We start from the raw sequence: 144179 nt of genomic DNA on the forward strand, positions 1-144179 counted from the left end.
AGCTGCTCTTCTCCCCATCAAGGGCAAGCGTCCTCCGACTTCCATCTGTGTATGGGGGGGGGGGGGGGGGTAGTGCCCCTTCTACGCTTCTATGGCTGGATGATACGATGACTCCAGCCTCAGAAGTTTCGAATTTCTCCTTGCCAAGGTCGGGCCCCTACAGGTGGGCGCCTGCGAGCCCCGGCCCCACGTGTGGGCCCCATGCCCGGCCGCCGCCGCGGCTCGTCCCCTCCAGGCCCGGACGCCGCCGCGGGCCGTGCCGGGCCGGGCGCTCCGGGAGCTGCGCGGCGGCTGCTCGAGGAGGCCTGGCGGGCGGCGGCGAGAGGCTGTGCCCCAGTTTGTGTCCAATCAGGGAGTGCGGGCTGTGCCCCGAGCCGGGCAGCAATGCGTAAACAAACCCACGGCAACTCCTCCGCCCCCTCGGCGCGCTCGCCCCGCGCCCGCCGTCGCCGCCGCCGCCGGCTCCGCTCTCCTCGCGCCCGCCCGCCCGGCCGCCCCCCCGCCGCCCCGCCCGCACCCTGCGGCCCCGCCCCGCCCCCGCCGGCGCGGGCGCCCTCATCTACCTCCCCACGCGCGCGCGCTCGCGCACCACGCGCCCCGCGCGGCCCGCCCGGCTCGTGGCCTCCCGAGAGCAAGGTAAGGGCGATGCGCCGGGACCCGGGCGGCTCCCCCGCCCGGCGCGGCCCGGGGAAGTTTCTGGCGTCGCTGTATTCCGCCGGGCTGGGGGGAGGACCCCGAGCGGCTGGGGGCCGGGACGGGCGGGAGAGGGCCGCCGGACGCTCGGGGGTCACAAGTTGCCCAACCTGCCATCGGGGCGGGCCGGCGGGCTGCGCGGCGGGGCGGGCGTCGCGCGGAAAGGGGCTGGAGGCGCGGCGGGGCCGGGAGCAGCGCGGGCGAGGGGAGGGCCCCGAGGAACTTTCTCCTCCCCGGAGGGGCTCCCGCCAGCTCGGGCCGCGGCCCCGCTGCCCCAGCGGCCGGCTCCCCGGCTGGAGGGAGCCCGTGAAACGTGTTTGAAGAAGCTGACGCAGTTTGTGACGCTCGCGGCTTCCTGACGGGGACCGGCAGCGGCAGCGGCTTCTCCGAGGAGGGACGAGCCGAGGCGGCGCTCTGGCCCTTCCCCCGGAGCCGCGCGCTCTGGCGCCTAGTTCGGGGGCCGGGGGCTCGGGGCGCGAGCATCCAGTGGCAGCCGGGAACCGGGCCCCGGCAGCGCGCGTCGCTTCCGTTTTGATTAGCTCGGGTTATTATATAAGATGTCACGGAGAGGAAAGGGGCGAGCGGGCGGCGCGTCGGCGAGGGCGCGTCGGCCTTCCGCGAGTGGCGGGGAGGGGCGGGAGGCCGGGCCGGCGGGGACCCACCTGTGCGCCCGCCGCGCCCCCTGCGGGTGCTGCCCGCGCGCCCGCGGGGTCGGGGACTGGAAGGGGGTCGGCGGCCGGGTGGACGGACGTGCTCCGCGCGCCCCTCCCGACCCCGGGAACACTCGGGCAGCGGCCGAAACGTGCAGTTTCCTTCTCGCCGCCTGGCCTGGGTCGACACATTTCTGGCTCCGGGCGTTTGTACTTTGAAACATTTGTTTAATATTAAGGAAGCTGCGTGTGCGGCCGTCCCCGTACGCCCGAAAAGTGTGGCCGTGGGCCACCTCCGGGGCGGTGAATGAATCATCGCCCCGCGGACCGGGCGCCGATGATTCATGCGCGGTACACCCCGCGCGTACTCGCCGTGTGCCTCTGCCCCGGGGACCGCGGCCCTTCCGCGGCGGTGACGCCTGGAGGGCCGGGGTGGGGAGAGAGTGCAAAAGGATGGGGTTTATTTTTCCCCCCTCCTCCCGCAGTTTGGGGAAACTTTAGAGGGGGAGGGGTGTCAGTTTGCCCAGATTTCCCGAGGCTTGTTTCCCGTTCTTAGAAGAGTTGCGAGATTCCACCTGGCTGAGCTGATGAGTCGGTGGAGAGCACTGGTTCGCTGCAGGTGTGGGTCCGCTCTCATTAGAATCTGCATGGTGTCAAGTGAGGTTTTGGACTCACTAGAAGGCATCCCTCTAGTAATTGCCTCTACTTAAGTACCGCCAGGGTAATTAGCAGAGAGTTTAAAAGTTAGTGGATCTTAAAAATAAGTAGTTCCTAAATAGAGGGGTTCTACTTAAAGGCTTAGGTTTAGGGCTTTTTTTTTTTTTTTTTAAAGCCAAATCCTACAAGAACCTAGTTTACCATTAATTCAAAACTTTTGACCACTGTGACCACCCTTAAAGACTAACTTGATTCATTCCTACCACACCCTACGCTTTTAAGATTGAGTAAAGGTTTCTCATCATTTAGAGCTCAACTCAAATGGCATTTACTCAGCAAGGCCCTCTTGATTAACTTAAGTGGCCTGTCACCCCTCACCCCAGGGACCACCCCCAGGCCTATTTTATTTTCTTCATAGAACTTAATCACTATCTGAAAAGATTTTCTTTGGGTGTTCTTTAAGTCCTGTCCCTCTTCACTAGAACGTAAGCTCTGCTGTGGCAGGAGTTTTCGCCTGGTTTGTTACTGCTGTAACTCTAGTACCTGGAACAGTGCCTGGCATAGTAGGCACTCAGGATTTGTTGACTAGTGAATGAATAAATTCCTTTTCCCTCATTTCTTGGTGAGTCTGTCTTTGACTGTTGAACTTAACTGTAACCTTTTTGTGGGCAAGGCACTAAGATGGGACAGTTCTAACTTTTTTCCTTCCAATTTTCTTTTGGTTGATTCATTTCCTCCTCTGTGGTGTTAAATTAACAGCACAAGGTGGATTGAGCTGTATGTCCTAAGATGCCGAGTATGAAGAAAGATAAGCATGTGGAGCCTTGTCAAGAGAAAGTGTAACTGTAGAGGTTAACGGATGATTAAAAATAATACCTGTGCTAGTTGAGAAGTAGAGGATATTGAAAGGAAATTGGCAAAATCAGTTCCCACAGTACTATATGTTTCCAGTGGTATTTGAAATACTGATATTTCTATTTCCTCCCTCCCCACTGCCTGCGCACCAACCTCAAATTTAGCACAGTTTGGGATGGTCCTTAGTAGGTAGCACTTAATATGGTGTATTAATTTAACTAAGTGAATACAAGATTTCCGTCTCTGGCGGGGGCCTCAGCTCTGTTGTTGTTAGTGTCCATAGCTTAACTCCATAGGAGAATAGATAGAAGGAGTTATTTTAAAGTATATTTTTAATTTGAATACTTTAAATGGATTGTAAAGAATTAAAAACTATAATATGTCAGTGATATAATGGAAGAAGGGTTCGAATGTCGTGCTTCATACTACCTCCCCTCAGGAAAAACTTTAGCAAACTTTTTGATTATAAATGATAAACTTTGGAGGCATAGCTTTACATTGTAGGAATCTTCTCAGAACCCAGTTCTTCCTAATTCACTGCCAGAGAAGAGTGGGCTTCCAGCAGTTCCCTTTCTGTAGTAGTGTAATCTCAAGAGTGAGCTCAGAATTTTAAAGCTAAAAGGGACCTTAAAGTTGGTTGGCATAATTCATTCCTTTTTATCAGTTCCTTTACTGAGGAAACTAAGGCAGAGTGGGATGATTTGCCTGGGGAGCAGGACTGGGATTAGACTCAAGTGTCTTGACTTATTGTTTGGAAGTCCTTGAATCAGCCAGAGCTCCCATAGTTGGGGATGAGTGGTTGTGGTTAGTGGATTTTCTGCCTCTTACTGGTGAACTCTCAGAGTGAAATGATGTCGTATTCAACTTTGTACCCTCCCCTGTGCCTTGGACATCCAAGGGATCAACACATACTTGTTGAATGTGGTTAGACAAGTGTATTTTAAGTTAAAAAATTTGTTTAAGAATTGAGAAAGCAGGAAAACATGTATCTTTTCCAGATTAAAAATGTTTTTGACAAGAAAGTCAGGATGTTGGCAGTAATTAACCTTAAAACTTTTATGGTAATGAAGCTGTTGCTTAATTTTCATGCCTCCACAATTTCAAGTAAGATGGCTTACAACTTGTAAGTGTATGCATTTGCTTAGTTGGCGTAATTATTCACTGAAGAAACAGTAGAAGGCTATTTCAGGACACTTGGTAAAGGTTTTGCCTTTGCCACAGCAAGGGGGCTTCAAGAGGGAGGGGACATATATATGGCTCGTATGTCCATGTTGATGTACGAAAGAAACTAACACAGTATTGTAAAACAATTATCCTCCAATTAAAAAAATTGGAAAAGCCTAGACTTCTCAGCCAGAGTTGAGGCCGGAGCTCAGCTATGTCTCTGACAAGCAGGGCTGTCTGTAGCAAGTTACTTAACCTTTTTGAATGTTCTCATTTCTGAGTGGGGGTAATACCGCCTACCTTGAAGGACTGTTGTAAGACTGGGATAATGTATGTAAATTACCTTGTGTGTACTAGGCCCTTAATAAATGGAAAGTTATATTTTGACTTCTGATTTATACGACCAAGAGAACAACTTAATTTCTTAAAGCTTCAGTTTTCTCAACTGCAGAACTGGTGATTGGCCTAGGAGGGGGGGAATTAAATGATCCCTAATGCCTTCTCTAACTGTAGAGTTTAAGGAACTGATAAAAAATACACAGTTCCTGAATATGTTCTAGTGTTTCCTAGTTTATAGTCTATGGGAACTTGAAAATAATTTATATCCTCCTCTTGGGTCAAAATTGTATAAATCTTAATTATGTTGAATTGGTTCATAGTGCTTTTCAGACCTACTGTATCCTACTGCTTTTTTGCATATTCATTCTATTTTTGAGAGTTTGATAATGAAACTCCAATTACAAATCTTAGTTTATCTACTTAAAAAATGTAATATATAGTGGAACTATCTGTAACTTCATTATGTGTTTTCTAAGTCTCTTGTAAATGGGTTATCATACTGTCATAATTTAAAAAATAAAAAGAGGAAAAAAAGAATGTACAATCGTCCTACAGTTTTAGTTGAAATTATTCATATATCCTTGATCTAATAAGAGCAGCTGCAAAGATGGTTAATTTCTAGGCCTTCCTAAGAATTTGGTGTAATTAGCTTTGATGATCTTAGCTATGTTTTCATTATTTTATGTGCTATATGCTAGATACAAAGTTAACTTTTAGCCTCTCATTCATCTTACTAGGTATAAGGCAGTATAAGGATGTATATGAGTTAATCAGACATAGGCACCCTTCCTTTGAGAGGCTTAGGAAACATGTAGGGAGCTTAAGACAGATGCAAGCTAAGTCGCTTCATTTGTGTCTGGCTCTTTGTGACCCTGTGGACTGTCAACCTCCGGACTCCTCTGTCCATGAGATTCTCTAGGCAGAAATACTGAGGTGGGTTACCATGCCCTCCTCCAGTGGGTCTTCCCAACCCACGATTGAACCCGCGTCTCTTACATCTCCTGCATTGGCAGGCGGGTTCTTTACCACTCGTGCCACCTGAGAAGCCCATAAGATAGGTAACCACAGACTTTATTACATGGAGGAACTGTTACAGAGGCGTAAAGTAAATGCTTTGTGATTTTAGAGAAGGAACACACTGTTTCTAGCTGGGGAAAAATGGGGAAATTTTAATTAAGGAGTCTTGAGCAAGGCTTTAAAGAATTGGTAGAGTTTCAACTGGCAGAGATGTAGGGCTCAACCTATACTAAGACTTGAAGGAAAGGATAGATGAGCATACCCAAGATTGGAGAGGAATGTGGTCAAGCTGATGGGTGAGGAGCCTTGAGGCAGAAGAGTGGGACAGCAGGCTGCATGGCAGAGGTAGGACCGTGTTGTGAGCATCTTGAACACTGGGCTAAGGACTCTGGTCAGTAGGCTGTTGATAACTATCAACAGTAGTTTGAGTGGGGGAATGATGTGATGAAAGCTGTGCTCTATGAAATCAATTTGTATTGGAGGCGTCCTGGTTAGTCCCAGTTTGAAAGCTATTAAAATAGCTCCCAGAAGAAAAGCACTGAGAACCTAAGTTAGAATAGGGGCAATTGGGTGGATGAGACACTGTAGAAATAATAAATGCATTGGGATCTGTTGTCTGATTGGATGAAGGAGTTGAGGGAGAAGTCAGACTGAAGCTAAATGACTTTGGATAGTGATGGCGGAAAATGAAATCATCAAGAAGGCCACTAGTGAAGCACCTGTGAGTGCGTGCAGTCAGTGAAGATGTGTCTAATTAATGGAAGCTTGGATTTGGATATATTGATTTCCATCTGCCTATGGAATTGTCCAAATGGATGGCAGCCGTTAAAAACAGAGATGGAATTGCGAGCATCCTTATGACGGGATGCCGAAGCTGTGAGAATGTTTCCAAGTGTGAGTGACAAGGGAAAAAGGCCAGGATGGAGCTCAGAAAAACCATGTTTGTGGGCTTAGAGGGAGATGAAAGAGGCTAACAGGGTGCCAAGAGGAAAACCTGGAAGAGAAGAAGGAAAAGCTAGGATAAAGAAAGCTGAGGAAGGAGAATTTGGAGGGGCCAATAGGGTAGAGATGCTGAGATTGAATACTTGGGAAAGGTCATTAGGATTGTCAGTGAGACTGTTGTCAGTGGCCTTCGAGGGTCAGGGTCCTTTGGGCAGTGGAGACGGAAGTCAGCCAGGGACCTGAGAGGTGCCCGAGTGGAAAGGATGCAGAGTGAGTGTAAACGGGGATTGGACTGTGAACATGAGAGGACGACGACTTGAGGTGATGAGGGGGCCAATGGACACTCTTAAAACTGTCAGAAAAGCCCAAGAGCGCTATGCACTGAGTGGCCGTCAGTAGAGAGGAAGAGACTGAAGCTCAGGAGAGGGAGCAGGAAGGCAGTTAGTGCTCCTGGAGCAGGAGGGAAAGGCTCTGGAGAAGGTGACCACGTATCGGATTACCCAAGACAGTCTCAGTTCACATCTGTCACCCCAGTTCAGTTGTAGGGTAGTGTTTGGACAAATATTACAGTTAGTTGGACAAGTAATACCTGTTTTTATTCTAAAACAAAGCCCCCTTTTGAATAATAAATCATTTGATCATGACAAAAGTGGTTATTCATGGAAGAACATGTGACGTGGAGGGGAAAAGATTAAATGAAGGCAAGAAGAAACTGAGATTGAAAGAAGAGAGTTGGAAACTTAGAGTGTGATTGCATCTGAAATGGGTTGGTTCCTCTTTTTTTAAAAAAAAGAAAAAAAAACACAGAGAAGGCCAATTTCTTGGCTGAACTATATTGAGAGTGAGAGGTAAAGCTGGGAGGTGGAGGAGCGGGGGAAAGATTTGGAATGGATCTGAGCATGACAAGAGCCCATGGTGGTGAGGAGGACCTGACAAGTTGCTAAGAAGCCTTCACCTTAGCCTTGTGATATGACGCGTCTTCCCTGTATTTATGATTTTTCTCCAGCAATACTCAGAAAATTGGAAGTGGAGATGGTGTGAGTATCATTGAAACTGCCAGCTCCATATGGGTCCTGGGATGAGGAGGAAGGCGAGGGAAACTAGTGTTGCTGGACTGGGAGAAAGAGCTGGAGATCTGAGAGTCGAATGTGTAGTGGCTGGCTCAGCAAGAGCGCAGGAAAGGGAGGGTTGGCGTGTAGGGGGAGGGTGTCCGGCGCTGGGTGGTGAAGGGCCTGCGGGACTTTTGCAGTAGCTCATTGTGATGGAGAGACCAGTAATGAGCAATGATGTGAATTCAGAGTGTGGCTGAACCTGAGGATGGTGAAGTGACACAACCAGACACAACCATGATGTAGAATTTCACTGATCTCCAGGAACTGTGAGGACAGGGTGTCAAATGACACATACACTACACACACACGCTTTTAAAATTCTGGAATACATTTATTAAATCCTTTCTGAGCTTTTGGTTCATAAAGTTGGAAGTGTCTTAAAAGAGGGAAGTTATTTTATTCCTTCATTTAAAAGATGAGGAAACTAAAATCTTTTAAAGGCTTTCTAGGAAAACTAAGACCCTCCCCAGATCACAGGTGTGTGTGTGTGGCAGAGTTTCCCTGGAAAGAATCAGAATCCCTGAATTTCAGATTAGTGTTGCCCTCCAGCATAGAAGGAGCAATAAAGTATCCACTGAACAAAGTCTTAGGATGCTTCCTCACCATACAGCTTGCTTCCTGCTTCTAGAGCACCTGTGTTTGTGAGCCCAGAAACCCACTGAGGAGGGCTGTGGAGTCATGTCCACAGTCTCTGACTTCTAACTGAAAGGCAGGCGATGGCATCTCTGAGGAGGACCCATGGAAAGCACCCCTTCTTTCCTACCAATTAAAAAATAGATGAGAAGCAGCTGATCGTCAAAAAATTTACTTTATTATTGATGAAGACTAGGCTGGAAGACACAACTCAGTGGGAAGCCCAAAATGGTCTTATAAACTGTGTATGCCCTAGGCTGGACTTTGGAACAGCCTACTGAATGGAAAGTTTGAGGCTGCAGAGCAGAAACACCCGTTTCTGCCTTTCACTGTTTAGGCAGACGAGGCCAAATCTCTCATGCCCGATCTCTCTGATAGGAAAACTCCATCCATTTGCAGATTGAGAAACAGAGCCACAGTGTCACAAACCAACCAAATAAGTGGCGCCACCTCCGTGGACAAAGCATGGTGCAGGGGAAGAAGACGGCTGTGGATGGGGGCTATCCCCGCCCCGCCCCTCTTTGGAAGCCCTGTGAGTGTCAGACAGGCATTTGTTCCCCTTGAAACCCCAGGTTATAGACCACTCATAACTCTCATGTTTATGTTGGAGTTAAACTAGCTTCTGAGGCAGCAGGTGCATTTTTACATTAACCAGGAGTGAGTGAAGTAACTCAGAAGGTGTGAGCATAGTCCTTAGTTAGTTGATTTCATAGCCATGCCGAGTTGTTCTGTCCTCGCTCTCTCAGGAATCTCCAGAAACTCACTGGTACCATCCCAGAGACCTCCTTTGATAACCTGTTTTTGAATTCAGAGTGGAAAGTTCTTTGTCCTCATAAAATGTTGAAGGAGCCTTTGATCGGACATACGGCACTTGGAGTTTGTCCTGATTCTGTCACTGTTAGTGACCTTACTCATTAACTATTACTTGCCTCAGCTTTCTCATCTGCAGCATGGGAGAACACAATGCCTGTCCTGTCTCCCAGGTATTTGATGTGAAAGTGCTTTGCAAATAAATAGTGTCATACATATGTAAGATATCAACATTACCATGTGGGATAAAAGGAACATTCCAAAGTTTAAGAATTTTTTAAAAGTAAAGTGTTTCAAATAAAACAACTGAAATGACTTTTGAATTTTGGTGGGACCCTGGTTTAGGCACTGAAGGTGAATCATGGTGACTTTTCTACCTTTAGCCACGTCAGTGTGTATAACAGTTCTGGCCAAGTGTGATTAAAGCACTGCATTTATGACAAATGAAAAATTTGCCTTTTTATCTATTTCTCTTTTAACTGCTAAAAAGGTTTTTTTTTTTCTTTTTTTTTTAATGCAAAAGATAACATATATATAACTTTTGAAATATAAATGTCTAGTTCAATGAATTATTTAAGAAGTGAACATCCATGGAACTACCTCCCAGCTCAAGAAATAGGACAGTTTCATTCCCCACCCACCCCTGCACAAGAGTCTTTTTTCTTTGTTAGGTGCTTGGTTTTCTTTTCAGGGAAGTTATGAGTAGTAGCAGGAGGCAGTCATAAACATTGACAGGTCCAAAATATGTGCTTCTTTGAGTGGAATTAGATCAAAAGTGTAACATTAGTGTTTTACTTGGTAGTTATTTCTTATAACTATGAATTTAGTGTTTTGGATAAGTCCTGAGTTTTCAGCCTTACAGATCATAATCTTCAGGTTTAGAACCGTCAGATTTTTGTCCTTTGAATGGAACACAGAAAGTTGTAATCCTTTGGATGTGAGAAAACTTAACTTGCCCAATTATCTGTTAAATATTCTGGTCATTCCTCCTTTGCCTGTTTTTAGAAATGAAATAACTAAGACTCCAGTATTGATGATGACTTGTACAGTAGTCAAAGGTCTTCTTGGAAATACTTGAACATTATTGAGGCAAATGCCTTTCAGTTCAGGCACCATAGGCTCGATATGAAGTGGCAAGAATCAGTGAAAACAGCTTTATTGCATGAAAACAAACTGTATTTTCTTTCGTTATAATCTAGTGTTCTAAATACTGCCATCTTTTAAGGCTTAATTAATGAGTCAATAAATCAGAAGTTTTTTGGTATCCAGAAAAGGATTATCTGTTTCGTTTTTTATGTTTTTATGATGAAGACAGAAAATGATGGTAAACGTGACAATAATTGAGAAAGCATCTTAGCTAATCAGATGTGTCTATAAAAACAGAAAAGCCATGGGTGTTTCAAAAATTGATAAAGGCTCATCTTTGGGGGGCAGTTTGTGGTTGTAGGATTGAGTTATTGGGATTCAGCAGTTTGGTGGATTGAACATACATTAATCTGTCCCTCTTGAGGCACGGTTGCAGTGATGGTAAACTAGAGATGGGAGATACCAGCACACTTTTGGAGGATGAAAATCAGACAGACCTGTGGCAACTGACTTAGTGTAGTGGAGAAAGGTGCTAAGTGCCCTTAAAGGAGGTTGGAATAGAAACTAGGAAGAAATGGCCAATTTACCCCCCAGAATTCCAGAAGTGCTTTGGAATTAGAGGCTCTGAAGCAGGGCATGGGACTGGAAATAAGGGTTTGATTGAAAAATCTAAAAGGAACAAGACTCACAGTTTGCTTCTCCCACCCCATATAGCAAGAGGAAGTCCTGAATATTTTGTCTTTGGAGAAATCAAGGTAAATTAGCAGCTCTGGATTTAGGGATAACAGGGAGAAAAAAAGACGGTAAGGGTGAAATGCTCAACTGAAAACAGTAATTTAATGAAATTGTGCATACCAAACGGTGAGACCTGGTGTTCTTTTTAAGTCATTCCCAATCTTAGGGTAGCCAGGTAATCACTAACCTGGGCAGGATATTGAAGGACTCTTCTCTGGGCAAAATGAACGACACCCCCCCAAAATAAAAGACCTACCATATACTGATAGTTTCTCCCACAGTGAGAAAACTTACTACCCAGTCTTCCTATGGTGAGCCCACTACTAGTCAACCACCCTACTCCTTCTGTTCTATGAACATGGAACTTGCAACTAGACACTCACTTGTGTCTGGCTCTTTGTGACCACATGGACTGTAGCCCCCCAGGCTCCTCTGTCAATGGAATTTTCCAGGCAAGAATACTGGATTGGGTTGCCATTTAAAGTCAGTGAATACGAGACGTTTGAAGAAACCATTCAGCAATGAAAAGGCAGGAGCCAGAACAAATGAGGAAAAAAAATCATGGAGGCAACAGAAATGCAAAAGTAAGAAAATGTAAATAATTAAAACCAATCCACCCGTAACTAATGAAATAGAAACAGGGCTATAAGGTAATAATTAGACAATACGAGATAGGTCTTAATTAAAAATAAGATGGCAAAAATCATTTGAAGGACCAGAAGAAAAAGTAGAAATAAAAGCAGAGATAGAAAAAGGAGGAAAAAATAGAGTTAGTCAGTTGATCACATGTTATATCATATTAATGAGTTCCAGAGACTACAAAAATAAAAAATAAAATGAAAATTAATTAAAATAAGCAAAAATTTTTTTATAGATTACAGGGAAAAGTAAAGGAGAAGAAATTAGCAAAGACATATTAAAGCTATTTTCCCAGAACTGGAAGACATACATTTGTAGATTGAAAGAGTTCACAAGATAGCCAGGTGAATGAATGAAAAAAGATCCCCACAGTGAGTGTGTATAAGACATTGAACAGTGAATGACATAATATTGAAAATTTTTAGAATACTAATGAAAATGGGAATGAGCTAAATCCTGTCTGGGGTGGGGGGAACAGATCACATCCAAAAAAATTGGGAATTAGAGTGGCAGCTGAGAAACAATGGATTCATTCTTTCAGAATTCTGATTTCCTCAATCTAGAATTTCAAACAAACTATCAAGTGGGAGATATAGTATGGACATTTTGTGCATGTGCAGTGTCTCAAAAGTTTATTTTCTATGCATCTTTTTATAGGACGTTATGGATCGATATAAAAATGTGGGTATCAATGAAGAAATAATAATACAGAGTCTTCTGGAAACAGAGTCAGACACAGGAGACTTCTAGGATGATAGTGAAATTTCAAGGTGGCAGTAGTGCAGCAGACCTGGAGAGGAGCCCATCCAGCTTAGAACAGGAGGAAGATCTACCAGCAGGCAGTGTCCAAAGAAAACAAAAACAAAACCAACAGTTGCTCTGCTACATATGACCAAGCGTGGGGTATTCCTCAGTGGGACTTTCCATTTCCTATGGAGTATTTGGTATAAATTATTGATTTATAAGACCTATTAAGTGGGGAAAGTAAAGGGCAATTGTAAACTCCAGAAAAATCAAATGGTCTTACAAGAAAAAGCACATAGAGTGAGATTTGTATTTACTTCGGGTGACAGTTCATGGAAGAGCATTTCACACGGGTCGATGTCTCTGCTCCATGCAGCTCTTCAGGAACCCAGGTTCCTTCCACCTTGTGACTCTGCCATCCTCTCAGCCTTAGGATCTAAGGCTTTGTCCTCACCTGTGTGAGTGCAGCCTGTGTGCACTGCAGCTCACAGGAATGGGAAAGAGCAATGATGGGCAAAGTTTAAAGTTCAAGTCTGCAAGTGGCAGAGCTCACTTGCCCTCATATTCCCGTGACAAAAATTTAATCACACGGCCACACCTAGGGAAAATATTCAAAATATTTCATAACTGGTAGCCCATCAGAACATAGGTTCCAATATGGAGTGAGAACTGCTCTAAAAGCTCCCTCCTGTATCAGACGTTAGCATTTTGTTTGCTGGATAATGGGAACAGGAGAAGGTCCCTGGAAGGGCCTAAGAGAAGCTCGGGTAGCAGTTATTCACCAGCTGGTGTGGAAGTATTTTAATAGTGACTGGTGCAATATACTGAGATACATACCTTATTAACCCTGACCATACATACTACCAGAGAGGTTGGGGAAAAATATTGACTTCACTCTATCATAGGAGCCTGGGAGAGGATAAGCTAGTGTCTAATAACACATTGGTAATTTTATTAATTACTAAATGAAAGTCAAAAGTAAATCAAGAAATATCAGTATAAGCATATTGTTTAGGAATATAAAATTAAATATCAAAAGAGAAATAGTTAAATATTTTTAGAGTAGATTGCCTTTGGCAAGTTAGTTTGGGGGTAAGTGGAGATGTAAGAGAGGTTACTGCTGTCTTTTCATTTTAAGCCTGGTAGTAATTTGCATGAGTTATATTGACAAAAATAAAACTAGTAAGAAAAAACAGTAATCCAGTGCTAATAAGTACGTTAGAGAATGATTTACATGGAATCCAGAGCTTTTACAAATATACATTAAAAGTTAAGAAACACTGTTTCAAAGTTAGACTCCTCCCTCAGGACTGACTCCAGTCCTCTGGAATCACTGTGTCTCACAATCATTTGAGGGAGCTTTAAAAAAGTTCAGATGACTCCCGCCTTCCTGAGATTCTGGCTTCTTTGGCTTTGGGTGGGCCCCAGGGGATCCATAACTTTTCAAAGAACCCCAGATGCGTCTGATGTATAGGGAGGGCTGACTCCCAGCCAAGTAGTTTAAACACCCTTGCTTCTGCTTCTTAAATGTTTCTTCTTTTCTTCCTGTCCTCTCTCACTGCTTCTGCTTCAGTCTGATCTTCTCTGTCTCAATTCTGAACCAATGTGGTCTGTTTGGGGTCAGAAGAGTAGAACAGAAAGAAGAGACGCGGGAGAGGTCGTTTGGATGGCTGAATAGTGAGAATGGCTGTACAGGAAGCCAGGATTGTGTCCTTTTGTTTTGCAGAAACTAATTAAATTGCTGGTCTTATCTTGCATTTCTGGTGGAGTAATTTTAGAGCTCAAATAAATTTGAACTTAATGACATTTTGTTATTTCTTTACATTTGGTATTGCCTCTGGTGGCTAAATTCACTGTATCCTCAGGTTGCCTTCAAGTTCTTTTATCTCCAATAGGTTTGGCCCCTGATGGTCCCAGCTGTGGTTGACCAGATGTTCACCACTGGCACCTGGGATCCCCAACAGTTTCTATAACTCTCTAGTTTTCTGTGAGGAAATTCTTAGAAGGAGACTAGCAAGCAAGAGATGAAGGAATTTCAGAATGATGTAATTTCCCAAAGTTAGAGGTCTTGTTGAACTAGATTTTGATCACGAGAGATTTTGTATACCTTAAAGGAGAAATGTTTGTTGTGTGGATGAGAAAGTTTAGACCTCAGGGGAGAACTTCTTTTTAATCTAACTTTCGATTTTTTTTATTATTAATAATTACAGGCATAGTTACTTTCCTTTGTACCTTTCCCCACCCCATTCCCTGCCTGTAGATTCAGCTGTTCTTGTGAATCAGATGTCAGAGATATGCTTGTGACCATTTCACATCAGGCCATGCCCCACACCATGCAGGGGAGGACTTGCCTCTCGCAGCATGTCCAGGTTATAAGGAGCTGTCCCGGCTGATTTCTGAGCAAGTACTTTACATTTAATACATTTGTACGCTGGGGTCAGAGTGTGACCTTTAAGGTGAGGGATTGATTCAGCCCATCAATCAGTCTTATTCAGAGCTAGCCCACTTAGTGCAAGCCTGTTCTAGGTCAGTGCATCTCACACTTCACTGTGCACACACATGTTACTCTGGATGGCATTTCATTGCAGATTCCAGTTCACTTGCTCTCAGGTGGGACCAGAGGTTCTGCATTTCCTTTAAGCTCCCAGGGGATGCTGTTGGTTCTCAGACTGCACTTAAAGAAACAAGGTTCTGGTTACCGGTTCTCAATTCTGATTGCTTTGTGGAATCACCTAGGGTCTTCTAGGGCTTATCTCTATAGTGTTTCTGATACCATTGGTCTAGGGTGGGGCCCAGATATGATATATATATGTGTATATATATATGTGTGTACATATATTTTAAACTTCCTGAGTAACACTAACATGCAGATAGGATTAAGAACCACTGTTTCAAGCTCTGCACACTTGCTGTGACTCACAGGTGAAGATCTTCATGTGTAGACTTTGTAGCAATTTAGGAAGTATCCATAGCCTTTATGCGTGAATGCACCTACTTTGTGGGATTCCCAGGTGGCGCTAGGGTTAAAGAATCTGCCTGCCAATGTCTGAGATGCAAGAGATGTGGGTTTGATCCCTGGATCAGGAAGATCCCTTGGAGAAGGAAATGGCGACCTACCCCAGTATTCTAGCCTGGAAAATCCTATGGACAGCGGAGCCTGGTGGGCTACCGTCCATGGGGTTGCAAAGAGTCAGACATGACTAAGCGCACGTGCACACACAGAGATGACTAAAGGTGGCTATCAGAGGGGACATGCCTAAGAAGAAAAAAATAGCCTTTTCATTAAAACCCATATGTCACCTAACAGGAAAAATATTTGAAGTGATGAACAGATACAAAGTTAGTGTCTCTCTCTTTTTTGTTTTTCTTCCCAAGGGTCCTTCTGTCTTCTATATCCTTTCACTAAGAGATCATGGGGAAATTATATTAGAAACTTTTTGATGCTTTGTTTTCTCTGCGGAAGGCTATACATTTACTTCCTGTGTATAGGTTTTGTTTTTATTTAGTCATTAAATCATTCCAGCTCTTTGCAACCCCATGGCCTGTAGCCTGCAGAGGTTCTCTGTCCATGTGATTTCCCAGGTAAGAATACTGGAGTGGGTTGCCATTTCTGATTCCAGGGGATCTTCCCGACCTATGGATTGAAGCCACATCTCTTGCATTAGCAGGTGGATTCTTTACTACAAAACCACGTGGGAAGCCCATGTATATGTTTACCTGTAAATATATGTATTTGCAAAGTTTCCATATAGCCAGAATTCTAGTCCTTATCCTTTGCCAAATACTTAGGAAAATTTACAGTATCTCCTATACTTTGTCTTAACTTGTCCTAAAACTTGAGTTACTTAACCATCCTGGTGAAGAAACAGTTGTTATTCTCAGGATTTTCCAATGGTGATGGCAATGGATGACTTGATTTGCTCAAAAATCATAGGCCTTAGTTCAGTTCAGATGTTACTTGTTTTGTTATTCTTACAAGGATGATCCTAGAAGCAGATGACACAGTTTTCTGTATATTAAAATTATGTAAATTACAACGTCTTGGGAAACAATAAGCATTAAAACCAGTGGATTAAAATTAAATATAATTGTGTGGCTAAGAAATTGCAGTCCTCTCTTCCACCTCCCTACCATTCAGTCAAAAATAGGGTTTTGATTTTATTTCCTTAACATAAACTTGTCTGCTTCATAGACTCTGACTTGGGTCAGACCCTTCTTACTTCTCATTCATGTTAATTTCTTTACTGGAACTCCCTGCACTCTTATTCCTCACAGCCATCCTGCCAGAGTCCTCGTTTGTGGAGGTAAATCTACGGCTGAGGACAGAGTCTGAGGATGGAGTCCAGTCTCCAGGGTGTCTTGTAGAGCTCTCTGACCTGGGCCTCCCTTTTCTCCACCCTCATCACCTGTCACTTCCCTGGACAGTAGTTTTTCTCATTCCTTAGCTGAGCTCAAGGACAGGGGAGAAGATATCGGAGTTTGAAGGAAGATATAGGTATGGAAGAGTGGTCTAGGATGGGGAAGAGTAGATGGCCCCAGGACAGGAACTGTGATCTCTGGGCAGCATGGCAGTCCCTAAGCTAGGTGATTACAGATGTAAAGTGAGCCCGACTGGCACTGGCTACAGAGGGTACAGGTGTGGGGAACGTGGAACCTTGCATCTTGCGTCCTGACTAGGCCATTCCACTTCTTGTCTCTGTTTTTGCACATGGCAAGTCCTCCGTCTAAAACAATTCCTTGTCTTTGCCTGGGAAAAAGCGTCTCTTCCCTTAAAAAGCCCTGCTGGTAATTTTGTCCCCTTTCCAGACATTATCCCTTTACCTCCAAGATATTTGGTCATCTTCCTCCATCCTGTCGCCACTATTCCATCATCCAGCCGCTGTATGCACCACCACACCACAGCGAGCATCTGTTCACACATGTCTCTACTAGACTATTGACTTAGTGAGGGCAAGGATGTGATCTTTGAATGTCCAGTTTATACCACAGGACCCAGCACATAGTGGACACATACAATAAATGCTGGATGAATCCTTACGAGATTTCTCTGTAAAGTGTCGAGACTTTGTTCTTGCTGGATTGGAGGTTTGAAAGTAAATTCCACTTAGTAGCACATGACATGAACGATTGTGTTGCTTTAAGTTTTAGTCTGATCTACCCCTACCACATATCCAAGTTAACAGATCTTTCCAAATATACACATATATGTGCATGTGTGTATATATGTATGTTGGGCTTCCCTGGTAGTTTAGTCAGTAAAGAATCCGCCTGCAGTGCAGGAGACCGAAGTTTGATCCCTGGGTCGGAAAGATCCCCTGGAGAAGGAAATGGCAACCCACTCCAGTACTCTTGCCTGGAAAGTCCCGTGGATAGAGGAGCCTGGTGGGCTACAGTCCGTGGGGTCACAAGAGTTGAACACAACTTAATGACTAAACCGCTACATAGATATATACTTATCCACATGAAAATGGAGGGAAGTTAAAGAAAAATCAAAGAGTATAAATATTAAATATCCAGGATAATGGATGTCATAGACTCCTGCACACAGCGCACGTGGTTTATCTGTTCTCTTTCAGATGGGCCTGCTTGACTGGTAGGAAATAGGGTGAAACCTTAAGGGCCCGTATTAAACACATAGATGTTTTCAGGTTGTGTTGAAGTTATAAGACTCTAATTTTGAAAAGGTTTTTCTCAATCATGTAGAAACATTATGGAGATCTTAACTGCCAAAACAATTTCATGTCATTTACAAATGAATAAAACCCAGAGATAATTGAGGGATACTTTCTTTCGGAGGTTACAGTTTTACGTTTTTCCTTAGGAGTGAGGGGACTTAGTTCTGTCGTGATGTGTCATTAAAGGGCTGTGGCGTCAGAGTCTCCCCAACTCCGTAAGCTTTATTTTCCTCATGTATAAAATATGAGATTTAGTCTCAATTATTACCAAGGTCATTTTGAATCATCTGTGATTCTGGAAAGTTATAAAACACATCCTGTATCCATGGAGAGAAAAGTTGATTGGTGACTCCAAAAATAGACTTATTTTCTCCTCCTTCATAACATTGATGCGCACTCATTGAGGAAATCACTCTGTGTGTATTGCCTTAATCAACCAATTTCTCAACTTTTTTTTTCTTACTGCCAGAAGCTCGAAAGTAAATGAGAGACTGTCTTAAGAAGCACCAAACAAATAGCTCTTGTCTCTTGTTTTAAATATAGAACTGAATTATTGTGCTCTTTTGCATTTCTGTTGTAGGTATTCAGAAAGCAGAAGGTGGTGATTTGGTAAATTTGGAAGCTATTTCGCATCAGTTCTTGCTGTCCTCTGTGTTTGTGTGAGAACCCCATTCAAAACATGTCTTATTTCTTTTCTGAAAATATACTTTCCTTCATTTTTTGCCTTTCTGCTGGCAACAAGTCCACATCTATAAATACTTCCAGATTTTGTCAAGATCGTTAGGTAACAATTATTTTCCTCTATTAACATATAGTTAGTCTAGTGAGGTGTCGTTCCATTTTCCTCCTCAGCCCCTTGACTTCGCAGATGTGTGGCACCATCAGCCTGTCCCTGTGTGGTGATGTCCTAAGGGGCCCTCCTCCATTTGCTCTGAGGTTGCAAGGCCTGCGGCCACGCCATGCCCTTAGGCCTGTCTGCTCTCTGTAGCATCTTGACCTGGTCGGGCGAAGCATAGGGCTGGTAGGGAGAGTCTCCCCGTCTGTCAGCATCTGTGCTGGATCCAGCCCTTTGAAGCAGAGAATCAGCTCATTAAATGAACATTTTAAATGCCTGGAGAGGTTGCAAAAATTTCACTTTTGCTTTCCCTATTCTGTAAGACTATATGTCCAAACTATCAGATCACTGACTCACTGTGTGAGATAAGACAAGTCACTTACCCTCTCTGAGCCTCAGTTGCCTTCTCTATGAAGTTTGGATTTGATCTCTAAAATGACTTGGTCTTCAAAAGAAATATTTTTTCTCTCTTGCTTTGTCATAATCCCTCTGACCCTGAACCTACTGACTGGCAGTCGGCAGTCTTAAACATCAGTGGGTATCAGTGCTTTCTTTCTTCATGGTACTTCCTCAAACCAGTATGTTTCTTTTTCCCACTACACAGGCATTTCTGGAGGTTTTTACAAATCATTTATGACAATTTTAGTCATTTATTTTTCTATGCATATTGAGACCAGATGAACTCAACAACTCAATTTGTTTTGCCCATGTATTTGGATAATAGCATAAAAAATAAAGCATTGCTATTTTTGTAGCAATAACAAACATTTTTATCCAGCAAACATTGATGTCTTTATTAGTGAGAACTGAGTTCAGTTCAGTTGCTCAGTCATGTCCGACTCTTTGCGACCCCATGAATTGCAGCAGCCAGGCCTCCCTGTCCATCACCAACTCCCGGAGTTGACTCAAACTCATGCCTGTCGAGTCGGTGATGCCATCCAGCCATCTCATCCTCTGTAGATACTATTCACCTCAGCAGTGGGGCAATGTTAAGAGATCAGTCCTTTGATATTTATCCCTATTCCTCATCACCAGTCAAGATCTTTGTTAAAGTGTTTTTGAACTGTCGAAACTAAAAGCAATCTGTGGAAATGGAGTTAGAGAATGTTAAAGCGACAGGATAAGTTTATTTATTCATCCAAGAAGTGCTTATTCCATGCCTTCTAGCTAGTCTTTAGATTGGCATTGAATGAAAGAAAGATCCTTGACCCAAAGGAGTTTACTTTATACCAGGGGAATACATATGATAATCAATAAGCATAGTACATATTTGTTATATGATTTGTTAAAAGTTGGTCAGAGCTATAGAAAAATGAGAAAATTGAGCAAGAAAAGGAGATGAACTGTGATGGGGAGTGGAGAGCTGGGTTGCAGTATAAATGCCATGGTCAGGAAAGGAGGCATGGCGGACAGAATGCCTCCTAGGATGTCCATGCTCTAATCCCTGGAACCTGTAAATAGGTTAAGGTCCATGGCAAAGGGACTTTCCAGCTTTAATTAAAGTTACAGGCCTTAAAATACAGGGATCGTCCTGGATAATCTGGGTGGCCCTTAAAAGTAGAGTGAGTGGTTTGGGTCACAGAGATGTGGCTGAGTTTGGAGCAATTCAAATGTGAGGGAGGTACAGTCTGCCAGTGCTGGAGAGGGGCTACATGGAGAGTGAAAAAAAGGGAGGGCAGCCTTGAGGAGCAGTGACTAGCGAGGAAATGGGACCTCACTCTTACAGCTGCAAGAACCTGAGTTTGGCCAGCAACCTGAATGAGCCTGGAAGCATACTAATACTAATACTGGAGTGGATAGCCTATCCCTTCTCCAGCGGATCTTCCTGACCCAGGAATCGAACCAGGGTCTCCTGCATTGCAGGTGGATTCTTTACCAACTGAGCTATCAGGGAAGCTTATACTAATACCGAGAGCCTTCAGAAAGGAACGCAGCCCTGCTGATACCTTGATTTTGGCCTTGTGAGACCGTGAGCAGGGGACCAGCAGAGCCTTGCTGTCCCCAGACTTCAGACCTACAGAACTAGCAGATTATAAATGGATGTTGTTTTAAGCCACTGATTCTGTAGTGATTGCTCATAGCAGCAATAGAAAACTAGTACAAGGACTGAGGAAGGTAGCCATAGGTATCAGGGAAAGAGTATTCCAGCAGAGAGAACAAGGAGAGCCAAGGCCCCGAGTGAAATCCATCTGGAGGGCTAGAAGGACAGCAAGTGGCCAGTGTGGCTGGAGTGGAGAAAGCAAGGGATGACAAGGAGGGGGTCAGAAAGGCAACTGGGGTGGAGACTATCAGGGGCTTTGGCTTTTATTCCCAGTAACCTAGGGAGTCCTTGCAGCATTTTGATCAGAAAGCAATGTGTCAACTTAATTTTTAGAAGGATCATGTTGACTGCTCTGAAAATGAACTGTAGGGGGAGAAGCTGGACAGCAATTAGGAAGTGACAGCAACAATTCTGATGCAAGGTGGTGGTGGCTTCAGCCGGTGTTAGTGGGGGTGACGAGAGGTGGCCAGATTCTAGATCCATTTTGAAGATAAAGTCTGCTTTTTTGTGCTTTAGATGCGGGATATGAGAGAGAGAAGTCAGGGATGATTCTCTCATCTGGGACCTGAACAACTGAAAAGATGCAGCCAACCAAGATGTAGAAAGCTGTGGGTGGAGGAGATTTGTGATGGGGGAGAATTGGAATTCAGTTTGAACATAGTAACTGTGTCTGTTAGATAGCCATTTGGAGAGGCAGAGCAGTGGAGCCCAAACATGCCCAAATCGTAATCTCCAGATCCTGTGAACATGCCACCTTGGGTAGCAAGAGGGACTTTGCAGATGTGATTAAATTAAGGACCTAGAGGTGGAGAGATTATCCTGGATTATCCAATGGGCCCAGCCTAATCACATGAGTCCTTAAAGTTGGAGAACCTTTCCTTTGGTGGCCAGAAGGAGATGTGACTCTGGAAGGATCAGCTGGTCAGAGAGACTCAGTGTGGCTCGCTTTGAAGACAGGAAGGGGGCAGTGGGCCAGGGAATGTAGTGGCCTCTAGAAACCAGAAGAAGCAAAGAAACAAATCTTCCCTAAGAGTCTTGAGAAAGGAACACAGCCCTGCCGACATCTGATTTTTACCCCACTGAAACTCATATCTGACCTGCAGACCCATCAGATAATACTTGTGTTGTCCTAAGGCCAGATTTGTGACAGTTAGTTACAACAGCCGTAGAAAACTAATACACAGAGGATGCAGTTGGGCCTGAATCTGGAGAGGAGGGGAGGGAGGTCTGGAAGTGTACAGATGGTATTTAAAGCCCTGGGCTGAAGGAGATCACCAACAGAATGTCCTCTTCTCTTCTCTCTCTCTGCTCAAAGCATTGAACCCTTGGCACTCCCCATCCAGAGATCAGGGAGGAAGAAGGAAACAGCAGAGCGCACCGAGAATGATCAGCCAAGGAGATGGGGGCAGACAAAGACAGGGTGGTGTCCTGGAGGGCGCGTGAAGAAAGCATATCAAGGAAGAAGGAGTGATTGTTTGTGAGAGATGCTGCTGATGGATTACATAAGATGAAGAGCGAGGCAATGCTAATGAAGATGTGCTGAAAAGGGGTGGCAGCTCTCAGGAAAAGTGGCATCAAGAGAACCTTCTTTGCTTTTATTTTTTTAGAGGTAGCATTAGGGGCATGTTTGTATGCTGATGGGAGCTAAGAATTGATGGGGAAATGTCTTTGGGTGGGCAGTAAGGATGGTGTGTTTATAGGGCATGAGTTGATACCTACTTTGGTAGGAGATTGGTGAGTTGCAAGAAGAGGGTGGGTGAATGTGGTGGGAGTGTATGGCCCTTCTCTTCTGATGCTCCCATCTTCTTAGTGGAATAGGAAAGCAGATGAGAATGAGGATGGGGAAGGTGGTTTGGGGGATTTAACAAGCCAGGGATATGTAGTAGGATTACTTGGAAGCATTAAAAGCCCATAAGAAATTTATGATCATGAATTGAAAGGAGTAATACACCTTTGAGAAAAGTGTCACCTAATACTAGATACCTTCTCTCTTTTAAAAAAAAGCCAAAAATTAAAGGACAACATAAAGTACAATTATGCAAGAAAAGCCCAGTATTATTTTCTTATCATTTCTATCACTTTCTAGAAGATAGCTTGCCTTATAGGGTTATTAAATTGTTGAACATAAGTCATATTTTACTAAATCAAATTTAAGTGAGTCTTAAACTGGGTTCCTCTAAGTAACAAAAACAAGTCTTTATGGGACAATTAGTTTATATTGAGTAGTAATACCAAAGAAAAGGATTGGCCCCTCGAAAGAGTTAATAGGAAAGAAAGGAAACTGGAGCCAAGATTTGTTCAGCAACTTGGTGACCACTATGGATAGCTGGGACTTGATCCCATAGGTGACCCTCCAGGAACATGCCTTAGAATTGTCTGATGGAGGACAGACTGGGGGCAGGGGTAATTCATTCATTTTTTCATCCACTTGCTCCCATCCCCTGCTGATCATGGATTGCTTCAGAGTCTGAAGTCCATCACAGGACTGTGTGTGTCAGAAAGCTCAGTGGGTTCCTGCAGGTGACGGGAAGGTAGCTTGACAACAGGATGTCCAGCACCAGGTGAAAGGAGTCTATACTTATTGAATACATGGTTTTCATAATGCATCTTCTTGTTCACTTTTTTCCATGCTGTGTGGCTCATCTCATGCAGTTACGCTACTTACTAAGTGAGCTGCTGAGGTCTATACTTATTGAATACATGGTTTTCATAATGCATCTTCTTGTTCACTTTTTTCCATGCTGTGTGGCTCATCTCACGCAGTTACGCTACTTACTAAGTGAGCTGCTGAGGCCTTGGGGGTTCATTGGTGGAGGAGAGGCAGCCCCTCCCTCGAGTCTCCCAGTTCTCCGAGGAGCTTCCCCAATTCTTTTTATTCTCAGCATGATGTTGCGGTCCATTGGAATCCTTCTTAAACAAAAGAGTGACATGCTGTGGTTTCTCTGTTAGAAGCAAACGGGGAGTCATTATTGGCAGTGCTCTGGTCGTCTGATAGACTGACAGACCCACCCCAAACTTGATATAAAACAATCATCTGTGGCCTCTCGTGGTTTCTGTGGGTGAGGAATTTTGATTCTGGTTGGCTGTGTGGCCTGTCTCCATTCCATTCAGGATCAGGACAGAGGGCTCAGAGGCTGGGGTGGCATCGCCTTAAGGCTTGCTCGCTTACTGGTGCCTGGTCTGAGACACCTGGGCTCCTCAGATGCGTCCTTCTCTCTGTGTGACCTCTCCGTGTGGATTCTCCAGCATGAGGCATCAAAGGACCCAGACTTGTTACGTGGCCCTCTGGGGCTCCCAAGGAGCATGGTTCAAGAGAGGAGGGTCCAGAGGAAAGCTGTGTCACCTTTTATAACCAGTCTTGGAAGTCACATAGAATCACTTGTACCTGGTCACAGACCTGCCCAGATTCAAGAGGAAGGTTCACAGGCATAACGCTTGATGGAGGCATGTCTGCACCACACTGAAGGAGCCCTTTCAGGTGGGAGGTATATGTTAGTGTAGCCATGTTTGGAAAATAAAATCTCACGGGCAGTGTTATCATTGCAGTGACTGCTGATGTTTAGTGAGGGCTCGCTGTGCTCCAGGCATTGTGTTAAGTGCTGGATGTGTTACATTATTTACCTTCTAGCAGGTGGCATTTGAAAGGTGACCCCCGCTTTTTATAATTTTGTTTATTTGGGGTCTTCATTGCTGTGCACGGACTTTCTCTAGTTGTGGATAGCGGGGACGACCCTCCATTTGTGGTGCACGGGCTTCTCCTTGCAGTGGCTTCTCTTGTTTCCGAGCACAGGCTCTAGGCGAGCAGGCTTCGGTAGCTGCGGCTCGTGGGCTCTAGAGCACAGGCTCAGTACTTGTGGTGCACTGACTTGGTTGCTCCACAGCATGTGGATTCTTCCCGAACCCGTGTCCCCTGCATTAGCAGGCAGAGTCTTAACCACTGGACCACCAGGGAAGTCCCTTGCCTCCTTTTTGCAAGGAGACGAAGACTCAGTGAGGTTATATGACTGGTGTAAGCTCACAGAGGAGTTCTGAATTCAGGGATGAAAGGGCTGATGGTGGTGAGGAGGTGGGGGCCTTACCTCCAGAGGGAAACAGAACCACGGGTCCCCTTCTGACTCCTTCAGCAGCTCCTGGCAGTTTCCCCACTCTTATCCCCTCCCGCTTCTTCCCTCCAGTACATTTCCAGAATATTTCCATTTTATTCAATTAAATTTCAGTGATGTTGTCCTGTAGCATTTTTCACTATTGTGCACAGAGATCATTTCAGTTATGCCTTGAGTCTGTGGATTGATCAGGAAACACAAATATTACAAAAAGACACCTGAATTTATTTTAGAAAACTTTCTAGACCATAAACTATTGGTATGTTGGAAACTTTTGTATATAAAAAGGACACATTTCCTTATACTGGTGAATCTCAAGCTTTTTTTGCACCTGGGTCAGTGATTTTCAAAGGGGATTCCCTGTCCTGCTAGCGAGGGCACTTGTGTCCTTTGTACATGCTCTCTTCCCTTCCCCTGGTCCCGTCTGCCCCTGAGAACGGCAGGCCTGTCACAGAAAGGCAGCGGCTCCGAATCCTGTTCATTTGAAACCTCATTAATGAGCATCTCATAGACACTGTCTCTCGGTGTGTGTTTCATGAATGAATTCCATATGTGTAAAACCTCCCAAACTGCTGATTCGATGAGTCTGTGGCTTTCTTCTGCATCTAAGCATCCAGTTTTTAGAAGTTATTAATAGAAACATATTTCTATCTTTGGGCACCTAGGTGCCTAAAAGAAAGAGAAGGTAATATGTTGTTTTGGCCTCACAGTGCCAATCTAAATATCTTTGGAGGGAGTAGAAACATACTCTTTGTTGAATTCATATTGCCATTTAGAAAAGTTCTTCAGGTTCTTCTCAAGATGACCCATTCATTCATTCAATAAATATTGATTATCTACTAAGTGCCAGACACTGGGGGACCCTGCAGCAGTGAAAAGAACAGACAAAAATCATCTGCCCTCATGGGGCTTACTTTCTAATGGGTGGAGACAGTTAGTAAATACAGAACATGCATAATTTGTCAGACGGTAAGAAATGCTGCAGAGGAAAATCAATCCAGAGTAGGAAATGGAAGTGTTAGATTATGTCGCTCAACACAGCTGTGTTCCCAGGACTTCCCACCTGCTCTAAGTAGACGCCAGCATCCTTACAGTGGCCCAGAAGGCTCTGTCAGACCTGCCCCTCATCTCCCTGACCTCAGACCCTCTCAGTTCTCTGCCACACTCATCTCCTTGCTCTTCTTCCGGCATCCGCTTTGTTTGCTTATTCATTTCTCTCTGTGTCACCACCTTCCTCCTGGTGACCATGAGACTAAGTCCTTATCTCTTTGCCCAGATGTCACCTTCTCAGTGGTGCCTTTGCAACTTACCATCTTATTTTAAATTCCAGTCGTTATCCACTGCTAGCCTCCTTTCCTCTCCAGGAGGTCAGAGCCAGAGGAGGTAACTGGCTGCCACCAGTTGGGCACAACCTTTGGCAGAACAGCATCACCAGCTTTCTCATCGGAGAGCCGTCTCGGTCCTTCACTGTTATTGGGAGAGTCTTCGCAGAGGCCCTGCCTGTGGTAGCGTCATGGAAATCTCCCCAGCCTCTTCAGGAGCATGATCTAACCTGAGCTTCATTGGTGGGAATTCCCAGGATGGCGTTTGCCTTGGTCACACCGGGGGATGGTATCTCTTATGGGTTGGATGTGGTCCAGGGCCCTCTTTAGATGGATTATTTCTGCCCCATGATTTTTGACTTGGTATGTATGGTATGTTTAGTCTGCTTCTCCTTGGCAAGGCCATTCTTGTTTTCTTTCTCTGAGAGAGATTTCTCTCTTTCATTGCCCTCTGAGACTACCTCATCTGAGTTCTCTCAACTTTCAGTTTCACTGACTATGCTGACCTTTCATGTATTTTTTGCTTTTGTTCAGAAACCGAAACCGCATCTCATATATAGCTGGGCTGTATCTGCCTCATTCCCATCTTATTAAAAACTTTGCTTTATTTCCTCCTGTCTCCACCACTTCCTGGCCTTATAGCATTAAAAGGAACATGCCTGCTTCCACAGGCAGAGTTCCAGAGTCTGTGATTTTCATGACATAATAAATAAAATTTAAAATGAAGTCATCACAGGTGGGGTCCTCTGGGAAGCCGACCACAAAGTGGAGTTGAACACTCAGGATGTTTATCAGCCCTTTGAAGGTTGGGAAAGAAACAAGAAGGCAGGCCCAGCAGCAGCCTCCACAGCCCCCCAAGGAGCACTGGGGCTAAAGTGGCCCTTCAGAGCTGGCTTGACTTGGGCTGAGATGAACAGGCCTTTTCGGCTCAAGCATCCCTCAGTCGGTGCATAATGACCACCTTCAGAAAGTGCATCACCTTGGGTAGGAGGGTCTCTGTAGCTGAGGCCACCACCACAGAGGCCACAGGGACCTCACTGATGGCATCCGGGCATTGCTGCCTTCTTCCTCCTCATTTATGGAGCTAGGCACCAAGATTAGATACAGTGGCTCAGTGACGAGGTAACCTCATCATCAGTTTCAGTTGGATGCTTTCATCATTGAAAGCAAAGGATGCTAGAGCCTGAAGAGGCACTCGAGGTCCTCTCTCCAGTCCTGGTGTTTTAACTGGTAGAGAAGGGGAGTCCCAAAGGAGAAGAAATCCCAGTTTGGCTTTCCTAGAAACAGGCCCCAAGACAAGGACTTGAGAGGGAGCAGTTTATCTGAGAGGTTCTCCCAGGAATGTCAGCAGGGAGGTGGGCAAGTGGGACAGGGCAGAGAAGAAGCCTTCAATAAAGGTGAGTTTTGAGAGAATTACTGCTGTGGGTACCTGGAGCTCAGTCCCTTGAGGGAACTTGGGGAGTTGTCCTCCCTAAAGAGCAAGAGAGCAGGGAGATTCGTCCTTGACTCAAGGCTGTTTCCTGGAGGCGTTAGCTGCCCTGCATACACAGCTCACCCCCTGAGCTGGCCCAGCCTGCGCCCAGAACCCTGGTCCCAGCACAGGCTCCCAGAAGGCCGCCTGCAGAGTGGAGAGGGGAGCCTCGCAGGCCAGGCAGGATGGGGACAACGATGCTGCCTCCACAGGGCATCACCCCAGGTGTGACCAGAACTCAGGGTCCCACCTACCAGCCAGTCCCTTGACACTGAGTAGGGAACATCTTCCTGCACTGTGCCCACACCCATTCTGGGTAGTCTGGTGAGGAGGGTGAAGTCTGTGAAAAGTGCACGGGAGATAGTCCCTCTTTTTGAGAAGGGCTAAACACACATATGTGCCTGCAAGAGGGGCCATCTCCCTTGTACTTTTCACAGCCTCACCCTCCTCACCAGACTACCCAGAGTGGGCAGATGACAGGGCCCTGAGAGCTGTGCCCGGCATGGGTCAGCGCCAAGTGAGGGGCTCCTCTGAAGGGGCCTTTGTGTTCTGTTTTGTTTGGGGGAGGTTGAGTCTGGAACAGTGTCTCAGGGAAGGTTTGAACAGGAATTAACGTGAACTGAGAGGCCGAATAGCACCCTGGTTAAGAGTCGGGGAGCCCTTGAGGTGGGCCATTGGACAGTGGGCTCCTCTATACAGTAGAGCCATGGTAGAATCTGAGTCACACGGGTGTTGAGCACAGTCAGTGAAGGAGTTGATGTGAAAACATTTAACCAAGAGCCGGCCCTATAGAAAGAATTTGGTGAGCATGAGCTGTGGTCTCAATGATAGTTGACACAGGAGGGTAGAAAGGCAAGGTCGTGTGGGAGAATGATTAGGGCATAAGATTCTAGAAGCAAGAGGAGAAATGCTGTGAAGTGAACCTTCTGGGATGCTGGGGAAGTGATGGGGAAAGCTTTCTGAAGTCGAGAAGGGCCGCCCACTCAGACCGAGTTCTCATGGGAGCCTCGGTCCCATCAAAGCAAAAGTTTAAGGGGAAACCCAATGTGTAAAAAATATAAACAGAGCTGCTTGTCTGAAGGTGGAGTGGGGAACTGGGGTCCTATCTCTTCCCCTTCTCCCTCTGCCCACAGCCCCTGAGGGAATTCTGAGAAACCCCAAAGCTGCAAGAACAAAAACAATTTCTACAGAAAGAATTTTAAAAGCTACTGTAACACCTCATTTGTTCTGTATTGAGTTTGTTTTCCAGAAAAACATTTTTTTAGAAATTCATCTTGGATGAAATTTTGCCTAAGTGTGTTACTTTTTTGCCTTCTTAACAAGGCTGAATGAAAACCTTTTAATCTGTTCTTGATGACTTCTGATTATAGTAATGAACATTTAGTTACGGGTCTGTGCTTTAATGTGGTGATTTCCAACCTCAGAGGTTCTAAAGAGTTAGGATTGTTTACTTGTGCTGTGCTTTTCAAATTGTTAAAAGAAGCAGTATGGCATCAGGGGAAGGTCCTGGACTTGGAAGCTAGACTGTACAAGTTTGCGTTCCAGCCTTGCATCTTCTTAGCCTTGTGACCTTGGACAAGTACTTAACGTCTCTTTTCCTCAATTTCTTCTTCTGTAAATTGGAAATAATAATCATACTCTAGAGGGTTATTGCGAGAAATACACATGTTCTGTATGTTCATTGCTTAGAATAGTGCCTGCATATAAATATTATCATACAAATGTTGTTATTGTTAATATATCTGTTTTTTAATTCTTCTGTCTTCTCTGTTGATGTAGCAGAGTGGTTTAACGTAAGGGCTCAGAAGTGGAATAATTTAATTCTCCTGACTCAGTTTATTCATCTGAAAAATTGGGGCTAATAATACAAATTAATTCACAGAATTTTTGTGAATGTTAAACAGGATGAAATTGGGGAAGCCTTTAGCACAGTATATGGCACATTGTTGCATAGTCATCATTACTATGAATTATTAAGACTCTAAATGAGGGATACTGTAACTGCAATGTAATCTAGAGACAGAAGTTTTTACTGTATTGACCCCTTAGAAAGAAGTCTTTAGAAAGTTCCTTCTTGTTACTTAATTGTTTTTCAGTTAGTAGAATTGTTATGTTAAGTAACAATGATCTTAAGTAATAAACATTCAATGTGTTTCTTAATATTGGAACAAGGGGTGGATGGGTGGAAGAATTAACTGTTCATGCTATAGAATATGATGCTTATTAATGAATAAGCCTCTGACTCATTACTTTTAGACGTATTTATGATGAAAGAGTTTGTGTTTGCTTTAGTTAAAAGGTTGACATGATTAGTACTCATAAAAGGGGATATTTTTAAAGGAAGATAAACAGTAAAGAAACGTGTTGGTGAAAATGACTAGAAGCAACTCAACATTAGGCATCAAATTTTCTGATACAGAAGAAGAGAGGCGAAGTGAGATGAAAAGCAGGTAAACAAATAAAGAGTGATTTTGCAGCCCTGGTGATAGTGGGATGTTCACCTACCACACACCAGCATACGCCTTGGTACTGAGCATTTTAAGGGCTAATTTAGGTTTCTGGGCTTCCCTGGTGGCTTAGACAATAACGAGTCTGCTTGTAGTGCAGGAGACCCAAGTTTGATCCCTGGGTCGGGAAGAGCCCCTGGAGAAGAGAATGGCCTCCCACTCCAGTATTCTTGTCTGGAGAATCCCACAGACAGAGGAGCCTGGTGGGCTATAGTCCATGGGGTCGCAAAGAGTCAGATACAACTGAGCACTAACACTTAGATCTCGCAACCATGCCACTATCAAGACTAACCCATGCGTGAGAATTTTGTATAGCCAAGGTTCTATTGCACATTAAAGTGTTAAGAAAAAATTACCCAGCACTTGGGAATGAGGCACAGGGGTGATGATTGCCTGTCCTTTCAGTGTTCTGCTGAAGCATTGGTGGACATGCCCAGTCACAGATCACATGATTCTCTAGGGAACTGTATCTTTATTGAACTTATTAATTTACTGTTGATCAGGACCCAGATTCTGTGAAGTTAGATGTTCATTGTAGATTGATAACTTGCAAACAGTTTTTATCTGATCATGAAGATAAACCTGAAATTTTGTAGTTTTATTGACCTATAGCATATTAACTAGTTACACACACACATATAAAAACAGTCTTCTTTCAGTATTCTCTTTCATTGACGATATACACTTCAGGCTTTCCTATACGCCACTGAAATGGATGTGTCATCCTGCTGTTTTAAATTAATGATTTAAATAAATTTTTGACACATGTTCAATTTATATTTTTATGAGTGATATTTTAACTCCTTGACAGTATATCCTAACAAACTAGCTGTTAATGGGAATTTCCTTTCTTTCTTTTTCCTGCTTTCTCTAACAGTTTTGTTTGTTATGATTTCAAAATTGATACTTGTTTTACAGCTCTTTTATTATTTTGATGTTGACATTCTGTGAAGAGCAAAACCAAGTGTAGGTAGTCAAAAGCTTTAAACCTGATTTTTTTAGGCTGTTTAGTTGTGAACCTAATGATTTCAGTAAGACCCACATTTCTGAAATGTGTTATGTCAGTATAAGCTAATGTAACACTTTCATAACAGCTTTCATAATGTGATGGTGCAACTAGTTGCTGTTTTTGAAGTTGTTTGAGTTTATGGAACATGACATAAAAAATTGTAGAAATGTTCCATTTAGTGTAACTAGAACTACAAATTGTGATAAAATTTAGAGAACATGTTTTTTTAATAGTTATTGGGTTTTATACAGAAATTTTTAGAAGTATATTTCTCTCCATTCTTTACTCCTCATAAAATATTCTGACAAATCTTGCATTAGAGAAGCTATTTGTTAGGGATGGGATGTCTTAGACAGGATCCCAAAGTTGGATAATAGATTGAACTTACAACTTCCCTGGTGGCTCAGATGGTAAAGACTCTGCCTGTAATGCAGGAGACCTGAGTTCAATCCCTTGGTTAGGAAGATCCTCTGGGGAAGGGCATGGCAACCCACTCCAGTATTCTTGCCTGGACAGAGGAGCTCCTGGACAGAGAAGCCTGGCAGGCTACAGTCCATGGGATCACAAAGAGTCAGCCATGACTTTAAGGTTGCCTGAATCATTAAAGTTATGTGATCGTGAGGTTTTCATGAAAGATTTTTCAGATTATCCCTCCTCCTTTTGTTAGAGGCTTGCTTTCAGTTGTTTTAGATCTGCTTAACCATTATGTACTTAATATTTAATTAATATTAAATTTAATTTGAATTTAAATTGAATATTTAATTAATATTCAGTTCCTCTAGAAGGTAAGCTCCATGAGGACAAGGCCATGTCTGCCTAATTAACCTGTGTTTTCCAGGCACCTGGCACCCTGTGCCTGGTACAGGGTAGGCCTGCAGCAAAGTATTTGTGGGGTGACTTATTGACCATATGGTCACTTTCTCTCCATTACAAAATAAGGACCCTGTTTAGACCTTGATAATAGATGATTTCAAATGCTGCAAATGCTGATTGCATTTCATCCAGGGCCTTACCAAGCTAGGAGAACCACAGAGACATGGCATACTCCTTGACCTTCTTTTTTTAGTTATCTGTGTCAAACTCTTTATTTTCTTCAGGGTTTTGCTTTTGTTTTAAACCGGCCTGTTTGTAAATTACCAAAATGGAGAAGAAATTGGTATGAAACAGTGGAGCAGTTTCTATCGAGGCAAGCCTTTGGCTCTCAGGAGTCTTGGAAGATGACATGCATGAGAACCAGAAAATGCTGAGAGAGCTCAGAGAACAAAACCCACTGCTTGCACATAGCGAAAGCTCCACCACCCCCAATTCATTGTTGCTCCCTTCTTTTCCTCTCTCATCCTTAAATCCCTTTCCCTTTTAACTGCCTCAGTTTCTTTTTCCGAAAATGAGTCCTTTTGGTGTCAATTTGGTACTATGTAGGTCTCCAAGTTCAAGAAAGGTAATAAACTGCCTTTATCTGGGCACAGCGTGAGGGTTTTTTGGTGTTCCAGTTTTAGCTTCTTTTTCATAAAATGTCAAAAAAATGAAGATATTTCTTAAAATTCAGAGTTTTGTTTATACTGAATATATCTAAATTATCTAATAAATTTGTAATTTTTATCTAGATAAACAACTTTTAAAATTTTTATGGGTGAATCAAATTGTGTGTAATACAGGTTTAGGACCCTAATCCTCCCAGTTCCTTGAGATCACATCTGTAAATATAATTGTTTTTTAAAGCATCTATATATTTCTGTCTCTCATTAGAGCCACTGCATTGGTCAGATTCTTGATTTCTTTGATTCTCCATGTCATCCATATTTGAGCATAGTTGCTCCCAAATATTTTGAAAGGATGTTATTAATTTCCTTTTTTTCCCCAGATTACCAAAATTACTAGGAAAATGTAACCTCTGTCCACTTGGCTCAGCTCAGCTAACAGGGAGATCTGTGCCACTCATCCCCAGATCAGTCATAGTCCTCTACATCCCGCGTAACACAGTCTGCGAGGGGAAACATACCAGCTATCCCAGAAATCCATGTTACAAGTGACACTTGATGCCCAAGTTCATGTTTGTTGCATTGGTGATGCCATCCAACCATCTCATCCTCTGTCACCCCCTTCTCCTCCTGCCTTCAATCTTCCCCAGAGTCATGGTCTCTTCCAGTGTGTTGACTGTTTGCATCTGGTGGCCAAAGTATTGGAGCTTCAACATCAGTCCTTTCAATGAGTATTCAAGATTGATTTCCTTTAAGATTGACTGGTTTGATCTCCTTGCAGTCCAAGGGACTCTCTAGTAATTGTTATTAGTTGATAAAAATGTTTTAGGTTATTAGTTCATAAAAAGTGTACCAAGTTCAAGGTACATTTTTGCCTCTAGATGCAATATTATTAATGTCAATAGATATTGTAAATACTGTTAATATTATAAACAATGGCCTTCACAGGCCAGCCCACATAGCTCCTGTCTGGTGTTTGGTCAGTTATCAGTCTAACCATTTCTCCATTCATCAAATACTTAGTAAGTTTCTATGTACCAAGCACTGCACCCTGCATCAGACTGCATTTGAATCAGTTATGATATGTTTACAGTTAATAGAGATGAAAGGCACAGTATGTTAACATTTTGACAACCTCGATCAGCTTAATAAGAGATTGCCTTTTAAATCTTTTTCCTTTAAAACATTCCCACAACTATTTATTGATGAACTACTATATGCCACGCCCTTTGCTTGTCACTAGGAATGAAAGACTGACCATGATGGCCCCTGCCTTTAAGTTGCTTAGCAGCGAACTTGAAGAAAAACAAGTTTGATTAAAGGAGAATGGAGAGGCAGGTGCCAATGTTTCCTGGAGCACTTTCTGGGCATTTTTGAAGACTTTTTATGCTAATACTTTATTGTGACTCAGCCCTTTCAGAACTTAACCTCTGGAAAGGAATGATGTCTTCTGGGAGAACCAGCACTGGATGTTTTAAATATGGCTGTTCAACTTATCAGCTATGATGTGGCTCTTTTTTTTTTTTTTTTTTTTTTTACCTCTAAACCCAAAGAAAACTTTCTGGAGACCTTTGCGTGAAGTTTAAACGGGAGTGGAAGGAGAAAGGAGTTAGGCAGAGTGTGTTTCCAAGTATGGCATCTGAGGAAGAAATGACGTAGATGGAAAACTGGTAGAAAGGGGAAGCATGCTCAAGCCTAGCACTGAGCAAGCGCACTTGGCTGCTCCCTCACGGTAGCCCCTTCATTACAGGGCTGGCTAGTTGGCTGTCCAATGCAAGATGGACAGGTAGGAGGCTGCAGTTGGCTTATCAGAGTAAATAGGAAAGTCTGGATGATGGCCTAGGAGGGACTCCATGACCTTACCACCTCCAGTCTCCCTTTTGGGCCAGCTTGGGCACCATCCTTCCTCAGGACCTTTGCACATACTGTGCCCTCTGCCTGGTATGCGCTCCCCCCAGTTACTTGCACAGTTTATTCCCTCACCTCATTCAGGTCTCTGTTCACTGACACCTCACTAGAGTCCTTCTCCAACCACCTGTTTTATTTTTTATTTTTATTTATTTTATTTTTTGGTCACATCCTGCAACATGTAGGATCTCAGTTTCCCAACCAGGGATTGAACCCAGGCCCCCTGCACTGGAAGCGTGGAGTCTTAACCATGGGACTACCAGGGAAGTCCCTCCAACCACCTGTTTTATTTTTTATATTATTATTTTTAAATTTATCACCTTAACCGTTTGTTGCTGTGCTGGGTCTTCATTGCTTTGTGGGGCTTTCTCTAGTTTTGGGGAGCTGAGGCTATTCTCCAGTTGTAGTGGCTTCTCTTGTTGCAGAGCACAGGCTCTGGGCTTTCAGGCTTCTGTAGTTCTCGCCCATGGGTTCAGTAGTTGTAGCTCTCAGGCTGTATAGTTCAGGCTTAATAGTTGTGGTTAATAGACTTTGTTGCTCCGGAATATGTGGGATCTTCCTGGACCAGAAATCAAACCAGTGTCCCCTGCATTGCAAGGCAGATTCTTAACCACTGGACCACCAGGGAACCCCCCACCCCCTTTTTTTGAGATGATCTTAAGCTTTTTATTTTATATTGGGGTGTAGCTGATAGTTTCAAATGGACAGCAAAGTGACTCACCATACATATGCATGTATCCATTCCCCCCCAAACTTCCCTCCCATCTGTGCTGCCACATAACATTGAGTAGAGTTTCCTGTGCTATACGGTAGGTTGATTATCCATTTTAGATATAGCAGTGTGTATATATATCCCATCCCAAACTCCTTAACTATCCCTTTCCCCTTTCCTTCTCCCCATTCCTCCCCACCAACCCTAGTTTGTTTTTTGAGTCTGTTTCTGTTTTGTAAATAAGTTCATTTGTATCTTTTTAGATTCTGCATTTAAAGGATGATTTACAATGTTTCTGCTTCTCTATCTGACTTACTTCATTCAGTATGACAATCTCTGCGTCCATCCATGTTGCTGTAAATGGCATTGTTTCATTCTTTTTAATGGCTCGGTAATGTTTCATTGTATATATGTGCCATATCTTCTTTATCCATTCCTCTGTCAATGGACATTTATCCAACCACCTGTTTGTTTTTTTTTAATTAATTTGTTAAATGAAACAAAAATAAATATTTTTAAAGATAAAAGGTACAACTCACAAAGAAGGTAGACATCCTAAACTGTTAGACACCTAACAACAAAGAAACAAAGTTACATAAAGCAAATACCAGAAGTATAACAACCACCTGTTTTAAATAGCACTCCCTCTCTGTCCCTCTGAGCTTTATAGCACTTAACTATTACCTAACATTTATTCTGTCTCCTTCTATGAGCCTGTGTTCCATGAGAGCAGTTCTTTGCTTGCTCCACAGCCCCTACTTCCTGTGTCCAGAACACCCCCTGCACATAGTAGAAGGAATTAGGAGGTTCACTTCCAAAGAACAGGCTTTGAGCCTAGAAAAGACTTTTTCCTAGAACTCTCTTAAGGAGGAGTATTTTCAGCCCGTCATGTGCTTGTATTCACTTTCAAGACTACTCTAGGTGGGAGAGGGCACAGTTGGTAGTGGTGTTCTAATTTTTCTAGAAAGTTGTGAGTTGGGGGTCATTTTTATTTATTTATTTTTAAGATTGAATTTTATTTTCATTTATTTTTATTAGTTGGAGGCTAATTACTTTACACTATTGTAGTGGTTTTTGCCATACACTGACATGAATCAGCCATGGATTTACATGTGTTCCCCATCCTGATCCCCCTCCCACCTCCCTCCCCATCCCATCCCTCTGGGTCATCCCAGTTCACCAGCCCTGAGCACTTGTCTCATACATCCAACCTGGACTGGCCATCTGTTTCACACTTGATAATATACATGTTTCGATGCTGTTCTCTCAAATCATCCCACCCTCACCTTCTCTCATAGAGTCCAGAAGTCTGTTCTATACATCTGTGTCTCTTTTTCTGTCTTGCATATAGGGTTATCGTTACCATCTTTCTGAATTCCATATATATGCGTTAGTATACTGTATTGGTGTTTATCTTTCTGGCTTACTTCACTCTGTATAATGGGCTCCAGTTTTATCCATCTCATTAGAACTGATTCAAATGAATTCTTTTTAATGGCTGAGTAATATTCCATTGAGTATATGTACCATAACTTTCTTATCCATTCGTCTGCTGATGGGCATCTAGGTTGCTTCCATGTCCTTGCTATTATAAACAGTGCTGTGATGAACATTGGGGTGCACGTGTCTCTTTCAGATCTGGTTTCCTCAGTGTGTATGCCCAGGAGTGGGATTGCTGGGTCATATGGCAGTTCTGGGGGTCATTTTTAATTGCATTACTTTCAGATCATTTGCTCTCTTTTTCTATTTCCAACTTTTTATTTTTACAAATTCAAAATCTGCAGAAAAGTTTCCAGAATAGTTCAGTGAACACCCATATAACTTTCACTTAGATGTGCCACTTGCTACCATTGGGCCACACTTGCTCTATCTCTCTCTGTATATATATATATATATATCAGTCAGTACAGTGTAGCTTTGACTATATGGACCTTTGTTGGCAAAGTAATGTCTCTGCTTTTTCATATGCTGTCTAGGTTGGTCATAGCCTTCCTTCAAAGGAACAAGCATCTTTTAATTTCATGGTTGCAGTCACCATCTGCCATGATTTTGGAGTCCAAGAAAATAGTCTGTTACTTTCCACTGTTTCCCCATCTATTTGCCGTGAAGTGATGGGACCAGATGCCATGGTCTTAGTTTTTTGAATCTTGAGTTTTAAGCCAGCTTTTAGCTTTCCTCTTTCACTTTCATCAAGAGGCTCTTTAGTTCTTCTTCTCTTTCTGCCAAAAGGGTGGTGTCATCTGCCTATCTGAGGTTATTGATATTTCTCCCGGCAATCTTGATTCCAGCTTGTGCTTCATCCAGCCCAGCGTTTCTCATGATGTACTCTGCATAGAAGTTAAATAAGCATGGTGACAATATACAGTCTTGACGTACTCCTTTCCCAGTTTGGAACCAGTCTGTTGCTCCATGACCAGTTCTAACTGTTGCTTCCTGACCCGATACAGATTTCTCAGGAGGCAGGCCAGGTGGTCTGGTATTCCCATCTCTTAAAGAATTTTCCAAAGTTTGTTGTCATCAGTACAAAGGCTTTGCTGCTGCTGCTGCTAAGTCACTTCAGTTGTGTCCGACTCTGTGCGACCCCATAGATGGCAGCCCACCAGGCTCCCCTGTCCCTGGGATTCTCCAGACAAGAATACTGGAGTGGTTTGCCATTTACTTCTCCTTAGCATAGTCAATAAAGCAGAAGTAGATGTTTTTCTGGAATTCTCTTGCTTTTTCTATGATCTGATGGATGTTGGCAATTTGATCTCTGGTTCCTCTGCCTTTTCTAAATCCAGCTTGAACACGTGAAGTTTTCAGTTCACTGCCTCAGTCAATTCAGTCACTCAGTTGTGTCCAACTCTTTGCCACCCCGTGGACTGCAGCACACCAGGCCTCCCTGTCCATCACCAACTCCCGAAGCTTGCTCAAACTCCTGTCCATTGAGTTGGTGATGCCATCCAACCATTTCATCCTCTGTTGTCCCCTTCTCCTGCCTTCAATCTTCCCCAGTATCAGGATCTTTGCTAATGAGTCAGTTCTTTGCATCAGGTGGCCAAAGTATTGGAGCTTCAGTTTCAGCATCAGTCCTTCCAACAAACATTCAGGACTGATTTCCTTTAGGATTAACTGGTTTGATCACCTTGCTGTCCAAGGGACTCTCAAGTCTCCTCCAACACCACAGTTCAAAAGCATCAATTCTTCAGCACTCAGCTTTTTTTTAATGGTCCAACTCTCACATCCATACATGACTACTGGAAAGACCTTACTTTTGATTATACGGACCTTTGAAGTTAAAGTAATGTCTCTTAAAGTAATTAGCCTCCAACTAATAAAAATAAATGAAAAAAAAATTAAGTAATGTCTCTGCTTTTTAATATGCTGTTTAGGTTTGTCATAACTTTTCTTTCAAGGAGCAAGCGTCTTTTAATTTCATGGCTGCAGTCATCGTCTGCAGTGATTTTGGAGCCCAAGAAAGTCGTCTGTCACTGTTTCCACTGTTTCCCCATCTGTTTGCCATAAAGTTATGGACCGGATGCCATGGTCTTCATTTTTTGAATTTTAAGCTTTTTCACTCTTTCACTTTCATCAAGAGGCTCTTTAGTTCCTCTTCACTTTCTGCCATAAGGGTGGTGTCATCTGCATATCTGAGGTTATTGGTACTTCTGGCAGTCTTGATTCCAACTTGTGATTTATCCAGCCAGGCATTTCACATGATGTACTCTGCATATAATTTAAATAAGCAGGGCGACAATATACAGCCTTGACATACTCCTTTCTCAATTTTGAACCAGTCCATTCTTCCATGTCTGATTTTAACTGTTGCTTCTTGACCTGCATACAAATTTCTCAGGAGGCAGGTAAGGTGATCTGGTATTCCCATCTCTAAAAATTTTTCACAGTTTATTGTGATCCACACAGTCAAAGGCTTTAGCATAATCAGTGAAGTGGAAGTAGATGTTTTTCTGGAATTCTCTTGCTTTTGCCTAGCTTGGAGAATTTTGAGCATTACTTTGCTAGCATGTGAAAAAGTGAAAGTGAAGTTGCTTATTCGTATCCGACTCTTTGCAACCCCATGGACTGTAGCCTACCAGGCTCCTCCATCCATGGGATTTTCCAGGTAAAAGTACTGGAGTGGGTTGCCATTTCCTTCTCCAGGGGATCTTCTCAACCCAGGTATTGAACCCAGATCTCCTGCATCGCAGACAGACGCTTTACCATCTGAGCCACCAGGAAAGTACCTGCTGGCGTGTGAGATGAGTGCAATTGTACCGTAGTTTGCGCATTCTTTGGCATTGCCTTTCTTTGGGATGGAATGGTAATTGACCTTTTCCAGTCCTGTGGCCACTGCTGAGTTTTCCAAATGTGCTGGCATATTGAGTGCAGCACTTTCACAGCATCATCTTTCAGGATTTGAAATAGCTCAACTGGAATTCCATCACCTCCACTAGCTTTGTTTGTAGTGATGTTTCCTAAGGCCCACTTGACTTCACACTCCAGGATGTCTGGCTTTAGGTGAGTGATCACACCATTGTGATTATCTGGGTCATTAAGATCTTTTTGTATAGTTCTTCTGTATATTCTTGCCACCTCTTCTTAATATCTTCTGCTTTTCTTAGGTCCATACCTTTCCTTTATTGAACCCATCTTTGCATGAAATATTCCCTCAGTATCTCTGATTTTCTTGAAGAGATCTCTAGTCTTTCCCATTCTTGTTTTTCTCTATCTCTTTGCATTGATCACTTAGGAAGGCTTTCTTATGTCTCTTTGCTGTTGTTTGGAACTCTGCATTCAAATGGGTATATCTTTCCTTTTCTCCTTTGCCTTTAGCTTCTCTTCTTTTCTCTTCTATTTGTAAGGCCTCCTCAAACACCCATTTTGCCTTTTTGCATTTCTTTCTCTTGGGGGTGGTTTTGATCACTGCCTCCTGTACAGTGTTACGAACCTCTGTCCATAGTTCTTCAGGCACTCTGTCAGATCTAATCCTTTGAATCTACTTGTCACTTCCACTGTATAATCATAAGGGATTTGATTTAGGTCATACCTGAGTGGTCTAGTGATTTCCCCTACTTTCTTCAGTTTAAGTCTGAATTTTGTAATAAGTAGTTCATTATCTGAGCCACAGTCAGCTCCTGGTATTGTTTTTGCTGACTGTATAGAGCTTCTCCATCTTTGGCTGCAAAGAATATAATCAATCTGATTTCAGTATTGGCCATCTGGTGATGTCCATGTGTAGAGTGTTATTGGAAGAGAATGTTTGCTATGACCAGCACATTCTCTTGGCAAAAGTCTGTTAGCCTTTGCCCTGCTTCATTTTGTACTCCAAGGCCAAACTTCCCTTTTACTCCAGTTATCTCTTGACTTCCTACTTTTGCATTCCAGTCCCCTATGAAGAAAAGGACATCTTTTTTGTTTGTTTGTTTTATACACACACACACACACACACACACACACACACACACACACTATTGCAGACCTCACTGTTTAAGAGGTCTGTACTGGAGACCTCTTTTAAATAGGACTAAAGAACTATTTAAGAATAAGTTGCAGATATGACCCATCACCGCTCAATACTTCAGTTTGTATTCCCTAAAAAGGAGATACAGTTACCATATTCAGGAAAAGTAACATTGATACAGTATCATTAGCTAATATGCATACCTGTCTCAGTAATGCCCTTTTCAACAGTAATATCCATAAAAGAGCAAAAAGGAAGTCTCAATCCAGGAAAAAGTCTGGGATCACACATTCCATTTAGTTATCAAGCCCCTTTCATCTTTCTCAGTTCTTCTTTGTCTTTCATAACACTAACATTTTTGAAAAGTACAGGCCATTTGATTCGTAAAATGTCCCTCAATGTGGGCTTATTTTTATTTCTTTATATAAATTAGGGTCAGGTTATACATTTAGGGGGCCGGAATATCACGTAAGTGCTAGTATGTCCTTCTGTGTGCACCACCTCAGCAGATACATATGTCAGGTGTTCCTGTTCCTGTTGATGTTAAATTTGGTCACTTGATTAATGTAGTGTCCAATAGAGTTCTCCTCTGTAAAGGTGCCTTTTTCATCTTGTAATTCGTAAGTAATATGTGGAAGGATACTGCATCAGTGTGTAAATATCTTAGCGCCCCAACAAACGTTTACTTCATGGCTTTAGGATTCCTGGAGATTCTTGCCTGAATCCACTATAATTTTGGTGGTTGCAAAATGGTAATTCTCTAACTCTTTCATTCTTGAGATAGTAAAATGGCCTTCTTTTGGGCTTTCCTGCTGGCTCAATAGTAAAAAAAAAAAAAAAAACCCTGCCTGCCAATGCAGGAGACAAAGGTTCGATCCCCAGGAAGATTCCATGTGCCGCAGAGTAACGAAGCCTGTGAGCCTCACTGTTGAGCCTGTGCCCTAGAGCCCAGGAGCCCTAGAGCCGGTGCTCTGCACCCAGAGAAGCCACCGCAGTGGGAAGCCCACACATTGCAAAGGTGGATCCCTGCTCTCTGCAGCCAAAGAAAAGCCCATGCAGCAAAGGCCCAGCACAGCCAAAAAAATACAGAAAATCATATTAAAAAATAAAAAAGAGTAAAATGGCCTTCTTTTTAAAGAAGAACTTCCTCTTACCCATTCATCTGTTTGTTATAAATTTAGACTCATGGCTTCTTTTCTTAAAATTCAGTGTGTTGTAATCCCCACTATCATTCATTCTGATGCTCAGCTCGTCTTAGACTTTGGCCTAACTATGCTGATCCCTGGCATGTGGGGAGAAATGCCTAATCCAGGAGTAAGAAGTATTTTTCATCCAGTCACAGTGCTTCTGAAATTTTAATTGTGTCCCAATCACCTGAGGCCCCAGACTCTGCATTCCTCACAAGCTCCCTCATGGCACTGATGCTGACGGCTTCTGGGACTGTAAGCTGAAGGAGCAAAAGCATAGGAATCTGTAGGCAGATCTGGAAGACTTAAAACTGTCTTGCTCTTCCTGTATTTCCATGAAAAATTCCCCTTATTAACATGAAAGAGACTGATCTTCTGAAGAGTACATGAGGTCTGCGAGGCAGGGGGAAAGGAGAGGAGAGGAGAGTAACCCCTGTTACTTGATTCCCAGAAGTCAGGATGATAAGGAAAGTGCCGTTCCACCCACTCATCTTATTTGTGCATTTCCCTAGAAATCCTGCCACTTTAGGGTGCTGGCTTCAGCTGATTCTTGGGACCATGGCAGTAGTGACAGCCTTAGTGGAGGGTGTCCCTGCTGGTGTTCTGTATGGAACAGATGGAACTTAGATAGGTAGTTTAAACTGTCCTCGTCCAAAAGTAAATGTTCTTTTTTTTCTTCTTCTTTTCTTTTCTTTTTCCCTCTGTTGGAGTTATGAGCTTCTTGTCATGGGTAGATTTTAGTGGCTCTAAGTCAAATAATTTCCTTTTCCCATTAAAAGCTATTTCTTGACAGATGGTTGTCGGCACCTTGGCCATCTGCAGTTTGTGACCACTACATTCATAAAAATTCCAAATGTTTGTGGTGCTTTGTACTGTTTAATCATCCTGTTTACTCTATTTACATTTTTATCAGCAAGTTTTTTTCCTGATGTCATTTCATTTACCCATCTGTCCACTGACTTTTATATTTCCCCTTCTTCATCCTATTAAGAACTGTTTTGGGGGGGGGGGGGGGAGTTGCAAAAAAAAAAAAAAGAATTGATGGAATCTTCCCTATGGAAGAAGTGAGCGTTACAAGCATGGGAATCCCTGTGTGGTGGTCTTAGAGGAACGTAACACGTCAGAGGACATGTAGTCTTACCCACTGAACGCGTGTGTCTTCCAGCATTCTTGTGGTGAAGTTATATCTCCACTCACCAATGTGATGGTGTTAAAAGGTGGCCCTTTGGGGCTTCCCGGTGGCTCCTACACTAAAGAATCTGCCTGTAATGTCGGAGACCTGGGTTTGATCCCTGGAGAAGGGAATGGCTACCCACTCCAGTATTCTTGCCTGGAGAATTCCATGAACAGAGGAGCCTGGCGGGCTACAGTCCATGGGGTCACATAGAGTCAAACATGACTGAGTGACTAACGCACACACACGCAAGGTTAGACAAAGTGCTAACCTTGGTGGATCCCTTATGAAAGTGAAAATGAAGTCTCTCAGTCGTGTCCATCTCTTTGCAACCCCATGGACTATAGCCTGCCAGGTTCCTCCGTCCATGGGATTTTCCAGGCAAGAGTACTGGAGTGGGTTGCCATTTCCTTCTCCAGGGGATCTTCCTAGCCCAGGGATCAAACCTGGGTCTCCCATGTTGCAGGCAGACTTACCATCTGAGCCACCAGGGAAGCCTGGATCCCTCATGATTATGCCTTTATAAGAATCATGTGAACTTGCTGCCTCGTCCGGCTCTTGGCATAAGTGAGATTACAGTGGTGCTGGGCCACCCACCAACTAGAGATGGCTGTGTTCTCACCAGCACCCAGGCATGGTGCCACCCTGACCTTGGACTTCCAACCTCCACAGCTGTGAGAAATAAGTTTCTGTCGTTTATAAGCGATCCACTTTATACTCGTTTGTTCTAGCAGCCTGAACTAAGATGCCTGCTGATGTCAAGTTATACTCATCTTAGTTTAGTCAGGTCCCAGTCAGCCTTGGGGGAGTGAGTGAGCGTGGAATCAGTGTGCACATGCCAGTTCATTTAAGGGAGTTCAGAAGATCTCCAAAATGAGTGTTTGTTTTTGTTTGTTGAATCTCTACCTTTTGTACCTTTTGCTGTTTCTCACAAGTAGGGAGACAGATGATGATAGTAGTAGACTTCAGAAAAGCTTGGGCACTTTCTGACCTATGAATGATTTAAGACTCCCTGTGTCCCAGGGCTTTCCCTTAGCTTCCTTCCTTATCCCAGAAGGCTGGCCCTTACCTCCCTGCGGAGAGGTGCTTGGTCCTCTTCCCCTTATTGTAGAGTATCTACCTGCTGCTCCAGCAGGTAAGTGCCAGAAAGTGCCCTTTTTCTTACGATTCATCCCGTGGCCACAGCACTTGCTCATGTACTCCTTGAACTGCATGAAGTTCATAGGGATTTCGTTCTCCCCCTCTGAGTAATGTATGTATTACAGAAGGGTGTTTAATATAGCTACACTATATCTAAAAGCTAATCTGGCAGTCTCCTAGCAAGATACATCAGCAAGTTGTTGTTGTTTAGTCACCAAGTCGTGTCTGACTCTTTTGCTGCCCGGTAGACTGTAGCCCACCAGGCTCCTCTGTCCATAGAATTTTCCAGGCAAGAATACTGGAGTGGGTTGCCATTACCTTCTCCAGGGGGATCTTCCTGATCGAGGGATCGAGCCTGCGTCTCCTGAATTGGCAGGCAGGTTCTTCACTGCTGAGCCACATCAACAAGTAGGTACCCTTCAAAGAGGGTTCTTTTTTAGAGGATGCCACCTGAAGATTTCTGCTATCAAGCTGTGTAATTGGCTTAGCCCAGTAAGAGATGATTGTCCCACAAAGGTGCCTCGTTGCCGTAGAAGCACAGGGCCAGCGGAGCGTGCGGTCTGTGCGGGCCTCAGTGAGTGAGCTCAGGGCCGTGGCTGTGGCTGGGGAAAGCAGAAAGGCTGCCGCGCTGCCTCGTGCTAGACCCCTGGTACTGATGAGGCCACACCTGCTCTCTGCATCTGGTCCCTCCCTTTCTCTCTCCTGTGAGTTGCTCTTGTTAAAAAAAAAAGAAAAAAAAGAAAAAAAAATCACTGAAAGTCAGAAATACTTCAGATTCTGACCCAGATCTCTGTGTATCTTTTTGACTTCTCAAAACTGTATTTGAATTCCAATGGTAGTCAGAGAGCAGGTTTTACCTCATTCAAATGTAAAAGAATAAATAGCTCATCCTGACATTGAAAAATTCTCAGACAGACGAGGTACTTCACACAAACCTCTGCCGGACCATGGCAGCATCCTTCAGAGTGCCTACAAAGAGTGTTTAAAGAGCAGGTCCACTTGTAAATCCATGGCTGATTCATGTCAATGTATGACAAAAACCACTACAATATTGTAAAGTAATTAGCCTCCAACTAATAAAAATAAATGGAAAAAATAAAATAAAGAGCAGGTCCTAGGAAGTGTTTGTTACGTAAATGAACCAGAGCCGAAAAGAATGGCAGCTGAGTGCATTTTATTTTCATTTGCCATCTTATCAGCCTTTTCAGAACATCATTTTGATTCCAACAAATTGGGATGCCAGTGCTGTGTTTGAACACTGCTCAAGTGTCAGTCCCTGGCTCTTTACACTCACATATGCATAGACTGGTGATATCCAAACACAGACATGCCTGCTTAGTTGGTGTGATCAGCTGGGGAAATAGGTTGTCCAGTTGAGGAATACTCTGGATGTTATGTGCGCCTTTACTTTTACCCCAGAAGTCTTGAGATGATGTTCCCAGTGTTCATGACGGTCGGTGTGCTGCATTCATTTTACCTACTGTATTCTGTGAGATTGTCATACATTCCGCCAGCAGGTATTGAGCATCTGCTCAGCTCACAGACATGCGCTGGGTCCTGTGTGTCCCTGCCTCCAGGGTGCTTGTTGCCTGACCTGGTAGACCGGATGAATCCCAAACAGCAGCACTCACCCTGAACTCCTATGTATTCAGGTACACAGACCTCCAGCAGTTCTCAGAACAGAGACACTCAAAAGAGGTGGAAAGACTGGAAAAAGGAATTGTTTGAGAAGATGTAGAATTGCAGTTGGCCTTCCTGGAGGGGGAGAAGGAGGAAATAGAGCATTCCATGTGGTGGGCAGTGCTATAAATAAGCCAGGGTTAGGGGCTGGTTTTCACATTGTGTTTGCGGGATGGTGAGAAGTCCACTCCAGCTGTGGAGGAGAGGCGCTGTGTTGGAGAGTGGAGCTAGGGTGATGAAGCTTGTCTGGTTCTGGGCCCCAGATGCACTGTGCTTATTATACAGAGCCGAGTGGTCTGGAAGGTTGCCCCGTAGCACAGGGGCTGTCCTAGAACTGCCCTGTGGGTTCCACACCTGCTTCTATCCATCGTGTGCTGTGTGGTCCTGATGGTCATGCAAGCTGTGTGTGCCATGGCTTCACCTGTTAATGAGGACCAGGAGTTTATTTATCTCACAGGGTTGCTGTTAAGAAAGAAGAGACTCATAAAGCACTTAGCATCGTGCTGAGTACTTGGCAGCACTCATTACATCATTCATTGTTGAGCAAGGAGATAAGTAGTGGCTTCAGAAAGCTGACTCGGGTTGAGTGACACTTGAGGAGGGTTCATGGAGTTGCCTTTTGCCTAGATGGAGTCTGAGATGGGATTTCAAAGGTGTTACCCGAATTCTAGCCTTTGCGTACAAGAAGGCATGTGAATGTATGGAGGATGACGTGTTAAGTGAGGCCATTCTGTTTTCACCCCCATCTCCATTCCACAGATTTTTAAGAAAGATCATGCTTGGCAGTCAGTCAGGAATGACTGGGTCAGAGTAAGTGGCAGTGTCCCATAACAGCACAGAACACTCTTATGCTAGTCAGAGGAAATGAATTATTGGACCAGAAGTAACTGGAAGTTTACTCCCCCCACCCCTTCTTGGTTAATATTTTATCCTGTGTACCCAGAGGCTGCTGTACTGACAGGGATGAGATAGAGAACTGAATAATCAAAATGGAAAGTAACTATGAATATCCCTACAAGAATTGTAGTGTTTAACTGCAGCAACTCATGCATGCTACTTCTGTTTGTTTTTATGCTTTGGGTGGGTGAGATCATGGAAGGCAGCTCCCTATATAATGTCAACAATTCTGTTTCATACCTTTTCTTGAAGATTTTCTTTTAACTAAAAATTTTAGCTGAAAGTAAGCTGAATTCATTGATATGGTAGGAAGTTTGCTTTTTTTTTTTTACTAAGCTTGATGTGGTTTGTCTTTGTAAAAATATGAAAAAAAAAAAAGTTGCACTTCAGTCCTGTCTTCGTGGTAGAAACTGTATGAAAAAACCTACAGCATGAACATTACACTTCATGAAGAAACAGCATCTTCAGAGTAAAACACTACAAAACACTCACATTCTTGTTTAGCACAATATTTTACCTCCTAAGTGTTGCTTGTCTGTTTTTTGATTCTAATTATTATAGATATTAGCATATGTGGTAGAGAGTGTTCTCATGTGCAATTCAAAGGGTTTACAAATGCAGTAGTTGTGGTATAGTGCTCCAAATATAATGCCAGACATTAACTGACACCAACAGTTGCAAATCAGTCTTGATGATATTTGTGTGTGATAAAGCATGAGATAATCAGTTAAAAGTGAGCATGACTCTAATGTTTGAAGAAATACATCTCCTTAGTTCTTAGCCCATGCAGTCCTTAAAATATACCATGCATATGCGTGAGTGCATATATCTATGTGATTTGTGCTTAGTCGCTCAGTCATGTCCAACTCTTTGCAACCCTATGGACTATAGCCCGCCAGGCTCCTCTGTCCATGGGATTATCCAGGCAGGAATACTGGAGTGGGTTGCCATGCCCTCCTCCAAGGGATCTTCCCAACCCAGGGATCCAACCCAGGTCTCCCACATTGCAGGAGAATTCTTTACTGTCTGAGCCACCAGGGGAGTCCGCATGTATGTATACATGTATGTTAATGTATATATGTATCAAGTAACCCCTGTAACTGTGTGGTTATATCTAGTACAGATTAGTTCTATGCCAGATATTGTAAGTATTAATCTATGTCAGATTCCTTTGAACTGAAAAGAATATCTCGAGTTAACAAGTACAATATAACTCAGTTTTAAAATAACTGGCTTATACACTTTGGCTTATACACTTGGGAAATTACATTAATAATAATATGAATGGGGATTCACTACCCTTCCTTTAGCTTTCTCTCAGCTCCATTCATATACCACATGTTTCTCCACACGTGTTAGCCTTTTGGTGAGTCCACTCATCTGCTTGTCTATCATGGCTGTCTGCAAATCAGTACTACTAGAAATACAGTATCCAGTTCAACTGGATTCTCAGTGCTGGGTTCTTTGTTTTAAAAATCCTTGTGTCTGTGCCTGAACAAATTCTCTCTCATTTCCTGTAGCCATCATCTTAAATGTGATCAGTGTCCTTAACTTCTTTAACCCAGTGGTAGCTGAGTTGTAGTCCCCTGTGGTGGAAATATCCCTGGAGAGAATTTCCCCTCCCCTGAAACATGCCATTTAGGTGCCACTGCTCCAGTCTCTGCATCTGTCGTCACATGACTATCTTCTCTCTGTGCATCTGTGTCTTCACATGATGTTCTCCCTGTCTGTCTGTCTCCTTTTCTTATAAGGACACACAAGTCCTATTAAATTAAGAGCCCCACTATTCTAGTATGACCTCATTGTACTTGGTGATACCTTCAAAGACCTTTTCTGACTGGAAAATGTCAGTTTTCATTCCAATCCCAAAGAAAGGCAATGCCAAAGAATGTTCAGACTACCACACAATTGCACTCATCTCACACACTAGCAAAGTAATGCTCAAATTTCTCCAAGCGAGGCTTCAATAGTACATGAACCGTGAACTTCCAGATGCTCAAGCTGGATTAGAAAAGGCAGTGGAACCAGAGATCATGTTGCCAACATCTGTTGGATCATAGAAAAAGCAAGAGAGTTCCAGAAAAACATCTACTTCTGCTTTATTGACTATGGCAGAGCCTTTGACTGTGTGGATCACAACAAACTGTGGAAAATTCTTAAAGAGATGGGAATACCAGACCACCTGACCTGCCTCCTGAGAAATCTGTACACAGGTCAAGAAGCAACAGTTAGAACTGGACATGGAGCAACAGACTGGTTCCAAACTGGGAAAGGAGTATGTCAAGGTTGTATATTGTCAATCTGCTAATTTAACATTTTCAGAATGCATCATGCAAAATGCCAGGTTGGATGAAGCACAAGCTGGAATCAAGATTCCTGGGAGAAATATCAACAACCTTACATACGCAGATAATGCCGCCCTTGTGGCAGAAAGCAAAGGACTAAAGAGCCTCTTGATGAAAATGAATGAGGAGAATGAAAACATTGGCTTAAAACTCAACATACAGAAGACTAAGACCATAGCATACGGTCCCATCACTTCATGGCAAATTGATGGGGTAACAACGGAAAACAGTGACAGACTTTATTTTCTTAGGCTCCACAATCACTGCATATGGTGACTGCAGCCTTGAAATTAAAAGACACTTGCTCCTTGGACGAAAAGTTATGACAAACCTAGAAAACATATTAAAAAGCAGAGACATTACTTTGCTGACAGTTTCCTCTAGTCAAAGCTATGGTTTTTCCAGTAGTCATGTATGGATGTGAGAGTTGAACTATAAAGAAAGCTGAGCACTGAAGAATTGATGCTTTTGAACTGTGGTGTTGGAGGAGACTCTTGAGAGTCCTTTGGAATGCAAGGAGATGCAGCCAGTCCATCCTAAAGGAAATCAGTCCTGAATATTCATTGGAAGAACTGATGCTGAAGCTGAGACTCCAGTACTTTGGCCACCTGATGGGAAGAACTGACTCACTTGAAGAGACCCTGATGCTGGGAAAGATTAAAGGCAGGAGGAGAAGGGGACGACGGAGGATGAGATGGTTGGATGGCATCACCAACTTGATGGACATGAGTTTGAGTAAGCTCCAGGAGTCGGTGATGAACATGGAAGCCTGGTATGCTGCTGTCCATGGGGTCACAAAGAGTTGGATATGACTGAGTAATTGAACTGAACTGAGTCGTTTTAAATTAAGAGGCCCGCTACTCTAGTATGACCTCATTGTACTTGGTGATACCTTCAAAGACCTTTTCTCCAAATAAGTCACATTCACAGAAAAATATAAAAGTTGAGAGTTTTATATTTTTATTTTTTATGTGTATCTTTTGGGGGCATACAATTCAACCCTTAGCAGGCATTTGGAAGAAATCTGTGCAGATATATAACATGTAATATTTAACCCTTAATGTGAAATATTTAAATAATGAGGTAAATGAGTACAGTATAAAAGTGAGAAATATTCACATTGTTGTTGAGTATGGATATTATAAATATCAACTTTTAAAAATTAAATTTTATTTATCCAGTTTTGTTAATGATTAGTGTTTATTGTTGGATACTTCTGAAGTGACCTAACTTATATAAAGACTTCATACAAGTATTCATGCCTGTGCTAATAAATTCAGTTTCTAATTACAGAAATTCTCTCTTTTGCCGGTAGAAGTGAGTACTTCACTTAAAACTTCAGACTTCACTGGTAAAGAGGGTTCAAGAGCAAATTGTTCAGGAACTCCACTGTAAAGGAAATGGTGATCTACTAATTTATAATCATCACGTTCCAATTAACTTCCTTGTCAGTATTTTTGGTGAGTACTATCCTCTGAAATTTTAAGAAGTGAAACACCATTGTAAGTTGTTCAAATCAAGAACAATTCTTGACAAAATTTAGCTTTTAAAAGCGTAAGCAAATACATGTAATTATGTCTCTTCTTTGGACTTTTTGCAGTGTTCTTAATTTGGTAAATTAAAATGCCAGCATTCACACGCTCTAATGTCAAAACCTCCCCTTTTGTAATTCTACCTTGTAGGTAGTGAATGGCGCTCAGTCATGATGACTTATGTGAAAAGTACTTTGCAACTCTTTCCCCCATTCACAGATCCTTCTTGATTTACGTGCAACACTCGTCCAAAAAGCTGCAGGGGGGTGAGTATCATCAGTACTCAGGCTGTGTAAATTTCTCTGTTTAGCATCTGTAGAAATGGAAGCATCTCTCCTCTCCTTAGGCTGTGAGGCCAGATCTAGTTCCCATAGACACAGTATCCTGATTTCAAATGTGCTCTCTCTCGTTGCAGTTGTCCTTCGTCCCACTTGTTGTCCTTCAAAGGTCTATGGAGATGGGAAGGTGAATACCCACCATCCTGTCATTCAGGGCTTCTTCTGAGCCCAGGGTCCAGGCTACTGAGGCTGGAGATGACATGTACGCACACTCCAGCTTGGCTTCCCCAGGTCAGGCCAGCTCGGAGCACTGGCCATCAGTATACAAGCAGGAAGCTTACCCCTCGAAGCCCTGTGTTCTCTCTTAGGTCAGCACCCTAGACTCCCAGGTAGAATGGGGAAATCCTTTCTCTTTAAATGCCACCATGACTGTTTGGTGCTTTGAAGCCAGAGGTGAGGGATTAAGCCCTGCTCTTTGGCAAACAGGAGAGAATGTTTTTGTTTAACATTCTTCTTCTCTTTGTTGGTAAACTTTCTCCATCATGACTAAGGAGAAACAGCAGATTATGCAAATCTTTACAAAGAAGAATAAAAGATTGTTTCTAACTCTCCTGGCTGTTTGATGATGATAACAGTGATAAGGATGACTCGCTTCTGGTAGTTTAGCCACTGTGTCCTACTCATTCCTGGAAAACAGAAAGCTGAAAGTTTGATTTAAGATGTTGCACTAAAACCATTTTGGTTTGAGACTGTCATCAAAAGCTTATTGAAACTGTAGAAGTTTTCAACCTTGGGATATAGAGAACTTTTTAATTACTGTTATCTATGTGTGGAGCCTTGCGGACTACAGCCCATAGCGTTGCAAAAGAGTTGGACACAACGTAGTGACTAAACAACAACAGCAAAATGCATGTTCACAGAGAAATTCTTTGGGTCAGGAACTGGCAAACTGTAGCCCAAGGGCTACATCTGGATAACTGCCTGTTTCTTAAATAAAGTTTTATCTGTTTGTTTACATACTGTCTTTGGCAGCCTTTGCCCTGTATGGGCAGAGTTATGTGGTTGTGACAGAAATCACATGGCCCACAAGGCCTAAAATGTTCCCTCCTGACCCATTACAGATGCAGTTCGCTCTAGGTAATGCTCCCAAATTGTACAACCATTACTGAAGATCTTCAAGGCCCATTAGAGATGATACATCCCAAGTCTAAAGTGGTTTTATAGATGGGTCATGAAGTGAGCCATTCATTATGGCTCATGAAGTGAGTTGCCAAGGGTCTTACTGTTTGCCGGTGACTTCTTTTTCCTTTTTTAAAAAAGGAAGATTTTTCTTCCCAGAACTTTTAAAACATTGTGATAAAATAAGCATAATGCAAATTTTACCATTCAGTCTTTTTTAAGTATACAGTTCCATGGCATTAAGAACATTCATACTATTGTACTGCCATTACCACCGTCCATCTCTGAAGCTTTTTCCATCTTGGGATCCCAAACTGAAATTCTGTACCCATTAAATAACCTTTTGTTCCCATTGCTGCCCATCCCCCCAACCCCAAGCCTTAGGCAACCCCTGTTCTACTTTCTGTCTCTTTACATTTGACTGCTTATCTTCTTGAACTCAAGAACAACTTATCACAGTCTCTGAGGCTGTTAAAGGGTTTATCACTGTGAAGTCCTTTGTGACTAGCTTATCCATAACTTTTTAACTGGAAGAACTATGCTTTACAGAAACTGGAAAATCCTAGCCTTTTTCCTGACTGATTCACTAGCGCTTGTCTTAGACCAAGGTAACCTGATCAACTTAATATCCGAGAGTATACCCAGGTCACTCTGTTGAAGTTTTACATGAAACTCTAGACTGCTGTGTACATCCTGTTTCTCGATTTCATCTTGATGAATAAGTTAAGCCATGATTTCCATATTTTACACATTTACCACTTAGAGAGTAATCTTTGAAATTCTTGCAGGAGGAGGAAGGGCACTGGGCAGGCAAGTTAGGTGACTAAATGTTACCTCCATGTGCATCCTAAAAGCAAATAAATCATGTGAAGGCATTTGTTTGAAGTATTTGTCATCAGGCCTTAAATTATGTCCCATGGTTCATTGTTTCATCCAGATAGGAAATTCTTAAAGTTAGTTCAGTGTTTGTTAGCTTACTATGTGCATTACTTATATCATCTCATTAATCCTCATAAAAACTCCTCAGAGATCCATACTTCAATTATATTCATTTGAGTGGTGAGGAAACTGAGTCCAAAAACAGTTCTTTGCCCTAAAACATAGAGCTAGTATGAGATTGTGCCAGAATGTCAGCATAGGCAGTTGGTTGCGAAGTCAGAATTTATTTATCTGTTTGTATATTCCTTCATCCTTTCCCTCCATTCAACATGTTCAGCAAATATTTAATGAGAGTCTGTTATGTTTTAGACTTTTTTTTTGGCCACACAGCATGGCATGTGGGATCTTAACTCTGCCCAGGAATTGAACCATGCCCCTGGCAGTGGAAGCAAAGAATCTTAACCAACCTGGTCTAAGCACTGAACTGCCAGGGAAGTCCCGTATTATGTTTTAGACTTGATTCAAGGGATACGGCAGTAATGATAAAGTCCTGGCCCTCATGGGGTTATGCTCTGTTAATTGTTTTCTATGTAGCCATCTTGTCTTCTCATTCATCATCTGATCAAAGATGCTTTGATACTGGTGCCTTTTTCAGCTTCTCATTTAGAAGGTATCAAAGGAAGGTTTGATAACTGGCAGGAGTTTTTCCGGTCATCTGGGAGAATTCCTTTCAACAGACAAACTAAGGACCCATTGAAGACAAATAGTGTCTCTCTCTTGTTGAACTATCAAGAACAACTTATCACAGCCTCTGAGACTGTTATAGGTTTATCACCCTGAAGGTCATGAGTTAAGAATGCCTATCTAATATTATAGCTAATCCACTCCCCACTCACCCCACTTTAATTTAAGCCAGTTTTCTTTTAGCATTTCCACAAACCTGTCCAAAAATTAATCAGTATCTTAGCCATTAAGTCTTTGAGTAGTCGAATACAGTATGAGGACTAATTTTCCTTTTGTTTTCAAAGGGGTTTTTTTTGTATTTGGTCCAAGATGGAACTGTGAAGTTCAAGCAAGAAGATTGTCTTTGGTTTTTTGACATCCTCCTCTTTCAGAGGGATTCCTTGGTGGCTCAGACGGTAAAGCGTCTGCCCGCAATGCGGGAGACCCAGGTTTGATCCCTGGGTCAGGAAGATCCCATGGAGAAGGAAATGGCAAAACACTCTAATACTCTTGCCTAGAAAATTCCATGGATGGAGGAGCCTGGTGGGCTACAGTCCATGGGGTCACAAAGAGTCAGACACGACTTCACTTTCACTTTCACTTTTCTTTCAGATCTGCTTTCCTACTTCTGCTGCTTCCCTGGCCTCCCAGCCAGCAGGGTGTTACAGTTTTATAGTTCAGTTCAGTTCAGTTGCTCAGTCGTGTCCGACTGTTTGCGACCCCATGGACTACAGCACGCCAGGCTTCCCTGTCCATCACCATCTCACAGAACTTGCTCAAACTCGTGTCCATTGAGTTAGTGATGTCATCCAACCATCTCATCCTTCTACCTTCAGTCTTTCCCAGCATCAGGGTCTTTTTCAGTGAATCAGTTCTTCACATCAGGTGGCCAAAGGAATCGAGCTTCAGCTTCAGCATCAGTCATTCCAATGAATATTCAGGATTGATTTCCTTTCGGATTGAATGGTTTGATCTCCTTGCAGTCCAAGGGACTCTCAAGATTCTTCAACACCACAGTTACCCTGCTAAAGTGTTAGCTCTTAACCAGAGATTCATGCCCTTCCTGTGTGTTCTCCCTGCCTGCAGACTGAGAGTACTAATCCTCATTAACTGAGAACGAATAGCTGGAAATGGTTCACAAGGGCTTAATTATGACCCTGGCCTGGAATATTTGCCCTTTAATGGAAAACATTTTTTTGCTACGCCTTCATTCCAGAGGAGTGAATAAAGATTTAACATACCTGTTCTACAATGTTGAACTAACCCAAATTGCTAAGCATTTTTGTGGAACTAGTTTTCTTTGTACTACTTTGAATTGCTCAGTGAAATATTTAAGTTTCCCAATCTTGTTTTGAAAAATTGAGTGTGTTGAGTATTGAATTCAGAGGAGGGAGAGCTTTCTGACCATTGCATGCCTTAGTTTAGTCTGTGTGCTGGTTCTGTTGCCCCGCCAGGAGTGTCTCATTCATTCTACAAACATTCTTGGGTACACTTGCTATCAGGACCTCTGTTGGGTGGAACAGAAATACTAGGTACTGTTCATCTGCTGGTGGTCCACAGAGTTCCTACTTAAACTTTACATTTTTGTAGTCCTTTACAGTTTACAATTTATAAAAAATTTTCTCACTTATTTAATCTTATATATGCTCACTATAACAATGCACAGGTATAAAGAAAATCTTCCCTATACGCCAGTGGTTAAGATGATATTAGTCCCAATTTTCATAGGAAGCAAGTAAAGCCAAGGGAAGTTAAGAGATTTGCCCTTACTAAAAAACCAGGCTGTCTGGGTGCAGTATCCTTTCTTCTAAACCACAGCTACCTATAAAGTTAGGACTTTTTCAATTCATGTGCTTACTTTTCTCTGGTGTGAATGTTCTGTCACTAAGTTTATATATTGCATTTGCCCCAGTTGAATTTCGTATCCTTTTTTTTTTTCTTGATGGAATATTTTTCCCCTAATTTTTCCATAATAATTCCTAACTTTAGAATTATCTACATTCAGATTTGATGACATATTCTAAGTTTCTATATTTAGGTCCTTTGTCCATTTATGATCTTTGAGACTTAATCTGAGCTTTCAGAGTAACAGTTGTGATTCTATACTGATGTTTTAAAATATGGTAGCCCTGATGATTGGAGTAAATCCAGTTTTCACATACAGTCTGTACCTATTCTAGTTCCATCCTCTGTTCTTCCAGTTGAAGTAGAACTTGCCCCAGCCAACTGTTGACATCACAGTAAAGAAAATACAGCCAGTTTTATCTGCCTCTCAAGGGGAAAAAAGCAAATTTGGTTGGTTTGTCTCTTTAGCATAGTGTATCTAAAGCACTTTAAAATATTTATTTAGCTAGTTGCACAGTCTTTAGCAGACTGATCTTATCTCTATTCCTAATGCTATTTATCTGTACTTACTTTTAGTATTTTGACTTAATTCTGTTTTTGTCTCTGGCTTTCTCATTTATTTTTAATATCCATAGTTTTTGGTATTTTGCCTTACTGTCACTGTCTTTGTAACTGGCAGAATCTTAAGCATGTAGGGCTAGTTTTTGACCACCCATAGTATTTTCTCTTTCAACTGGAGATTTTGTCATTTGATTCTCTTTCATTTAACACTTTATTAATAAATCGGGTGTATTACTCTGTAATTGTTTCTCGTGTGTAAGTATCTCTTTCTACTCCTTGGTTTGACGTTAATTAGTAGTTCTGGAGGGCGGTGATTAACATATCCTTTGTAAGGATCCCTTCAAGAAGAAATTCCCCTCCCTACAAATACACAGTTTTTCAGTCAATATTTATTTGAATGATTACTGTTTGTCATCCACTGTGCTAGGGATGCACAGTCAAGTGACAGATCCACTGGGCTTACACTAGCAGGAGATTCAGACAAGTTAACCCGGTAATACAGTTCAGTGTAGTGTGGGGCTTGAGAGAATAAGAATGAGTTGTGTTTTCTCTCTCTCTGTGGCTCAACTGGTAAAGAATCCACCTGCAATGTGGGAGACCTGCACATACACAAACACACACACACACACACACACACACACACGAGTTGGGCAGATTTAGCAAGGGTGGGGAGGGGACTGAGATGGGATTGGGACAGGATTCTTATTTGAAAGAATAAAGCTCATCCCTCAGTCAGTTCAGTTCAGTCGCTCAGTCGTGTCCGACTCTCTGCGACCCCATGAATCGCAGCATGCCAGGCCTCGCTGTCCATCACAAACTCCTGGAGTTTACTCAAACTCATGCCCATCGAGTCGGTGATGCCATCCAGCCATCTCATCCTCTGTCGTCCCCTTCTCCACCTGCCCCCAATCCCTCCCAGCATCAGGGTCTTTTCCAGCGAGTCAACTCTTCTCATGAGGTGGTCAAAGTGTTGGAGTTTCAGCTTCAGCATGAGTCCTTCCAATGAACACCCAGGACTGATCTCATTCAGGATGGACTGGTTGGATCTCCTTGCAATGCAAGGGACTCTGAAGAGTCTTCTCCAACACCACAGTTCAAAAGCATCAATTTTTTGGTGCTCAGCTTTCTTCACAGTCCAACTTTCACATCCATACACGGCCACTGAAAAAACCACAGCCTTGACCAGACGGAACTCTGTTGGCAAAGTAAGGTCTCTGCTTTTTAATATGCTATCTAGGTTTGTCATAACTTTCCTTCCAAGGAGTAAGCGTCTTTTAATTTCATGGCTGCAGTCACCATCTGCAGTGATTTTGGAGTCCCCCCCAAAAAAAGTCTAACACTGTTTCCACTGTCTCCCCATCTATTTCCCATAAGGTGATGGGACCAGATGCCATGATCTTAGTTTTCTGAATGTTGAGCTTTAAGCCAACTTTTTCACTGTCCTCTTTCACTTTCATCAAGAGGCTTTTTAGTTCCTCTTCACTTGCTGCCATAAGGGTGGTATCATTTGCATATCTGAGGTTATTGGTATTTCTCCCGGCAATCTTGATTCCAGCTTGTGCTTCCTCCAGACCAGCGTTTCTCATGATGTACTCTGCATAGAAGTTAAATAAGCAGGGTTACAATATACAGCCTTGACATACTCCTTTTCCTATTTGGAACCAGTCTGTTGTTCCATGCCCAGTTCAAACTATTGCTTCCTGACCTGCATACAGGTTTCTCAAGAGGCAGGTCAGGTGGTCTGGTATTCCCTTCTCCTTCAGAATTTTCCACAGTTTATTGTGATCCACACAGTCGAAGGCTTTGGCCTAGTCAATAAAGCAGAAATAGATGTTTTTCTGGAACTCTCTTGCTTTTTTGATGATCCAGCGGATATTGGCAATTTGATCTCTGGTTCCTCTGCCTTTTCTAAAACCAGCTTGAACATCTGGAAGTTCTCGGTTCACGTATTGCTGAAGCCTGGCTTGGAGAATTTTGAGCGTTACTTTACTAGCGTGTGAGAGGAGTGCAATTGTGCGGTAGTTTGAGCATTCTTTGGCATTGCCTTTCTTTGGGATTGGAATGAAAACTGACCTTTTCCAGTCCTGTGGCCACTGCTGAGTTTTCCAAATTTGCTGGCATATTGAGTGCAGCACTTTCACAGCATCATCTTTCAGGATTTGAAATAGCTCAACTGGAATTCCATCACCTCCACTAGCTTTGTTTGTAGTGATGCTTTTTAAGGCCCACTTGACTTCACATTCCAGGATGCCTGGCTCTAGGTGAGTGATCACACCATTGTGATTATCTGGGTCATGAAGATCTTTTTTGTACAGTTCTTCTGTGTATTCTTGCCACCTCTTCTTAATATCTTCTGCTTCTGTTAGGTCCATACCATTTATGTCCTTTTTTTTTTCCCATTTATTTTTATTAGTTGGAGGCTAATTAGTTTACAGTATTGTAGTGGTTTTTTGTCATACATTTATGACAAAATTGAGCCCATTTTTGCATGAAATATTCCCTTGGTATCTCTAATTTTCTTGAAGAGCTCTCTAGTCTTTCCCATTCTGTTGTTTTCCTCTATTTCTTTGCATTGATCGCTGAGGAAGGCTTTCTTATCTCTCCTGGCTATTCTTTGGAACTCTTCTTTCAAATGGGAATAGCTTTCCTTTTCTCCTTTGCTTTTTGCTTCCCTTCTTTTCACAGCTATTTGTACGGCCTCCTCAGACAACCATTTTGCCTTTTCGTATTTCTTTTCCATGGGGATGGTCTTGATCCCTGTCTCCTGTACAATGTCATGAACTTCCGTCCATAGTTCATCAGGCTCTCTGTCTATCAAATCTAGTCCCTTGAATCTACTTGTCACTTCCACTGTATAATCATAAGGGATTTGATTTAGGTCATACCTGAATGGTCTAGTGGTTATCCCTACTTTCTTCAGTTTAAGTCTGAATTTGGCAATAAGGAGTTCATGATCTGAGCCACAGTCAGCTCCCGGTCGTGTTTTTGCTGATTGTATAGAGCTTCTACATCTTTGGCTGCAAAGAATATAATCAATCTGATTTTGGTGTTGACCATCTGGTGATGTCTATGTGTAGAGTCTTCTCTTGTGTTTTTGGAAGAGGATGTTTGCTATGACCAGTGCGTTCTCTTGGCAAAACTCTATTAGCCTTTGCCCTGCTTCATTCTGTACTCTAAGGCCAAATTTGCCTGTTACTCCAGGTGTTTCTTGACTTCCTACTTTTGCATTCCAGTCCCCCATAACGAAAAGGACATTTTTTGGGGGGGGTGTTAGTTCTAAAAGATCTTGTAGGTCTTCATAGAACCGTTCAGCTTCTTCAGTGTTACAAGTTGGGGCATAGGCTTGGATTACTGTGATATTGAATGGTTTGCCTTGGAAATGAACAGAGATTATTCTGTCGTTTTTGAGGTTGCATCCAAGTACTGGATTTCGGACTCTTTTGTTGACTATGATGGCTACTCCATTTCTTCTAAGGGATTCCTGCCCACAGTAGTAGATATAATGGTCATCTGAGTTAAATTCACCCACCCCAGTCCATTTTAGTTTGCTGAGTCCTAGAATGTTGACATTCACTCTTGCCATCTCCTGTTTGACCACTCCAATTTGCCTTGATTCATGGACCTAACATTCCGGGTTCCTATGCAATATTGCTCTTTACAGCATCAGACCTTGCTTCTATCACCAGTCCCATCCACAACTGGGTATTGTTTTTGCTTTGGCTCCATCCCTTCATTCTTCCTGGAGTTATTTCTCCACTGATCTCCAGTAGCATATTGGGCACCTAATGACCTGGGGAGTTCCTCTTTCAGTATCCTATCATTTTGCCTTCTCAGACTGTTCATGGGGTTCTCAAGGCAAGAATACTGAAGTCGTTTGCCATTCCCTTCTCCAGTGGACCACATTCTGTCAGACCTAGCTAGAGGGTAAAAAGGTTCATTGTGGCTGCAGCATGGAGTTCAGTGTAGAGGCTGTAGAAGTAACAGGGTTATGGGACGGGCTTATTAGGTGTTTGGGTTTTATCTTAGGGAACAAGGGACTTTTTTTAAATCAGGGAGCAGCATGATCAAATTTTCCATTGGAAAGGGTCCTCTGCTGTGCTACAGAGAATGGTTTGGCAGAGAAGAGCTGTAGGAAGACCACTTAAGAGTTCATTGAAGTAATGACGGGTAGACATGATGGTGATCTGAACCAGGGTAGGTTAAGTGGAAGGATTCAAGAGACATTTAGCAGAGAGAGTCCTTGAGAGTTATTGATTACAAGGGAGGAGTAAATTAAGAGAAAAAGATAGATGGTGAAGGGTAATGAGAAATCCTTCAGTTCTGTGTTCCCTCCCATTCCTCCGTCATTGATTTTAGGCAGTCATAGATTTTGAGCTGTAATATCCATGGCCATAAAATAAATACATTTAGGCCCAACAGGACACTTTAAATTTTAATATTTTCTAAAATCTCCGTGGGATGACATAGATTACAGAGGGTAGTTTTATGTCAGAGATATCCTATGTTCAAAGTTTAAATAGCATACTTGGGTATATAAAATAATTTACAATAATGGAAAAGTCATCTCATTTAATATTTCAGGGAAATAAAGATGTAACTTTATTTTTAAAATGTTATATGCTGTTAAACATCTGTTCACTGATGATATGTTCATTAGGCAAGAAAGGAATGTGAACTTTTCAGTACAGAATTGCCCATCCATGGCCCAGCCTTAACTGAAATAAAAGTCTATACTTAAAAATATAAAGTAATGAAACCGTTTCTTAGGTATACAGATAGCCCCAGGTAGTTCCAAGGGTTGTCAGGAACCAAGTTGTTATTTGTGGTTTCCTGGAAGAATCTAGATCAGTGATCAAGTGAAACAAGTTATCTCTGTGTGATTTTGCTGCTTTGATGGGAAATCACCAGTGACCAGTTCACTCCTAAGTACACTGTATTCATTATTTCCCTTCTTCCTTTCATTTATAAAGTTTCTTTATTTCTTTTTTAAAAAGTTAACCTTTTTTTTTAACCTAACCCCTCTTAAATTCTTGGGTTTAAGAAGTTCTCTTAGGACGTGTAAAAAACATGTGCCTTCGTTTTGATCTTGACCAAAATCAGCTCTGTGATGATGAATTTGCCACTTCTCAGGGTCTTGGCTTCTACATCTGTAAAGTGAGAAAGCTCAAATAGATCAGTGATAAGGGGACCTCAGCTATGATTCTCTTATCTGCCTTTTCTCTTTCTTGGTCCTGTATATTTATTTGTTCCCAGGCCTTTGTCTACTTGAACGTCCCTCTGGTTTTTGATATTTGTTATCAGGGCCGTACTGGGGCTTCTACAGTTTGTTGCAGTCCCCACAGTCAGAACCAAAGGACTCAGAGATGAGTTACTGGAAAGCAATCCGAGGGGAGAAGCAACACAGCAGCTAGAAGTCTGTGTTTAAACCCTTAGAACTTATACATGAGTCAGGACACTTGCCCCTTCTTAACATTCCCTCTCGCCATTTCTTTTGTTTTTTTTTTTTGACCCAACAAATGTTTGAGTTTTGGTTTTGCTTTTTGTGTGTGTGTGTGCTTTTTTTTTTTTTTTCTCCTTTGAATGGGCAAGGTGGGGTGGTAGCTGAAGAGGGGAAAGGAGAAACTACTGAACATTTCACTACAAACCACACTGCCTCAAGACACAAAGCACAGCTTTTCTTACAAAGCTGTCATTCTCTTCCTGCTTCCAAGACCACCATTTGCAGCTTTATTATGAAAGCCCTACCTCCACGTCTGTCTCCAGGTCCTGCTCTATAGCATATTTGTGACCCCTGTCTCCACTGCTAGTGTAAACCCTAATATCCAGCCACACATGCATTTCCTCAGGGAATGCCAGTTAACCGCACTTAGTGTGGATAGCGTCACCAACTCAATGGATATGAATTTGACAAATTCTAGGAGAGTGTGGAGGACACGGGAACCTGGTGTGCTGCCCATGGGGTTGCAAAGAGTTGGACACGACTTAGTGACTCAACAACACCACATTGTTGATCACCAATCACACTTACACTCCCAGGACTTCATTAAGTGTTATTCCTTAAAAATACATTTAAAATAGCTTCAGATGCAAATTAGGAAGATAGCAAGTCATAGTGTATATGTTGTAGTATTCAATATATACAATAGTATCTTCTATTTCTACTTTAAAAATACAATAAAAATAGGATGACTTTTCATATATCCATATGTTTAATTAGTTTTCAGGATGAGCTATCTGCAGAGTAGTCCTGCAGCTGTAAAGTGATTTTACAGGACGTATTTTCGTTGCTCATTGTGATTGCCAGGACTTACTGAAGTTGATCCCAGCTTGGAAATTGGCATGTATACTTTTCCAAAGTGGTTCTTCTGAGGACTATGAAAATGTGGTCACTGAAAACTGTTTCAGAAAATCTGTTGCTCTTGCAATATTAAAATGGTAATTTTTAAAGGTTACGTTCTTGCTACCTTAGTTTAATTATAAATTGGATATTTTGTAAAAGCTGTCTTGTCACTTGGTGTATTTTTGACTTGAAATGTATCTTTGAACATTTGTATGCTGCTAGACAAGTGGTCATTGGGTTTATTGGTTTGTCACTAGAGCCATCTCCACTCTGGTAGGTAGTAAGTAAGGTGACTTGATTGGAGGTAAAGGAAATACTCTGCATTAGTTCCCCGCCCCCACGACTGGCAACTCCTTAGCCATCACTGCTTTCACTTCTCCAGAAGCAAAGATGATGTATGTTATGGCAGTGCCTTTTCCTCTTTCTAACATGCAAGATTGGAAGTTGCCTTTGAGATACCTTTGGGATGTTCTTTTGAACTTTTGTTTTACTGGTGGAGACAACACTGATTTGCCTGCTAATTTAGGATTACTGGATTGCAGTCTTCTAGGCAAGGAAGAACCAAGTCTAATTTATGTTTAGCAAAATACTGGTTTTAGTAGAAATTTATGTTTGTGGAATGCAAAATATTAGGATTGAATGACTTTGAGAAATCCTTTAGAGTATGCTTTTGAATCAATTTTTTTTTTTTGCAATGAATGGCCTCTTGTAGTTCTCAAGTCCACTAGAAAGAGAACTGGGTGTTTTTGTTTGGAACCTTGCAAACAAAACTCTTTACCTTTCCAGTTACATCCCCACCCCTAGGGTTCTCCGGCTTGCTTACAGTTGTTAAGTGATCCTGATCTACACCCACCCCGCCCCAAGTACCAAGTTCGTTGCGTGCTAAGTCGTTTCAGCTGTGTCCCACTCTTTGCGACCCCATGGACTGTAGCCCACCAGGCTCCTCTAAATACTGAAATGGGTTGCCCTGCCCTCCTCCAGGGGCTCTTCCCTGACCCAGGGATCGAATCCACATCTCTCCTGTCTCCTGCATTGGCAGGCGGGTTCGTCACCACTAGCGCCACCTGAGAAGTCCACCAAGTTCCTTAGTGGTTCTTAAATAAGGTGCAAATCAATAGGTCTTGGTCCCCACCGTGGCCTGCGTGGGGCTGGTTTGGGAAAGACTGAGTAGACAGTTTCTCGCAGGGTGACTCATTCTCAGCACTGACCATTGCTTGTAAACCCGCCAGGGAAAATATGCCAGACATTGTTATGATGAAAACAACTGGGAGGGGCTGTTGGTGAGGAGAACAGATAGAATTTGCTCAAAGCTACCGGGAACCTGGGCGGGCGGGGCGGCCACGGCACCTGCAAGGAGCTGGCCTGCGGGCGTGGCCTGCGGGGGCGGGGCGGGGGCGGGGCCGGCCGGCGGCGCCGGCGGTTAGAAGGGGGTGGAGTTGCCCTTGGAGGCGGCACCGGCCCTGGGCCCGGAGGCCCGCCGCGCCCTATCGGGCCCGAGCCGAGTGGCCCCGCGGAGCCGGCGCGCTCCCGCCTGCAGGGGGAGGGCAGACGGGGCGCGGGGACCGGCCAGGCCGCGGCGGGCGCTGTTTCTCTTTCACTTTCCTTCCCTCTGAGGCCGGCGCGCTGGAGGCAAGGAGCGGCGGCGGCGGCCGCGGGGTAGGTACCCGGCGGGCTGGAGAGCGGTTGAAGGGCCGGAACTCCGGCCGCCCCCGCGCTGCACGCCCAAGTTTCCGCAGAGAGCTGGAGCGGCACCCCCAGGCACCTGCCGCGGCCGACCCCTCCTGGAGCCGGGGGAGCCCCTCGGGGGTGGGGGTGGCCAGCCCGAGTCTGGGAGCTTCGAGGTCGCGCGGTGCGCTTGGGGGGCGGAGAGGGCGGCGAGCGCCAGACCCGGAGAGAGGCGGCGCGTCCTCCTCGGCGCAGCCCCGGCCCGGCCCGAGCGGCGCGTCCGCCGAGCCCGGGCCCGCGCACCTGCCAGGCGGGCGGGGCGACTCATGCTCGGACCGCCCAGGGCTGTGGCTACCGGGTTCTGCAGAGGACGCGGAAAAGTTCCCTCCTGCCCCTGCCGGGTTCCTGCCCGCGCTGGCTTCCTTTAACCGCCGTGGTGACAGGGTTCTATGGCTTAGGATCCTAAAAGCCTCCCTCGGTCGGGACTGTGCATGTCCTCTTTCAGGGGACTTTCTCAGACTTTGGAGTTTCGTGGCAAACCTGTGAGAAAGGCAGGGCGGTGTGTAGAGGAGGAAGCCGAGACCCAGGCACGGTTATTTAGTGACTTACTGAAGATCATTGAGCAGATCCGATGATTACTTGCAGAACCTATTCTGTGCACATACTCAGTGGTACAGTGTCTGTCGATGGAAGGATGGGGCTATGTCTTTTACCTCTTCCGTTGCTTTATACAGAAAAAGAGACACAGATGTACAGAATTTGGACTCTGTGGGAGAAGGCGAGGGTGGGATGTTTCGAGAGAACAGCATCGAAACATGTATACTATCAAGGGTGAAACAGACCACCAGCCCAGGTTGGATGCTTGAGACAAGTGCTCGTGGCTGGTGCACTGGGAAGACCCAGAGGGATCGGGTGGAGAGGGAGGTGGGAGGGGGGATCGGGATGGGGAATACATGTAAATCCACGGCTGGTTCATGTCAATGTATGGCAAAAACCACTACAATATTGTCAAATAATTAGCTTCCAACTAATAAAAATGAAGAAAAAAAAAAAAACTTTTTAAAGTAACCATGTGGAAGAGCCATGCTAGACATTTCTGGAGGGAAAAAATTTTTAAAGATGTTAATGATGTTCAGTTTTTATATTGTGTAGCTATATGTATGTTGTCTCATTTCATCGTCCTTGCTGGAGGAGGCTGGCATTCTTTATTTCTTTCCTTATGTATTTGACTGCACCAGGTCTTAGCTGCATCATGCATGATCTTCAGTTGCAGGATGTGAACTTTTACTTGTGGCTTGTGGGATCTTATTCTGGGACCAAGGATCAAAACCTGGGCCCCCCTGCATTGGTAGTGCAGAGTCTTAGCCACTGGACAATTAGGGAAGTCCCATAGGAGGCTGGCATTCTTGTTTTCATTTTACAGTTTAAAAAACCCTAAGGGTTAGGTAAGTAATATTGCCCAGGTTGTACATTTACTAAATATGACTGGTATCTGTTTAAGGTTTTGCAGTCTAATAGAGGAGACTAAGAATGAAGATAATTGTAAACCACAGAAGAGTCAGACCTGACTTAGCAACTGAACAGCAGCAGCAGCAGAGGAGCAGAAGGACTCTTTGGGTGGAGGGCATAGAACCTGCAGAATGGACTATGAAGAGAGCCATCCTTTCAGTTTGCCTGACTGTTGAACAGTGTGTTAAGATCAGCCTGTGGAGGGTCTTTTATGACAAGCTGAGAAATTTAAACGTTTCTCTGTTGCAAAGAGGAGACCCTGACATTCTTTGATAAGGGGCTGCAAATGTAATAGACTAAAACTTGGTAGAATCTAAGTTGGACTGCAGGTGGAGAGATAATATTTGAGTAGCATGGCTGCGGGTAGAATGGAAAAGGGCATCCATTTGATTTGATTATGGCTTGATGTGGAGTACAAAATGGAAATAGGGAGCATTTTAATAGGGAGGATAATGACTTCAATTTTGAATCTTCAGCTTGTGTTGGCAGAAACTCCTAATAGAGCAGTCAAGCAGACAGTTAAAATGCATTACTGGAGAGGTAAAGATATCAAAACCTGAGTTAATAGCCTCAGGTGTCATTTGTTTAGAGGTGATAGGGGAGGCCTCAGTATCAGATGAATTCGTCATTATTCTGATTTAATCATAGCAGGTTTACAAATTAATATTATAGTGAGGGAAATGTTCTGTTCACCTCTTCACCCAATTTGGAACATGTAATGCTTGCTGCTAATATACTGGTATTAATTCGGTATGAAGAATTTGACACCTCTTTCTCTCATCTTTTTAAAATTATTGTGGAAGAAGATATGGGAAAGCAGAACCACCAAAAGGAGTGATGACCAGCGATCTCATGAGAAGTCTGGATGTTAGTTCTCATGCCTCGGGACACCCAGTTGGGAACTCCACACCAGCTCCTGGGATCAGACTTTCATCCACTTAATACCCTTTTTTGCCTGAACTACTAGAGCCAGTCCTAGCTAAACCACGAATGGCTACCCAAAGGAAACATTTGGTGAAAGATTTCAATCCTTACATCACCTGCTATATCTGTAAAGGGTATCTCATCAAGCCAACTACAGTGACGGAATGCCTTCATACCTGTAAGTGTTCTTTTTTTGTTATCTACCTATCGGACATTTTCGATTACATTTGTTCTTTTAAAACCACCACATTTTGGGTTTTTTTGTTTTCTCTAGATTTTTTCTTTTAAAACAGTCAATATTCTAAGAATTAACTTTGAATTCATTTTCATAATTGAACTTCTCATTGGGATACCAGTGGTATGAATTTTTTTCTTGTTTCTTTTTTAAAATTGTAATAGTTGAATTTTCTGATTTTAAAATGTCCTGAAAATCATAAGAAATTACTGGTTATAGTTTTTTTAAAATGAACTATTTTAGGGTTTTTTTTCTTTTTTTAAATTTTACTGAATTAATATGTTCTGAGTTTTTTTTTAGGATATGCATACTCTAATTCATTGTGGGTTTCTTTTAATCACTTTATCGAGGTATGGTTGACATAAAAAAGTTGTGAAGGTCACTCAGTCGTGTCCGACTCTTTGTGATCACATGAACTGTACATTCCATGGAATTCTCTAGGCCAGAATGCTGGAGTGGGTAGCCTTTCCCTTCTCCAGGGTATCTTCTCAACCCAGGGATCGAACCCAGGTCTCCTGCATTGCAGTTGGATTCTTTACCAGCTGATTCACAAGGGAAGCCCAAGAATATTGGAGGGGGTAGCCTATCCCTTCTCCAGCGGATCTTCCTGACCCAGGAATTGGATCAGGGTCTCCTGCATTGTAGGTGGGTTCTTTACCAACTGAGCTATCGGGGAAGCCCAGGAAGACCACCAGGAAAATATTTTAAAAAAGCTGTACATATTTAATGTGTATAACTTTGATGGGGTTAGACATAAGTATGCACCCATGAAACCATTACCGAATCACTGCCACAAACCTTATCCATTACCTCCAGAAGTTTTCTCTCACCTTCTTGTTTATTATTACTATTATTGTGATAAGAACACAACATAAAATCTGCACTCCTAGCACATTTTTAAGTGTACAACATAGTATTGTTAACTGCAGGCATGACCCTGTCCAGAAGCTCTCTAGGACTTACTCATCTTATGTGACTTAAACTTCGTACCCTTTGACTAATAATCAATAGCCTCAATACTACCTGGGAACTTATTAGAAATGGCAGATTATCAGGCCTCACCCCGGAATCACCAAAACAAAGTTATCTGTGTTTAACAAACCTCCAGGTAATTTTGAACCATGCACAAGTTTGAGACCCGCTGTTCTAATATCATCATATCTTTGGAACTCTTACCAAGTTTTTCACCAGTCCTGTCAGTAGAAGAGGCATTTTAATAGCCATGTAGGTCCGGGTTTCACCTGATTTTTGTGTTTTTGCCAATACAAGTTTATTTCCCTATTTCAATGAAAGTAATTCCAGTAAGTTCTGGTTCTAGTAATTCCAGTAAGTTCTTTGGTGCCTGTTATGTACACTGAAGTAGATACTTTATGTGCATGATTTCATTGTTCACCTTAGAGTAACCTTGAAGCAGTTTGCAGGGGACATGGGGAGAGCGAGGGTTTAGAAATTATCTTCGTTTGTGGGTGTGGAAGCTTAAGAGCTAAGTCACCTGCCCAGTCTCGCAGCTAGTAAGTAGTAGACCTGTATTCAGCTCCAAGGGCCATCCTCTTACTGAGATAACCTGGGACATTTATTAATCCCCCTCTTCAGCTGTTCTTTCCTCTGCTTTTGTACTGTTATGCCAGTAGTTTTCAACAGAGTTGCAGGATAGAATCACCTGTTAATTGTTAAAATGGCAAATTTTATGTTATAAATATTTTAACCACAGTAAAAAAAAAAAAAAAAAAAACCATAAAATCACCTAGGAAGCTGTTTAAACATAGACTTTTTCAGAATGCCACCTGAAGAGATTTAGTGGGTGCTGTGACAAGGTCTCAGTTCACTTCACTTCATTCACTCAGTCCAACTCTTTGCAACCCCATGGACTGCAGCACGCCAGGCTTCCCTCCCGGAGCTTGCTCAAATTCATGTCCATCGAGTCAGTGATGCCATCCAACCATCTCATCCTCCGTCGTCCCCTTCTCCTTCTGCCTTCAATCTTTCCCAGCATCAGGGTCTTTTCCAGTGAGTCAGTTCTTGGCATCAGGTGGCCAAAGTATTGGAGTTTCAGCTTCAGCATCAGTCCTTCCAGTGAATATTCAGAACTGATTTCCTTTAGGATTGACTGGTTTAACCCCTTGAGAGTCCAAGGGACTCTCAAGAGTCTTCTCCAACACCACAGTTCAAAAGCATCAATTCTTTGGTGCTCAGCTTTCTTTATGGTCCAACTCTCACATCCATACATGACGACTGGAAAACATAGCCTTAACTAGACGAACCTTTGTTGGCAAAGTAATGTCTCTGCTTTTTAATATGCAGTCTAGGTTTGTCATAGCTTTTCTTCCAAGGAGCAAGTGTCTTTTAATTTCATGGCTTCAGTCACCATCTGCAGTGATTTTGGAGCCCAAGAAAATAAAATCTGTCCCTGTTTCCACTGTTTCCCCATCTGTTTGCCATAAAGTGATGGGATCAGATGCCATGATCTTAGTTTTCTGAATGTTGAGTTTTAAGCTAGCTTTTCCCACTCTACTCTTTACTAGGGTCTGGGCATGTGTATACTTTTGGTCAGTATTACTGGCCCATTCTATTCAATTACCAGTTAACTGTAAACTGTCTTGAAATGTTCGCTTACTGTTGCCCTTATCATTATTTCACTTGAATAGTTAGTTATCAGTTAAACATCATCAAACATACTTATTGAATACCTACTGTGTGCCAGGCACCATTCTAAGCACAGCAGATATAGCAGTGAACAAGGTAATCAAAAATCTCTGCTCTCAAGAAAGGGGGAAAACCAGTAATAAATATATGCCATGAACAAGAACAAAGAACTATAGAAGGACTGTAGATAGCAGAGTTGGGGTTGTTTTTATTTAGTGTTGTCATGATTTCTCTCTTTGATATGATGACATTTGAACAGAATACCTGAGGGGATTGAGTTCTGTGCAAATATACAGCCTTGGAGTGGGAATGCCCTTGGCAGGTTCAAGGAACAACCAATCAGTAAGGAGGCTGTCACTGCCAGTCAACTGAAAGATTATAAGGCCATCAACTAGGGTAATAGATGTGAGATGGAGGCAGTGAGGAGTGATCTACCATGGATGTATTTTGGAGGAAGAACATCCTGGGTGTGGCTCCTCTAGAATGGGGACTCTTGTCTCACAGTTTCCCACTGTACCAAGTATGGCACCTAGACATGGGCCACAGTCTGTTTTGTTTTGCTTCTTCTGACACTATTAGACATTATGAGTGCATTGTTTTTATATTTGCACATCTCCAGCAAAATCTTCCAGTTCTAGGAAGAGATTTAGTGGATGTTGGGAGTATTTAGTGTTTATTTTTTTTTTTTTTTTTTTTTAATTTTTTTATTAGTTGGAGGAGTATTTAGTGTTTAGAGGAGAAAGTGCAGATTCTCCAGTCTCTACTTACAGATTTTATATCTGTTCTTCTGAAAGAACATTTTCTTTGAGACATAATGAAATCCAGGTTTAAATGTTCCTTTTTTGAGAGGAAAACAAGATTGTAGAAGTGTAAATAGTAAGTTTATAAGCAATGGTTATGTTTATGTTTGCAGTAGCAATTTAAGGTTTAAAGAGATAGATGACCATTTAACTGCTTATGTCCTTCTAGCCTGAAGTTGCTTGGCAGTCAGCAAATCCCTTTACTGAGAGAGAATGAACATGGCAGAATTGTGATTAAAGACTCAAGTGTGGCCTTTTTCATCTGCAGAAGCACAGAACAGTAAATGATAGAGGAGTCAGGCACTCAACTCAGTGTCTTAGGAGACCTGAGGATACTATAGAGTGCTAAACTTTATGCACTTTCTGGTCCTTGGATTTCTGTGTATTTTTTGGTTTGTATTTATACTGGGGCTTTTAGGCAAAACCTTTCTCACTTGCAAAATATATCCCTGTTTGTACTAATAAAATAAATAGTACTGCAAAGCAGTGCTTCTTAATCATTGGTTGGGTCTTGATGTTACCTGTTTTTCTTACATCTGGAACAGGTGGAACAGGTGTAGTGGTGTTGTGATTTGGAATCGCTATACAACAGAGAAGTGAGGTGGTCAGTGGGACAGGAGGAAAGTGAGAAGTCTGGTGTGACATTGAAGTACCCCATAACAGTTTCTTGATGGTGCTTTAAAAAAATCTTATTAACTTTGTACATAGTCTATAATTTTGTGATACTGTAAGTTAAGAATGGGTAAACAATAATTCTTATTATGAAAACTCATAATAAAATGGAAGGATTTTGTTCTTACTGTTCAAGTTTGAAATATGAAAATGAAGCTTTATTATTGGTGAGCGAAGTCACACTTCGGGCCCAGTCCCTTCAGAACTCTCTAGTCAAGTGAAGGAACAGGAATCAAATTAAGGAATGTATCAAATGAATGTGGATGCTGGTAAGTGCAGCGACAGTAGTGAAACAGAATGATGTGATAGCAGATATGTGTCAGGATGTTGCAGCAGAATGGAAAGCCAGAGAGAGAACTAAAAAGAGTATTTTTTGAAAATCCTTGATACAGATAAACGCAGTTACTTTACTCTTTCCGATCACTCTACACATGCATCTCGATGCTCTCTCCTGCTCAAATCAGGTTATTGTCCCCCCCGCACCCCCCCCCCCCCCATTCTCCCAATAAGCAGTTCTAGAGCTAAGAGTGCCTGGCTTCCAGGAACTGGAAGTAGAAACCTGGATCACGATGACAGCGGACTGACTGAGGCACCCCATGGTGTCCTTAGCACTCAGCTCTGTGGAGGACAGGGGAAAGGGGTGAGCCGGTCAGGAGGGAGGGGGAGATGGCAGCACAGGGTGTCCCGGGGTCCTGACGAGGAGTTGCAGGGAAAAAAAAGAGGCTTATAAAAGCCTCATCTTTAAGTGGGCTCCTACCTCACCTACTAACACCCAGCTCCCTTTAGCAGGTCAAGGACATGTGATAAAAAGGTATAAAATTTTACAGTGAAAAATTTACATACAGATGAGTTTTTCCCTTTAAATGTGATCACTTAATGCTAGTGAACTAAGTCCACATTAACTGTGGTTACATGTCTATGTCTATAGGGTAATTTGGGGGCTTCCCAGGTGGTTCAGTGGGTAAAGAATCTGCCTGCAATGCAGGAGATTCACGTTCTATCCCTGGGTCAGGAAGATCCACTGGAGTAGGACATGGCACCCCACTCCAGTGTTCTTAGCAGGAGAACCCCATGGACAGAGGAGCCTGGCAGGCTGCAGTCCATGGGGTCACAACGAGTCGGCCATGACTGAGCAACTGAGCATGCACACATGAAGTGATTTTAACAACCTGACAAACCTAAGGAAATGAACTTGTTCACACAAATAATTATTGAAGTCTTTAAATAATCAGATGTCAGGCACTTGCTAACTGGTAGAGTGATGAATAAAATAAATGTGGAGCTTAAACTCTGTTAAGCAAAACTCATAAGCTAAGAAGAAATTTCTACAGGTGTGTTTGGATCTATCTACTTCTTATCTGTGGAAACTCACCTCCTCTTGAGACTCAACTACCTATGCTGATGTCTCCCAAATCTTTATTTCAGGCATAGTCCTGAGCTTCAGAATCCCACTGGATGTCTACTTGGATGTCCTGAAGTGGCCTAGAACTTAACATACCTGAAAGTGAATGGATGGAATGCTAGCGTTCAATTGTCCAAGCAAGAAGTACACTCCATGCTTAACTCTCTTTACCCTTACCTAGCTCAGCTGGTAAAGAATCCACCTGCTATGCAGGAGACCCCAGTTCAATTCCTGGGTCAGGAACATCCGCTGGAGAAGAGATAGGCTACCCACTCCAGTATTCTTGGGCTTCCCTGGTGGCTCAGACGGTAAAGAATCTGCCTGCAATATAGGAGTCCTGGGTTCCATCCCTGGGTTGGGATGATTCCCTGGAGGAGGGTATGGCAACCCAATCCAGTATTCTTGCCTGAAGTATCCCTATGGACCAAGGAGCCTGGTGGGCTGCAGTCCATAGGGTTGCAAAGAGTCAGACACGACTGAACGACTAAGCTCAGCACAGCAGTACAGACAGAGTTCTGTCCGGTCTCGGTCCGTAATCTCTCAAAGGTCTGTCTCTTCAGTCTGATCCCCCACGACCTTTTTGCTCAGGCCATCATTCCTTCTCACTGGAGTCCCTGCAGCCTACTCCTAACCTGTGTTAGTGGTGATCATTTATAAGGGCTTTGCTATCTTCCTCACTCACTCTTCAGCCAACCCCAAATTTCCTTAAGGTACCCTACTGCCCTCAGGATAAATTAGATCTCTTTAGCTGTGACTGATTTCTGCCCTCCCCCACCAGAACACACACACATAATGCATACACGTGGTTCACCTGCTTGCTCTGCTTGGAGCATCTCCTGTATGCCTGGCTGGCAGTTCCGCATCCTTTAAAGCCCATCTACTCCAAGATAGGCCATCTCTCTCTCCCACAGGCAGGCTTAGATTGAGTGTGTCCTTAGTACCTGGTACTTGAGTGCTCAAGAGAAGCTTAAATGAATAAATAAATGGTCAATCAGTTGATCATTTTATTGTCTGCTTTTCCTTTCAAAGATTCAAATGCAGTGGTAGGTAGCTTGAAAGGCATGTAGAGAGTGTAGGTTAGGAATTACGGATTTTGAAAAGCTTTCTTCTAAAATACAGGTGGGAGCTTTGTGGGTCATGGGTAGGGCTAGGGCATGGGAGAGGGAGAGAGGCTGGACTGGGGAGTCAAGACTGGTGGTTCTAAATTAAGAGACACTCTGCCTCTTGCTCCAGGGTCCTGAGAAATTTTTTGAGGCTGCTGACAGTGTATTTGCTGCTGGTTGTATAGGTTGTTGACTTAAAATGAAAGACTTTTCACTTAAACTAAGAACAAAGGAGCTTTGTTCCAGCAGCTAAAATGTGCATAACACAGTGCATTGGTTCTTAACTCCTTTGTGGTCCGAGGCCTCTTTAAGCATCTGACGAGTCTTTCCTTCAAAAAAAGGGAAGGTTTTAGACATAGAATTCTGTGGTACAGAAAAAGAAAGCTTTCTTCTTTCCGTCCTTTCAGAGATTATGGCAGTAATCCCTTAACTAAGATGAATTCTTTGTAAAAACGTTGTTGTACTTAGTTTTTAACTTAAGTAAAGAAGGGTTAATTGATAATTAAATATAGATGTGACAGTTAAGGGACTTGGTAATTTTATATAGTAATGTGTAAGAATGAAGAAATAATTTAATCATAAGATGGTAAACTTGAAGTGCTACCATCATTTATTGTTTTCTGAACAAGTATCATAAATATACAATTATTAAAGTACAGAGAACTCTTGATATGTTAATACTCAGTGTTTAAAAATCTTATGCCACATATACTTGCTGTTCAAAATGCAGTCTCCAACCAGCAGCAGCATCACTGGGGAATTTGTTAGGAGTGCACACTCTAGGGCCCGCCCAGAGAGCGGCTCGATCCGGGTCTCTGGGGGAGAGGGCTGGAAACTGTAATAACAAGCCCTTCAGGTGATTCTGTGGTGCACTGAAGTCTGAAAAGCATACTTTGGACCAGACTTTAATAATACAAGCATCTCTAGAAGTAGGCACTTTGTACTTTTAATCATATAGTAATTGGAGTGAATGCAAATAAAATTAAAACAGTAGCTGTTATTTATTGAATGTCTTATTGAGGGTCATGGGCTTTTACATGCATTACCTTATGTAATCTTCCCAAGAACCCTTCTAGTTAAGTGGTATTAAATCAGTCAGCAAATGTTTATTAGCACCTACATTGTGCCATTCATTACTCTGGACGGTGGAAAGACAGCAGTAAACAAGACAGATATAGTCTGTCCTCTTAGAATTTATGTTTCAATAGAAGAGACTGACAAAAAGCAAGCACATGATAAAATTTTAGATTCCATGTATGACACATGCTGTGACAGAGTAAGGGCTTGCTTGGAAGTTACCACTTGAGCAGAGATTGTAAATAATAGGGATGAGCAGGCGATGAAGAGGTTCGAGGGGAGAGTATTTCAGATTCTTATGCCAGTGTTTTTCACAGAGACAAGACTCAGAAAGGCTAAATAACACACCTAATAAGTGCTGGAGCTAGGTTCTGAGATCCAAATATCTGACTCCAGGTACATCTTCACAATAAATTAGGATATTTGCTGATTTTCTTCTTTTTTCTGGTAGTTTACATTTTCTATAATTTCTTTAAGCAGCATGTGAATTTTAAAAATGTATATAGGAAGTCTCTTCTAACTGTATTTCCATGACTGTATACCTATCATTATGTACCCAATGAGGATCTGAATTTATTAATAATTCTGAATGATAGTCTTTAAAATGAAGAGATATAAATTGAACTTTCCAATACTGTATTCTCTATAAAATTGGATTTTGAGTCAAGGCTTGTTTTTTTTTTTTTTTTTTTTTAAGACTTGTTTTTAGAGTAATAATCAAAGGCCGAAATAGAAGTTGTACTTAAAAGTTTAAGTAAGTGCAAATACACTGGTCTAGGGTTGTAGTAGAGATGAAGTCACTGGTAACATTGATGTTACATGTTTCAAACAGTATTTGTAAGTGCAAATACACTGGTCTAGGGTTGTAGTAGAGATGAAGTCACCAGTAACATTGATGTTACATGTTTCAAACAGTATTTTGGCAGCAACTAGTCATTCATGAAGTTGATTATAGTGTTCATTTTGATGGTTCTTTTTAAATAGGAAACAGTAATTATAGGTCTTAATCTAGGTGTCATCTATCATTAGTAATAATGTTAAGAATCATATCAGATGTATGATTCTTTTTGCTGTTGAAACTATGTCTTAGATAGTAAAGAATGAACAGTAGAGCAGAGATTCATAGTGGACACTAAAAGACAAAACTAGGGGTTAACAAATAAATGAACTTGTCTTCTGTATTGGTTTGTAAGAATAAATCATATATAGGTCAGGATGAGTTGGAATTGATACCAATGATGGATTGAGGAAAAAAATATGTAACTTAAAAGCCAGCAGTATTCAGACTGAGAAATTGTGGTCAGTGTGCAGGTATGATTAAGCATGTAGCACAAAGGTTGAATGTGCACATTATGAACAGTAGAGTGCAGCCAGTGTAGAAGAGACCGAAGATCATTTCCATTTGGATGCTCTGGAGATATATCATAACTACTGGTGTTTTATAGCATATTAGTTTTTACCAGACTAGTGTATTACTATATATCAGAAATTCAAGAACCAGTGAACAAAGCTATATTCTCTCAGAATGCTCAACCACTGGCATATCTTTACTCAGTTAATAGAAAATCATTCTATTTTAGAAAACTATTTAGCTTATATTGAGTTAGCACATTTATTTTAATGTTTTTAATTTATTTATTTTTGGCAGTATTGGGTCTTTGTTGCTGCACAGGCTTTCCTCTCATTGTGGTGAGCAAGAGCTGCTCTCTAGTTGAGGCACGGGAGCTCCTCCTTGCAGTGGCTTCTCTTGCTGTGGAGCATGGGCTCTAGGCACTCGGGCTTCAGTAGTTGTGGCTCGTGGGCCCAGTAGCTGCAGCTCATGGGCTCTAGAGCACTGACTCGGTAGTTGTAGCACACTGGCTTAGTTGCTCTGCGGTATGTAGAATCTTCCCAGACCAGGGATCAAACCCGTGTTTCCTGTATTGGCAGGGAGATTCTTTGTCACTGAGCCACTAGGGAAGCCTTTAACTCATTTTAATTGTCAAAAAAAATTAACTGGTGAACTCAGAATCTCTTCCCTTGCTTTAGTTGAAAATGTAGGCTTATTTCTGACTTAACTCTGTAGTACACTTCTAGGTACTAAAATCATGACTCCTTTTGCTACTCCTAACTTTTGTATCCTCAGTTGTTCCACAGATATTTACTGAGTACCTCCTCCTCCAGGTACAGTACTAGCCTGGGCACATGAGACACATCATAGTAACATAGTTACTACGATGAGCAACATAGTAGGCAGTAAGTCAAAGTGTACATTCAGTTCAGTTCAGTCACTCAGTCTTGTCCTACCCTTTGCAACCCCATGAATCGCAGCACGCCAGGCCTCCCTGTCCATCACCAACTCCCGGAGTTTACTCAAACTCATGCCCATCAAGTTGGTGATGCCATCCAGCCATCTCATCCTCTGTCATCCCCTTCTCCTCCTGCCCCCAATCCCTCCCAGCATCAGGGTCTTTTCCAGCGAGTCAACTCTTCAAATGAGGTAGCCAAAGTACTGGAGTCTCAGCTTCAGCATCAGTCTTTCCAGTGAACACTGAGGACTGATCTCCTTTAGGATGGACTGGTTGGCTCTCCTTGCAGTCCAAGAGACTCTCAAGAGTCTTCTCCAACACCACAGTTCAAAAGCAGCAATTTTTCAGCACTCAGCTTTCTTCACAGTCCAACTCTCACATCCATACATGACCACTGGAAAAACCATAGCCTTGACTAGATGGACCTTTGTTGGCAAAGTAATGTCTCTGCTTTTTAATATGCTATCTAGGTTGGTCATAACTTTCCTTCCAAGGAGTAAGCGTCTTTTAATTTCATGGCTGCAGTCACCATCTACAGTGATTTTGGAGCCCAGAAAAATAAAGCCTGACACTGTTTCTACTGTTTCCCCATCTATTTGCCATGAAGTGATGGGACTAGATGCCATGATCTTAGTTTTCTGAATGTTGAGCTTTAAGCCAACTTTTTCACTGTCCTCTTTCACTTTCATCAAGAGGCTTTTTAGTTCTTCACTTTCTGCCATGAGGGTGGTGTCATCTGCATATCTGAGATTATTGATATTTCTCCTGGCAATCTTGATTCCAGCTTGTGCTTCTTCCAGCTCAGCATTTCTCATGATGTACTCTGCATATAAATTAAAAAAGCAGGGTGACAATATACAGCCTTGACATACTCCTTTTCCTATTTGGAACCAGTCTGTTGTTCCATGTCCAGTTCTAACTGTTGCTTCCTGACCTGCATATAGGTTTATCAAGAGGCAGGTCAGGTGGCCTGGTATTCCTATCTCTTTCAGAATTTTCCACAGTTTATTGTGATCCACACAGTCAAAGGCTTTGGCATAGTCAATAAAGCAGAAATAGATGTTTTTCTGGAACTCTCTTGCTTTTTCTATGATCCAGCGGATGTTGGCAATTTGATCTCAGGTGATAAATGTTACAGAAACAGGGAAGTTCAGGCTGGGTACAGGTAACTACCTGGGTGGTCAGTGAGATGGTATGACCACTTAAGTCTGTGAGGGAAGGCCTCATTAAGAATGTGGTAGTTGAACAGAATTAAGGAGGTAAAGGAGTTAGCCTATCAGATATTTGATCCCAGCCCACTGGGAGCTGGATACATGAATCTGGAGAGGATCAGAATTTAGATCATATTTCATCAGTGAGAGTGCCAAGAGAGTGAGTGTAGAGAAGGGCAGATGACCAAAGACTAAGCCCTGGAACCAAAAAAGAGGAGACAGCGAGGTAGGAGGAAACAGAGTGTGGGATCCTAGGAGGCAAAGCACACACAGCATCCAGGAGCAGAGAGCAGCCAAGTCAGCCGTGTGGGGTAGAATGAATCAAGGAGAGATGGTCAGGCTAAACAGTGCAGACACAAGGATAACCTGAGCACTTTCAGTTCAGTCCTCAGGAGCAGAAGTCTGGGTGGGTGTGAGAGGATGGAAATGTTTGGATAATTGTACAATGATTATATACGTCTTTCACCTTAATGAAGGTAAAGAAAAGGTGGAGAAAGTATGGGAAAAGAAGAATTAAAGTATAGGTAGCTGTGAAATGGAGTGCTAGTTGACTCAGAAAGTAGGGTCACGAGAAGTTTGATTTTTTTTTTTCTGTAGATGGGGAAATAACGTGTATGAATGTTGATGGGAATCCTCAGTGGATAGCAGAACACTGACGCAGGTGAGAGGGAGAAGCGGGAGCAGTGTGCTCAGATCGTGGGAACAGGGTCTAGGGAACAGAGCAGAGGTGGACACGTTAAAGTTCTGGAAACAGGCAAGACCACAAAGGTTAGATGTTAGTGAGTGAGTAGGTGTGGTGATATAAATTCTACTTCGCTTTTTTTTTCCTTCTTTCCTTTTGTTTTCAGTTGAACAGAAAGTGAGGTCATCAGTGTAGAGTAGTGATGGGGGAGTGAAAATGGGAGTTCAAGGAGAGAGGAGAAAAGTGAGAGTGAAAGTCGCTCAGTCGTGTCTGACTCTTTGTGACCCCATGGACTATACAGTCCACGGAATTCTCCAGGCCAGAATACTGGAGTGGGTAGCCTTTCCCTTCCCCAGGGGATCTTCCCAACCCAGGGATTGAACCAGGGTCTCCGGCATTGCAGGCGGACTTCTTTACCAACTGAGCTATAAATATTGGTGAAGAGCATATGGAATTAGGGTGTTGAGTGTGACCACCTGGCAGATGAAGGACCCACTTTTGAGGGTCATGGTCATGAATTTAAGGTGAGAGACCAGTCAGCATGGTGCATGTTTTTCTCCCACAGTGTTCAGCTGTAATCTTGTAGAGCAGAGTGTGTAGAGTTGGATATAGCCCAGGTTGACAGTTTACCTGATCACGTATGATGAAAGAAGAGTTATAGTAGCGGGGCTATCCAGAGTCTGTGTGTGGAAGTGATTATTCTGGTCGGCCTTGGAATTCATACCCATAAGGAGGGGAATGAGGGCATGGTGGTCCTCACCCCTGGAGTCCCACTTGACTCCTTAAGAAAGCCTTCCTGGACTTGGTGGTCTCCTGGCCTGCTTGGTCTCGGATTCTCCTACTGTTAGGAGAGCCCCAAGACTCTGCTAACCTTGCTCAGCAGGCTCTGCCTTGCTGTCTGTCCCTCTGTCCTGGCAAAGCAAGAATAAAGCAGTCTCCTTGAGAGAGCAATGCTGTCCTTTGTGTTCTCCCTGAAACTGTAACTCATGTAGGCCTTTGAAAGAACTGTGCCGTGTAAGAGAAATAAAGATGTTCATTAGTCCCTTTTATGAGTAAAACTAAGAGATCCTGTCTCATGGAAGCAAATTACAGCTGTTCTGGAAATCTTTAAAAATAATGTCAGTTTCACATGTAAATATTTATCAAAAGCAGCAAACTGATGCCTCTTCTCTTTGCTGATGACCACAGTTTACTTACAAACTGTTAGCAGATAACAGACAAATTTTTCAAAGGCAAACTGTGTCAAATGAGTATTATCAAGAAGGGCACATAAAAATAGTGATGTGCTTCAGGAAGTAAGAAAAAATATACTTCTATGTTGAGAGATAAAACCAACACATTCAGATGATTTTAACAAAGTCAGCAATTGATCACTTTTAATAAACAGAGGATTACGAATGAATGACATGACCAAGGACATGAGAGAAAAGACTGTTACTGTTTTGTTATCCATGATAGTAGAATTGGTGCTAAAAAAGAGAAATTGCTATGGATCACTGTGTCATCAGGGCTTCCCTTGTTGCTCAGCTGGTGAAGAATCTGCCCACAAAGCGAGAGACCTGGGTTCAATCCCTGGGTTGGGAAGATCCCCTGGAGAAGGGAAAGGCTACCATTCCAGTATTCTGGCCTGGAGAACTGCATGGGACTGTATAGTCCATGGGGTCACAAACAGTCAGACATGATTGAGCCACTTTCACTGTGTGTCATCAAAGCTAGGAAGCTAGTTTTCTGTGAGAGATGTGGGTGGACCATACATGTGAGATAACAACAACTAATGGGCCTTGTACCTGTTGTGACAAACCTGCCCCCCTCAAGAATTTGAAAATTAAAATGTGGAATAGCCTTTTAATAGTTGAACTATTGGAGTCAACTTAGAAATAGTGCTTCTGAACAGGTAAATGGAAAGCGATCAGGAAGAGACACAACAAGGTGTCTCCTATATCCAGGAGGCTATGCTGGAATTGTATCAAACATACTAAGTTAAGGAAGGAGTGTAGAATGCAGAAGTGTTGATCAGTCTTGGATCCTCAACCCCAGAAAAAGAAGCGTCATATGTGCAAAGATAGGCAGTTCCCATTTAGGTGACACAGTGTGTCATCAATGTGATACTTGGGTTGCGAGACTATCTCTAAGGTGAATATGGCTGCAGAGGGTTAATACCAGTACATGATAGACATTTCAAGTTCCATTAGCAAGATCATCTGTTATTTAAGATAGATATGTCAAACTAATCATGGTCTGATGCCATTCAATATTCGATTGCTGATGTCTTTTTGTTAGGTTTTTATGCTCATCCAGCAAGCTGATTTATAGTGGTAGCTCACATTTATTAAGTAGAAGTTACCAGTTACTTGTTTACACATTTTATGTATATTAGCTCATTTAATCTTCATAAGAGCCATGTGAGATAGATATCCTTGTCATCCCCCTGTACAGAGACGCACAGAGTAATTTGCCTAATGGCAGAACTGGGATTCAGATTGAGCTGTCTGCCTCAAGATTGTCTTTTACCTGCTAGAACCACTGTGCTGTACTACCTGGGCTTCTCATGTAAACCTGCCCTCTAGGGAAACAACTCCTTAATCCCATATTCTTGTGGTTATGTTTTGTCCTCTGTCAAAATGATTTCCTGATGGTGAATAACAAAGTGCCTTCTGGTTATGACTTGGCAGAGGACCAGCTCCTGGACTGGGCAGCCTCACTGAGGCATTCCCCAGTAAGTATTTGGTGGCTAGGATTTCCCAGTTGTCTTCTGGCCGCCTCAGTAAGGGAGCTTTGCAGAGTTGGAGTCCTGGTACGAGTCCCACAGAGATTTTGATTTAATTGGTCTGGGATGAGGCCCCTCAATCTGTTCTTTAAAAGAAAAATATCTCACTGGTGATTGTGGTGCCCATCAAAATTTGAAAACTACTGCTTCAGATGACACATGACTGTTTGTAAATTTGTTTAACAGCCTAGTTCAAATCTAAGATGTAGCAAAAGGAACAATTTCACGTAGTAAGCTTTGGCAGAAGTTTAATGAGGGTTGTAATGAGCTAAATATAAAATCAGTTAAAAATATGAAATCTTGGTGCCCGGGACCAAATGGTAATGGCTTTAAGATGTGTAAAGGAGTGGTTTGGGTTTTAGGCCTAGAGCTAGACATCCAGGCTGGGGGTAGACGCCATGTCTGCTGCACCGCCGGGCACATGCGGGCAGCCTGCTCAGACTCTCCAGTACTGCATTCCTCCTTTGCCAGAGGGGGATGGTAGCTCCATACTGTAACCCACACAAAGCCCTGAGTCCAGAACCTGCTATTTGGTTAGTGTTCAGTAAGCGCTAGCACTTGTTGCCATTTAAGTGTTTTTCCAACTGGGGATGTCTTTGGTGAGCCTAAGTCCCTTTCTGACCGGCTGTTTCTGCTTGCTCCAGCATGTCTCTGTAGAGTGGCTGTTGAGGGTGAAGACTTTATTTGATCTCCACACACAGTCTTAACAACAGACTGGGACCTTTATAAACATTATTCTTGAACCACCTGATTTAACCAGTATAGCTGTTGAGCAATTAGCTTAGTATTAAATCTTTAAGATATTTTTAAAATGTTTTTCAGCAAGGAAACTAGGAATCAAAGGTTAGTGTTATAGTGATTTTTTAAAAGCATCTGAGCGAAAACAAATTCTCATTTTATTTTCAGTTTCACTGAACTTCTGGCCTGGATTTTCTCAGGTTCTAATTTGTGTAAGGTTGTTCTTTATTAACAACTTTTAAAAGTGTATGGGAGTTGTATTTCTAGAGTTTCTTGGGATTTTCTTTTAAGGATTGTATAAGATACTAAAGGAGTTTGAATTCTCCTTTTGAACATATTTAAGGCTCCCAAATTAAGGGGTCAGGCTTTCTTTTTCTGTATACTTTAGACCTGTAGATATAAAATTAGAAGAAAATGTAGCATATAGGCATGCATTGAGTAAGAAAATGGGCTCTTGATTCAAGTCCTGGCTTTCACCAATTATTGACTCCATGATTTTTGGCAAATTTCTAAAGTTCTCTATTCAATTTCTTCGTCTGTAAGAGGCCTGATAATATTACCTAATTAATGGGGTTGTAATGAACATTAAATTATGTCAACTATATGTTGAAGCACTTGACAGTGTTGCCCGTTTTTATTGTTCGGCCCCTAAGTTGTGTCTGTCTCTTTGCTGCCCCTTGGAGTGTGTAGCGTGCCAGGCTCCTCTGTCCTCCTCTGTCTCCAGGAGTTTGCTCAAATTCATGTCCACTGAGTCAGTGATACTATCTGACCATCTCATCCTCTGCCTCCCCCTTCTCCTTTCACCTTCAGTCTTGGCCAGCATTAGAGCCTTTTCCAATGAGTTGGCTCTTCGTATCAGGTGGCCAAAGTGTTGGAGCTTCAACAACAGTCCTTCCAAGGAATATTCAGGGCTGATTTCCTTTAGGATTGACTGGTTTTCTTCTTGCAGTCCAGGGGATTCTCAAGAGTCTTCTCCAGCACAATTCAAAAGCATCAGAAGGTGCCTATTACATAAACCTTTTAAGTTTTGATGATTTCGATGAAAATGATAACATCCACCCAAATCATCTGAACAAAAAAGAAAACTAGAATAGAAATATTTCAGCATCTTTTCTCGTAAACTATTTGAGAAAAAATTTTAATTAAAAATAATTATTGGCCTTAGCCTATGAAAAAAATTTTAATGCTTTTAATGTAATACTTTATGTAGTAAGGTTAATTCCTGTGTCCTGTGGGATGGCTTACCTGTCGTGTTTACTTGGTAGTCGGATTTAGCAGAGAAGCTGAAGGTGTTTTTTCGGGGAGGGGGTTTGTATTTCTACATTACATTCTTTTCCTTTGTTAAGTTAAAGAAATGTTTTTAATCTGATAAAATTTGTGATTCCCTATCAGAAAACCTGGATTCAAGTCTCTGTTCTGCCATTCAGCAGGGAAGGCAGGTTACCTGGCTTGTAAGAACCTCTTCTCCTTTATCTGCAAGACTAGAATAAGATACTGTATCTCACATGTTTGTGTGAGAAATAAAGTTGCCTCCTAATGGGGCTTTCTACTCCCTCTGTTCTGCACAGTAGAAATAAAATGTGAGCCACCTGTGTAATTTTAAATTTTCTAGTAGCCACATTAAATAAATGAAATTAGTTTTAATATATTTTATTTAATCTAAAATATTATCACTCCAACATGTAATTAATATGAAAATCATTAATAAGATTATTCTTTTCATTCTCAGTCTTTGAGATCTGGTGTGTAATACAGCACATCTCAACTTGAACTAGCAACATTTCAAGTGCTCAGGAGCCACACGCTGCCAGTGGCTATCAGTCGAGATCTGGAATGCAGATTACTGGTCCTATCCCTGAGCACCTGGAGGCTGCCTTGGCCTCAAGCAGCTTTACTCTTGAAACTGTGTGCACCTCTGGACAAATGAGCCTGACATTTCTTTCTGCATCAACCTGGATAGTATCTTTGTCCCTGGGAGGACAGGCTCCTGCCCTTAGCCGCCTAGCTGACCCACATGAGGACTTGCTCTGGGCATGTCACGTGCCTCTCTGTTTGGCCAAGGGCCAGAGACAACCAGGAATTCCTGAGAAGGATAAACCTTTTGAACCACAATCAGAGCTCCAGGGCGGGAGCTGAAGTTCAGGACAAGATCAGGCTTCCTAATACCCTTCATTCTTGCCTCTTATCTGTCCTATTTGCCTTCTTTCCCACATTTTAGAGATTTATCTGGTGTCTCTGGGAAAACCAGGGACAAATACCAGCAGCCTGCTAAAGAATTCAGCTTTTCCCGCCTCTGCCTCAGTATTGATTAGCAAGGTAGCCTTTCCTTCCCAAACATTAACTTTTAAAAAAGACATTCAGAATGTTTTGGAGGCCAGGAAATTTGGAGAACAGAAATATTCACATCTAAGCTTTTTTTATTTTAGGGTTTTGTACTACTGGTTTTCATACAAATTTGGGGAGAAATATAGTAAAGGAGTATTACCCTCATAGCTGTATGCAGTGGTAAAAAGATGTAGAGACTAGGGCACCCAGGTGTACTCATCCAGCAAAAAAAATATGCTCAGATGTCACCTTCTTAGGAAGTCCTACCCTGATCACTCTTACCTAAAATAGCTCCCAGCCTGCAGCACTCTCTTGCTACCATTTTTGTCTGTTTTGTAGATATCACTTAGTGAAGTCGCTCAGTTGTATCTGACTCTTTGTGACCCCGTGGACTGTAGCCCACCAGGCTCCTCTGTCCATGGGATTCTCCAGGCAAGAATACTGGAGTGGGTTGCCATATCACTTATTACTAACTAAAATTCTTTGACTTCCAAAATAGAATATAAGCTCCGTAAGAGTATGGACTTTGTTTTGTTTATCCCTACATCCCCCAACTCCTAGTATAATGCTTGGCTGTTGCAAGTGAAAAGTGAAAGTGTTAGTCTCTCAGTTGTGTCCAACTCTTTGCGACCCCATGGACTGTAGCCCACCAGGCTCCTCTGTCCATGGCATTTTCCAGCAAGAATACTGCAGTGGGTTGCCATTTCCTTCTCCAGGGGATCTTCCTGACTCGGATCAAACCCAGGTCTCCTGCATTACAGGCAGACTCTACCTTCTCAGCCACCAGGGAAGCTGGCTGTTGAATCAATGAATAAATAAGTGAAAGGAAATACTGTATGTACTGATAATTTGAAAATTAGTTTCCTAGGAGAAGTCTACCCCAACCATTGTTTCTCTGACCAGTGTGTGTGATCAGTTTGAATTTTCAGACCTAATCTCAGTGGTAGGAATCCTAGTGTTTACTCAAGGTCAATCGTATAGATAAACTTTCACTGCTTTTAGATAGTCCAGGGCTTGCAGAGGGGAGGAAAGTAGTTTGTAATGAAGTCGTAAAAGGGGGAGCTGATCTGTACAGATGAAAATTTCAGATTACACAGGGTAATAAAATGGAAGAGGGGGCATTGGGATAGGGAATTGGGTTGAAAATTTTTTACAGTTCAGCTGCTGTTTATGTCTGAGGTTTTGGGGCAAGAAAGTTGGTAAATAAGAAGCTTAGGGAAAAGGTGGGAGAGAGTCATAACCAGAAAGATCAGTATTATTTGGAGGAGAGGTTGGCTTTATAGACTTGTGCCCAAAAAGCCACAAATCATATTTCCATTGTCTTTGTTTATAATAAGCTTTGTTTAACATCTTAATTAATTAATTAATCCTCAGTGGTTCTTTTGGTTTACCTCTTGTGCGTTTGTACCAGCTTGGTGTCACTGGCCATAGTTCGTGGCCCTCGGAATTATGGTTCTGTGAGCACAGACGCATCATACTCTGTACAGGCCAGAAGTTCTGTTGAAACTCCTGGTTTGTCCCAGGAGCACCGTGCCCATAAAAACTAATCCAGGCATGTTGAGAACTCTCAAGTATTATTAAGTACTATTTATATTGCATTCAAGTAAATTTTTAGCAAAAGAAATAAATTCAGATTGACTAGCCTTTACCTTTCCTTGTTCTACTTCTTTAAATGAGAAAATCTATTGTTTTATGTAAATGCATCAACTCTTTTACATACTGTGAATAAATTGTTTGGTTTGTGAATACATTTAAGAAAAACAATAATCAAAATAGTTAATTTTTAAATTGTGGCAGTAGGCTTTATTTCAGGTGTTTTTTAAATAGTGTTATCATTTTAAGGTTTTATAAAGTTTGATTAAAGAATAATATTTAGGTGTAGTAAATAATTTTTAGGGACTATGTCTAGTTATATTAAGTTCAAGTGAAGCATTTTAATCTAATATCTTGTTTCTTCTCAGTCTGCAAGACTTGTATTGTCCAGCACTTTGAAGATAGCAATGATTGTCCAAGGTGTGGCAACCAGGTTCATGAGACAAACCCATTAGAAATGCTGAGGTATGTCAATATATTTTTAGTTCCTCTAACTTAAATAATTATATAAGCTCGTAATAATTTTTATTATGCATCATAATATTTGTTGGCGCCTTGACTCAGTTAATGTAGGCTTTGATTTTCATTTTAAAGCATTTTATTTCAATTTATTTTATTAAGAAGAAATGAAAAATAAGGCTGTGCATATTAAATATTTAAGAAATATATTTCCAAATTAAAAATTACAATTTTATCTCAGGATCTCAGGGTTACTTTAGTTGTAGTTATTTTCAGTATTTTATTATTCTACACAGTATAGAATAGTATAGTATTCTACACAATATTTGTTGAGCTACATGGTAGTGGGAAGAGGGCAGACCTAATAGGGATACTAATCTTGGAACTCTTAATTTTTAAAAATTTATCGTATATTCTAAAAGTGTACAAACATTTATGTAAAACTGAAAAGAATTTTTAAAATGACTACCCTTTTCTTAATGGTATAATCATTATACCAAATAAATAGTAATAACATAAAGAAATGTTGTCATATATTTTTAAAGTTAGAAGTGCTGTATAAGATCCTAATCTGTTTGTACATGAGCGAGTGAGTGAGTGAAAGTCACTCAGTCCTGTCTGACTCTTTGTGACCCCATGGACTACACAGCCCATGGAATTCTCCAGGCCAGAATACTGGAGTGGGTAGCCACTCCGTTCTCCAGAGAATCTTTCCAACCCAGGGATCGAACCCAGATCTCCCGAGTTGCAGGCTGATCCTTTACCCGCTGAGCCACAAGGGAAGTCCAGGAATACTGAAATGGGTAGAATCCAAGCAGTCCATCCTAAAGGAGATCAGTCCTGAATGTTCATTGAAAGGACTGATGTTGAAGCTGAAACTCCAATACTTTTGCCACCTGATGCGAAGAGCTGACTCATTTGAAAAGACCCTGATGCTGGGAAAGATTGAAGGCAGGAGGAGAAGGGCGACAGAGGATGAGATGGTTGGATGGCGTCACGGACTCAATGGACATGAGTTTGAGTAAACTCCAAAAGTAAACACCGGAGTTGAGTAAACTCTGGTGATGGACAGAGAGGCCTGGTGTGCTGCAGTCCATGGGGTTGCAAAGAGTCAGACATGACTGAGTGATTGAACTGAACTGAAATGAGCCTATCCGTTCTCCAGCGGATCTTCCTGACCCAGGAATCGAACTGGGGTCTCCTGCATTGCAGGCAGGTTCTTTACCAACTGAGCTATCAGGGAAGCCTCTGTTTGTACATAGTAAGAAGAAATCATGTTAGAGAATTGGCGAATGGGTATGTAGAAATTGAAGAAAAGTAAATAGTTACTATACTCTAGGGAAAGAAAAAAGTTGAACAAGGGGATATCTTTAATCAGGGTACACTGTGAATATTTATATAATCATAATCCTGTAAACATTCACTGTTAAACACAAAAATGGCAGTAACACCACCAGGAAGAGGAGAGTTAGGAGAATGTATGTTGGGAGGACAGGGGCATGGCGGGATGATATCAGGAGAGCTAAAACCTTATCTGCCACAGAAGGAGGTGAGAAAAATCTAGACAGCAAAAAAGGAATGGCTTTGTTTTTTCTCTATCTATCTGTAATATATATAGAAATATGAAAGTAAATACTAATAGAAACAGCTTGGATTTGAAAGTGGTTGTACCTGGGGTTGTAGGAATCAGGAATAGGAAGGGTGGGGCAAGAAAATGTGATATTTTAATATAACATTTAAGGTTAGGGGGAGGTTTGATTTGTAAATTATGTGTTAATATATGTATTACACTGATAAAACAAATATTAAGAAGAGAAATAATACTTCTTTTAAATACTGCACCTTTTAAATAGACTGGGAAAACTTTGTGAATGAGTTAGTATGTGTGTCCTGAAGAATAAGGTAACATTGGTTTGGCTGGCGAGTAGGACTGGGAAAAGAGTATTTGAGCCAGGATGAAGAGCATGAGGGAGAAAACCAGGTTGGAAAAGGTAAGGCACCCTTAGGGATGACTGACTAAGCCAGTTGGCCGGAGAAGAGAGAGAGAGCAGCACCAGATACAGTTTGTAGGTTGGACTCAAGCTATAAGAGCACTTTAAGCCAGGTGTTGGGAAGAAATTAGTTCTTGAGCAGGCAAGTAATGATCAGATTGGTGCTTAAGGAAAATTCATCATGAACATGTCAAGGTCTGGCAGAATGTCACTGTGCTGTCCTCTAAGTAGGGTGGTAATTGAACAGAAGGATGGGAAGTGTGGAAAGACTGGGTGGGAGAAATACTGAGAAGGGGCCATCTGGGGCTTGATGAGTAAACCTGTAAAGAAGAGAGACAGGTAGGTTAAGAAAATGCTTGCGTTTTGAGCCTGTTTGGGAGTGATATGGTATCATTTCTGCATTTAACTTTAAAAAAGAAAGACAGGTTTTCAGAGGTATTCTGTTGAAGGAGAAGACCAAGTCTTGACATAGATGAACAAAAGGAGGGGCTCGAGATATTCAGCATCTGTTAGAAACATGGAACTTGAGCTTCACAGAGAGAGGTGGGGGGTGTGGGGGTGTGTGTGTGTGATCTGCCTGTATGTTAGTTTTGAAGTCACAAAAGTGGATGAGATCCTCAGGAAAGGAAGTATGTAGAAAAGGTCAGAGAGTACAGAGAGCAGAGCAAAGAAGAATACTCAGAGGCAGAAGTAGCTGAAAAAAGAAGAATATCTAGGGAACAAAGAAAGTCGATAGGAAAAAAGAAAAATCGAGAAAGGAAGTTTTCAAAGAGGCATCGCTAGGCAGCATTGACAAACTGCTGCAGAGCATGAGGAGAAAAATGACTTTAAAAGTAGTTAAAAAGTTTAAAATTTTAACTATAAAATTTCTTTTAAAATCTATTCAGTGATGGAAGTTATGGATGATTTGGGAAGGTCTGTCAAGTAAAAGAAACAAAAAATACACGACAGAAATAATGTTGGTTATGCTTTCAGAGTTTTCCAGTTGGAAGAAGAGGTTAAGAATCTGCTAACAGCTTGAGAAGACGATTGGTTAAGCCAGGATTTGGGGGTTTTCTAGATGTGAGAAAAGTGTCCATGTTTATTGTCAGAGAAGAGTACTGCAGTCGAGCAGGAGGAAGGAAATGAGAGGCGAGGATGCTGGAGGAGCAGGACGGCAAGATGAGGAAATGCAAGTCATGGAAAGAGGAGTTATGCTCAGATCCAGGAGGGAGAGGAAATAAAAACAGCATCAAGATAGTGCTGGGGTTTTTTTTGGCCATGCTGATGTTTGGTATGCGGGATCTTCCTTCCCCAACCAAGGATTGAACGTGCACCCCCTGCAGTGGAAGGATGGAGTCCTGACCACTGGACCACAAGGGAAGTCCCCAATATTACGTTTTTTATCTAGGAGAAAATGGTCTCAATTTCACAGAATGAAGATTTTCTTTCATAGGAATGGAGATTTTCTTTCTCTACCAGAGTTGTCATAGAGATATTGAAAGTGTCTGGATCAGCTATGGTGTATAATAGACCATACCTAAATTTCATGCTGAAAACGAGACAAAGCATTTTTGATACCTCACAGTTCTGTGTGGTTCACAGATCCAGGTGGGCCTGCTAGTCTTGGCTGGGCCCACTTAGGTGACTGCAGTCAGAGGCTGGTGGGTCACTGCTCTGCGGATCCTGGCTGGGCTCTGTCCCGTTGGCTGGGCTGCCCAGGAACTAGTCTGAGACGGCCTTACCAGGGCAGCTTGGCTCTCCAGGATATGGTGTCTCATCCTCCAGACTTGTTCTTATGGTGGCAGGGTTCCAAGAAAGTACACCAAAGCACGTGATGTGCCTCATAAGGCATAAGGCTTGGGCTCAGAGCTCAGCATGTCACTTGTGCCACATTCTTTGGCCTGAGCATGTTTCAAGGCTAGCCCATATTCTCAGGGTGGAGGAAAAAACTCCCTCCCTTAATCACAGTCCTGTTCAGAGTGGGTAGATTATAGAGAGAACTGGAGACAGGACCATTTGTATAATCTGTCTGCCACTGGGACAGGCTGGAAATAAATGTGTTCCACCTACAGAGTAGTTGGGTGTGGTGCTTGTGCTAAAACCATATGTTCTATATTTTGTAATATATGTGAGATGCAAATCTTAAACAATTTACGTACTGGATTTTAATGTCTTTATTGTTAGTATATTCTCTTTTTTCCTCTTTGGAAGGTTGGATAACACACTAGAGGAAATTATATTTAAGTTGGTTCCTGGACTACGAGAACGTAAGTCACTCTTGGAATTCTTGCAGGTTGTTTGTGTTTTGTAAGATCACCATTTCTGTTAAAGATTTTGTGATTGTTTCTATTATTTTTATACTGTTTTTCTTTTAAATTAGAAGAACTTGAGCGTGAATCTGAATTTTGGAAGAAAAATAAGCCTCAAGAAAATGGACAAGGTGACTTGTTTACTTCTATCTGTTGGAATTTCTTAGCTTTTTGTAGCTGTGGTGAGCTAATCTCTCTCTCCAAGCTCAAATTTCTTCTGTACAATATTATGTACCTCTTTATATTATGAACTTTTCTCTGATTATGAACTTTTAGTATAGAATCATGAGATTTTGTGTAAATGCATGTAAAATCTGGATCAGTCCAATTGAAGGTAATTGGAAATAGAGGAAACTGGGAAGAGGAAAAGGAGATAAAACAGAAAAGTGACCACTGTTTATAGCAGTATTAGCTAAAGAGCTACAGGAAATTGAAGAAATGGCCATAGCCTGCAACTGAATGGTGAGGGGTTTATGGTTGTATTTATTTTATTTTGTATATTTAATAGGAGAAGGGACTTGAATGTAGCTGAAAGCCAGATCAGAGGATCTTGCTATGCTCTGATAATCTAGAATTAACTTTTCATAGGTAGACTTCCAATAATACAAATTTATATATTCTGAGATTTGAAAAATATTTCTAGGTACTTGTGGGAACTTTCCCCATCACCTATGTTAAGTGTTCAAATTTGCCTTTTAGGTCCCAGGAGATTCAGCAGTGAGTAATTTTTAATAATTAAGGAAAGTGGCAGACATTACTGGTAGAGAAGAGGCTTTTAGTACGTATATAATTCACAGGAAAGAAAATACAACATATCTGAAATTATAAGGAGGAAGTGTCCTTTGGTCACTTAACATGAGATTTGTTTCAGGATGGCCTGAATACCACTGAAATTGTTCAAGGCTGTATGTGTTTTTATAGGCTCATTCTTCTATAGAGCTCAGTCTTCCACCCCTAGTTTTCCCATAAGATTCATAGGATTGTCAATTACATACATATCATTGAAGTGGCTTTCTCTTTTCATATGAAAAATGGGGATCAGAGTTTTTTTTATTTTTAGTTCAGCTTAACTGTGCAGGACTGGCTTCCTATAGCAGGGGAAGTTTGAGAATAATTTTGAATGATTGGAGTAAGGTAGCAAGGGATTATTTTTAATCTATAATTAAAACACTGAAATGGGCAAAGAAGCAAAGCCTGGCAAAAAATAACTTAATTAAAGGCTTATTTTACCCAGGTATAAACTGCAATTTATACAGTAGTGCCATAGTAAAAAATATAGGTAAAATTGACTGAATGTTCCAGTTTTTAACTACATTTTCAAGACAACAGGAGCCAGGGCTTGTCCTCAGAAGCTGTGTGGTCAGGTTAGTCCATGACTGTGTCTTACAGATTGACTAGTGAAGGACTGCAGCCCGAGTTGTGTTTCTCTCCTTTTCCCCCATATTTCTGTCTTTTTAAAATAGTTTTATCATATTTGGTCTTTAGTTTGGGTGAAAGGTTTGGACCTTTTCTTGGAGCTGGAGCTTGGTTCACAGAAGGCCAAATTACCTTTCTCGGTAATTTCCATATAAAAAGGCAGAAGAGAACTCCCACCTCCCCTGGACCACACATCTGTAATGCTTTTTACTACAGTCATTACAGAGGAGCTAACTCATCTTTTTTTTTAATCTAACTGGTCTGGTTTTTTTTCCTGGGCTTTTCTATACTGTAATGCTTGACTGGCTCATTCTTTCAAGTTTATATATTCAGCTTATATTTTATCTGGAAATCTCCCCTGAATCTTTGCTTCACCACAGAATTTGGGTTTATTTCCACCTCTGTTATATGTGCCCACTTGGCCTGTCTTACCTCTTACATCAGAGTCTTTATTAACTTCTCCGTCTGTACCTCCTTTTATACCCTGACACCATAAGAGTGAGGATGACCACACTCTAGTTTCAGTGTTGTTCCCTCAGGCTTAGTCTAACAGAGTTAAAGGCACTCAATAAACAAATGAATCATTAAATATATGTGCATTATATGTAGCCTGCTGGCATTTCATAGGTTAAATACATTTGATTATAATATGAAATATTCTCAGATTTCTTTGATGGTGTTTTAATATGTTAGTTACATGCATGCTAAAAAAGCTAATTCATTTTACTTGTTATTTCACTAGCTGATTTTATATAAGAATATCTAATAATTTGAAATTTTGAACTTAAATATTTTAGTTTTACTAAATATTTGGTTTACTTGGTTTTAAACTTTGAATAAATGTAGAATTTGGAAGTAGTTTTTTTCTTTGATCAAAAACACTTTATTATGTATATACAAACTTGAAATTCTACTTACATATGTTGACTGAACTTTTTAAATGATGTAGTTTAAAAGAACATTTTATACATTTCTTTAAACAATATATGTTCAAAATTATTAATTTATCAAATATATATTGTTGTGTTGTTTAGTCACTAAGTTGTGTCTGACTCTTTGTGACCCCCTGGAATATAGCCCGCCAGGCTCCTCTGTCCATGGAATTTACAGGCAGGAATACTGGAGTGGGTTGCTATTTTCTTCTCCAGGGTGGAAGTATTTTTATATTCTGTCAATTTCTAAGTGGTCTAATCACTAATGGCAGTCATTTTGTGACCAAATATAGTTAGTCCTAAATCTTTCATTTGGATGTCCCAGTGAGCCTAGAATTTGTAAGCTATGCTAATGAGCCACTTAATGGTTTTTTAAAAATATTTCCATTATTGAGTTGGTTGGAACATTTTAAAGGTACTAAAATTTTTGGTTATTCTTCATCAAGAACTGTTAAGAAAATGTTTTTTAAATTTGATTTTTGTTCTCACGGTTAGCGTATTGTTGCTTAACTATAAAATCAACCTTGAGTTATATCTAACTTGCGTTTGTTTAAATTATACAGATGATACTTCAAAAGTTGACAAGCCTAAAGTAGATGAAGAAGGTGATGAAAATCAAGATGATAAAGACTATCACAGAAGTGACCCACAAATTGCTATATGTCTAGATTGTTTACGAAATAATGGACAATCAGGGGACAATGTAGTAAAGGTGAGTGGACGACTACAGTTTTTTTAAATAATCTTTTATAACTTGTTGATAAATTTTCCCAGTGTCTCAGAATGTTTGCTTTCAAAGTTTTTATTAACGTAAACAAATAGAACATCACTTTCTGATACTCCCTTGCCTGCAAGTTGCCAAGCAGTTGCTTGCTTCAGGCTCCTTCCTGTTTTCTAACCTTCATGACTGAACCGTCCTGGGTCAATGCCACCACCTAGTGGCCAATGTGGAGAATCACACCTTTATTTCTCCTTCCATCTCCTTTTATACCTTTGTTGGGAGTTCACCTACATACACTGTTTTTCCCTTTTTAAGTGTGGTCACCAACTCAGACTCGGGTCATTTCATGACACACAGCATCTTCAACCCTTTTATTCATCCTCTTCTAGTTTTTTCTTTTGTTTCTCTATTTTTATTTGCAACTCAAAAAGCTATCCACGTCATGGCTAATACATTTTATGAACAATATAGTTGGTTTAGATGGATGTTATAAAGCACCTGTGAACTTTTCCTTAACTTCCTCTGTGATCTGTAAGCCAGTGAGCTGAATTCCTTAATGCTGATTAAGTTTTCCCAGCATCTTGCCAAAAGAAATACGCATTAGCATGGTGATTCAGTGAATATTATCGACTATATGGACATGAGCAAAGATGTAAATAGTAAGTTTTTTCGCTCAGGGATCTTTGGTTAGGTCTTACTCATACAAACAGTTATAATAAAATAAGATAATAGATTTAGTTAAGAGAGATTGGTTGGACAAGACATGTAAAAGAGTGCAGCAGTAGTTAGAGAGGTGGCCTCCGTTCCTGTTTGTCCTGCAAGGCCTCTCTGTTGGCGTCTCATGCTCTGCTGCAGCACCCTTTCCTGTTTGTCAGCCTTCTTTGCATAAGAATTTTTAATGATCTTACATTTCTCTCTGATTCTCAGTCATTTCTGTAATCCTTTTTGGGGGACGTTCTTCTTTGTTATTATCGTGTAGTGAAAATTGGGTCAGTCAGAAAGTGGAGTATCTCTTCATAAATAAATGAGAAGTCTACTTCTCTGCAGGATTTCTAGTATGAAAGTTCTAAATAATTGAATTTCAGATTCATCTGAAAAATTAACTACCCCCTGCCTTGATACTGTTTGGCATCTTTGACACCTCACCATTCCAATTGAGCTTTTACCTTTTCACTCTTTCCTTTATAGACTTTTCTTCATTCTTGTGCCTTCATTCTTAAAACAACTTTCACAGCTTATCTGACTTGTACTCTGCTTTCCTGATTCTCACCTTTTCTCTCTGGCCACTCCTATACTGTCTCTACTGACTTGACTTCTTCCTGTCTTCTGCTTGATATATGTGAGTATAGGCTAATATCTAGCCCCCAACTAAGTTATTCTTTCTCTGTAGTCATCCTAGGAGGTCACTTCTATTTTTTGTGACTTCCAACTATGCAAAGAAATTTTTAAATCCCCCTTTCCACACCTGTCATCACTCCCAAGTTGAAGTATTATATCTCTAACTACTTTTAGTATCCTAACTAGGAGTTTCACTAATACATAAAACTTCACCTATTTAAAGACAAATTCACTATACTGTATTTTCACCTAACTTTATTCCAAACATGCAGTTTCCCTTATCACTACCATCTTTTAACCAATCATAGAAATTCAAATTCTTAAGACATTTTTGACCTCCTCTCCCTTCAACCAGTCATAAGTTCTGCAAAATTTCCCTCAGTCTACTAAGGGCTGCTCACATTATATTTAGATTTTTTTAAAGTAGTCTGAAGTGTTTCCTGTATTCTTGATTTCTTTTATTATCCAGGGCTGAGGCTGCAGCCTGAGTGTGTACAAGCAGTTATAGCCACTATTAGGGTCAAGTAGTAAGTATTTTAGGTTCTGTGGGCTATACGGGCTTTGTTGCATATAACTACCCAACTGACTTATTTTAGCACTAAAGCAGCCATAGATGATAGTGAGCAAACTGCCCTGCCTGTGTTCCAGTTAAACGTCCCTTATGAGAATAGATGGACAGCTGAATTTGGCTTGAGGGCCATGGCCATAGTTCACCACCTTCTAGAATCAAGTCTTGACTCCTTGTGTTAGCATTCAAGGTCTTTCATTAAAACCCCTATGTTTGTAAGTTTATTTTCCATAATTCCTGGCAGTGAATCATCAAAATATGATTATTGTCATTTATCTGTGAGCACCAACATAAATTTTAGCACCCATGTATCTGACAAAGAATTTGCATCCAGAATATATAAAGGTTTATATTAAGAATATTTAAAACCCCTAAGACTTTGAACAATCCTTCCATTTGGCATGTTATTCCTTCTTCTCACCACTGTCCAATATTTCTGTCAAGATTCAAGAGACTTCTATATTTTGTGATTTTTTTTCCTCTCCCACCTTGGTGAATCCCTCCTGAAATTGACTTGTATTTATTCCTCAATTAGGGCTTACTTTGCTATTTATTAAATCAGTATTTGTGTTCTAAAGGTACCAGGTACTAATACTGTCTTTTATCTTTTTTGGTATGTGTCTTATCCTTGAGACTGGATTACATATTACATAAAGGCATAAAAATTATTCCTAGGTTCCTTCATAGCCTTCTCAACCATCTCATTCCTCTGTAGTAGGATGAGATTCTCAAATGTGGTAGAGTAGTTAATGTGTTGTTTATATGGTATACCTACTGCAGTTCAAACGTCGAAGTCAGGAGCAAAAACGCAGTGAAACTATTAGAATAAGGAGCTCCAAAAATTTGCTCCTGCATAAAATCAGTGAAAAAGCTGGCAAAAGTTTTCATAATCGACTTTTTCAGAAATCTGATAGTTAACCAAAGGCTAAAACCCTTGCAGAAACCCATGGAGCAAGAAAAAATGCTGACTCTTGGTAAGAATAATTTTAACTTGCCTTAGTCCCATCCTCTACTCTCAGCTCTGAAACAGCCTTGTAAAAATCATAGCCCACTATCCTACTGCAGCTTCTCAAGCACCAAAAGGACAGAAGGGAGGTAGATCTCTTTCAAAGCCTAATTGCCAAATAATTATAATTTGTCTGCTGGATCCTACAATACTGTACTTAAAAGGTTGTCTATATTAGACCTGACTTGAAGCTTGCCTAGTGGATAAAACCTTCTCCATGGACTAGGGAGGAGCAGGAGGAGGGAACTAAATACAAATAAATGTTGTTGTAACTGCATGACTGCTTGAAGCATGAATAACATTTGGGGCAAAAAGTAGACTTAACCAGAAAGCTCAAAAGGAAAAACTAGAGAATGAGACGTCTACAGATATCGAAATACATAGCAGCTTTGAGAAGCTCAAAAATACTCATAGGAATCTAGAAGGACACATATATACACAGGATTGTGTAGATGCTGAGAAAAGACATTAATAGGCCCTAAACTCTCACCCTCGGCTGACATCGAGGTTCTGCACAAGCCAGAAGTGAAGACCAGGGTAGAGTTGTCAACAGCGTGGTTAAGTGTTAGAGGTGGGCTCCAAAACTCATACAGACTTCTTCAGCAAAGACTGGGAAACTGACTGGTTCCAAGGAAATCTCTGTTCAGTTGTTAGCTGACCAATAGGTAGAAACTTCAGTGGCCACATACATGCTGTAAAGAATACAGACTTTGCAGAATTAATTTTAAAAAGTCATTAGATAATGAGAAACAAGGAAAAGCCACAAGAGGATTCCCTGAGGAGCAGGCAGGAATTTGATTTCCAGTGTTACCACAGTAAAATGTTCAGTTTTCAACAAAAAATTGTGAGATAAAATGGACACAAAGTATAGCCCATATATAGGAAAGGAGTAAATCTGATATAAGTATAACATTTCTATGGAGAGAATGCATAATTATATTTTTATTTCCAAAGTACTTACACATCAAATATTAAATAATCCAAGCTGAATTTTGTTAGCAATTGATGTCAGACCTTATTGGATTAAAAATTCCAAAAACAAGCTTTTGCCTAGTTTTAAAACCTTTACTCTTCTGAGATCGCTATACTTACTAGAAATTTTGAAAAGATTATGAGTGGTGACACCAGGTCATTTCTACAGGTTCTTTTATCATTAGACTTCCCTGCAGATGAAAATACACTTAAAGGGTCTTCTAGTACCCTCACATTATTCTCTGACTTAATTAGGACCTATGAAACATGCTGACAAGTCTGCATAAGCTGTTCAGAACTGTTTAGAAACCTTGATGAGGCTGAGATGATGTGAGCAGACAACAGGATGTCCATGTGTGTTGTCTGGCACTTTGGTTTTCACGCTGTCTAGAACGTCAGTCTTCTCATTCAAGATGGGTCAAGTGCCTTTTAATTTAGATGTGACTTTAACTTCTGTTTTCTTCTTAATGGATACTTTACCATCTGAATTGATCAGGTGTTATTTGTAAATAGATTAGTTTCTGTTGGTCTTTGCTTAGAAATATATTTTGCTAGGAATATATTTTGACTGGATAGTTCCACTTTCTGACTTTGTGAAATAAGGAACGTTTCCAAATTGTTGACCTAATTTCCTAGCACAAATAGAAGTAACAATTTATATCTTTAAATGATTCAATTGCTGGGTTTTGTTTTTGTTTTAATATTGATAACTCAAGATTTGGGGATATAATTTTCTTTCACAAATTGGTTCATGTTTATCATGTCTACAGCCTCATTTGTGATGGTCGTTCTAGATTGGTTCTTATATTTTATTGATGTTTAAGCTTAATGAGTGGATTAGTACTGCTAAGGAAATGAGAAAACCAAGGCATAGTAAAATATTTTCCTTAATAATCATTATTTCCTTTAGGGTTTAATGAAGAAATTCATTCGGTGTTCTACACGTGTAACTGTGGGAACTATTAAAAAATTTCTAAGTTTAAAACTAAAACTTCCAAGTTCTTATGAGGTAAGTTAATAATCTAAACTTGATTATTTTGATAATTCTAATCTGAAGGAGAATTCTAACAAAAGAAAGTAAAAATTAAGAATACATTTAATTTTGTGGAAACTTTGGTTATTTTCATGTTAAAAATTTAATTTGGGGATGTAATATTCTATTTGTGTAATCTGTATTTTTGAATTTAATGTCCTGACTAAAACATGATACTTATAAATTTAACATTTTATAATTAGAGGAGATATTTACCATCAAGTATTCTTGAAATAAATATCCCAGCTAAAATGGATACTTTTTTTTTTATGCCTGCATGCTTTATGGTATGTTCTTTTTTTCAGTCTGAGACCTTTTCAATCCATTTTAACATTCTTTGTAGACTTTTTTTTTCAGAATGTAAAACATTGTTGTTTTATGAAAAGGGATTTTGTAATTGATATTCATTTAGTTCTGCAGTATGCAAAAGTGATATTGTTTAGCCCTAGGTAACACCAGCATACTGTGTCTACATAAATGTAGCATGCTAGTTTCTTTACAGGAGAGGTGAGTTGCCTTGAGGTTGTGAACACAGCACAGCTTGTAATGTGTGCAGTGTTTCAAGAATGTTTATCATCCTAGGGCTATGGCTGGAACATAATGAGGGAACGTGGCTACCATTTCTCACGCACGCAAATGGCAGTCTTACAACTTGTATTAATTTCCTCTTCCTCCCTTCCGAGTTCCACTAGTAGCACCTAAAAAACCTTTAAGACCAAGGCTAGATTCCTATATAAACAAAGGCATCAAAGGCAACATAGTTTTTTCAGTCTTATATACAATAGTATTCACATGAACAATCATAGCAGAAATAAAATAATACCTGGCAATGCCTGTGTTTAAATCTTAAGTCTGTATTTTGAGGAAACCTCTGAACCTGAACTTATTTTTAAAATGTCTTACAAATGACTAATTTATGGATTAAGGATTAATTCTTATATGTTTGGCCCTACAAATATAAAAAAAATTTCCAGAGACAGCAGCTTTTACATTGGGGAAAAAGTTGTGAACATTAATCAAACCCATATGTACTTGATAAAAAGTAAAAGATAAAAACGACTTATAACCACAGTGAAATAGAAAATGAAACTTTATAATTTGGTTTTGCTCTTTATTCTCTTCTTGTAAAATACCACTTGCAGTTTTATTTCCTTACTTTCAGGTGTGACTCACTGAGTTATTTTCTAACTTTCAGGAAGTTATTAGAACTGAGAGAATTGTTGCTCTCCTGCAGTCCTGTTGCTGGCCATTATTACTACATTTCTTTATAGGAAAGGATAGAAGGAGAAGAGACTGACTCCACAGACAGCTTTTTTTCTATCCCAATGCTAAGAACTTTCTGTATGATTTTACTAATATTTACTCTTCCCCCCCCCCCCGCCCCTTATTTTGCTGCCCTACAAGTAAGTAGGCCAGTAATTTTATGAAATACCTAACAGCTGCAGCTTCTATAACAGCATTGGTTATTCGGGCAGGATGGTTTGTTTGGTTTTTAAATGACAATAATAGGAACAGTGTACCTGATTGTAATTGCATCCTAAGTAAACCCCTTTACCTCTTTGCTTATGCATTTTACAGTCAAGATAAAGAAAGTGGAATTCTCTTTCAGTTCAGTTCAGTCGCTCAGTCGTGTCCGACTCTGTGACCCCATGAATCACAGCACACCAGACCTCCCTGTCCATCACCAACTCCCAGAGTTTACTCAAACTCATGTCCATCGAGTCGGTGATGCCATCCAGCCACCTTATCCTCTGTCATCCCCTTCTCCTCCTGCCCCCAATCCCTCCCAGCATTATCTGCTTTGTTCTTGTAAAAATAAAGTAGTTTCTGGAAAACATTATGCGGGTCCATTTATGTCACTATTAAGTCATCAAAAAATCAATATAATTTAGCATCTATCTAGTACAATTGGAATTACACTCATTTTATACATAAAGTTCAAAAACTCTGTTCTCTGTCTAGCCACATAAGAATTATTTAAAACCCTTAAAAAGTTCCTTTGGGTTTTTCTGTAAGATGTTACGGAAAAACCTGAATGAACTTTTTTAGCCAACCCAATATTATACAAGTCACAAACCAAGCAAAGCAGAAAGGGAGAGCCCTGGGAGATTCAGGCCTGTGGTCTGGTCCCTACTGTTCTGTCAACTTGAACACCTGGAAGGCCCCCCAGATCACATATCCACAGCCATTCGTTTACCCTCTGCAGATGCAAACTAATGAAAGCGGCTCCTTCAAATGAGAGATGAATTCATAAGGTAAATGTGACAGGAGGAACCGTGAGGTTTCCAGCTTGTTCTCATTCAGTAAGAGGCAATCACAGAAACATGTCTGAAACCTCAGAGACTGCACAGTGACTAAGGAGCTTCACACTGCATTTCCAAATTATGTGCTGAACTTGAGGTAGAGGTGTGTGGGACAAGACAGACAGTGGTTCATGTTACTTATGTATGAATTGTTAATACCTACGAGGTAAGCCAGTGCTTTTAATAGAAAGATCCCGTGTTCTTTTCAAATAATGGATACTACTTCTATTTTGATATAACTATTTGAACCTTATTTGAACTTTGAAAAAAATGTGTAAAACTCTTATGAATTGAGAGTTACTTATGTTAATGGATCTGTAACTGTTCTTTTTAAAGTTGGATGTGCTGTGCAATGGTGAAATTATGGGGAAGGATCACACTATGGAGTTCATCTACATGACACGATGGCGACTAAGAGGCGAAAACGTAAATCGCTTTTATATTTACCTATGTGTGTAATTAGTTTATCATTATGTTAATGAAATTTAACAGTTACTGAGACACTTTAAAAAAAAAAATGAGGGAAAGAGAGGAAACTGGTTCCTCAGTGACTGCATGATAGCTGATCCCAAGTATAAGACCAAGGTCTGTGTTAAATGTGGTTTTGTTATGTTTAAGGTGAGTTTAAAACACTGATCTGAGTATGTTCAGAACTCTACTTAGAGTTGACGAGATCGTACTTAAATTTTTTTAAACCCCAATAAAATATGGAGACTTCTAAGTTCTGCCCTGACTAGTATGTTTAACGGTTAAGATATTTTTGTTTGTGCTAGAGAGGACAGGTAGGGTAGAATCTAGATACTCTTTTTTTCAGGTACCTCCTTTACATTGAAAATATAAGATTGGACCGAAGGGTAAGTGAGTTTGCAGAGGTTTCTGTTACCAGATTTAGATTATTGTGCCTGAGGCCCCAGGAAATATGAGAGAAATGATTAAAAGAAACCTAAGAACATTTATTTTAAAACCCCAAAGGAGTTGGTATTTTGAACTGTATCTTTGATTGGGGTTAATTTGAACGTTCCAGTGTATCTTACCTGAGTTATATGTAACGTCGATACTAGGGAAATCTGAAGGGGTAGGGATTGCAAGGCTAATTTGTAGCAGTAAGAAATACAGTAGTAATTATAAAAACACAAAATTAAGAACTGTAGCCTCACACAATTACAGTGGTTCAAAAATATACCTATATTGAATGTAAACATTTGTGGAACTGTTTTTTCCCCAGAAGAACTGTCTTGATATGACACAATAATAAATGAAACATGTAACTTCTTACGTAGAACTTTTTTCAGTTTGTATCCCACGGGGATAATGATGCCTGCCTTGTGAGGCTAAGTTCTCATGACCAGGAGGAATAAATTATATTCTAGTCCTGCCACCAACTGGTTGTGTGCCTTGAGGAACTCATGAAACCTCTCTAGGGCTCCTTTTTATTTTTTTCCTAATTGTCTTTGTATTTGGTAAATTAATGCTTGCCTTTCTATGACATTTTATATATTTTTAAATGGTTGTGTGTGTGTATATATATATATATCACCCTCATTAATTCTTTCTAACCAAAATCTTCCAGGGACCCAGTGTAGATTGCAAGGGTAGTCAATTCTCTCTTGACCAGCCCTCCTGGGGCCTAAATATTGTCATACTACACATAATAGTAATACCATATTGGTATAATTTTAGCTCTCTTTGATCATGGGACACTTCAGTATGTGTTAGTGCTTGAAACCATCGTTATAAATAGGTTTGCCTTCAGGTTAGAGAGATGTGACTAGTCATCCATGGCAGGGCCTCTTCTGGCACTCACTTGTCCTTCTCGAGGTCCCTTCCCGAAGGTCACCCACACTGCCAGTTATCCTAATGGCAGAGCTCAAAAGAGCTAGTTCACAGAAGTTGTCATTAATAAAGTGTATTCAGTCTTTACTACAAGTATGCTTCTGATTACACATTTCTGAATAGTTTAAACCCCCTGCTTGTGTAAGGCATATTTTATTAAAAATTTCTTCCAAAAAATGGTTTTAGCATCTTAAGATTTTTATTCAGGTTAAAAACTAAATCAACAAATAGAAATAAAAACCACCCTTGACATTTGGCGCAGCAGTAAGTAGCCCGTTTTTTTTTTTAACATGACAACTGTTTTTTGTTTGTTCTCCTCTAAACCCATTTCTCCCTCAGCTTCACAGTCTCAGCAGCTGCAAGATTTTCATTTTTCTGGTTTTTCAGATCAAAATCCCTGAAGTCTGTCCTGATTAGTTTCTCCGTCCTTAGCAAATTCTTTGAACTCTGCCATCAAAATACAATAATCAAAACCCAGGTGCATCTTATCAGGTCCTCATTCTGGCCCAGGCCACCACCACTCTCCTCCAGAGTTTCTGCAGAAGTCTCTTACCTTGGCTCCAGGCCTCCTCTGGCTACCACCCGTGCCTCCTCCCATCTTCACCTGCTGCTGAGTCACTGCAGAAGTGTCCGACTCTGTGCGACCCCACAGACGGTAGCCCACCAGGCTCCCCCGTCCCTGGGATTCTCCAGGCAAGAACACGGGAGTGGGCTGCCATTGCCTTCTCCAATGCAGGAAAGTGAAAAGTGAAAGGGAAGTCGCTCAGTCGTGTCTGACTCTCAGCGACCCCATGGACTGCAGCCTAGCAGGCTCCTCCGTCCACGGGATTTTTCCAGGCAAGAGTACTGGAGTGGGGTGCCATTGCCTTCTCCTTCTTCACCTAGCAAGCAGCAAATTAGAACATGTTTCCGTGCTCTAAATTCTCCAGGAGCATCTAATGGCATTTAGATACAAGCTGAAGCCCTTGCCAGGACCTGTAGAGGGCGGGCCCCACCCAGGTTTTCCTGTCTTCATCTCGCCCTTTGCTCCTGCCCTCTGGCCCCAGTGGCCTCGGTGTTCTGTTTCCTCTAGTGTGCCAGGCTTGCCCTTGCGTCCCCATGTGTCTGCCTCCCTTGTTCCCTTCACCCCTTCACTCAGAGAACTGTGCTTCTGCATCACCTTTTCAGCAGTCCCAGTCTGACACTTAATCCCTTCTTTGCCTCCAGTTTTCCATAGCATGCCTCTTAGTATGTTTCTTGTTTGTTCCCACGTCAGCTGTAGTCTGAGGGCAGGGTGATGATTTGTTCACTCTGAGTCTCCAGCACCTAAAGCGGTGCCTCGTACAGACACTCAGTGTTTGTTTGAAGAGTAAACTGAATGAAAGCCTTTTATAAGGTAATAGTTATGCCGATGCAGCCTAAAGGTCATTTTGTTCTGTTTCCCATTCGTTTTCTGTTCGTTTTTAAATTTTGCTCATGTTCCAATTAATTACGAGGTATTATAATTAATAAATTCTGACAGTTGGGGTGAAGGTACAAATTAGCAATAAAACAATTTTTTCTTGATTAAGCCCCTTCCAGCATATTTATTGCAGTCATGTCGCTTCCCATCTCTGCCCTTAACTGCCAGCAAGACACCAAGATTGTCTGAAAAGCTCGAATTACTCTACCTTCTGGCATTGCTAACTGGCTCTATCTTGGGCTGGGATTGGTGTTATTTCCTAAACTAATGACCAATTTATGGTTCTTTCACTTCTTGTACTTCTTTCTATTAAACATTTTAATCTACCCAGGATTTGTCCATTTACACACAAACCTACAGTGAGGCTAAGACTCTCGATTTATTCTAAGAAATTTTTTTGGCAGAAATACAATTTATTGAATGATTCACAATTTGCGCCTCACTGTTTCGAGATGTCACCATTGTCTTTGCATATGTATCTAGACATATGTGTACACATGCAGATGTGATATCCATTTTTGTTTTTGGACATTGTTTTGTCCTTCTGAGCAGGACTTATCCTACACCAGCATTTCATATTATAGCTTTTCTAAAAATCTGACCACATGACATCTCTACCTAAAACTCTTCAGCTGTCCATTTTCTTTGGGATATATTTAAATAAAGTTCCAGTTAACTTATAAGGAAACTAGTTGGGCCTTCTCTGTTACTGTATGATGTCTATCAGTATTTGTTAGGTCAAAGCTCTTTATCATTATTTTCTTAGTTGTATTGGCTCATCTTCCCCATGTATCTAGGTGAGCTTGAGAACGCGATTGACTGGCAGAGCATTAAACTTCCAGGCTGGCTGGGCTGGCGTTTGCGGTCTTGTTCAGTTTGGTGCTGTGGGGTGCTCTCTAAAGCTCTACACTCCCCTCCTGTCTGAGCAAAGTCTGTGGTTTTCTTCCTGTTTCACTTTGGACACCGCCTCTGACCTTCTGGGCCTTTGGCAAGGTGACCCCATATTCACATCACCTCTTCCTCATGTCCTCTTGCTAGACTCCTGGGAGAATCTCTGGCAGTCGATTTGCCTCCACTCCTCAAGAGCAGGACATCTCTGTCTGTACCACTCAGCATCTGGGCCACTCCCCACCTTTATCCTGGGGCTGGTCCACTTCAGGCTCAGCCTGTTTACTGTCCTCTCTGCTCTTTCTGGATCCTTGTCTTCATCATGTTGCATTTTTGAAAGACTTTTATCTTTAGGAATTGCCTATCTGGTCAGACTTAGCTAAGTCCTAGAAATTTTTCAGTTCATAACAATATTTGTGCCTCAAGATCAGTGTTCCTCTTTTGCTTATTAGTGGGAGAAAATGGACCTTTTTTAAAAACTGTTGCTTCTCAAACTTGTGTGCAAATCACAAAACACCTGGGGATCTTGGTAAAATACAGATTCTGATTCAGTAGTTCTAGAGTGAAGACAAAAATTCTGCATTTCTGAAAGCTCCCAGGGGATGCCTGTGCATCTCATCTTTGGACCATCCTTTGAGAAGTGTGTCCCATTTCTGACACATCTTTTGGACTTCCTGGTGGCTCAGACAGTAAAAAAATCTACCTGCGATGTGGGAGATCCAGGTTCAGAAGATCCCCTGGAGAAGGGACTGGCTACCCACTCCAGTATTCTTGCCTGGAAAATACCATGGACAGAGGAGCCTGGTGGGCTACAGTCCATAGCGTCACACAGAGTCAGACACAACTGAGAGCAACTAACACTTGAGTAATAAGATTTTAGGAGACATGATGTATGACCATTGGTTTACTCTGTGGTTTCCACGTCTATACTAATACATGTATTCTGCTTAAAATATCCATGCAGTGTTTTCATCACATTTTTTAGAACATAAAATGGGATCATATATATTGTTTTGCAACTTATTTTTCTCATGTGTTGATATGCCTTGTGGAGAATCAGTAAATTTTAAACTAATTCTTTGTAACAAATTGTTAGTATTCCATTTGTACAGCTATAGCATAATTTGATTAGTACTCATTTGGTGGACATTTTTCAAATTAACATTACAGACATGCTCTTTTCCAGTACATACATCTTTTTGCACATGTGGAAGCATATTCATTGGCTAAATTCCAGGTGTGGATTTACAGCAGAATGTGCATGTTTTAAATTTTGATAGATACTGATAAATTGTTCTCTAAAAAGGTTTTCACAGTTTATAATAATACCAATAATGTGTGAGTGCCCATTTTCTGACACCCTCACCAGCACTGCATATTTTCACTTTTGTGTTTCTTGTGTAAAGTTTCTTTCCAAATCCATTGCCGCTTTTTTTTTCCCTTATGAAGTTTTTGTGTTTCTTACTGACTTCTGGGAGTTCCTTATGTGTCTGGATATTCATCTTCGTTATGATTGTTGCAATTATTTCCTCCCAGTTGTATTGTGCTGCATAGTTTGCCTCGGTTTTTTGATCCTCAAACTTGCAGTAATAATACCGATCTTAAAAAAATTTTAGTAAGAACTAATGAAATATTATTTAATAAGGTACTTAGCAGGGTGCCTGACATAATAAATGTGTTATTAATAACTTACATATGTTTGCTTTCATTATTATTATAATTCTATACTCCTACACTTGGTCTCATGCCTGCGAGCTTACTCGTACTGTCTCTTCAGCCTCAGCTTTCCCCGTGAACTCATGTTCTTCCTGCTTCCCTTTCCTTGGGTAGGTTGAGTACCTACTCTCAGGACTCCCCCATTCCCAGATAATCCTGGTTGCTTTTATGGCTTCCAGCAACCCCTGCCAGTCCCTACCTAAAGTTATTCCACCATGTTTGTCTTGCTGTGCTTTCTTTGCATTACCAAGCAATTTTAGGAAAAACAAACATCTAGCTTAACTGATATCAAATAGATTAATAAGAAAAAAATACCACTTAGTGAATCTTACCCCTTTCCACCCAACTCCTTCCTTGTTAAATGCTGTCTGGGACTTGGTTGCATAGTTAGGCAAAGCCCGATGGGCCAGAGGAGGGGAGGAAGGTTGTCAATGAGAGCAGTGCAGGGCATCTCTTAACAGTGTTGATGAACCCTGTCCAGAAATTCAGAGACTAACTTCTAGAGGAAATATTGCTATCTATGTTTTCATTTTGAAGAGTCATGCAATGTTGAATTCATATATGTAAAATGTTAAAGTGTATGTTTTTATATTTCATAGTTCCATTATAGTTCAAATATTTATGCTTAATAAGTGTTCAACATAATATTGAAAAATCAAGATTTGGCAATGACTTTTTAAATATGAATGGCTAGTTGCTCAGATGGTTAAAGCATCTGCCTGCATTGCAGGAGACCCAGGTTCAATCCCTGGGTCAGGAAGATCCCCTGGAGGAGGAAATGGCAACCCACTCTCCAGTATCCTTGCCTGGAAAATCCCATGGACAGAGGAGCCTGATGAGCTACAGTCCATGGGGTCGCAAAGAGTCGGACGCAACTGAGTGACTAACACACACACACAAACTGTTAAAAGACAGTGGATTTAGAATTGAATCTATTCACTAGTTTAAAAACATGTTCATTCATTGGTTCACTCATGACCCTTTTTCTGAGTGGCTGCTGTGTGCCAGTTCTGCCCCTTAGCTATTAAGATTGCAAATATGAATAAGATCGGACTCAGGGCTCTCACAGTCAAAGGCTATTAAAACAGTTACGGAGACCAAGAGTCTAATGTGAGGAACATAAAGGACCTCATCTTAAGCAGAAAATGGGTCCCCTACAGGCTGAGACAAGCTCCCTGCCCCCTTGCAGAGCTCTGAGACTCTCAAACAATGGTTGAAGAAGAGATCTAGGAGAGATTAATCACTGGAAAAGATGGAAGAGAGAAGGCGCCTCTCCTGGATTGAGAAGGCAAGGGTTTTCTCATGAATTTAGTATTTGAAGAAGAGATGGATAAGATAGGTAACCATTTTGGTAAATATTTGCAGAATGTTAACAAAATTCATATTTAGAGACTAAAATTATTTCACGTTAAAATTTACCAGTCACTTAAGTTATTAGTCTTTTTCCAAAAACAACTGCCATATTTTGGAAAGTGTTTACTTAAAATTAATCATGTTGCCTCATGTTTGACATGAAAATATTTTAAATATGTATCCAGTTGTGGATGCCTCTTATCTGATGAGTTCATCTCCTCCGCAGTTTCGGTGTCTGAACTGCTCAGCTTCGCACGTCTGCCCTCAGGATGGCCCTTTGTATCAGGTAAGAGGCACTCACGACTGTACATATGACCCTAATGACGCCTGCCCGCCGCAAAGGTGACCACTTCCACCCCAAATGCAAGGTCCCAAGACACGTCACTTGGCGGAACTCAGACCTATGTGAGCTACAAAGCTTCATCTTTTCAACTTAGGTCCCCAAAGTTTCCACTTATTTTAGTTCTCTTGAATTATCTAATTTTACCAAACTAAAAATTAAGTTATAAATGTTAAAGCCATTATTTATGCATCCTGCAGTTTTAATAACTACCAGCTTCAGCCTGCAAGAAATCTCTGCTCCATATTGAATCTCTGCTCTGTACTTAACACTTATTTGTGTGTGGTTTTTTTGTTTTTTTTCATTGTTTATTCCCCCACAAGTGAAAGAAAAAAATGCCAGATTAGGAAAGGCTAAATAACAGCAATAGCTAAATGTAGTTGTGAGCTTGCTTACTGGACCTGCCCTAAGGACTGTACTTGAGTTACCTCTTAGCACAGAATGATAGTGAGCAGATTTAGTAATGCACTGAGAAAGTGAACATACCTCTGAGGAAAGTTTATCTAATAAAACTGCATCTTAAAAATTTGGAAAACAGAAGAGATGAAGTGTGTAATATAGTAAAGGTTACTGTTGAGTACAGAGATGATGTAGGATCACCCTTAATCCGTGTTTTAGTCATAGTATTTATTAAAAATATAGATTTTTAATTAGTCTTCATCATTATTTTCTTGGAGCCAAGAAGGGAGAATTGTAATTATATACAACCTTAACTAGCAAGTTTACCTCTGATGTTTCTATTTTAGGGTTAGGACAAATAAATATATGTTAAGTATTGAAAGAACCATTTCAAATCAAAAGCGTTAAATTAGCAATTTATCTAGAATTTCCTTCAGTCTCATTGTCAGTTCTGTGATAGTGCAAATCCCCACACATTAAAATGTGTGTTTCGTAATACACACTGGTTAAGTCCTGGGTGTATGTGTATTTAGTAATAAAGTAAGCAAATTTAGCAGCTATAAAGGCCAAGAGAAAATCATTTAGAGAAAAAAAAGCAATCATCCTTATCCTTATGTAATGAGGGTGGGGGGCGAGTGAATAATTTAACTGAACTGGTGAAATGTGTGTAGATACTGTAGCTGATTTTAACTACACAGCTGATTTGGGGATGAATTGTGGTATTCCTGGCCTTTAGTTATAACTTGTACAAATGTGGCTTTTTGTTTTTATTCTCAGTACTGATGTCTGTTTGTTTCCTGAGAAATAAAGGTATTCTTAAACTCTGATCTAAAGTTTTAGGAAACTAGAGTAAGACCAAGTTTTCAAAAATCCACACACGTTTCCTTTTTTTTCTGCAGCACTTCATTATGGAGTATAGTCCGGTCAGAAAGTTGAAACTTGTAATTAATAGGATGCATCTTTAGCCAAAAATCAACTAGAAAATTTCAAGGAAAAAATTATCACTGTTTATTATAAGAAAATATTATATGTATAGCTTTATATGATTAAATCTTTTAATTTTGTGAAAATTTGGTGAAATCATTTTGTAGAAAAAATTCTAGTGAACGAACATTCACCCAAGAAGAAAGAAAATGTAAATCACTAAGTTATGAAAGACATAAAACAATATTAAAGAATTACTTCTTCAAAGGCTACCTAAATATAAAACTACTTTGGTCACATTCTCTCAGATTTTCAGGGAATAGATCATTCCCATCCTAAACTGTTAATTTTAAGTAATTGAAAAAGATGGAATTTTACCAAATTCATTTTACAGATGTAACATAATCATGAAGGCAAAAACTGATAGAGAACCTCCAATTAGAATACACAAGTATCAAGTCTCATTTTGAACATAACAAAGATGATAAATAATATACTAAGTGTACTAAAATAATATGCTAGAAGAAGAATAAACCAAGACCAAATAGTATTTTTATCAGACATTAAAGAATAGCTTAAAGCTGGGGGGAGCAATTATATATATTAAGTAAAATAAATGTCAATAGATAGGAAAAGGGCATTTGGTAAGATTCACATTTTTCCTACAAGCTTATTTTGAAAATTTTTCAAGACAAAGAAGTTGACATAACACAAAGAAATATCCTTAACTTTTAGATTTATCAGTTAACATTTTGGTACATTTTTTGCCCCTTCTTTCCCTTTCTTCCTCTTTTCCTCTCCTTATCTTATTAATCTTTTAATAAATGTATGTCTTGTTTCTTTATGGAGCCATTTGAAATTAAATTGTACATATCATGACAGCTGACCACAAAGTACTTCAGCATATGTTCCCTAAGATTAAAGACATCCTCATATATAATCACAGTACATCATACAGAACAAATTTAAATATTACAGCGGTCAGTTCTTCCTATGATTATGAAGTTTAATATAATTTCAAACACATTTTTTTTTACCAGATTCTTGTTTAACTTGACAAAGTCAGTCATTCTCAAGTTCATCAGGAAATATAATTTGGCACTTTTGGTCAGTCACATTTTTAAGTGAGTAATCCCAGGGCATATGCACAGCCACATACTAAAATGTCTTTTAAAGCTGAAATAATTAAAATTGGGTACTAACTTAAACAGACACATGGATAAAAAGCAGAGCTCAGGAACTCACTCTAGTATGTATGAATCTATAAAGAGTATTTCAAATTAATGGCAGGTACCAAGCTTCATTAACAAATATTTACTGAGCACTTAATTATGCACTGGGCAATCTTGTAGGCCCTGGGAACAAAGAAGTAAAAGTGAAAAAAAGTTGTTTCCCTCATGGAGCCTATACTCTAATGATGGTAACAGATGAAAATCAAATGAATAAATTTTATTGTGTTAGAAGAAAAATTGAAGTAGATAAATAGAATATTTTAGATGAGATAGCTAAGAGAAGACCACTTTGAGGTGGCGATTTTTGACCAAAAAGAAGGGGGAGTAATAGCTGTGTGTCTCTCTAGGGTAGAGCTTTCCAGGCTGAGGATGGACAGAGATCTAGAGGCAGCAAGGTCGTGTCTGGTGGTTTGAGGGCTGCAAGGTGGCCAGGGGGCCTGGAGCAGAGACAGCAGTTGACTGGGGAATTAGGACACCTGGAGTGTAGATGTTGGGGTGGGATGTGATCTTGTAGGGTTTGCTTTCAGTTAACTGTTCTGAGACTATTAGTGATGGGGGGGGTGGCAGGGAATTCAGTCCATACCTCACATTATATGTGTTTCTCATGGCTAAAATGGTGCACATTAAAAATGAGACCATCAAAGATCAAGAAGAAAACATAGCTAAATAACTAATCTCAGAGTAAAAGATGAACTTTCTCAAGGTGTTTACATGCAAAAGGGAAAAAAAAAAAACCAGACAAACCAAGTTGATTACTAATACTGAAAAATACATGGCAGATGTCCCACACATTTTAAAAAGTACATGCAAAAATACCATAAATAAGGAATATTTGTATATATACAAATAAAAACCGAAAAAATTCCAACCAATGAAGACCAAGCCATTTTACTTCCCTCTTTTCCTTCATCCTAGTAGAATTGGTGATGAATTCTTCTACTCATGATAATGGATTTTTGAATGAGTGACTGACTTATTTGCAGAAAGTGTACAGATTTAACAGAGTCAGGAATGGAAAGCAAAGCTAGAGAGGTTATTGTAATGAGAGACAAGCTGTGGGATGAGTTGGGTAGGATGGGAAGAAGTCAGGGTAGTAAGATTCTAGGTAGCAGTCTTTACATCTGGCTGAACTTCAGAACATCCAGGGAGTTTTCTAAAATAGATTTCGGTGTCCACTCACAGATATTCTGATTCAGAGGGAACAGAATAAAGTGTAAAATAAAAACAAGTAAGCAGAATTTAACCAAAATAGATTTAGACCATAGAATCTGAGTCCACCCCTTTCATCTATAGGAATGGAAACAGTTTTCTCACAGGATTTTTGCATTTACCTACTAGGAGACAAGGGGGAAACAAGCCAGTGGCCATCTCAGCCTTTCTTGGTTCCATAAAAGTATCTCCCAGAAATTTCATTTTAAAAAGGGGAGTCCACAGCTTTCAGAATAGGAAAAACCATTGGTTCTTCAGACCCTTTCTGACTGTGATGTTTGAATTCTACATGATATGGCAAAACAGAGGGCAAAAGACACAAAAGTGGTGGTGTGGCTTTTCCTGCAGAAAGCTGTCTCCTCTCCGGGGCTACATGTGGTCACCTTCCCTTTGTGGGGCTAGCTGAAGGATAGTCTGAACCACTCAATTTCATGATAGTCAAGTCCAAATATTTAGTAGGATCAATTGTTGAAAGGAGGCGGTAACCTAAATGTTTCCTCTAACAATTAGTGACTTGTTTTTCAGCACTTTTTAAAGGACCATTAAATATTAAATGCTACAAATAAAAAAGTGTCAAACTTACTTAAAATGTGTGATTTGTAAACAGTGCCCCAGTTTCCTAGATTCATAGCACGTGTGTGTGTCAGTCGCTCAGTCACGTCCGACTCTTCGCAACCCCATGGACTGTCGCCCACCAGGCTCCTCTGTCCATGGGATTCTCCAGGCAAGAATACTGGAGCAGGTAGCCATTCCCTTCTCCAGGGGATCTTCCCAGATCTCCCGCATTGCTGGCAGATTCTTTACCGTCCTAGCAGAAGGTCTGTTAATTGGTGATTCAGTGGACTCGCACAGAGAACAGCTCTGATGGAGTCCGGCCTGCGGGCTGGTCTTGTACGGCGCCACAGGGGAATGAGTGAATGCCCCCCAGCAGCGAGAGCGGTCTGTCCTCACAAACCCTGCCTTGCCCTAAGTACTGACAGTAGTACTATTCACATATGCAACCACTATGACACCCACAATCTTTTGAACGTTACCTTTGTTGCAAATTATGGAAAAGTTGACTGTCTCTAGCACATAATAGTTTAAAAATATAATGATAATTAGTCTTAATTGTCATAATCACTATTCCCAAGAACTATTGTAAACCGTAACTGCACATTTTTTAAAGTCTTTTATGTATAATCTGTTTTGTTTTTATATCCACACAGTCTTACTCATCATCTGTTTTTATTTTATAGTCATACCCCATGGTATTGCAGTATCGACCAAGAATTGATTTCGGTTAGACCAGGGGGCCTCGATCCCACTGAGTGAATCCTACACTATGTGTTTACTCATCGACAGATTGCACAGTGAAAGGCGTGTGGACTCGAGGGACACAGCCAGAGTTTCAGCATGCGAATAAGGCCATTGTCTGTTTCTAAATTGTCAGTTGCATTTATGTTGTTTCTATTAAGAGCAAACCAAGTGCCATTCTGCTACTGAACCATCTGCATAAGGTATCTGTGCCGTCTGCCAGTGTACAATACAAGTCATGGTTGAAATCAGTAGGTGTGCGGCCATGACCTAGCCTTCTGAATATTTTGCTTGCCTGTTCCAAGATTGTTCTAATGTTTGATTACACTAGTAATATGGCTCAATCTTTGTGGTGTTGCAGTTTTCACATACTTACTATTTGATTAATTCTTGTTTAAATAGAGTACTGTACAAGGAACTAATAATTATTCTATCTTGAAATTATTTTGTATGGGAAATATATTTAGAGAAATGGCCTTTGAGCCACTGTCCTGTTTGCAGTAAGCTTTTTGTGTGCAAAATAGTTCACTCTTGAGTGTGCAAGTCCTTTTGGGAAGAATTGTTCTGTACATGAGAGCACATTATAACTGTAGGCATTTGGGGTCATCTGTCTGTGTAGTCTACCAGTTGCACAAGGAGGGCCTGTTCGCCTTCCAGAAAATGTACATGACTCTTCGGAGAGTGAAGTGAGATTCATAACCATTTGAAATGTTGGCAGCTGATCACATTCACTTCTAACTAAACCCATGTTTCGGTGAGGTTAATCTTTCATAATGCCTTATGATGAGCGGGTGCTGCTTTGTGAGACGTCATTGCCATTGTGTAGCCCACATTACTGTGTGCATCATGATATTGTGGTTCTTGATCTAACAAGTACATTGTTTCCCTCTTTCAGTTGGCCTTAGGTGTGTGTCAGTGTGGCATGCAGAAAGTTATGATGATTTTAAGTACTAGGGCTTTTAGAGCAGGTAACATTAGCTATTCTATGGATTTCAAAAATCTCAAAGCAATTGTAGATTAAAACTGTTAGTAACCTGTCACATTTCCAAACCATATGCATAAAATAGAACAAATACTGTGTCATAGATAAATATGCTAACCAGAATTAATGGTTTGAGGATATTTCATTTTAGATCCTGTAGTAATTAGTGGGAACTGGGATTCTTGTTTTATAAATAAGTTCTTTAAGGTCAGATCTATGATAATGTCCTTGGTTTTGCAGTTTTGTTAAGTCTTCCATTCCTTTTGAGATGAGTCTGCAAGTCAACGAAAGTCTTGTTACCTTAAATTATATGAAGAACTTCATTTTAAACCTCTTACAATCTACACTGTTTCTCAAAAACTTTGGAAATTAAGTTTGACTAATTGCTTTGAAACAAAGTTAACCTCTGAAACTTAGGAAATAATCTTAAAAGTTAGGAAAAATATTTGTTTTAGAAATCTGATATGAGCACAATCTGTGTGTTACACACATAGCTTTTATACTGTATTTTCCAGTAAAATGTATCATAAGCTAATGCCTTCTAAATCTCAAAATGCTTCTTAGAAATAAAAGTGTATGACTCTAAGAAACACAAAATACAGCTAAATCTTGATGCATTTCACAACATAAAAGGCTGAAACGTCGTCATTATCTTTTCCGTATATCTTTGTTTCAAGTCAAAAAGTCTAAAGTTTTCTGTTGTTTTTGGCCTGACTTTTGTGGAAAAGGTCATGGCAATATTTTTAAAAATTTAATTTTGTTAAATTATGTTTGTGCTTGGAAGGGCTCACAAACAGAATTTAAAAGGCAGATTTTTAAAAATTCTTTAAAAATGGTTGGAACAGACCATTACACTAAACCAAAAATTGAATTTACTGTCCAGCTACAGAAATTATTTTGCTGTGCTGTGAAATCCAGTTCCCTGACATCTCTAAGGCATTTTTAGATTTCTTATAAATTTGTCACATCTAGGTCAGTGATTACTTATGGAAGTTGATTTTTAATTAACTCAAAATGAATTGAGAGTGCATTTTAAAATCCACAACTGAGACCTGGATGTTTTTGGGTCCCCAGCCAAAACTTACAGCCTTAAATGAGTTTTATATACATGATCTCTTTAAATTTGGCCTGTTGCCTCATCTTATGTAATGTCTCTATTTTCCAAGGAAATATATAGGAAGTAATTATGGAATTGAGAATAGTTTTGTATAGAATTCCTTTATTTAATGTTACTGTATTAACGTTTTTATTGAAATGCAGTGGAATATGTGCCAAAACATGTGAAAACCCTTGCATAAAGAAGGGCATCTGTTATATGGGGAAAGGTACACATTTTATGATGGTCCTGAATAATGTGGTGTTACTGTTTGAACCACAGACTTCTTCATATTTTCAACTATGGTTTTTAAGTATGGGACTACTTTCATGTCTAGTAATACACTAATCCCTAATTATCCCGAGTCAGATTGTGAAATTTGTAAGAAACCAGATATAGAAAAAATACACAGGCAAAAATAGGTAGGTGGTCAGTTTTACAAACTTGGGGTGCTAATAAAATTAACTCTTTATACAAATAGCCTATATGAATAATCATCAGAATCTGCAAAATTGGAGAATAAAACTAAGTTTTTCTTTAATCTCTTGTTTCCTAAGCAACAAACTGAAAGAATTTACTTCCATAAAAGATTTTGTAATTGGTTATCTCTGCTTTAGATATCATAGATATCCAAGGGTCAAGGGACCATAGATCTAAAGAAGGCCTGTGAGTTATAAGACATCAGTTTAACTGAAGTAATCACATTAGTTAATAGAAAAATCCAAATATGGCCCTTTCTCCAGGTTTACAAAATACTTTTAAGTATTTAAAAAAAAAAAAAAAAGGTTCACTGATGAGGTGATATTAGGTCATTCAGTCTGGGGTCCAGGTACCTTGGGTGATGCTTTTAGAAAAGTATATTATTTCTTTATTCATTAAAAGTCTGTCCCATATTAATATGCTACATTTTATAAATGTAATGAGTTTGCTCAACTATACGTAACCTAAATTAAAATGATTCTTTAAGGGGGAAAAAAGTATGTTATATAATATTGTGAACTGTTTAGCTTTATTGAACTATTTAAGAGAAAGTGCCTCATTGCTAAAGTGCATTTCTGTTTTAGATTTACTGCATAAGTTTTGAGTTTTCTGTCCCTGTCTCTTATCAATGGTTTTATATCTAAATAGGCTCTTGTAAGTTAGAGTAATCTCTTTTTGAAAGATTTTCATAAGAAAATAGATATCACCAAAGACATTTTAGTGTTAATAACCATGTTAGACAGTTTTAACTGTTTGGAGGTTGGAAATTTTTAGACTGCAATTTACTTTTATATAATTAGGCAATAACCTTGAGTAGTTGCTAAAATATCACCAAAGAGAGACTTTAAACTTAATTTTCATGGTAAGATCAATCAAATGCAGGTTTTTCTTGCAATAATCAGAGCATACTTCCTTTCAGCCATGTTTCTTGTTTTTCCAGCACCATCTGACAGATCTTAGGAAATTCTCAAAGGTGAAAAAGAGATTAACACAACCAGTAGCCTCCCTCTGGATGAAAAATGGGAGAAATACATAGTTTGGAGAGAAAATTGAAATTGAGATTTTAAATTCTAATTTGAGAAGCTTTTTATCCCATGGAGGTGATACGGACTAAAATTAGACTTATTTAGTTCCTGGGTTCTTAGTAATATGAGAAATTTTATCAAAGACAGACTTTGGTAAAAGTGCTGACATGCTTACTTGTGTAGAAAACAGTACATTCTCTTGGACTCACATAAGTAAATGCTTTTTCTGTATCCAAAAACAAAAATTTTCCTAAAGGCCTGTGGGGTTTTTTTTTTTTTTTTTTAAGTAACTCTTTGTCTTGTTTCTCAGCAGTTACTTTGCTTTTAGAATTTAACCGTACAGCCAAATTCGGCAAGATGGGCCCCAGATGAAGAGCGTGTACATCAGGTTAAGCCCTGTCCTCACACTGATATTTTGGGGAGCCCGTGCTGTGGGCCACTTCAAGTAAAGCTCACGCTAATGAAGTCTTCCTGACAGGCCCCTAGGTAAACTTCCTGGGGTAGGGTAAAGAAGGATGTGCTCATTACATACTCTGGTGGACCACAGGGATTTGCCAGCAGGCTTTACTTTATACCAGTGAGACGTAGATACTGGTGTGGGCATTACAAAAAAGAGTTTGCCATAGCTTTCATTTTATGGGTTGGAAACATAAAAATATGAAATGCTATCATTTTAAGATATACGCCTGTCCCTACAATAAGGAATATAACCTGTCTGACAGATCTGGTGTATAAAAATTGGAAAACATGCTAAAACTCAAACCCGCTGAAAGCACAAAATAACCAACTAATTCTGGATTTACTTGATACACTTAGTTCAGTAGTATTTTGTTGAAAAAAGTTCAGATTGAAAGTTCATTAAAAATACTTAAATACTACATCACAGGGTTTTCATAAGTTTTTTCTCAAAGCAGTAGCATTTTCCCAATAATTTAAAAGTGATTTCCTTCCTAATGTAATATAGTTTTCACAAGTAGTGTGTTTATTTGCTATCCTGACTATATTTTCAAATACAATTAAAATGCTTGAGCACTTCCTTTTTAGACAGTTATGGAATTAAACAAAAAGAATTTAAAATGTGTCTGTATACTTGCTATGCCCCTTTTTCTAGGATTCAGACTTTGAGACATTATTCAGAAATGCGTTTTAATTTTAATTGTCTTTAGAATCAAGTGAAACATGAAATACTGGGTCCAGTTTTCTTCCATTTTTCAGAGCTTTATGGAATAAGAAACCAATCTAGTGCAAACTGAAGATTAAATATTTCTGGGCAGTGCAGAGATAGTGAACAGATTACGTGTATGTGGACTTCACATCAGTCCAGCATAGCAGGCGTTCTGCACATTAGAAATGGAATGGGATCAGCCTAACATTGTTGGCGGGCAGTGTTCTTTTGCTATATTGTTTTGGATGGGGATGGGGCCCAAGTGTCCTTACGAAGCTGTGGTCGGCGACAGGAGCTTGTGGGGGGAGCACCAGTGTTCTGCGTTTCCTGCTTCTGGCAGCACAACAGCAAGCACCAGTTCTTAACAGAGTAGCCCTCACGTTAAATTAAACCATCATAGACTATATTGTACAGTTCTGTTGCTAATATTCCTTTGAAATATGAAATATTTTAAGCTTTCTTTTTGTCAAAAGTGGTAACATCTTAATACAAATAAAAACCTTTTTGTGGTTGTAAGATTTAGCTTATAAATCATTCAAATTGAAGTGAAACATTACCAGGTCATTGTTAATGACTTAGTCTATTAAGAATATATGTATTTTTGTAAAGGGAAAGCACTTGTAGATATTTAATCAGTACTATATGTCTGTTTTGCAGAAATAAAATGCTGCTTAGAGATTCTCTTTAAATATTTTTTATTTTTGTGCTCAAATGTATTTTCTGTTGATCTATGGAATGTTCTGTACAAAGCTGTATGGTTGTACTGTTGGGCTAGATACTTTTGTTTTTTAAAATCTGGACTTAGCCAAGTATATTTGACCATGTTAAAAATAGTATCTTTGTTATTAAAAACTTGATTGCATAATTTGTTGTCTGTCATCCTTCATATCAGTATTTGCAGATCATAACCTTCATTTAAGAGTTTCCATTAAGTATTATTGTAGCAAATTTTATGAACATTTGTTGAATATTTGAGATAAAAAATCTTTAGGAAATATTTATTAACTGTTTACTTTAGAGAGGGCAGACTGGCCCTCAAATAATACTACAATTTTCACACAACAGTAGTATGCAAATTCTATTCAAGTTCCCATAAACTACAGACCAGGAGACACTGGAACATATCCAGCGATATAAAACAAGGTGCAAAACTTTCATGGTCTAAAGGTATTGAAATCATACAGAGTCTGTTCTCTTATCACTGTGGAATTATGTTAGAAATCAATACCAAAAGATATTTGAAAACAACCCACATATTTTCAAGTGCAGTGTGACATTTACCAAGAGATCTTTGACTTAGCCATTGAAAGCCTCAGTAAAGTTAAAAGACTGAAAAAAACAGAGGGTGACTACTGAGAAGAAAACATTTAAATGAGAAGTTAATATCAAAGATACTTTAAAAAAAACCTGTGTATTTGGAAATTAAGAGTCTACTACAGGAGCCATAGAAGGTAAATTAGAAAATATTTGTAAACAATAAAAATGAAAAGAGAATTTATCAGAATTTGTTGCAGTTAAAGCTGCCCAATGCAACTAAATACAATGTGGAATCTTGAATAAGATATGAAAACAAATAATGGACGCTAGCATAAAAGTTTTGTGAAATTTGAACAAAATTTGCAGTTAATAACATATCACATGTTAATTTCCTGTCTTGTTTTGTTTGGTTTGGTTTTACAACATAGTGTTTCTTTATATACTCTGAATTGGATTAGAAGTTTCAAGTCTCATTCAATATTTTTTTAATCACAAAGATAATAAGCTTTCTAGACTTTTAGCAGTAATACTAGATTACTAGTAATACTAGATTAGATTACTACTGTTTAGCAATAATACTAAAATAAATGGAACTATGTTAAAGTTTTGAGTGAATATAAATTAGAAATCTAGCATTCTATTCATAGTCAAGTGTAATCAAAATGTCTAAATTTTTTAGTTAGGCAAAAAAATCATACATTTTCTAAAACATGTAATATACATACTACTTATATTAAAAAATGTTAGTCACTCAGTCATGTCCCACTCTTTGTAGCCCAACAAGCTCCTCTGTCCATGGAATTATCCAAACAAGAAACCTGGAGTGGGTAGCCATTTCCTTCTCCAGGGGGTTTCCTGACCCAGGGATCAAACCGGGTCTCCCTCACTGCAGGCAGATTCTTAACCATCTGAGCCACCTATTTGTATTTATGTATACAAAAGCTTTTCTACTGCACTTGATAAAGGCCTGAGAAAGTACAACAAAAAAGAGATGGAGAAATTGGAAAACAAATGAAATGAGAGCTCTAAATATGAAATAGAAAAAAAGTGAAACAAACCAGATAAAAGATCATTACACAGTCCAGTTGTCTTTAAACAAGGCTGCTCACTAGACACATCTGGAGCTTTGGAGAAAATAAAACAGTACCTGGGAGTTTATATTTTTCAAAAAATTCCAGATAAAAAGTAATTGAGTACCAAAGAAAAGTCCAAGTGATTTGGAAAACAGACTGCTCTCTTCAGCTCATTAGATAAAGCCTTGTTTTATTATTAAAATACCTTGCCTGGGGAATTCTAGATGAGCTGAAGTAAGACATTAGTCAGAAGGTTGCAATAATTCATATCTCTGCCCCATATGTCTGCCCTAAGACAAAAGTGCCTGAAGCTCTTTGTCTTAGATTAGTGATACCATGGAGGTGGCAGGAGACCCCAGGCATTCAGTGGGGTAGGAAAGTAGCATCTTCTGAGCAAAACTCTTTCACTATGTTTAGCATCGCCCTCCTCGGAGCTGGTGCAGAATAGGAAAGAATTTGTGACGACTGTGCCTAGGAAGTGCTCAAAATGTAGCCCCTGATACTTTTATCCCAGGTCAGGGGCCGGAACAGGGGAAGGCCTCAGGGAAGGGAAGGCCAAAAGACAAGACGTGCCCAAAGAGGAAACCATTTTGTGACCTGCTAACCAGTCTGCCACGCCTCCACTTGAGAAAAGGGTCACTTTACCCGGTTTCTAGTGCTTTGTCAACACAGGCCCAGCTCTGATCTTTTCACCAGTTTAAAAAGGTATGGAGGAGTCTGCATCCCAGCTGGGCCTGAGAAGGTAGGGAGCCAGACCTGTTTGCCTGGAAACTGAGGGATTTGCAGACAGTATTTTGCTGGAAGCCATGAATAATTCTGCTTGACACTCAAGCCCCTGCTGTGCAATTTGGGTGCCAGGATTACCATCAAATGGAGACGCATGCTCCTAAAGAAGAAATAGCGAATGATCACCCCACACCTTCCACTGCCAAAGCCCTGCTCTTACCAAACCCAACTCAGATCTCAATTCCAGCAGGCAGAGCTGAACTTTCTCCTACTTCTGTACCACTTAGCACTTTGATTGCAACCACAGAAATTATGTTTTATTGTCCTCCCCTTAACGCTATGAGTGTCAAGAAGGATGTTGACAGTCATTGTGGTATATCCTCACCCTCACAACACATTTACATAGTAACTGCCACCCATAAAACCAATGAAGTAAAACAGTTTAGGTTTCAGAAGGCAGAAGCAAAGCTGGCAAGTCTCCAGCCACTCCCCAAAGGTCTGCTGGTATCATTCCTCTTCTTATAAAGGTAACAGTCATATTGGATTAGGACACCACTCTTATGACCGCATCAACTTTAGTCACCTCTTTGAAGGCACCACGTTCTAAGGTCCCTACCCCACAGATTTGTGGAGGAACAAGAGACCACAGGAAGTGAAAAAGCAATGCGAATGGAAATAACAAACAAGAAAGCACAGCCATTTGCCGTCTCCCTCTGATCATCCACGGATCGCAACCCAGCTTACCCAGTGTTCTGACTTGCCGGGAGCTAAATTGCCAACAAGTAACTCAATACTGGCTTAGCTAGAATTATTCCAATCATATGGTCATTCATAAAACTTACTCCCAATGAATGTACTAGTACATAAAGGATGCAGCAGAGGGTCTGCCACATGGTAGGTGTACTTTACAAACGTCTCCCCTCTCTGACTCTCACCCATTTAACCATCAGAACAATCTGTGAGATAAAAGGGAAAACAAACACATGGGACCTCATCAAACGTACAAGCTTCTTCACCGCAAAGGAAACCAGAAACAAAATGAAAAGACACCCTACAGGTGGGTAGAAAATATTTGCAAATGATGCCACCGATGAGGTCTTAATTTCCAAAATATAGAAACAGCTCATACAATAACAACAACAACAAAATACCAACCCAGTTGAAAAGTGGGCAGAAGGCCTAAATAGACATTTCTCCAAAGAAGATACACAGATGGCCAGTAGGCACATGCAAAGATGCTCAATGTTGCTAATTATTAGCAAAATGTAAATCAAAATGACAGTGAGACATCACTTCACCAGTCAGAATGGCCATCATTAAAATCTACAAATACTAAATGCTGGAGAGGGTGTGGAGAAAATGGAACCCTCTTATACTTTTTGTAGGAATGTGAGTTAGTACAGCCACTATGGAAAACAGAATGGAGTCTCCTCAGAAAACTAAAAATAGAGTTGCCATATGATCCAGCAATACCACTCCTGATCATATACCCAGACAAAACTAGAATTCAAAGAGCTATATACACTCTTATTTTCATAGCAGCAATATTTACAATAACCAAGACATGGTAACAACCTAAATGTCCGTCAAAACATGAATGGATAAAAAAAAAAAAAGAGATGAATGGATAAAGAAGATGTGACACACACACCGACGAAATATTACTCAGTCATAAAAAAGAATGAAATAAGGCATTTACAGCAACATGGATCTACCCAGAGATCATCATACTAAGTTAGAATACTTATATGTGGAATATAGTAATATGACACAAATCTTTGCAGTTCCATGGGCTGTAACTGCCAGGCTCCTCAGTCCATGGGATTCTCCAAGCAAGAACACTGGGGTAGGTGGCTTTTCCTCCTCCAGGAGACCTTCCCAATCCACGGATTAAACCAGCATCTCTAATCATCTCTTGCATTGGCAGACAGATTCTTTACAACTAGTGCCACCTAGGAAGCCCCAATAAAATATGAGACAAATGAACCAAAATAGAAACAGAGAACAAAATAGACTCAGAGAACAGACTTGTGTTTGTCAAGGGGGAAGAGGGTGTGGGAGGGAAGGATTGGGAGTTTGAGATTAGCAGATGCAAACTGCTATTAGGGATGGATAAACAAGGTCCTACTCTTAGGGGAACAACTGACCAAAACTGCCCATCCTGGCCAGGCAAGATAGTAGCTCCTTGCATGAGTTATCTTCCAATGGACGGCCTAGCAAGGAACTTGGAACCAACAATTTACCACCAACTGAAGAATTTGGGAAAGGTCAAAAGGGGAGAGGAGGCCCTAGTCCATATGTCCTACCAACCTCCCAGAATCCTTCTCACTGGAATCTATCTTGACTGAGCAATGTACATGCCACCAGGAAGGACCCTGAGTCAGAATGATTAGCCAGAAACAACCCAGAAATCCCATCACTATAAAACCCGAGACTTCAAGCCATATGGCAGAGTAGATTCCTTACCCTGCTATTCTTCCTGGGCACCCCTTCCCAATGAAGTCTCTTGCTTTGTCAGCACGTGTGTTGCCTCAGACAGTTCATTTCCAAGTGTTAGACAAGAGCCCACTCCTGGGCCCTGGAAGCGATCCCCCTTTCTGTAACACTGGTGTATAGCACAGGGAACTATATTTAATATCCTGTGATAAGCCATCATGGAAAAGAATATAAAAATGAATATATGGGACTTCCCAGGTGGCTCAGTGGTAAAGAATCTGCCTGCCCAGCAGGAGACCTGGGTTTGATCTTTGGGTTGAGAAGATCCCCTGGAGAAGGAAATGGCAATCTACTCCAGTAGGTTCTTGCCTGGGAAATCCCATGAACAGAGGAGCCTGACAGGCTATAGTCCATGGGGGTCACAAAGAGTTGGATACAACTTTGCAACTAAACAACAACAACAACAATATTGACTAATACCTCAATATAAATAATTTTTTTAATGAATATATACATATAACTCAGTTTATATGTATATGTATTTATATGCATAACTTTGCTCTATGCAGAAATGAACACAACACTGTAAATCAAAAAAGTGAAAGTCACTCAGTCACGTCCAGCTCTTTGCGAACCCATGGACTTGTAGCTGCCTGCCAGGCTTCTCTGTCCATGGAATTTTCCAATCAACTGTAAGTCAATAAAAAAAAAAAAAACAGACCTGTGAGACAGGCATTATTAGTCCAATTTTAATGATGTGAAAGTGATCTAAATCACTCACAGTCACCAGAGATGTATTTGGGTCTTCACCATGGACCTATTTCCAAAGGTGGGTCTATTCTCAGGGCCCCTGACTCTTTGCATCTGAGAGCTGAGAGCTATAGAGCAGCTTACCCTCAGGCCCTCCTGGCTGCTCCAGGATGGATCACATAGAGGATAAATACTCGGCAGCCAGTATGTACCTGAGATGACTGTGGTCAACACATCATTTTGAGGACCCACTGTATACCAGGCGCTGCCCGAGTCTCTGGGGATCCAAGTGGTGAGTCAAACAGCTAGCTGAGCTGCCAGTATGGGAAAGAGACCCACATTAAACAAAGACGAGAAATACGTGATAATCAGTCCGGTGAGTGGGCTGCAGAAAATAACTTCTGTGACAGAGAACGGAAGGTCCAGACCTTTCTAAGAAAATGGCATTAAGTGGAGATGAGACAGGAGCTGGGTGGCCAGGAAAGAGTATTCCTGAGAACACTAACCAGGGAGAGCCCGTGCGGCCCGGCCACCTGACGAGGTGGCAAGCGGTGGGAGAGAGTTCTGGAGAAGGCAGTAAGGGGCTGGGTCACGTAGATGATTTTAAGTCTTATTGAAAAGCTTCTATTTTAATTCTGAGCATGATGGGAGGGTTTTACACAGGCGCATGACATCATCTTGTTTACACATTTAAATGACCACCCTGGAAGCTCTGTGGAGAATAGCTGGGGAAGAGGTGGGGGCTAGAATAGACAAGGGAACAGGCTAAAATCCTAGCACAGCAACCCAGGTAAAAAAAGGCGGCAGGGTCCCAGACCAGAGAGACAGACCTCAAGATGGAGAGAAGTGGGTTTCTTCTCTGCATCACCCTGACCCCGGCTGCAGTGAGCCTACCTTTAATGAAACCTAAGTTCTTAGGATGGGTGAACTTCTAGATTGGGGTGGGGAACTCAGACCAAGAGGGTGGGAAGACGCCACAAAACAGGGCAGCAGCCACACCTAAACTCCCAGCACTGCCTTAGAAAGCCCAAAATGAAAACAGGAGGAGAGCAGGAGCAAGGAGGGGACGTTTGGGTGGGAGAAGGGATCCGAAAACCTGTAAGCAGGGCTCCCACGGAGCACACTCCTTGCCCGGCCAGGCCGGCGCTCCCCACCAGAGGCCCAGCCCCAGCACCCGCTCAGAACGTGGGATATCATCCTCTGGAAACGCCCTTCTCGCCCGCCCAGAGTGGTCCTTGCTTGCTCCTTCCCCATGACCCTTCACACAGCCCTGTCCCGGCACCGGCACAGCCATGCCGCCTTGGACTCCAGGGAGGGCTCTCCCACTGATAGACTGAAAGTGTGAGTTCAGTCGTGTCCGACTCTTTGCAGCCCCATAGACGGTAGTCAGCCAGGCTCCTCTGTCCATGGGATTATCCAGAAAAGAATACCGGAACAGGTGGCCATTTCCTACCCCAGGGGATCTTCCCAACCCAGGGATCAAACCAGCGTCTTTTGCGTCTCCTGCATTGGCAGGTGGACTCTGTACCACGGTGCCACTTGGGAAGCCAGAAACTGAAAGTCGCTCAGTTGTGTCTGAGTCTTTGCAACCCCATGGACTACAGTCCATGGAATTCTCCAGGTCAGAATACTGGAGTGGGTAGCCTTTCCCTTCTCCAGGGAATCTTCCCAACCCAGGGATCGAACCCAGGCCTCCCACATTGCAGGCATATTATTTACCAGCTGAGCCACAAGAGAAGTCCAAGAATACTGTAGTGGGTAGCCTATCCCTTCTCAAGAGGATCTTCCCAATCCAGGAATTGAACTGGGGTCTCCTGCATTGCAGGTGGATTCTTTACCAACTGAGCTACCAGGGAAGCAGCGAATGTGACATTAAACCAACAGAACTCACGAGATGTAATTAACACACCTGGATGAGAACATCAGCAATCCCAGGACTGTCTCAGCACACTCTAAATCATAAAGCACGGTCTCAATTCAAAACTCAGAAAGTCCAGTTCAGTATATTGATCAATAACTACTTATTGCAAGGTTACACTTCTTCCCTGCTCCTAACTAGGGCCCAGTAGGTAGTTACATACTTTCCAAAAATGGAGGATAATGGTCCCCCTGCCCTGATGGGTTTTCAATGGTTTGGGTACCTGGTGGGGAAGGAGAAATCAGAGAACAGCAGAGCAGCTTGCACACTGGCTCCAAGCAATCTGGACCTGACTGATGTTTAAATCCCCCTTTCCCAGAACTCTTTCTGGGTTCTTCAGAGGGTCCCCTCTGAATCCTTCAACCATCACTCACCTTACCAGGAGCCATGCCTGTTTCAGTGGGCTAGTCCTGGTACCCCCGACCTTCTACGCCAGTGCTGCAGCCCACAGCCTCTTACTACAGGAGATTTCTCTTCCGTTCCCAGCTGATATTCCTACTGCAGATCCTTCACAGGGTCCCTGCAGGTCGTGCAACAGTGATCCACCGTCAAAGACCCGTCTGTGATTCTTGTCAGCCCAAGCTCCTCTCTCCCTCTGCCTGATGCCTCCAGGCTGAGAGGCATAACCTCGGCCCTCTAGATTCCTCTGGTTGTGTCGACTACAGTTAAGTGTGCTCACAGCCACAGGCTCTCATGTCAGGCCTTCCTGCTGAAGGCTGTTGGGGCCCCATCCCCACTAGACTTGGGTGGAAGGGTCAATACCCTGCACCTGTCCGCCTTGAGGAAGGGTGCGCACAGCTCAGCTCACGCCATAAATGCTCCCTCCTTAAGTCCTGTAGCATTTCTTGGAAAATGTGAAAGGAGAGCCCCCCAGGTGACCAGAAGCCTGGGAAGTTTATCATCACTGAGTCTGTGTGGACTCCTCTCTCTGCCTTCCCTCCCCTTGGCTCTCTCCCTGGTCACCAGAGGCAAGATGGCACTCAGCCTTCAGCCACAACACAGCTCCTGACAATGCCAGGAAATGGAGACCTGCCTGCACCCTGCCTTGCAGCATCCAACCCAGATGGAGGGACTGAGGCCCTGGCACCAGCCCAGGCCAGGCTTCCAAGACAGCTGCCCCTGGGAGCTGGGCTGAAGGGAGGGCCAGTGAAGTCCTGTCGGAACCACCAGAGTCCAATTCAACCACTGATTCTCTAAGGACAGGGTGACCCAGCCAGGGCCGGGGAAGGAGTAAGTGAAATGAGCATCTGACACTGTAGCTCCTACAATGCACAGGGCTCCTCTGCCCACCTATGCACTTGGTGCCCAGCTGTTCTGGGCTGGTCAGTTCACCCTCCCAGCATCCTATTGCCTTGGTGTCTCATATTCCCCACCAGGAAGCAGTTGGGTGACCAGCTGCTGGAGCGGGGAGGCAGGTGGGGGGGGCGGTGTTCTGGGAAGTTTTCCCAATGGGGCTGATCAACAAGGGAGAGGGAACTGGCCCAAGGACAGTGTGTCTGGTTGTTAGACATGTGCTATGGAAGAGCATCTCAGAGCTGCCACTGGAGGTTTCCATCTGAGGCAGCCCCGGAACTCCCTCCCGGTTACATGGAGGATGACGGGGAAAAGAGCAGAGATCCAGAGGTCCGACCATGGAGCGCCTCACTCCCAGTTCAGCTACTCCCCAGCTGTGTGACCTTGGGCAAGTTGCTTCCTCTCTCTGGTCCTGCCTTGGCTACTTCACCCTGGACCTCCTCCTCCCTGTGCCCCTCATCCCCACTGTGATTACATGCGTAGTATCTGTCCTCCTAGCCAGGCGGCAAGCTCCCTGAGCACACACGCCAGTCTGAGTGGCTCAGCTCCGTGTGGTCTGGCCCATGGCGGTGCTCAAGGAGAAAAGAGAAACCTCAGTGAATGATATGGACAGTGACCCTTCTGTCCTATGAACCCTCAGGTTCAGACCTTAGTGCGGAAATGTCTGCAGGACCACTGCTACCCCTAGACTTACGCAAGAGGGGCCCCTGCCCTAGACCTGACTTAAGAGACCCTGCATACACAAGACTGTTTGCATACACCCTCCAAAACACAAGACTTCCCCCTCCCCGCACCCTTTTTTTTGTTTTTTTAAGAAACTTTTTGAAAAATTCAATACCCAGTTGAGTGAACAAGAATTAGGAAAGAGGAACACACCATCTAATTGGGGCTCTCAGGCCACAGGATGCTGGAGGGAGGGGCCATGGAGGGTCATGGTCTCTGTCCTGGACAACTAGACAAGGGGGGCTACCTGGTTAAAGTCACACACCCGAGATCATCCCCAAGTGAGTGTCCAGGCAAACAGACAGCTATACCCCTTCCCTTGCCTCTGCTCAGGTGCAGTGATTTGGGGAGGCCCTACCCCTCTAAGGGTCCTGACAAGTCAGTCTCCATTCTGGGCTCAGGCGTGTTCCAAGTGAGTTCAGATGATCTGGGATCCTGAACCTCATTTTATTTCATTAATCCTCGTAATGTATTATCTCCCTGATAATAAACTTATGAGGTCTGGCTACGGTCCTCATTTCATAGATGGGGCTCAGAGAGGTTAAGTCATTTGCTTGAAGTCACACAGCTAGTGACTATCAGAGCTGGGATTTGAACCCAGTTCTGCTAGCTTCCAGAACCTATGCCTTTAACCACCATGACTTCTAATAAGCAACATTTGTGCACCTTCTATGTGCTTAGCATTGCTCTGGGTCATGCATGCAAAGGGATCTTCCTGGTATTTGTTATTCTGGAAAGGAGAGCACTACACACAGTGCAGACTTCTCAGCTACTAAGAAATATTGAGCAAATTCAACAGCAGTAGGGCTGTTTTTGTGACAAATTAAGTGAAGAACCCTTCTCACAAAAGGAAATACAGAATACCAAGGTGAGAGACTGGTTGGAGACTGCTCTAGGAAGAGGGGTGTAGGCCATCGGGACTGCTCCGTCTGGAAGAGTGGAAAGAGAACAGAGAATGAGGCATGGGTCTATAAAACAGTGACAGACCAAGAGGAGGTGAACTTCAGCATATCCATCACTCTCTCTCCCACGGGACACAGATCAATCCAAACAGCTTATGTCGTGCACAACTTGTCTGTCACCTTAGCAGAATTCAACAATGATGACCATCACTTCTTTAAAAAAAAAAAAAAAAAATTCCCTGACTTTCATGATATGACTCCAGATTCACATTATTCCTCTCTGGCCAGTAGGGAAGGGACTAAGTGGAGGCAAGTGAAACGTTTAGGGTGCAAATTTAAGGAGGCATTTACTGTCAAGGTCATGCAAATGCCTCCCTCTTCTGCTGCATCTCTTACTGTGGACAGCCCTCCAGATTTGGCCCTGGGGTCTCTCCTCTCCCCACTCCATGCTCTCTTCCCTGGGAGATCTCACCTGGGCTTCAACGACCACATCTGTTCAGATTGATCTCTCCAAATCACACCACTCCTTTGAGCTCCTGAGCCAAATAGCCACTTGCACACTTGGAAGCCCTTCTTGGCTGCTTCAAAGATATCTCAAACTAAACATTCTCAAAGCAGAATTTAAGACACTCCCTCCCAAGTCTTTTCCAGTGTTCCCAGCCTCAATGAGTGGTTCACCATCTACACGGTTGTTCATATCTAAAAACTAGGGTTCATTCTGGACACAATCCTCTTCCTAATCCTTGTCTCCCTCCCTCCCAATATCTTTTCATGAACCTTACATTTAATCTACCACCACGCTAGTCTAATCTACTGTGTTCTTTTAACAGGAAGCCTACAAAACCTTTTTATCTGGTCCCCAACAAAGGCTTTCACCATACTCCCACCTCCATGTCTATACTCCATGCTGTTTTCAGAACAGTACTTTCAAATTGCAAATCTTATGTCACCACATCCTCTTGCCTTCCACAGCTTCCCTCCCCTTTAAAAGGCTCAGAGCCTTTTAAAGGCTTCCTATTGTTCTTAGGACAAATCAAAATCCTTAACATGATCTATGAGGAGTTTCATGTTCTGGGCTCTGTGGGCTCTCCAGCCTCACCTTGCCTGATGCTTGGTCATTAATAATACTGCATCCAATTGCAATGTGGGTGGTGGTCTCTGTGGCACCAGCTGGGTGTCCATCGTTCAACTAAACTCTGATACTATCTATTTGGGGATAGTCATCACCTGTGCTTCTGACTGACTGGTTATAAATTGGAGCTTCCACAGTCCACCTTTCTGGGTTTGATTAACTTGCCAGAGTAACACATAAGACTCAGAGAAATATTTTACTTACTAGACTGCCAGTTTATTATAAAAAGATAAAACTCAGGAACAACCAGATAGAAGAGATGTATAGGGCAAAGTATAGGAGAAGAGCACCAACATGAAGCTCTCTGCACCTCATACTTTACAGCCTTTATGGAGGTTTCGTCATAGAGGCATTATTGATTAAACTGTTGCCCATTGGTGATCAATTCAACCTCTGGCCCTTCTCTTCTCCCTGGAGGTCAGAGAGAACTGAAAGTTCCAACCTCATAATCACATGGTTGGTTCCCCTGGCAACCCATCCCCATCCTTAGATGCTTTCCAAGTCACCTTATTAACATAAACTCAAGTGTGACTGAAAGGGGGTAGTTATAAACAACAAAACACCTTTATCATATTTATCACTTAGGAAATTCCAAGGGTTTTAGGAGTTTTGTGGAGATAAAGGCCAAATACATGTTTCTTATTGTAAATCACTATATCACAGTCATGATATGCAAATTCCATCCAGACCCACTTGGCTTTCTTCTGCCCATTTTCCTTGCTGGTTTCTCCCCATTACTGAGCCTTTGTTTATGCCTCCTGGTAAGTAACTCCAAGAAACCCTTCACTCAACTTAGTCATCATTACCTAACGGAATAACCCTGCCTTGATGGAAATCTTTCCTGACCTCCATGACTGGGTTAGCCCTCCCATAAGAGGCCCAGCACAGTGCTTGACACATTGCAGGCACTCCAGGAACATTTATTGAATGACTGAATTCAACAAACCCATGTAATGTATGGAAGAACTCAATACACGTTTGGTGGTTTGAATTTGACAGTGCCTATTGGGTGTCCATAAAACATAGTTTGACAGGTTTAAAGCACCAAATGAGAACCATCTGATAATCACTTCATGGTGCTCAGATCAGATAAGCTGGCCAACTGTGGAATTTATGGGGAATTCATGAGAGGGCTGACAAAGAGATTGGATAGTTAGTTACATTCTGTGGTCAATTATACTCTCATCTTGTTCTGTTTGCACTCTTCACCAAGAGTTACTTTTCTGCTATTTTGTTTTTATGACTCTTCACCAATCCTTTTCTCACTCCTGTGTGACTTCCAAATGACTTTTCAGAAAAATCAATCTAATAATATGCAAGTGCTTTGCTCCAGACAGCCCAGCTGAAGGAATTATGACACACAGAAATATTATCACTGCAAGTGATATAGTACAAAAGAATATTTGCTGCAGCATTTTTATAATGGTGAGAAAATAGAAACAATATAAATGATCACAAATAGAGAAATGGATTAATAAACCCATAAGCATGACACTGAAAAGAACATAATACAGCTACGTCTTCTGGTGAGAAGATTTGCATATCTTAATTTAAAAGGGGAAAAGCTGAAGCACAGTATGTACAGCATGATCCTTTTTCTACAACAAATATATGAGTATATGTTTGTACACGTGTATGCATGCTAACTCGCTTCAGTCGTGTCCGCCTCTTTGCGACCCTGTGGACTGTAGCCCGCCAGGCTCCTCTGTCCATGGGATTCTCCAGGCAAGAATACTGGAGTGGGTTGCCATGCCCTCCTCTAGGGGATCTTCCCAAGTCAGGGATCAAACCTGAGTTTCTTATGTCTCCTGCATTGGCAGGTGAGTTCTTTCACACTAGCGCCACCTGGGAAGCCCATATGTTTGTACAACCATGTAAAAAAAAAAAAAAAAAAAAAAAAACACCTGAAAAGAATACGCATTAAATTGTAATAATGGTAACTCGTGAGCAAAGAGTTGGAGGGACCTTGAGAAGGCAATCTCTTTTCTTGCTTTATACTCCTCTACCTTATCTAAACTTATGAAAAAAGCTTGTTATATTTCTAACTTTAAAATTCTAACGACATAGGTAACATATTTACTTGTTTGGTTACTATCTGTCCCCCTCACTAGGATGTGAATTTTACATGGTAAGGAACTTAGTCCATATTTTCTTGTTGACAGATCCCCTGTGCCTAGAACAGTGCCTGATACAGTAAGTACTCAATGCATATTTTAAATATTTTAATAATAAAAATATTCAATATTTTAATGAATCTATTTGTAAAAGAAAGTGACATTTTTAACAAAATTAACAAGAGAAGTATTCCACATCTCCTGCTGCTGTGTGTCCTTATCTTGGAAATAGGTTGGGTACCAAGGAATCTGAAATTTTCTGTATCCACGTCATTCTTGCCTGGAGAATCCCATGGACAGACGAGCCAGGCGAGCCACAGTCCACAGGGCCAGAGAGAGTTGGACATGACTGAAGCAACTGAGCACACAGGCCCTGGATTAAAGTTGGTCTCTTCTCCATATAGGGCTTCCCAGGTGGCACAGTGCTAAAGAACACACCTGCCAATGCCGGAGACACAGGTTTGATCCCTGTGTTGGGAAGATCCCCTGGAGGAGGAAACGGCAACCCACTCCAGTATTCTTGCCTGAAAATTCCGTGGACAGAGGAGCCTGGCAGGCTACACAGTTCATGGGGTTGCAAAGACTCAGACACAACTTAGCGACTGAGCACACACACACCACATCATTGGTTCTCATGGCAAATAAGTTGAAAACCCACAAAATCCCCTATTAATGAGGGCAGAAAAGCCTGGCAGGCTCAGCGTTCAAGTGCGGTGCTATGCTAAGTCACTTCAGTCATGTCAGACTCTTTGCAACCCTATGGACTGTAGCCTGCCAGGCTCCTCTGTCTATGTGGATTCTCCAGGCATGAATACTGGAGTTGGTTGCCATGCCCTTCTCCAGGAGATCTTCCCAACTCAGGGATTGAACCAGAGTTTCTTAGGTCTCATGCATTGGCAGGCGGGTTCTTTACCACTAGCACCACCTAGGAAGCCCGGTGGTTCAAGTGATAAAGCTTCAAATGACAAAAACTTGGTGATTTTCAGAGAAACCTTGAAAATGAAATAAAGTTCATTCATTCAAAAAATCAGAGGTAAAAAGGAACACAATGAATAACGGAAGAATGTGCTGTCACATCACATGTTGAGTAGTGGAAAGGTCACAGCTGTTTAACCACCAAATAGTTTAAACTGGTTAAGAAAATTAAAACCACAAAAGTAAAATAGATTATAGCTTAGGAAAAGATTTGCAAAAATACACACTTAAATATATTTTGTGGTCCCTGTTTCTTTTAAATTTCCCTCTTGCTTTACTGCAAAACCAACACATACCAGTGAAAAGGAGATCCATGATCCCAAGGAAACATGAGCTGTCTCTCCTTTTCATGTCAATGCTCCTAAAATTGAGAAGTCATGGTGCAGAGAGAGAAACTGGTCAAGCCAAAGCCAAAGAACCCCAAACTTAGGGCTTTCTGCCTTTGGGCAATGGAGGAAGGGAAGAAGGGAGTATGTTTGTCCTTATCACCTAAACTTACTGGTTCTGGGAATGCTTATTTCTTGCACATTGCCCTTACATAATCTATAAGTTTTGGGTTTTGACTTCTTCCTTCTTCTATCAACAGGTTAGGACTCCTCTAGCGATTAAGAATCTGTCAATGCAGGAGGCATAGGTTTGATCTTTGGTCCAGAAAGATTCCCCATGCCGCAGGGCAACTAAGCCCACGTACCACAATTTCTGAAGCCTGCGTGCTCTAGAGTCCATGCTCTGCAACAACAGAAGCCACCACAATGAGAAGCCCAAGCGCCAAACTAGACAAAGCCTATGTGCAGCAACAAGGACCCAGCACAGCCAAAATAAGGAATCAGTAAATCAAATTTAAAAAAATAAAACAAGCTATTGAAGAGGTACATAGTCTGGCCATGGTCAACCAGAAAGATATTCAATAAATGAATTCTTAATGGAAGAATGTAGACACGCTTGATCCCTACTGAGAGGTAGGGGGAGGGAATAATTTGCTAATTTGGTTACTGGAAGCTAATGGAAATAAATTGCTAATTGCCTAAAGAACTTCCTACTTAATATCTGATTATTTGATACCTGTGATCTTTACTCAGGAAGTAGAAATCTGCTGTCTTTCCAGTATCTTTTTCTGTGGCAGTGGCTTGATGTGATCACTGGATGTGATCTCATCCAATGTAGGTGAAAGTTAAATATTCTTTAGAAAAAAATAAGTTTATAAGAATACACCTTAGAAGTACAAAAAGATATGATTAAATTTAAGGGGAATATTTACAGGATAATAAAATAAGTCCTATCATTTTAGGTGCAGAGAGAGAAATTTTCACTTTTTTCTTCATTCTGTTCTGTATTGTTTGAATTTCTTTTAAGAATCAGGAAATACAAAAAGGGCTAAAAAGTGAATTCAGAAGACATGTAATCTATAGTTTTCTCCAAGTGCTGTGGCTAACATTGCCCCACAGGTCTCTTGAGATCTTTCTTAGGAAGTCACTTCCCTCCCCATGAGGGCTGGTGGGCATTTGTGGCTTCTTTCCAATGGTTCTCCATGAAAATCAGCTCAAGATATGATGGCAGATGGAATCTGATCTCTCCCAGCAGACTGGGAAATTTAAAGGGAACATTTGAACTTTATCAGAGAAAAAAATTCAAAGTCACAGGAAAGAAACTGGAGAGGGATAAATTACAGACTGGAAAATTATTGAAATGGAGGGAGATGTTTATAAAAATGTTGAGTGATGTATTTTGATAAGCTAGGAGATAATATGCAAAACAAATCCAGTATTTGTGGTTAAGAACACAGGCTTTATGGTCACAGAGACCTGGGTACAAATCTTTCTCTGCCACATGCCATTTGGGCAATTCACCTGCCTCTCTAAGGCTCACTTTCCTTTTTTTTTTTTTTGTAAAATCAGGTGGATATAACGAAAAGAAGTGTTACTCAGAGGAGTACATAAAAGTGCTCAGTAAAAGGTAGTAATTAACCCAACCTACATATTCGATGCAATTTCTATCAAAATTCCAGTGACATTTTTTTTCTTTTACAGAAACAGAACAGACAATCCTGAAATGTTCATGGAAAAACAAAAGTTCCCAAATAGTCAAAAAATTTTAAGAACAAGTTGGAGGCACCACACTTTCTGACTTCAAACTATATTACAAAGATATAGTCATCAAAACAGATCAACTGAACAGAATAGAAAGCACAGAAATAAACTCAAGCTTGCATGTCAATTAATTTAAGATAAAGAATATACAATGAATACACAATGGGGATTGTGTATTCAAGAATAGACAATTATAAGCCAAGGATGGTGAAGAGACAGTTTCTTCAATAAATGGTGGTGGGAAAATTAGACAGCTACATGCAGAAGAATGAAAATGGACCACTATCTCACACCATACACAAAAATTAGCTCAAAGTGGATGAAAATCTTGAAATGGACAAAAGACTTGAATGTAAGACCTGAAACCATAAAACTCATAGAAGACAACACAGACAGTAGACAACTTGACATCAATCTTGGTGATGATTGTTTGGATTTGACAGCAAGAACAAAGGCAACAACAGATAAACAAGTGGGACCACAGTAAACAGAAAGCTTCTGCATAGCAGAGAAAATCATTACTAGAATGCAAAGGCAGCCTACTAAATGGGAGAAAATACTTGCAAATCAGTACCTGATGAAGGGGTTAATATCTAAAATATACAAATAACTCGTATAACTCAAGAGCAGAAAAAGAGCAATAATAATAATAATCCAATTTAAAAACTTAAAAAAAAAAAACAGGCAGAGGATCTTAATAGCTGTTTTCCAAAGAAGACATATAGATGGCAAACAGGAAATGGGTATATGAAAATTACTTAGCATCATTGATCATCAGGAAAATGCAAATCAAAACCACAATGAGATATCACCTCACACCTATTAGAATGGCTATTATCAAAATGACAGGAAATATCAAGTGTTGACTAGGATGTGGAAAAAAGGGAACCCTTGTACAATGTTGGTGAGAATACAAATTGGTACAGCCACTATGGAAAATAATATGGAGGATTCTAAAAAGATTAAAAATAGAACTACCACATGATTCAAAATATACAACCTTCCAAAACAGAATCAGGAGCAAACAGACAATCTGAAACTATTGAACACTTGTAGTGAAATTGAATTTGTAGTTTAAAATACGTTTTCAGCAAAAACAAATATCCAAAACCAGACAGTTTTACAGAGAAATTCTACCAAACATGTAAAGAAGAGCTAATACTTATCCTTCTCAAACTATTCCAAAATTGAAGAGGTTGAAACACTTCTAAATTCATTCTACAAGGCCACCTTAATTACCTTAATACCACAACCAGACAAAGACACTACGAAAAAGAGAAAATTATAAGCCAATATCTCTGATGACTATAGGTGTAACAATTCTCAATAAAATATTAGCAAACCAAATTCAATAATATATAAAAAGGATTATACACAATGATCAAGTGGGATTTATTCCAGGGACACAAGGATGGTTTGATTTTTGCAAATCAATGTGATACACCACATTAACAAGAGGAAGGATAAAAACCAAAGTATTAGTCATTCAGTCGTGTCTGAATGTTTGCGACCCCGCGGCCTGTAACCCACCAGGCTCTTCCGTCCATGAGATTCTCCAGACAAGAATACTGGAGTGGGTTGCCATTTCCTTCTCCAGGGGATATTTCCAACCCTGGGATCGAACCTGGGTCTCTAGCATTGCAGGCAGACTCTCAACCATCAGAGCCACCAAGGAAGCCATTAAAAAAAAAAAAATCAAAAGATTCTCTTAATATATATGGGAAAAGCATTAGACAAAATTCAACATTCATTCATAACAAAAACTTTCATCAAAGTGGGTATAGAGGGAACATATCTCAACATAACAAAGGCCATTTATGACAAACCCAGAGCTAACAGAAAGGGAAATGTTGAAGGCTTTTCCCGTAAGATCAGGAACAAGACAAAAATGCCCACTCTTGCCACTTCTCTTTAAAAGAGTATCGGAAGTCCTAGCCAATCAGACAAGAAGTAAAAGACATCCAGCTTGAAAGGGAAGAAGTAAAATTGTCACTATTTGCAGATAACATGATATTATATATAGAAAATCCTAAAGTCTCCATCAAAAAAAAAAACCTATTTGAATTAATCAATTAATCCTATAAATTCGCAGGATAAAAGATTAATATACAGAAATCTGTTGGCTTTCTATACACTGACAATGAACTATCAGAAAGAGAAATTGTGGAAACAACCCCATTTACAATTGCATCAAAAAGAATAAAATACCTAGGAATAAACTTAATCAAGGAGGTGAAAGACTTATTCTCCAAAACACTGATGAAGGAATCTGTAAATGATACAAAGAAATGGGAGGATATTCTGTGTTCTTGGATTGGAAGAATCATTACTTTTAAAATGTCCATAGTACCCAAAACAATCTATAGATTTTATACAATTCCTATAAAAATACCCCCATTTTTTTCACAGAACTAGAACAAATAATCCTAAAATTTATATGGAACCACAAAAAAACTTGAATTTTCCAGGCAAGAAGACCAGAGTGGGGTGCCACTACTCCAGGGGGTCTTCCCAACCCACAGATCAAACCCCCGTCTCTTACATCTCCTACATTGGCAGGTGGACTCTTAACCACTAATGCCACCTTGGAAGCCCACACAGTGAAATGTTATTTATTTATAAAATGAAGGAAAGCTTGCTATTTGCAACAGCATACATTGACCTTGAGGACATTATGCTAATGAAATACACCAGACAGAGAAAACAAATACTGTATGCTTTAACTTATACATGGAAACTACAAAAACAAACAAAACCAATAAAACCTGGAACTCATAGATGCAGAGAAGAGATTGGTTGTTGCCAGACGTGGGGAGTTGGGAATTGGAAAACTATGTGAAAATGGTCAAAAGGTACAAACTTCCAGTTATAAAATTTAAAATTCATGATGACTAGTAAGTAAGACTGTGTTGTATTTGAAAATTGAAAATCTTAGCAATTTGAAAATTGCTAAGAGTGTAGATCTTAACAGTTCTCATTACTTTTCTCATCCCATCAACTTTCATAACAATTTTTTGTTATGAAAAAAATTTATAACAATGTATGGTGATGCATGTTAATCAGACTTATTATAGTGATCATTTCAGAATACATACAGATATGGAATCATTATCTTGTACACTTGAAACTATTATATTCTATGTCAACTATAGCTCACTGTTTTAAAAAAAGATAGCCATTACTTTTCATTACTTTTTGGCTCTTATGAGAAGCACAAGCTGTTTCAGGTAATAAGAAATTACATAAAACATATATAAATGAAAACTGATGTCTCTTTGGCAAAAATTCTAGATTGCTGTTATGTTATTTAAGGAATTTTAAAAAGTGGAATCAGTACTAGGCAAGCATGAAATCTAACTCAGTACATTGGCGGTGACCAAAACCATCACCAAGAAAAAGAAATGCAATAGGGCAAAATGGTTGTCTGAGGAGGCCTCACAAATAACAGAAAAGAAGTGAAAGGTAAATGAGGAAGGAAAAAATATACCCATCTGAATGCAGAGCTCCAAAGAATAGCAAGGAGAGATAAGAAGTGAAATGAACAATGCAAAGAAACAGAGGAAAATAATAGAATGGGAAAGATCAGAGATCTCAAGAAAATTAGAGATACCAAGGGAACATTTTATGCAAAGATATGCACAATAAAGGACAGAAATGGCAAGGACCTAACAGAAGCAGAAGACATTAAGAAGAGGTGGCAAAAAATACACAGAACTATACAAAAAAGGTCTTAATAACCCAAATGGTGAAGTAACTCAACTAGAGCCAGACATCCTGGAGTGTGAAGTCAACTGGGCCTTAGGAAGCATTACTATGACCAAAGTTAGTGGAAGTGATGGAATTCTGGCTGAGCTGTTTCAAATCCTAAAAGATGATGCTGTGAAAGTGCTGCAATATGCCAGCAAATTTGGAAAACTCAGCTGTGGCCACAAAGGTCAGTTTTCATTCCAATCCCAAGAAGGGCAGTGCCAAACAATGTTCAAACTACCAGACAATTGTATTCATTTCACATGCTTGCAAGGTAATTCTCAAAATCCTTCAAGCTAGGCTTCAATAGTATGTGAACTGAGAACTTCCAGATGTACAAGATGGATTTAGAAAAGGCAGAGGAACCAAAGATCAAATTGCCAACATCCATTGGATCATAGAAAAAGCAAGAGAATTCCAGAAAAACATCTACTACTGCTTCATTGACTATGCTAAAGCCTTTGACTGCGTGGATCTCAACTAACTGTGGACAATTCTTAAAGAGATAGGAATGCCAGACCACTTTATCTGTCTCCTGAGAAGCCTGTATGCAGGTCAAGAGGCAACAGTCAGAACCAGATATGAAACAATGGACTGGTCCAAATTGGAAAAGTACTTCAAGGCTGTATATTGTCACCCTGCTTATTCAACATATATGCAGAATACATCGGGTGAAATGCCAGGCTGGATGAAGCACAAGCTAGAATCAAGATTGCTGGGAGAAATATCAGATATGCAGATGACAACACCCTTATGGCAGAAAGGGAAAAGGAACTAAAGAATCTCTTGATGAGGGTGAAAGAGGAGAGTGAAAAAGCTGCCATCCAGTCCCATCACTTCATGGCAAATAGATGGGGAAGCAATGGAAAGAGTGACAGACTTTATTTTCTTGGGCTCCAAAATCCCTCCAGATGGTGACTGCAGATATTAAAAGATGCTTGCTCCTTGAAAGAAAAGCTATGACAAACCTAGACAGCAAATTAAAAAGCAGAGACATCACTTTGCCGACAAAGGTCTGTCTAGTCAAAGCTATGGTTTTTCCAGTAGTCATGTATGGATGTGAGAGTTGGACTATAAAGAAAGCTGAGTGCCGAAGAATTGATTCTTTCAAACTGTGGTGCTGGAGAAGACTCTTGAGAGTCCCTTGGACTGCAAGGAGATCAAACCAGTCAATCCTAAAGGAAATCAGTCCTGAATACTCATTGGAAGGACTGATGCTGAAGCTCCAATACTTTGACCACCTGATGTGAAAGAGCCGACTCGTTAGAAAAGACCCTGATGCTGGGAAAGATTAGTCAGGAGGAAAAGGGGACGACAGAGGATGAGATGGTTGGATGACATCACCAACTCAATGGACATGAGTTTGAGCAAGCTCTGGGAGATGATGAAGGACAGGAATGCCTGACGTGCTGCAGTCCATGCGGTCACAGAGAGTCAGACATGACTGAGCTACTAGACAACAAACTGTCTCAGTTCAGTTCAGTTGCTCAGTCGTGTCCAACTCTTTGCAACCCCATGAACCACAGCACACCAGGTCTCCCTGTCCATCACGAACTCCCAGAGTCCACCCAAACCCATGTCCATTGAGTCGGTGATGCCATCCAGCCATCTCATCCTCTGTCATCCCCTTCTCCTCCTGCCCCTAATCCGCCCCCAGCATCAGGGTCTTTTCAAATGAGTCAGCTCTTCACATCAGGTGGCCAAAGTATTGGAGTTTCAGCTTCAACATCAGTCCTTCCCCTTCCTAAATGTCTGTGAGAGCAGTGCCTCCCAAATGCCAGTAACTAGTAAGAGCTACTTATCGGCCCTTTCATCTCTCAGAGCTCTTCTAATCCTCCTGATTACACGAAGGAGAAAGCCCCCAGGAGAACAACCACCCCGGACCACCCCAGTGCCAAGAGTAGGGAAATCAATTGTCCTAGTTTTCCCCATATTGTCCCCATTCCAGCCCTTCAGGTCCCATGGCCAAGGAAATCCTCAGTCCTCTCTACTGAGATGGTTATCCAGTCTGCCTGGGAGTCTAGCACCCAGATCAAGCCCTGTAGGATCTTCTCGTCTATTCAGTTTCAATTCAAAGCCAGTGGCATTTCTTTTTCTTAGTAGAGCTATTTCACTAACATCCCCAAGAGTCTTGTCAGATGTGATTAGACTTAAATTTGGGCAACACAAATGGAATGGATAGAGGGAAAAGAAATTATATTTTCCCCTGAGATAATTGGTTGAGAGTTTAGATGATTTAAGGGATTAAGAAGAGGTATGCATGCCTCTGGGTGCTTAGTGATTGATGTGCACCCATATATGAATGAGCATGTGTACATGTAAGTGTGATATATTCAGGAAGACACAGACCAGGCAAGGGATCTAACCTGGGCACTAATCCGGGGAAGATGAGGGTCACAGGTGGTTCTCAAGACCACAGTTCCCCATACTGGCCTCCAGGGGGTGCCATCATCCCGCAATAGTTCTGTTGCCTTTGGGGGATGGGGGGCAGGTTGGGAGGAAGTAAATGGACCTTGAGAGTGAAGATGACGCAACTACCCACCTTTAGCAGTGGGGCGTGCAAGAATGAGGTGTTTACAGCTTACAGGAGCATTCCAAAATCCTTCTCATTAACCGCACCCAAGATAAGTAAGCACCTCCACCTTCTACCACTGAGGCTCTTTTCTTCCTGCTTTAACTCTGCCAGACTTACCTGCTTTGGAAAGGAGAACCCTCATCCCAGTGATCTCTCCGGGATCTGCATCCTCAGAAGGAAGAACTCTAACAGTTCTAAACCTGGCTGTTTACCGCAGGTAATCATGCATCCAGGCCTCCCACTCAGTGTCCCTGTCCCACGGCTGCCTTCTCAGGGCACAAGGCGCCCCTGGGTCACCAGCTGGAATGAATAGGGAGCTGATTGCTGATCGCTACTCCACGCTGACTGATGTGTGTTTATTCCATTTGAAATGTTCTGAAAAAAGAACAGTTACTCTGAAGAAGAGCTCCGTGTGAGCATGGTGAACATGAGGGCAACGATTCCAAAACTGCCAGGGGATCAGCTTCAATGTGAGAGTGTGCTCACAAAGCAGAAGCGGGGTGCCAAGCATGCTCTGGGAACCTGGGAACACCTGTGAGAAAGGACTGGCATAGGCTCCTTGTGTCAAGCCCATCGGTTGGCATTGTTCACAAAATGGAGTCGCTTGTGCTAAGCCCCACATCAAACTGAGACTTCACTATAGTGCTGGCTCTCCCAGAAATGGACTCTTATACCAGTCAGTCAGGACTTGACCAGATCAGCACTAGTGAGGTAACCTGCCTGACAGAACCCTGCCACCCACTAAAAGAAAGTAACCTTGAGATAACGACCAACTTTTTTTGCCTACTATAATTTCCTTGGTCCTGCTCCCTTCTGCGTATGAAATTCTTTCATTTTTTTACAGCTCCTTGGAGCTCCCTTCTGTCTGCTAGATTGGTTGCTACCTGATTCAAACCGTTTGCTCAAATAAACTCTTAATTTTTCAATATGCCTCAGTTTCTCTTTTAACAGATTCAGAAAGTATAGAAACTGGCCTCCTGTGTGACCTCTTGGCAAGCCACATGAAATCTGTAAAATGATGGAGCTGGGCTGGAAGGTATCCAAAGCCCCTTCAGGTGGGCACTTCCTGCCTACAATGTCATTCACCACAGAGGTGGTACCAGTTCTCAAACTTCTTGCCCTCAGGATCCCATGACAACTCTTAAAAGTATTGAGAACCCCAAGGTCTTTTGTTTATGTGGGTTGTATCTATCAATATTTATCATATTAGAAACTTAAATACAGAAAAATTGAGAACATGAGAATATACAAGTACCCATGATCTCATCACCCATTGTATATTCTCCAGAAAATTCCTCTGTGAAAAAATGAGACTCCAGTCTACTGTCATCTTAGTCTTATTATGAAATAGATTTGGTCTCATAGACTCCCTGTAGGGGTCTCTAAGACCCCAGGGGTCCCCAGGCCACACCACTGTGAGAACTATTGGAATGCTAAAAGCTTCTAGAGCCAGAATCTGCGTTGGAATCTGGGTTTTGCTACTTGCTAAACAGGTGATCTTGGGCACATGCCTTAACCGGTTGATGCTTTGATTTCCTGTAAAACTGGAATAATAAGAGTACCTAATTCCCAGGCTTTTAGAAGAGCTAATTAATGCACGAAAATTACCTCAACAAATATAAGTGCTCCCTAAATGCAGGCTGTTAATCAACAGGAGACACATTTTCATCAAAAATGTATGTTTGGAAAGTTAACAGGAAAAGAGGAAAAAAAAAACTTAACAAACAACAGCATTGCTATATTTTCAGACTGTGTCTAGAAAACCCAGTTTCTACAGAGATTTCACAGGACACCAGGCCAATACTTTTAGGTCTCTGCACTCAGGCTGTCCCTGCTTCAGAAGAGTCTGGAAGATACACCCTGGGTCCAGCCAGAGCTCCATCTCCACTGCTGGTCAGTGGTAACCGCAGCTGACACAGGAGTTCCCCAATTATGCCCAAGCATCTTCATCCATAGCTTCCTCCACAGTGGTACATGCCCAGCATATTTTGGAAGCTGCCTAACTGAACAATTCCCTGGCTTTCAACACCTGAGCCCCCACAGAGCTGTGGGGGCTTCTTTTGCTATTTGACAGTCAGTACTGATCACAAA

The 144179-nt window shown here is 41.3% G+C and overlaps 1 protein-coding gene across 7 annotated transcripts; it reads left to right on the plus strand.

Annotated features, from left to right (window-relative positions):
* The first annotated feature begins 510 nt into the window (after window positions 1–510).
* On the plus strand, window positions 511–119245 carry PCGF5 (polycomb group ring finger 5). 7 transcript variants are annotated; one of them, XM_043925251.1, is made up of 11 exons: window positions 50316–50460; window positions 50683–50798; window positions 66318–66613; window positions 86340–86436; window positions 90615–90670; window positions 90784–90843; window positions 93624–93772; window positions 98576–98674; window positions 101338–101427; window positions 108459–108518; window positions 113575–119245. In XM_043925251.1, the coding sequence occupies exons 3-11, from the start codon at window positions 66502–66504 to the stop codon at window positions 113620–113622; spliced, it is 771 nt and encodes a 256-aa protein (XP_043781186.1). In that variant the 5' UTR covers window positions 50316–50460; window positions 50683–50798; window positions 66318–66501; the 3' UTR covers window positions 113623–119245. The 7 variants fall into 7 exon arrangements, with proteins under 7 accessions (XP_043781185.1, XP_043781189.1, XP_043781188.1 ...); XM_043925250.1 differs by lacking the exons at window positions 50316–50460; window positions 50683–50798 and adding an exon at window positions 511–636; XM_043925254.1 differs by lacking the exons at window positions 50316–50460; window positions 50683–50798 and adding an exon at window positions 511–636 and having other exon boundaries at window positions 90787–90843.
* The last annotated feature ends 24934 nt before the right edge of the window (window positions 119246–144179 follow it).

The sequence above is a fragment of the Cervus elaphus genome, chromosome 15 (assembly GCF_910594005.1).
Source record: "Cervus elaphus chromosome 15, mCerEla1.1, whole genome shotgun sequence".
Taxonomy (NCBI): domain Eukaryota; kingdom Metazoa; phylum Chordata; class Mammalia; order Artiodactyla; family Cervidae; genus Cervus; species Cervus elaphus.

Bases quoted from the DNA above. Each gene is read 5' to 3' on its own strand.
- PCGF5 (XM_043925250.1), top strand. From the start codon at position 66,502: ATGGCTACCCAAAGGAAACATTTGGTGAAAGATTTCAATCCTTACATC. The intron at 86,437-90,614 runs GTATGTCAATAT...CCTCTTTGGAAG, and splicing joins AACCCATTAGAAATGCTGAG to GTTGGATAACACACTAGAGG. The intron at 90,671-90,783 runs GTAAGTCACTCT...CTTTTAAATTAG, and splicing joins GGTTCCTGGACTACGAGAAC to AAGAACTTGAGCGTGAATCT.